This window comes from Acartia tonsa, chromosome 4 (genome assembly GCF_053477335.1).
Source record: "Acartia tonsa isolate MP-2025a chromosome 4, ASM5347733v1, whole genome shotgun sequence".
In the NCBI taxonomy this organism is placed as follows: Eukaryota; Metazoa; Arthropoda; class Copepoda; order Calanoida; family Acartiidae; genus Acartia; species Acartia tonsa.
This window is the reverse complement of record NC_137263.1, coordinates 29288226-29400800: the sequence shown is the minus strand read 5'-3', so window position 1 is coordinate 29400800 and position 112575 is coordinate 29288226. Positions and strand designations below refer to the sequence as shown.

The 112575-nt window shown below is 31.8% G+C and overlaps 4 protein-coding genes across 6 annotated transcripts; 3 read left to right on the top strand and 1 right to left on the bottom strand.

Moving 5' to 3' along the window:
* The first annotated feature begins 1675 nt into the window (after window positions 1-1675).
* Window positions 1676-30568, top strand: LOC145316683 (uncharacterized). Of its 3 annotated transcripts, none has more exons than XM_080157354.1 (16): window positions 1676-2176; window positions 3175-3250; window positions 4558-4616; window positions 4966-5040; window positions 5938-6027; window positions 15047-15130; window positions 16121-16679; window positions 16772-16795; window positions 18021-18085; window positions 20386-20739; window positions 24184-24304; window positions 24833-24924; window positions 26599-26634; window positions 27051-27140; window positions 29842-29961; window positions 30139-30568. In XM_080157354.1, the coding sequence occupies exons 1-16, from the start codon at window positions 2171-2173 to the stop codon at window positions 30547-30549; spliced, it is 2262 nt and encodes a 753-aa protein (XP_080013480.1). In that variant the 5' UTR covers window positions 1676-2170; the 3' UTR covers window positions 30550-30568. The 3 variants fall into 3 exon arrangements, with proteins under 3 accessions (XP_080013480.1, XP_080013478.1, XP_080013479.1); XM_080157352.1 differs by having other exon boundaries at window positions 1701-2176; window positions 16769-16795; XM_080157353.1 differs by lacking the exon at window positions 1676-2176 and adding an exon at window positions 2734-2748 and having other exon boundaries at window positions 16769-16795.
* An 81-nt stretch (window positions 30569-30649) lies between these two features.
* LOC145315420 (multiple PDZ domain protein-like) lies at window positions 30650-75746 on the top strand. The gene is made up of 40 exons (XM_080155402.1): window positions 30650-30668; window positions 30820-31016; window positions 31779-31822; window positions 33170-33208; window positions 33587-33745; window positions 33975-34163; window positions 35508-35541; window positions 36583-36648; window positions 38192-38250; window positions 38969-39095; window positions 40874-40942; window positions 41574-41657; window positions 41940-42087; window positions 42637-42906; window positions 43486-43584; window positions 44153-44246; window positions 52355-52438; window positions 54256-54901; window positions 55816-56161; window positions 57275-57309; window positions 57613-57733; window positions 57975-58035; window positions 58854-58998; window positions 60626-60686; window positions 62160-62268; window positions 62902-62986; window positions 63571-63612; window positions 64662-64826; window positions 64999-65166; window positions 65622-65769; window positions 66970-67073; window positions 68205-68369; window positions 68564-68725; window positions 70312-70383; window positions 70884-70971; window positions 71219-71424; window positions 71722-71877; window positions 73475-73624; window positions 74778-74870; window positions 75271-75746. Exons 1-40 carry the CDS (start codon window positions 30650-30652, stop codon window positions 75352-75354), a joined length of 5193 nt encoding a protein of 1730 aa, XP_080011528.1. The 3' UTR covers window positions 75355-75746.
* Window positions 75747-80312: 4566 nt separating this feature from the next.
* LOC145318100 (uncharacterized) lies at window positions 80313-93133 on the top strand. The gene is made up of 9 exons (XM_080159450.1): window positions 80313-80404; window positions 82840-82963; window positions 84828-84888; window positions 85207-85314; window positions 86238-86312; window positions 86731-86827; window positions 91228-91332; window positions 91700-91747; window positions 91983-93133. The coding sequence occupies exons 1-9, from the start codon at window positions 80337-80339 to the stop codon at window positions 92143-92145; spliced, it is 849 nt and encodes a 282-aa protein (XP_080015576.1). The 5' UTR covers window positions 80313-80336; the 3' UTR covers window positions 92146-93133.
* A 1905-nt stretch (window positions 93134-95038) lies between these two features.
* LOC145318102 (uncharacterized) lies at window positions 95039-110092 on the bottom strand. The gene is made up of 6 exons (XM_080159451.1): window positions 109646-110092; window positions 106932-107114; window positions 105522-105609; window positions 99281-99382; window positions 98052-98238; window positions 95039-97663 (listed from the first exon to the last, which is right to left on the bottom strand). Exons 1-6 carry the CDS (start codon window positions 109678-109680, stop codon window positions 97449-97451), a joined length of 810 nt encoding a protein of 269 aa, XP_080015577.1. The 5' UTR covers window positions 109681-110092; the 3' UTR covers window positions 95039-97448.
* Window positions 110093-112575: the final 2483 nt, after the last annotated feature.

Sequence of the window (112575 nt, the reverse complement as noted above, 5' to 3'; positions counted from 1 at the left end):
ACCGATTAGGTCCAGATTATCAGGTAAATTAATTACTGGTCCTTTGGTGGTTTAAAACTATTTTCCTGGGGTGGGGGAGATTACGACACGACACCCCTCCTCCCGAAAAATCGTGTTTGTATTTTTATTTTCTGACTTTATTAACATTCTTCCCTGGATTCATTACAATAAAAATTAAAATTCTGCCCACAAGGGTTCTAGTCATTTGCAAAATCGTGATTATTCTTAAAAAGTTGAAAAATGCATAAACTTATGTTATTTGAAATTTATTTGAGTCAATTTACATAAAATCTGAAGCAGCTTATAGTGCCTAATCAAAATTAAAGTCCAATGATAGGCCAGTACGCATTGTAATTAACCAATGTTAAAATGTATACTGGCCTCTCATTGGTTATTTATATTGTATGGCATTATTTTTTATTTGGCACTATAAGCTGCTTATAAAATTTTTATCATGATAAGTAATAAGACAAATGTCATTCAATTAAATGATTAATGGTTTGCAAATGGACTATATACCATTAAAGGAAAGTGTTACTCTTGTTTGATAAATTCTCGATAAAATAACATTATGACTAGATACCTAATACCTAATAAAAATAATTTCAGGATTTTTTAAAAATGGAGGCATGATATGCATCATTGCATCATATATAGCCTAAAATTGTTTAAACATATTTGACTTGTAGGAAAAAGATGGTTATTCCAACTCTTTTAAATTCTCTGTTATAAAAGAGGGCAATACTCAACTTTACTCAATCAAATTTTGAATATTCGTACAAAAACTTTATTTTCTCCTTACTTTTTCACATCATGATGCATTCTGTACAAAAGTTAAAACTTAAAATTTTCTTCAATGTTTTTTCAAATATGTGTACACTGTATTTATTTAATCTATTAGATAAGTTTATCTTGATTCATTAACTTTAACAGCCATTAAGGTAACTATTGCTCATAAGGGGATTGACTTTTCCCATACAAGGGCGCATTTCATTGCCGAAGCTAATTTAGAAGCTTTAAATATAAAAATGCGGGAGTACATATCTTAACTACCTTCCGAAATGTTTTGACTGTATGCAACATTGGTTAATATGAATTATAAGATAGACATACCTAAAAAAAATTAATGTCATAACACTTTATAATAATTTCTATTTTCAGGGGAAAAAATTGAATGTGGAAGATTGAACAAAGTGAAGATCTCCAGATATAATCTTCCTATACTTGAGACAAACCTGACAAAAGAAGGATTAAAAAGTTGAAGGTTATCAGAAGCTGGAGGTGTATATATTATATAATATATAACTTCTCAATTGGATTTACGTCAAATGTATCTTTAGATTCTACATTAACTAAATCTTAGGCATGGAATCAAGATTTATTTTTTAATCTTTTTAAATTTTTTAGGGGGGGGGGGGCTGTTTTGGAATTATAAATTATTCCTCTAAATAAAGTTTCAGTCTTTTAAAAGAAAATCACTATTTATTTTTTGTCTCTGCTTACACAAAGATTTTAATTTGAAAATGGAAATAAAAGATTTGTATTTTAAACATCTCCAAAATTAACAACATTAGGCTTGCATTAATTAATGCAGAAGGGAAATCTTTTTTAGAAAAAAATGCATAAAATGAAATTTAGTAAACTGAAACTTGATTCATGTAAAGTTAAACTTTAGGAATATTTCTTAGTGAAGAATATCAAGTTTGTTGTTAAAAAAATGACCCAAGAGCAAGATATTAAGATTGTGTGAGAGTGTACTTTTTAACTACGAACTGCAGAAACAAGAAATATCTTTTAAATTAGAGAAAATAAAAAGCTAGAAGCTCCGTAATGAGATAGAAAGAAAGAAACCTTTTCTTTTCAATATCTGAAACAGAGTTTTTAAAGGTTTCATAACTGTGTGGGGGCAACACGTTTATAATTATCTTTATAAAGTGAAAACAAATAAAAGAAGTGAAAATGATTTACTTGTAAATTAATAATTTCAAAAAATGTGAAAAACTAATCAAAGTTAAAGAAATTATAGCAATTCAAGAAAAATTGTTAAAATATTAAAAGGACAACCTCTTGGCAATGAATTAGATTTGAAATTTTAGAACAGCATATGCTAGTGTTGTAAACTTTAGCTGGGAGAGGGCGACCTACTCCCACAATCTATCCATATGTAGGCATGGTGGTAAGTATCCATATGTAGGCATGGTGGTAAGTATCCATATGTAGGCATGGTGGTAAGTATCCATATGTAGGCATGGTGGTAAGTATCCATATGTAGGCATGGTGGTAAGTATCCATATGTAGGCATGGTGGTAAGTATCCATATGTAGGCATGGTGGTAAGTATCCATATGTAGGCATGGTGGTAAGTATCCATATGTAGGCATGGTGGTAAGTATCCATATGTAGGCATGGTGGTAAGTATCCATATGTAGGCATGGTGGTAAGTATCCATATGTAGGCATGGTGGTAAGTATCCATATGTAGGCATGGTGGTAAGTATCCATATGTAGGCATGGTGGTAAGTATCCATATGTAGGCATGGTGGTAAGTATCCATATGTAGGCATGGTGGTAAGTATCCATATGTAGGCATGGTGGTAAGTATCCATATGTAGGCATGGTGGTAAGTATCCATATGTAGGCATGGTGGTAAGTATCCATATGTAGGCATGGTGGTAAGTATCCATATGTAAGCATGGTGGTAAGTATCCATATGTAGGCATGGTGGTAAGTATCCATATGTAGGCATGGTGGTAAGTTTTTTTTTCTCTTTTTTCTGTACTACACTGTGAGCAATGTTTAAGAAACCCAGAAGATTTAAAGACACGGATATCCTCTACAAATATTTTTTTAGTTGTGTATAGTTTCAGAAAAAAAATTAAAGTTTACCTTTAGTAAGCAATACTTAATATTAAAACTATATCTTCTACAAGCTGCATAAGAAATTAAAATGTCCAGGTTTTGAGAACTTTTGGAAATTTTAGATTTATTAAACTTTTGAGTCAATCTGCGTAAATCTTTGAATATAACAATATTTTATTTGTTTTCGAAAGTTCTAGTTTTGTATGGCATAAGTAAGTTATAGTCTTTGAGAAATTATGTACCTTATATTTATACACAATTTTTATAAATTTTCTTAAATGAATCTTTACAATGGACTAGGTATATTTATATTTTAGTTACAGTGTGATTGGGCGATCCTACAGATCATTGAGTTGACTAATGATGGAAATGGTTTTGGTTTCGGAATCTCAGGTCTATCTTATTTAATAATTAGAAAATTTGGTCGAGCAAAGAATCTCCCTCTCCCTCTTATTTAAAAAAAAAATATAAGAGAAGTGGGGTTTCACTGCTCGATAGATACGGTAAATTTGGATTTTGTAGGGTAAAATTTTAATGACACCGACCTTTTTCTAATGTCTCAGTAGCCTTGTTGGCTGATATCGACCATACGGCTGAACCCGCATGTTATGTTCGCAACATTAACTGTACTAGAACCGAAAATTTTACTTACTATTGAGTATTTATTAATATGAGGTTTGTAGTTTTGCACTTGAAAGGGCTGAATCAGAAATGATATCTTTTTGTTTAACTTTGTATACTAACTGTACATTTATGTAAACACTGTCAAATGCTTTATTTTATTCAAAGTGCTGTAAATATGACCCAATATAATTACAATCTTATTTGAAGATTGATGATGGAAATTAAAACATATCATCACTACCCGCATAACCCCATATTGTTTGTACCTATCAATCAGTGCCTAAAATGGCATTTACTACTCTAAGTTTCAAAACTCTAGATGGCAATATTCCTTTGACATAAAAACTTTTTTGTTTTATAGATTATTTTATTGGCAATATAACTATATGTATTCTTTTCATTTTTGAAAAGAAACCTGATCATTAATCTTCTAAAAGCTTTGCAAAATAGTACTTCAACCTTATCAGACTTACATTAACCTCTTTTCGTTTCAAAGCTCATCGATAATATTTTACGTATTAAATCATTTTTTACTTTATTTTTATATTTTTTAGGCGTACAGCATATTCAATAATTCCTAATAAATTGTCATTCCTCATAAGAAGTCAAAATAGGATAATTCCATAATGTCATAATTTTGTCTCAAAATAGCCAAAATACATTATATAATCATAATACTTATATATTACATAATAAAAAGCTTATTAAATTGTTACGCTTTTACAGTGATACCTTATTGATTATAGATTTAGGTAGTAGAAATAGTGGAGCTATAGTAATAAATATATCAATATATAGGTAGCAGAAATAGTGGAGCTATAGTAATAAATATATCAATATATAGGTAGTAGAAATAGTGGAGCTATAATAATAAATATATCAATGTACAGGTAGCAGAAATAGTGGAGCTATAGTAATAAATATATCAATATATAGGTAGCAAAAATAGTAGAGCTATAGTAATAAATATATCAATATATAGGTAGCAAAAATAGTGGAGCTTTAGTAATAAATATATCAATATATAGGTAGTAGAAATAGTGGAGCTATAGTAATAAATATATATTAATATATAGGTAGTAGAAATAGTGGAGCTGTAGTAAGAAACATATTTCCCGGAGGTGCTGCTAGTAGGGTAAGTGTTCCATTCTTTTTTAGTAACTAAGCTTCTGTAAAATTTACATTGTTTGTAAAGTGTCCTTCCTTAAGGCTAAGGTGTGAATCTAATTTTCTCGGCTACTATTTATGATGGATAGCTCAATTTTTTGGTGAAAATTTCCTGTACAAATGAGCAGAGCATCCAGTTCTATTATTGGTCAATTTAAATAATTATTACTTTATAACTTACTTTATCATTTGTTCATAAAAGATTTTTCGTGCTTCGCTAATAATGGATTCTGTCATCCTTGTTAGAAATAAAAATCAATCCATTATCATATTCAATAACAAACATACAATTTATTTTTAATGATATTTTTTAACAGGAAGGTAGTTTACGAAATGGTGATCACTTGCTTCAAGTTGGAGATGTTCGTCTTTGGGGTCTTGGAGCTGAACAGGTAAACCAGCAGCAAAATAAACAAAACAAAAAGTTTTGTCGTAAAATAATTCATTTTGTTTATTGCTATAAATGTATTAGTCGAGACTGATAATAAATTCATTAGGAAATTTAATTAATTTTGGCCTCATTCATACAAACACCATTATTTTATTGATTTTGGGAGCGCCATCATTCTACAATTTATATGATTGGTCGGTTTCTTTGTTATACGGTAGTTTTCATATACATTGTGTTATCATACTTCACTTGATTCCTAAATAACCACAAACGCACACTTTTCCTCAGGTGTCGAATGCTGTTGTACGTATGCTATTGTACAATTGCTGTACGAATGCAGTACGTCAGCTATTGTATGTCCAACAATAATTGTAAAATGTTGTAATGTCTTTTACATTGGTGGATTTTTTAAAAATCGAGCCTTAAATTAATGAATTGGTTATTTGTTGCTAAAACCTACTGAACATTGACCTTACTTTGACACACAAGTGTTGTTACCTAAATAATACTGCGCTGCTTATGGACATAGTATCGTTGTTATAAATACAAAAAATATTATTTTTCTATTCTATTGCTATTCTTTAATATTTTTGTTCTTAAAAAACAGCTGCAGTGTTTTATAATTTAAAAATACTTATTATTTTCGTGCGTTTAGATTTATTTGACAAATATTGAAAGTTGTTGTATACAGAAGCGTGTACAGCAATTTACCAGGGGGGGGGGGGGTGTAAAACATTAGGTGAATAAAAAAGTAGAAGGCACTTCTTCATAATGTCTTGTTGTAGGTTCTTTTACACCCACCTTCCGCACGCAGAGATCGTATATTACGGAATTTTTGTTTTCATAAACATTTCTACAAACAACCTGTGTCTTTCTGCTTAAAAGAGACATGTTTTAGGTTGCATCAATACTGCGGCAAGCTGGTCAGCAGAGTATCCGAGTAATGGTGGCGCGTCCAGTTGACCCGGGTACAGCAACTAATATTCCGGTAGGTAGCAATATCACTAGTGCAGTATGGAATAGTGTTATAAAGTTAGGGGATAGTTAAGCATTGAGATCACTCTTATTTTAGAAAGAAAATAAATTAAGGGAGGAGGGGAGTAATTTTTCATTTGTTTGTTTATTTCTCTAGGTCAGGTTAGGTTAGGTTATATTGGGCATTTGACCAATGACCCTAATATACCAGTTTAGTAGAATCTAAAGTAATGATTGATGTTGTTTATTACGTAAACGTAAACGTCAGGAAAAATAGCTCTTAATATGATGATATCCATATTAGGTCATAATAATACAGCCAAGAAGCCTTTTATAGTGCCTATAAAAAATGACGGCATACTGGCCTACCTTTGGTCAATTAAAATACATACTGGCCTGCTATTGGTTACTTAGTCTGTGTGTTGGCCTGTCATTTGTATTGTATGACGTCATTTTATTTATAGGCACTATAAAGAGCTTTAGCAGCCAACAAAATGTAAAGCAGTCACGATAAAAACAAAAATATATATGTAAAAAATACATGACATAATATCTTTCATACAACGGCTTAGAAATTCACAGAAATTAAACTGATAAAAAAAAATCATCTTTAAAACTATTACTAACACGAGAAAGAGAAGGAGTGAAGGATGGATTTTCTTATCTATAAAAACACAAAATTGAATCTATATAAATATGAAATATTCTGTAATAAGAATATGCTATAATTGTATTAAAGATAGACACAGACAGCTTCACAGTGGACAGATTTGTAAATTAATTTTTATGGGGTTCCCACAATGTAACTAATTAATCCCTTGTACCTTTGAGTTTGAAACTTTTATGAATAGGCCAGGATTTTTACTTGGCATGAGATCATCCAATTCGCATTATTAATAATATTTTAGTCCTCCAGTTGCCTTGATTCCTCTCTTTTATTTTCTCTAAGGTTTGGACCTTGCAATACTAAAGATATTTTCATATTATCCATAATTTCTGTGCTATAATTTACCCAATGAAATTAAGAATAGAACAACAAAAGATTCTATATCAATTGATTAAGGAATCACATCTGTTATTTTCTAACATCTTTAGCTGGTTTGTATTTATACTAATTTCTGTATTGGACAGATAGTTAATTAACTAACTCGTAACTAATCAAGTTACACAATTAAGTTACTAAGATTTGAAACATTCAAAAATTTTTCTGGGCTTAATTTTATAAAGTTGCACATTTGTATGAAAATTTAACTTTTTGTTTATTTATCCGTCAATTCTATGAGGGAAGCTAAGTATTTGTTCTTTTTTCCCCTGAGGCTAAGATGAAGGCACTATGTAGTCTATTATCAAAAGGGAATAGGGACCTATTTTTTTTTCATAAAATAAAGATTATTGAATAATAATGTGGAGGGATCAAGATACTTTGTTCAATGTTCATTTCATTACAACTCTATTATATCTTAATTTAGTGTTTAACATTTATATGCACATTAGATCTTTTCATGAAAATACACTTTTTCGAATTTTAGTCTTCTGCTAACCTAAAAAGTTACTTTAGGAGCCCAGAAATACATGTACAAAATTTCAGCTCTCTATCTCTACTGGCGACCTAGCGCCAGGCATGTAAAATTTCAACAGATAACGGTAGCACGGCGGTTTTAACAATATCTCAGCAATGTGCAGGTTTTAAGCTCTTCTGCATATTTCAATTTAAACACATAAGGACAAAGGTATATTATCCCAAAAATCTTTTGTCAAACTCTACTCTACACCTAGCGCCAGTCAGTTTTCTAAAATCATGCATTTTATACCTGTGAAAATAGAAATCGCCAGCGCTAGGTGTAGAGTAGACCCTGACAAAAGATTTTTGGGTTATTATATCTTTGGCCTTATGTGTTTAAATTGAAATATGCAGAACACCTAAATTCATCTTCCAAGCCATTCTCTAAGCATTTTAATTTTTTTTATGAAATAACGGTATTTCAAAACTGCCCTTTGAAAAGGCCTAAAAAATATCTTTTTTTGTCACTTTTTTCACTGCTTATAGTTACAACTTATTAAGATATTATGCTCAGTTAAAAAAAATTGGCGCCTCCAGCACCAAAACCGGCAAAAACTGGCAGTTAAACTTCTGTGCCCCTACTTGCCCCCCTCTTCGGCCAACAGTAGTTATCTCAAGAAGTAAAAGAGATATCACACAGAAAGAAAACTTTTTAAATAAAACTGAACTAAGTAACCATTACAGATTTCATTTTGGGACTTTCCTTCCAGGGGCTTGTGGAGCAAAAGACCCCCCAAAATACTAAAAAATATAAGTTTTGAGCTTATTTTTAAAGATATCAACCTGATTTTTTTTGAAAACTTTGTTAACATAATGGAACTCAGTAACATTTACATATTTCATTTTGGGACTTTCCTTCTAGGGGCTTGTTTGGCAAAAGACCTACAAAAACTAAAAATATGAGTTCTGGACTTATTATTAAAGATATCAACCGAATTATTTTTGAAAAAAACTTTTTTCACATAACCAAACTCAGCAACCTATACAGATTTAATTTTTGGGACTTTCCTTCCAGGAGCTAGTGGATCAAAAGACCCCCAAAAACACAAAAAATATGAGTTCTGAGATTATTTTTAAAAATATCAACCTGATTTTTTTAAAGAAAACTTTTTAAATAAAAGTGAACTCAGTAATGTTTTCACATTTCAATTTGAGACTTTGCTTTGAGGGGCTTGTGGAGCAAAAGAACCCCAAAAACACAAAAAAATATGAGTTCTGAGCTGATATATAAAGATATCAACCTGATTTTTTTAAAGAAAACTTTTTTAACATTACCAAACTCAGTAATGTTTACAGATTTCATTTTAGGAATTTCCTTCTAGAGGCTAGTTGGGCAAAAGACCCCCCAAAACTAAAAATATGAGTTCTGAGCTTATTTTTAAAGATATCAACCTCATTTTTTTGTTGAAAACTTTGTTAACATTACCAACCTCAGTAACCATTACAGATTTAATTTTGGGACTTTCCTTCTAGGGGCTTGTGGAGCAAAAGACTTCTTTAACACTTTTATTCCTTCTGGGGCAGGTGGGACAAAAGACCCCCAAAACAATAAAAATATGAGTTTTGAGCTTATTTTTAGAGATATTGAGCTGGTTTTTTATGAAAACTTTTTGAAAATAACTGTACTAAGTACCCATTACATATTTAATTTTGGGACTTTCCTTCTAGGGGCTTGTGGAGCAAAAGACCCTCCAAAACACAAAAATATGGGGGGTCTTTTGCTCCACAACAATCTGTAAACATTACTGAGTTTGGTTATATTAAAAAAGTTTTCTTTAAAAAAATCAGGTTGATATTTTTAAATATAAGCTCAGAACTCATATTTTTGTGTCTTGGGGGTTCTTTTGCTCCACAAGCCCCTTAAAGAAAAGTCCAAATGAAATGTGTAATGGTTACTTAGTTCAGTTTTATTTAAAAAGTTTTCTTTACAAAAATCAGGTTGATATCTTTTAAAAAAGCTCAGAACTCATATTTTTTGTGTTTTGGGAGGTCTTTAGCTCAACTAGCCCCTAGAAGGAAAGTCCAAAAATGAAATCTGTAAAGGTTACTGAGTTCGGTTATGTGAAAAAAGTTTTCTCAAAAAAATTAGGTTGGTATTTTTAAAGATAAGTCCAGAACTCATATTTTTAGTTTTTGGGGGTCTTTTGCCCAACTAGCCCCTAGTAGGAAAATCCTAAAACGAAATCAGTAAACATTACTGAGTTTGGTTATGTTAAAAAAGTTTTCTTTAAAAAAATAAGGTTGATATCTTTAAATATCAGCTCAGAACTCATATTTTTTGTATTTTTGGGGGTCTTTTGCTCCACAAGCCCATCAAAGGAAAGTCCCAAAATGAAATGTGTAAATATTACTGAGTTCAGTTTTATTTAAAAAGTTTTATATAAAAAAATCAGGTTGATATCTTTAAAAATAAGCTCAGAACTCATACTTTTTGTGTTTTGGGGGGTCTTTTGCTCCACTAGCACCTAGAAGGAAAGTCCCAAAATGAAATCTGTATAGGTTGCTGAGTTTGGTTATGTAAAAAAAGTTTTCTAACAAAAAATTAGGTTGATATCTTTAAAAATAAGTCCAGAACTCATATTTTTAGTTTTTGTAGGTCTTTTGCCAAACAAGCCCCTAGAAGGAAAGTCCCAAAATGAAATCTGTAAATGTTACTGAGTTCCATTATGTTAACAAAGTTTTCAAAAAAATTAGGTTGATATCTTTAAAAATAAGCTCAGAACTCATATTTTTAGTGTTTTGGGGGTCTTTTGCTCCACAAGCCCATCAAAGGAAAGTCCCAAAATGAAATGTGTAAATATTACTGAGTTCAGTTTTATTTAAAAAGTTTTCTATAAAAAAATCAGGTTGATATCTTTAAAAATAAGCTCAGAACTCATATTTTTTGTGTTTTGGGGGGTCTTTTGCTCCACTAGCACCTAGAAGGAAAGTCCCAAAATGAAATCTGTATAGGTTGCTGAGTTTGGTTATGAGAAAAAAGTTTTCTAAAAAAAAATTAGGTTGTTATCTTTAAAAATAAGTCCATAACTCATATTTTTAGTTTTTGGGGGTCTTTTGCCAAAGAAGCCCCTAGAAGGAAAGTCCCAAAATGAAATCTGTAGATGTTACTGAGTTCCAATATGTTAACAAAGTTTTCAAAAAAAAACAGGTTGATATCTTTTAAAAAAAGCTCTGAACTCATATTTTTAGTGTTTTGGGGGGTCTTTTGCTCCACAAGCCTTTAGAAGGAAAGTCCCAAAATGAAATCTGTAATGGTTACTTAGTTCAGTTTTATTTAAAAAGTCATCTTTCTGTGTGATATCTCTTTTACTTCTTGAGATAACTACTGATGGCCGATGAGGGGGGCAAGTAGGGGCACAGAAGTTTAACTGCCAGTTTTTGCCGGTTTTGATGCTGGAGGCGCCAATTTTTTTTAACTGAGCATAATATCTTAATAAGTTGTAACTATAAGCAGTGAAAAAAGTGACGAAAAAAGATATTTTTTAGGCCTTTTCAAAGGGCAGTTTTGAAATTCCGTTATTTCATAAAAAAAATTAAAATGCTTAGAGAATGGCTTGGAAGATGAATTTAGGTGTTCTGCATATTTCAATTTAAACACATAAGGCCAAAGATATAATAACCCAAAAATCTTTTGTCAGGGTCTACTCTACACCTAGCGCTGGCGATTTCTATTTTCACAGGTATAAAATGCATGATTTTAGAAAACTGACTGGCGCTAGGTGTAGAGTAGAGTTTGACAAAAGATTTTTGGGATAATATACCTTTGTCCTTATGTGTTTAAATTGAAATATGCAGAAGAGCTTAAAACCTGCACATTGCTGAGATATTGTTAAAACCGCCGTGCTACCGTTATCTGTTGAAATTTTACATGCCTGGCGCTAGGTCGCCAGTAGAGATAGAGAGCTGAAATTTTGTACATGTATTTCTGGGCTCCTAAAGTAACTTTTTAGGTTAGCAGAAGACTAATATTCGAAAAAGTGTATTTTCATGAAAAGATCTAATGCACATCTACAATTTCAAAGATTTCTCAATTAGTTAATAGATTTTTGTTTGGTAAAATTATCTTTTTGCAGAATAATTCACAAAAAAGAAATGAAATTATATTTTTATAATCTTAGAAAAACTCCAAACGTTTAGGTTAGGTTTATCATAAGCTAAAAATAATGTTAAATGTTCATTTAAAAATCAACCAACAAGGAAAATAATGTTCAAAATTTGCACAGGAATAACATGAAAACTCTATTTTAGAAAAGAGAAATAATATTAAGTATTAAGGCTTTATCATGCCTAGTCGAGGGACAGATTATTCAATTATGTAAAAGCATTGCTATTCAAGACGTTTGTATGTTAACAAGGATGATAACATCCATAAGTAGCAAAGCATAAAATATTGAATGATATTTTGTAAGAGACATAAAAAATAAATGCTTATTAATCTGAACATTTTTTTAATACTATTTTCAAAAAATTGCAAAAAACAGACAACGCAACCAGCATATATGTTTTGTACCTAATTATGGATATAATAATAATGATGGATATGTTGACCAGAAGCTTTTTAGCTGTCTATCTTTTATAGGAGCCGAGAAAATTATGTTTCTCCCAAAGCGTTTCAGATGAACATACAGACGGACATTTTGAATTATATAGTATCTGCGCTACTAATAAATAAACACCATGTGAACAATGGATGCTGATGATGTGACAACATTTTCAAATTTAGTTTCAAATTTTACTTGAGATGTGAGAGAACAGAGATATTGAACTGAATATAAATAACCATGTTATGGATCTTGTCGACACTCGCTGTCAGGGATTTTAAGGGATAAGACAATTGACTATAAATAAATGTACATCCCCAATGATGAAAAAGAAACTACCGCTTAATTAGGTCAATGTTATTGATTAAAATCAATTACAATAAGAAAAGTAAAAGTACCAAAAATTTTGAAACGAACGAATAAAAGAGCATATTAATAAAACTTTTGGTATTAGTAAAATTTCCAGTGCAATGTTTCCTCCCTCCCTGCACACAACCACAATTTATTTTGAGCCTAGGGACATGCATGCACATAGAGTTCTAACAACATTATTCAAAACTTTCAAATAAATATTATCAAAACTTTGGTTTCAATCATAATATATTCTAAGATATCATGGATATGAAAGTTAGTAAAATTGATAAGATTTTTAAAATACAATATCTTTAAGGTTCAGGTTAAAGGTTTAAATGAAAGTACATCAACAGAATTAAAGTTTAAAAGTAAAAATGAAAATGTTAATGACTATCCCTTTATCCATCAAAAATATTATGTTGCCTTTTCCTATCCTATAGTATAAAGTAGTAAGGTTATTTTTGTTTGTCCGTTAGGCTTTCTATAACCACTGAACCGAATGTGCTGTTCATTTTGAGAAGCTTAATATAGGTCCTCGATAAGGTTTCAGGAAATACATTTTATGTCCCCTTCTTCCACTTATAATTAAAAATAAAAGCTTTCTTAAACATTAAATTTAAAAAAGGGTTAATTTTTATATTAAATAATGGGTTAAATTCAACCTATCTAACGGATAAATAGCCTAAATAATCCCAAGACTATGACAATCTTCCCTAAAATGACAACCAGAATGAACCTACCATTTTTAAGGTCTAATCCTTTATAAATACACCATTACTAATTCTATATTTAAAAGCCTTTTCCATTTTGTTGATCATCCTATAAAATTGGAATAGTTGGAATTGTGATGCGAGGATTGTTAGTGAGTCCATGAGTCCATATGCTTGATTGACATGCCAATTTTCTTCGAGGTTGGCGGTTTCACTGTGCGCCCATATGCACTCATAAATATACTTTATCACTCAAAAGTAAAAAATCATCTTTTATTCTTATTTTTTTTTAAAATGAGGGTTTATAAAGGATATTTTTTGATGGAAAGAAGCAAAATCTATGAATTTCTTTTCATACGAAATGTAAAACAAGGACGTATACGGTTATATTATACAAAGATCAAATAGAAATAAGGAAAAAAACTTAACTAAAATTTAATAAAAAAATTGAGAATATGTACATTATAGAATTGTTTTGGGTAGTTATTATAGTGGAATATACTAAATTTATGGCCACGTAGTATAAATCGTTGTTTAGGGCCAACAAAACTGTATGGCCCAGACCAGTTTTACTCTTTCAAAAAAAGAATCGGGTATACAAGAGAAAAAGATATTAGACGCACAGTATAACAATGTAAAGTATAGATATGCATACATATTCAATTCAGAGAGAATAGGCGCAACTTTAAAACTCAATATTATGCGTTTTCTTTATTATATCTGTATACGAATATATTTATAATCATGGGATTAAATACAACCATACGTATACTTTAGACAGGATACTGAAAATATATCTTTCTTTTATGAATATAAAGTTATAAATAACTAATTGCACCTGCAATTGAGAAAACTTCATTTATCTTTTGGAATGAAATAATTTCTTACAGAAAGACAGAAGATAATTAATTTTTTTTGATAGTAACTCACCGCTTTTATCAAAAGCAAAAAAACCAACAAAATATGTACTTAATTGAAGAATGATTTCAATATCTGTTTTACCTTTAAGTTATTACACGTTATCAATCCTTGTTCAGCGGTTACTGAGATCTTAAGCTTCAAAATGACAGACCTCGTACTACTTTGTGCGGGCTAAACATGAGCAGGTTTTTTCTAGGGAAGGATTGTTAGCCCTACCCAAACCCCCTGGACTGGAGGAAGTGTCAGCCCTTAATTAGTTCAAAACATTTTAAAATCTAATTTTCGAAAAAAGAAGAATTTTAAATGTTTCTTATCCAGGGGTTACGTGTTTTTATTAGTAATTACATAACTCAGAGTAAAAACTCCAGTAAATGTAATCATTATTAAGCCCGGATACATATTTGTTGGCCCCCCAAAAAAAGGAAACCCACAAACAAACCCCCACTACTACTTTGTACTATATATAAATTTTAATATGAAAAAGTGCCATAGAAGAAATTTTTATTATATTGAATTATTAACGGTTGACTTGATTTTCTAATAAGATACGAAAATAAGCTGCAAAACTAAATAGGAACACAGGAATCTAATAAATTTAGCATTCACTGAAAATCTTTTTTTTTATCTTTTTTTGCTAGCTGTCTATAAAATCATGCGTAACTTATAATACTTCTATTTATAATCTTCTATAATACATCATTGGCGGTGCCCCTAGAATTCTGGAGCCTCTAAATTTCGAAGAAGGGAGGGGACGGGCAGAAAAAACGCCTAATTCACTAAACACATAGATTATAAAAAAAGTGTAAAACCTCTGTGAAGCTTCTATAAAATGTTGGTTCCGTTGTTACCAGGACCTTAACAAACAATTATAAACCTTTTACTTTATATAATGTAATGATTGGACAAATAATTTATTATACTTTTATAAAATTTGATTATTTTCAGACAAACAGTGCAATAGTTCCCACCAAGTCTTTGTCTGACCCTGGGGAGCTGGATCGGGCTCTAGCCAACAGTATGAACACTCAGGTAACATTTACTCCATTTACTTGCACTAGTCTTTAACAAAAAAACCAAGAATATTTTATCCTCCTTAACGTCCACAGAATTAAATAAGATTGACTCTCCCCATACAACCCCTCCCCCCAAACCAGCCACCGGCTCACCTATGACACCCCTTAATTTAACACTACCACCACCCCAAGAATTAAAAACATTAGACATCCATACCAATTTTAAGGGGGTTGTGACTCTTTAACCCTCTTAATTTTGCAGGGGGGTGGATGATTATACCCACCTTTTACATCAAATGAGTATGATATTGACTCTCTTATATATTTATATTATTCCATTCAAGGACAATTTGCGATCATAGCTATCCGTTATTAACTTACGAACGTTGACAGACGTGCGGAAATCCTAAATGAAAACATTGCTTTTAAAATCATACAAACCATAACCATTATAAATATGAGAGCCCCGAGATAAAATCTATATTTAGTTTAATCAAAATTCCATTATAAAATCTTGATTCTATCAAATCTTCAGCTTTTATTTTCGTTGACGTAGCGAAAAAATTTTAAAAGAAGTTTAAAACCAGAAAGAATTTTTCTTCACTATAAAATCTAACCTTTTTTTATAACTTTTTTATAGAAATATTTAAAACTGATTCTGGACAATGGAGATGTTTTAGAGCATCCAATTCTTAAATCAATTTTTTAAAAACAACTAGATAAATTAATCTATACTTTAATATCACATGACAGGGGCGTCCAAGCTTTTTTTAAATTTTTTTTTTTTTTTTTTTTGGGGGGGGGGGGGGGGTAAAGAAATTGCAAACTGTCCCAAATAATATTTTGTTTGCTACGACATAATTGAACGTTGTAGTCCTTGTTTTGAATAATATTATCTACTTCTATATTTTAATAGCGGCTTATAACCATCTTAAGATTTTAATAAATAATGAAGCTTCCCTAAAATATAGAACTCAAATAAGATTTCATATTATTTGTTCTGTAGGTGTTGAATCTGATGTCAGCAGGTTCTACGGATGACCGTCAGATGGCTGGCAGCAGAGAAGGTGTTGGTCCATCGTTATCAGCCGGCCACAGTACTACCCTAGTCATGCAAAAAGGTGATAACGGTAGTGGTGTTGGTCAAAACTCCGCCATGACCGCCTCTACTGACAGCGACTGCAAAGTTTCTCGTGCCAACACAATGCCAGCAAGGCGGCTTAGTAAAGCTGGCAATGCTAATGGGGCCGCTAAGGGTGCTGCCACTGGCGGCTGTAGTCTGAATCCGCCGGCTACAAATCCGCGCCAACTTGTGTCAACCGTTACAGATGTCCATCAGGTTGAGAGTGAAATAGAAGCTGGCGAAGCTAATTACCGCCGAACGGACGTTTCTGAAGCTTACAGCTCGTCGCATGGCTGTGGCGGGGACGGAAGCAGTGAAACGGCAGCAGACGGTGATCGCAGCAGTAATGGAACGGCATCAACACAGCGGATGGAGGATTCCACGGCGAGTCTGTGCACTCAAACTTCGAAACATATATTTTCAAATCCTTTTCAAGATAAAGGTAATCTTTTTCGTTTGTTCAATAATATTTGGTTGAATATAAATTAAATCATTTAAAGAATAATGACTACATACTTTAATTTTTTTCAGCAGAAGACCAGCAAATAGAACAATCAGGTAAACCTTTTAAATTAATACTTAAATTACTAAAAGGTTTGGTATAGTCTCTTTCGTGGCAACGCCTCTTAAGGGGTATTTTCACAGTAGCTTTTCCCCTATTTCTAACCCTGCGTGCCCAATTTCATAACTCTGCGGGGCAATCACATATCCTAACTAACCTAACCTAAAATAAACTATCAAAATCTACTGTGAAAATACGAAAGGGACTATTCCCCAAAAGTTCTTTATTATATTTATTTAGCACACCTCCTCAAATAAAGGCTAAGAACAAAGTCACTAGTTTCTCTGAATTTGTATTATATTATTACATACTAGCGGCTTCGCCCCTAGCCTCTAGGGGCTTTGCCCCAAGAGGTGATCAAAAAAGAATTTAGGCAAAATTCGTAAAAGGACCAAGGAAATCTTCTGCATAAAAAAGGACCAAGGTAATATTCTGCAAAAAAAAGGACCATGGAAACCTTCTGCAAAAAAATGGGGGGGATTCTTTGATTTTTTGGGGGGTTGGGGGTGTCCCACCCCCCAAGAAAATAGCCTCAAGCCATCACAGGACTAGTAGGAATATTCCCTGAAGAGTAGAATCCGATCGGTTCAGTGGTTACCGAGATCTTCAGACGGACGGATGGACGGATGGACGGACAGACAGACATCAAGCTACTTTGTATTATAGATTACTCTGCAATATAATGTATAATTGTGTGTTTATAAACCTTTGTAGAATGAGAATATATAATCTTATTTGTATTAATTATTTGTAACGGCTGATTATAACCCAACCTTATCTATTGGTTATCTACAGGGTAGTTCAAAAGTTGGAGAATATTTGAAAATAATACTTATAATCTCTAAAACGACTTTAAACAATTTTATGAAGGCTCGCAAGAGAAGGAAATCTAAACAAAATTTGCTACCTTTTATAAATATTTGCTGTGCCTCTAGCATTTAGGGAAAATCAGCGGGATGGTAAGGGAAATAAAACCTTTCAAGATATTTTATAGCTTACCTAAATTTTGGCAATTTCAAACACATCTTTTGCTTCGGACCAAAAATACTACTTTATATTTTTAAATTAAATAAAATAGATTAAAACTGGACATTGCTTCCCAAAAAAGATGAACAGGATCTGTCAAGTGGTCAGCGAGATCATTGTGAACAAACAGACACCGAGACATCTTTTTATTTTAGGGTAAAATGTACGTACTACATTTTTTTATATACATTTTAGAGGAAAGAAAAGGTGAAAATGTGAAGCCATCTGTTTCTTCAACAAGTTTTAGTTGTAAAACAAAAGTAAGTAAACAAAACAGATTAATTATATAGATTCTCATCTAAAGCATAAACAAAAAAAGTTTTTCGAACCTTTCTCGATAGATTTTCATATCAAAATCTTAATCTCAATACCTATTTATCAGAATGTACAACTTTTTCTTTTATATTATATCCAAACAAAAATTATAGAATTGACAACAAGAATGCTCTTTTTGTTCATCTCACCGGTTGGGTAAACATGGTTTTGCCGGGTGGGTTGCTTAAAGTGCAGCCGGAAAATTTTTATATCCCCCTAACGATCTTTAATACCCTCCTTAAACCAAAATCGAGGGGTGTTTGTGCCTCGGGTGGTTGTCTTTTTGTTACCTTTTCATCCACCTGGGCTGAATTAGAGAGGTGTACCGTTGTAGACCATTGTCAAGCTGTATGTAGGGGAATATAGGGGTGTTTATATACATCAACCAGAATTTTGTGAATAACTCCCCTACAGCTCCCTTTTGCACGCCTCTGCATCTAAACTTTCTAAAATGATTTTTAAAATCTTTTTGTGCACTTTTTTTGGATGGACCCCGTATTGTAAGAAAAGTGTTTACTTTTCTTTGTACTGTAACTTTACATGTTGTTCAAGTGTAAAGAAAAAAGTTTCCATGTTTCAATGTAAATCAAATAAGACTCTGTAACCTAAAAGGGAAGACAGCTGCACTTTATTTGTTCAGCTCTGAAGCTTAGACTTTACAAAAATGACACATGGCTTTATTGGTCAAAAAGTGCGGCTTATATTATAGACTGTGTTTCTATTACTGCGGTAGTTAATTTTTTTCCAAGGATTAGCTGGGACAAAAAACATTTGCTGTACGTCTGTCGGACCCTGATATTTTTCACCCAATTCACAGCACAATATTGAATACAATTCTTAAATATGTGTAAAAATACAAAATATTACAAAAAGTGATGTTAAGATTGAAAAGGCAAGATATTTTACAGCAACGTCACTGTACATTTATTTAAAGAAAATATCCATATAAGCAAAGCTCTAAAACGGTAGGACAAATGAACAATAACACTTTTAGTGTGTTATAATTGAACGAGCAAATATAAATGTATAAGTCTAAAAGAAAATTGAACGTAAATTTGCTGCAAAACTGCCTAGAAACAGGATATTATTTTAAAAACATTTTTAGAACTTGTATATGAAGATGCTTTACTTATAACATTGCACTTTGTTGTCCTAGAAATTAGTATTCCAAAAATTAGATGTAAAGGATAATTATAACACATAAAAAAATTGGTCAAAAAAGTTAAAATCAACATCTTATACATGGTTGTACGGACATTCTGATAACGAATTTAGAGTTACTACGCGTTCTAAATAGTCTAACTATTACTTGAATCACAATGCTAAGTTTGAAATCTATGTGACAATTCTAACATCTCTAAATTTACGATAAGAGTGTTCATTAAGGACGGACGGTCCTACCCTAATTATAGAAAAAATGGTTTTAATAAGATTAAATTGTGAATTTAGTTCTATTGCAGACTTAAATTGCTTCTCTAATCAATTAAATCTCCAACTGGTTTATATAAAGATTTTTCTAGCAAAGATTTAGAATTGAAGAATGGGAAATATAAAAATAAAGCTTTCAAAGAAATTGAATTCTTCTTTTTATTTATCTATTTCTTGTTCTAGAATTTTATATTTTTCCAACAGCCAGATCTATATCTGTATTAAATTTACTCAGCGCAACTATTCAAATTCTAACGACCAAACAATAAATGTTGTGATAATAATTACAATTTTGTTTATTATAAGGTTTAAAAAACAAATTGCTTAGTATCAAGGTAGCTTTCAATTATTTTTGTTCGTGTTCTATTTTGATTTTTATTGCTCCGAGTCTTTTGGTAATAACTTAGCAAGTACTAAAATCCATTCTTTACAAACTTTTTAGCAGCGAAGATAATCTATTAGAAATGTCCGTCCGTTAGTCCGTAAAACACGGTTTCAAAATTTGTGATTTTATCAACTCTTTTGCAAGATAGAAGTCTAAAACTTCTTGTTAACATTCCCATTATTATTGAGCATGATTAACTATAAAACATCCATGCCGATCGGACTGCTTATAAGAAGACTTTAAAAAAAAATCACATATTTCTCCATATTTTTTTGTCTGATTTTCAGACTTTTTGCTGAAAGTAGTATGAAAATTTCCATCGTTCTAAGGTATTTTGTGTCTATAGATGAAAGGACAAGAATTTGAAATTCGATATTTAAAATACAAAATGTAAAATCTTGGTACTTGCCATCAAGTTTCAAATTTGTTTAGGTTGTAGAGCAGGTGGAGACACAGGATGTGTGTCTGCAGGCCCAGATACCAACCCCACAATCACCAACAGACACTCCTACATTCCCAGCCCCTGAACAGCTCGCCAGCCACCACCATCAGCAGCAGCAGCGTAGAACGTCCTCAACAAAGCGTAGCTCCAATGAGTCGCGCCAACCAGCTCAAACATCAAAACTTCGGCGAGTTCAGTCTGCAGTTAACCCGTCGGATTTGAAGAGCCAGTGTACGGGTAGTAGGACCAGCCAATCAGATTACAAGCTGAAGTCAGCTGCTTGCTCTGCCAACCAATCAGATTACAGCTGCACCTCCTTTGACGAAGAGTCAGATTTCTGCCAGGTAAAGATTTTAAAAGATATCAATATAAAATCTTAGGTTCACTAAATAAAGATATGATAAATAGAATATTTAACGGGTGATTAGATTTTCTCAAACTTTAATTAGAAAAATAATGAATTTAAACAAGAAGATTCCGTCGATTTGCAGCAGAGCATTTAAGCAAAGTAGTTAGAAATATAAATAGAAGAAGGTCAAATTTTCAATGATAATAGGCAAATGCAGACTTGAATTCTAGGGGGTTTAGTGTAATCATAATTATTTGTACCTGCCTTTATATGTGAGATACGAAGTGTAATCAGTAAAAGTAAAGTGAGGAGTTGAAATAAAGGGGTAACAATTGATAAATGTTAGGCAAGGAAAAGAAAGTGTCTGCGTGTGTGTATGCGCTTGGGTTTAAATAACTAAAAATAAAGTTAATATAATAGTTCTTCTAGCTTTACAGACTGAAACGAGTGACATATAAAGTAGATTCGATCCTAATAAATTATAAATCCATTATTTGCAATATGCATTTGTTTCAGGAAGATAGTTAATAAATTTATTTATCGGCAAAATTGGATTTTATCCCTTTCATCTTTTCTCGTTTCATAAACATTAGATTACTATATACCTCGATATGTTTATAGACAGGTTTTCCGCGGTTACCAAAGTAAATGTAAAATATATTCAAAAGCGTTTTCGTATGAAACTTCCATAAAATCATCTTTTCAGTATTGATCAAATTAATAGGATTTAGAGCCATACTGAATATAAATTGAATAAATATGTTCAGCAATAACTTTTATTTAAAGAATCTATTTTTTACCTTTTTTCTTTGAAGTATTATGTTCAACAATCATGATTTTTGATAAACCTTATGTTAAATAACATACAGTCACAGCTGTGTAATGCCTTACAATCCTGAATTACAATAACCTAAATCATAATGATGAATTATATCTTAAGTGGAAATGGTACAAGATAATACCAAATTCTGTCAATAGTGTCCTGAAAAGGTACCAACTATTTAGTAAATTAGCTAAAATTATCTTTGGGGTGAGAGGTGACCCTTCACGCATTATTATTATTATTGGGTAACCTAACAGACAACCAACACTTTATTGCAAGACCTCAGAACAAAAAGTTCTAACTGTGCATTGTAATAAGTTGCACCTGTTTATTAGGCAATCCATTCCCCCCTGCTCCAACTATTGATGTCACTCGCCTGACCTAGCAGCAGTATGTAATGTACCATTTATATTGATTCTAGTGACGCGGTGTGGTCCCCATTTGGACCCGACACCTCCCCGACAGCAGGCTGGTAAGTTACCAATTACGCAAATGCCGCAGGTTTCTAGCTATTTTAGAATAAAACGATTTAAATATTTAACAATGAACATAAAGATATTTTTACTCTCTATTCTTTTTGAAACTACCAGATTTCCTTTTGAATCCTTTTTAGTAGCGAAGCTACTCTATAATTTGAAATGTCCGTCTGTCCGTCTGTCCGTATGTCCGTCTGTCCGTCTTAGTTTGGGGGAAACGTGATTTTCTCGGCTCCTATAAAAGATAAAAGGCTGAAATTTTTTGACAACATTTCCATTATCAAGGAGCACAATTAACTCTAAAACATTAATGGCGATAGGACCGCTTTTTAGCAGGTTTTAGGCTATTTTTGTATTTTTCACATTTTTCTCCATATCTTTGGTGTTTATGGTCCGATTTCCAAAATTTTTTCAGTTATAGAATCAAAATTAAATTTCCTGTCGTTTCAAGAAAACAACTATGACGGTCAGACTGCCTTTAAGCAGGTTTTAGGCTATTTTTGTATTTTTCACATTTTCTCCATACCTTTGGTGTTTATGGCCCAATTTCCAAAGTTTTTCAGTTATAGATATCAAAATTTAATTTCCTTTCGTTTCAATAACACATCAATTGCGGTCAGACTGCCTTTTTGCAGGTTTTTGGCTATTTTTATATTTTTCACATTTTTCTTCATATCTTTGGTGTTTATGGTCGGTTTTTTTTAAATTTTTGTAGTTACAAATATCAAAATTAAATTTCCCGTTGTTCTGAGCATCCAGTATGTAATTTACTTTGACCGTCAGTCTGTTAGTCATAGTACTGAAATATAAATAAATATTAAGAAATTAAAAAGAAATGTTGAAATGTTTTGTAATTTTTTTTTAATATACATGCTTTTGTCAACTAATATCTAAATTCTTATTATTTGTTTATGCTTCGCTACTTATGGATGTTGTCATCCTTGTTACAAATATTTTCCGAAAAGTCAAATGAGCAAATTACTTTATTCGATGCTGTGAGTATTGGTTTAAAAAATATGACGTAACAAAAAAAATTAGCCAATGAGAGTCCACTACGCATGCCGCCATTGGTCAATAACGGCCTCTCATTGGCTAATTTTTTTTGTTACGTCATATTTTTTAAACCAATACTCACAGCATCCTTTATTCGATTTAAAGTAAAATTTTGTAAATATTTTTATTTATTTTGGGATGATGTAAACTATAGAGAAGCTAAACAACTATTGTGTTTTGGCCAATCTCATAAGTTTTATCTTTTTTACAAAACAATAAATAATGCAATTTATGATTTTTATGTTCAGTTGCATTATCTAATTTGGCATACCTCTGCACAAGTTTTGGCATATACACAATTTATTTTTTTTGCTGAACAAAAACAAATTCTTTTGTAGATTATAGTTAATCTAATTTATAAACTTTTTAATAATAAACCAAGTTATGTTTGTGAAGAATTATAAAATTATGTTTCAGCGTATTTGTTCTTAAATAGTAGAAACGTATTAAGAAACAAATTAATATCATTTTGAAGAAGAAACTTTTAAATAATAAACTTCAAATATACATGAAATATATGCATTAAGAAAAACTAAGGGTATCAAAGGTGAATTTTAATAGACTATATATGTATTCCCTATAATATTCTCTATTACTTTAATGTACGATAAAAGATATCCATCATTATAAAAAGTTAATAATTTTGTCTTTCAATTCCAGAATTCACTTGCATGATGTTTTAAACTACAATGAGGCTAAATATCATACTTTTTAAATTTTTTAATTTGAGGAGAGCGTTTTTTCCCTTAAATTGCTTAGCGACCAGTGCATCCCCCACCCTTATTTTGAAATAAATTGGAAATAAAGGGAGAGGGGAGTTTTACGTTTTTTAGTGTTATACGTTGGTTTAGGTTATATTGGGTACAGAGTAGCCTTGCAGCTTTAGGGTTCAGTAGGGTTAGGCAATACAAGGTTAGGACTCCCTGTATGGGTTAAGTATAAATTAAACCATCTTTAATTATTTGAAATACATTTTTAAAAAAGGAGAAGAGGGTTTCTAGTGTTGTAAAGCAGGTTGTCGAAAGTTTCCAGGATAGTAAAGAACTAGTAAATAAAACTTACAATGACCCATCCCTGCATTTTTTAGGATGGTACGAGTGGTCGACGTATGAAGGAGGAGGAAGAGGAAAGAGAAATATTTGAGGTGAGGCTGCAGAAGGATGAACAAGGTCTGGGACTCACTGTTGCAGGATACATTTGTGAAAAAGGTAAAACTTTAAACAGGGTTTCATCCAATATTGGCATGAAAAAGGGGTTTATGGGGTTTGACCCTCCCCCTAAATCCTGTGCACGCCGCTGTCATCAACTCTTATAGGGAGTTTTATTAGTAACACAGCTTAATGTCAATTAACAACAGATCGCAAAATGTAAATTTTGCAACGCTGAAAACAATATTATTCTGCCCTGAAAAGCAAATAGAAATCAAAAACTAAAAACAACAGAAAGATATTTTTTATATTTTGATTTTGTGTCTGCCACTTTTGCCATCGTTATGATGTCATTCGTTTAAAATCTTTCATAAACTAGTGGTGTGCACAAGGTTTTGCCAGTTTTTGAAGGGGGTGAAAAAAGAAAAGGAAGGCATTGACACCCCCCCCCACAACCTCTTCCCGCGTGTGTTATTTTATGCAACAGATGAGAAGAAACGTTTATTAATAATTGTTCAAATAATAAATGCATTTCTTACTTTTATGTTTAAATTTGAAATCTGATTGATATGAGTATTTTTATTTTAGCGTCACTGTGTGGAATATTTGTGAAGGGAGTTGTGGAAGGGAGCGTGGCTGATGTACAGGGAAATATCAAACCAAATGATCAAGTTATACAGGTATATATATTCAAACTGGTCGTTAAGTCATTAGGTAATGACCAATAGAAGCGTGTTAAATATGATTGCATTTTTACTTTTGAGGTTAACTTTTTGATTTTATTTAACATAATTTGTTTTATAATCATTTTCAAATGTAAGTGTTTAAATATACTTCCATTAAAACAATACAGTATTTGAATAATACTAAATTTGAAACAGCGCTATATGCAGTAAATAACACAAAATTGGAGCTCTAAATTTAAAGTTTGTTCAGTGTTCATAAAATTTGTGGCATTTAGAATAGCTTTGAATAAAACTTTGCTTAGTTTGTAACATTTTCACAGTGCGCTCAAAGGTGCTTTGACTTTTGTGTGAGAACCTAAATTGGGACATAGTGCATTTCATTACCCTAAATTTCAAATCTAAAATGCAGCCGTTTTTGAGAAAATTAGATTTGAAAATTTCATCCCCTAGGAGTTACCGCATAATTATGACAAGAAAAGCAAAGATTATTTATATAAAATTTTGAACGACTTTGCTTTTATGAAGTCTTTCATGAAACCTCTCTATATATGATTTATTTAAGGCTGAATTTCCGTGACCTTAGCAAAGCAACTGATAAAAATGGCCATGAATCAACTCACTTCAGGAGTGGTTTTATGAAAACATTATAAAAGCAAAGCTGTTCAAAATTTTAAATGATTAACCTTTGCTTTTCTTGTCATGATTATACGATAACTCCTAGGGGATGAAAATTAAAAATTTTCTCAAAAAACGGCTGCATTTTAGATTTTATGGAAAAGTGAAATGAAGTTACCTAACCTAGGGTAATGAAATGCACTATGTCCCAATTTAGTTTCTGACACAAAAGTCAAAGCACCTTCGAACGCACTGTGTTTTAGCTGAATTTTATACACTTCAATAGTGTGGCATGCACAGTAATTATAAACCTTTGATAAAACATACAAAAATGTATAAAAAATGCGTAAAACTGAAACACTTTTAATTTTGGCCTAATTTTGTTACAATTAATTATATATTAATTCAAACAGCTTCGCTACTATTGGAAATAATCTTCCATGTACATAAAATACCTAAACTAAATTTTAAAAAGATCTTTTTTAATATTGTATTGCTGAAAAAAAATATACTAATATGTATTACCAAATGAAAATTTCATCTTTGATGTTAAGCTTCAAAAGTAAAATTCTATAAATCCTTAAGTAATGATAATGTGAAAAAATATGTACATTGAACATGAGGCGAAGGTGTATACGAATTAAGACAAATTTGCATAAAATATTTCCAAAACAAAGCTACAATTCATTTTAATTTGTTTGTTTGTATAATTTTCAGAGACTTATTTTACATCATTGTATCCCTTAATTAAATTTCCTGTATATTTCGTTGCAAATGTCGAAGGGCTGAGGTCCACCCCCACAGTCAATTTTTTTTTTTTTTTTTAAATGTTAAAAATATATTTCTTTTGGGAGGGGGAGGGGTAATTTTTTAAAATGGCGATTTCTCTTGGAAGGGTGGGGGTACCCTTCCCCAAAATTGTTTAAAACCTTCCCTGGACCTATTTTCAGTTTCACTATATAGGAGTACCATACTGGTTTAGCCGTTAGTGAGATCCTTCGCTACAGCCAAAAAAGCTTACTACTTTATAAAAAAGGATTAATTTTTTTTCAGGTAAATGGAGAAGAACTTTCCAGCTACACAAACCAGGTAATATAATCTTAATTTAACTCTATTCTAGGCCATATTGTTTTGTTTATAGAGTAGAGTAGCTGATTTGATAGAACAACAAGAAAAACACGTGACTATGTGTACATACTGGCATCTACGCCCCTAGAAGCCTCTAGGAGCGCTTGATCCCCTTCACATTTACAATTTTAGTTCTTAAAAGATAAAGTAAATTTTTTTGAGTGGTTGGGGTTATTCATTTATAGGGGCGATTTCTCTTGGCAGTGTGGAGGTTCCATCCCCCAAAATAGTTAAAAGCCTAGACCTATAAAAAGCTTTACTGTAAATGAGAACCATATCAGCCAGTGATATAACGAGATCCTTTACTGCACACATTCAGACATAAACACAGATAGAGAGATATCCTGTTACTTATATATAATGAATACTGTTTGCAGGAGGCTGTGGAATTGTTGAAACGAACTGGCAAAACAGTTTACTTAAAGCTTTGCAGATATCCTGGTGGACTCAAGTTTCAACAGTTACAGGTTTAGTATATATAAAGGATTGTACGCTTTTAGGATTTCATTAAAAAAAAGTCATTAGATACCTTAGATTAGGTTAAGTTGGATAAGTCCTATGGATACCAGTTTATTGTTGTAAGAATTTAGTTGGAAATTTCAATCTTATATAAAGATTTTATTTCTGGCAACCAGAAAATTCATAGAAATCTCATATTTGAGAAAATTCAGTTTATTAATTCAAAGTTCAAATTGCATGCCCAAGGAGCTCCCACAAATTCTTAATAAGAGAAAAAAATTGTTTTAATACTTTACAAGTTTTCTTTAAAGTTTTTCATGAAACTACCTTAAATATGATTTACTGATGGCAGAACAACAGTCAGACTATTTATCCATAAACCATCAATAGTAGGTAAGAATATCTCATTTCCCCAATAGCGTTATGGACTGACGGACGGACATACAAAGTTGATCATAGAGAGGCTTTGTTACTAAAATTATAAATTCCAGTTTTCTCACTGTGGTAACATTCTTCAGTCTTTACAATTTTCTTCTTATTATTAGGATTTTGTTGTTTCTAGTAAATATTTTACCTAAAATAGATTAAATGTTTCTGCTGAACAACAGGGTGCATTATTGTCCCATATTTCAAACTGTAATAAATGCTTAAAAGAGAAGAAAATTTATATTTTTTCAATCATTAATTTATTTATAACTAGCGACTATGCCCCAAGAAGTCTCTAGGTCCACTTGAAGGAAGGGGGTGAAGGGAAATCGTCAATCTCCTACTTTATTTGTTAGTTTCTTTGATTAAATATTTTTTTGGGAAGTTAATTTTTTGCATTTCTTTTATTTTCAAAGGTTTTTATATAAGATTATTTAAATAGAGCACCCTGTATGCTTTGTTTATTTTTCTCTTGCTTTGAAGTTGCAATATCTATTTTTCTCTTAGTTAATTTGCAAAATTATTTTTATCATATTAAGGAAACTTTTATAATAAGTAGAATTATATTTTGAACATGTTTTTGTATGTTAAAGTGTTTATAGACTTTATAGTGATTTTTGATTTAAATTTTTCGGTCCATCTCAGAATCACTAGTTTTTGACAATATCCATTTTTATTAGCAAAGCTCCTCTGTAATTCAGGTACTCTGTCTGTCCTTGAATCCATAACGCTATAAGAGAGATGTGATTTTAAGAGAGACTTCTAATTCATATTGTTGAAGATACCCTTTCCAAAGGGAATCCAGAATACAACTTACTTGGTCCGTCGGTCATGCTACAAAAGACATACATATTTGTTTTTATGTTAAAAGTTTCGTGATTTTCTAGACAACTTAACATTTGCTTTACAACTCACTTTATCCGTTCGTTCGTTAATGATTTATTTTTGCTTCGCTACTTATGGATGTTTTCATCCTTGTTTTTACAGTGAATTGGCAAAGTTTCTTGGCGTTGGGATTATTATAACCTACATATAATTTGAAATGTCGTCCTGTTCTGCCCAAACTACTGGGGGAAATGATGTCAGTCTAATTTTTAGACTAACATAGTTTCTACATTAATCTTAAATAAAACCATCGTTTGTAAGCAACCAATTAAGCAACATTCTATCATATAAGATAGTTGTTTTTATCTGTAGCTCAAAAAAGCGTTTTCCTTTTTAGGGAGGCTTCAAACAGGTTATAGGATGGTTTCATACTATTTATTTTTTCTGATTTGACCTTCTGTATATCCCGGGTATTTGCTAATTTTTAAGAAAATATTTTTTTTTTATTCTGGAAGAACACCCATATTGTTTGAAAGTTTGAATAAAAGTTTGTCCCTGAGAACAAAGGTTTGAATCTTGATGAACAAATACAATATTTTACGTGTACATACTTCAACAATACTTGTATGTATATTATTACAAGCAATGGTTTTCTATTGTATGTGCCCGTCCGCTCAATCGTTTGCTTGTAACTATTAGCTAAATTCGTAAAGAAGGCGTCTTAACTTTTTTGCTTTTTATTTAGAATAGCTAGCCGGTGCTTTTAATACGTAGTAGATGTAAAATTTTTCATAGAATTCAGATATGCAATCGTTTTTTTTTTGTAGACCTCTTATTTTTGGGAGGTAAAAAGTAAAAACTTTAAAAAATAAAAATGGCCTAAAATATTATATTTTTACAGGCAACACTTAATTGTAACTATTAAACTAGCCAATCAAAAATATCAAAAATTGACAAATCAAAAAGCTTCAACTCAAAACTTAACCAATAGAATTGACAAAAAAAAGGATAATGTTCATACAATATATACAATAGATACTACAATAAAAATGGTGATACTTACAATAATTACTCAACAGAATTTAAAAGTAAGGTGTCAAATTAAAGATTTTACTATTTTTGTTCATACTGGCAATTTTCTTCTTTTATTTTGTTGCGTTTTAGTACCTTAAAACCGACTTAATTATTTTTAAAAAAAACTTAAGTTACTTTAAAAATAAGAGGTCTACAAAAAAACCGATTGCATATCTGAATTATATGGAAAATTTTACATCTACTACGTATTAAATGCACCGGCTAGCTATTCTAAATAAAAAGCAAAAAAGTTAAGACGCCTTCTTTAGATAGCTAGTGTACCCTGCAAAATTATAGAATGTTAGTCCTACCTTTCATGCTGTTAAAGAGATCAAAACATCAAATACTTAATTAACTATAACTTTAATGCGTTTTCTTGTTTAGGGAGGCCGGGGTCGCTCTGAAGAAAGTTGTAGTGAAGTGTATACATCATCAAGTGAAATGGAATTGAAAGAATCCCCTGGACACAAATCTGTGCTGCAGGATTCATCATTTAGCTCACAGGTCTGTCAGATATTTGCATCCACACACCCGCGCGTTCAGCAATATTGGCCATTTCACTCAAACCTATCAAAGCTATCCCTACAGAGTAATATTCCTGCGAGACTATTATAACAATTACTTAACCTAACCCAATATCTAAATAATTTATTATAGTTGCATATAAAGATTTAATTTCAGGATCCAGTTTTTGGTTATTCAGAAGATGGGGCCGACTCTTTGGCTGGAAAAGAATTTAGACTCGGATCCGAAAATGATTCAAGCAGAATAGATATTAGCAAAGATGATTGTTGTCTTACTGGATGTGATCATAGCAAGCCAGGCAGCAGCCGTGCCAGTACCTGTCCACCTGGATGTCTTCACCAGCCAGGCAGCGGCCGAACCAGTACTTGCCTTGGAGGCTGCGACCATATGCCGGGAAGCCGTGCCAGTACCTGTCCGCCAGGCTGTCTTCATCAACCTGGCAGTGGCCGTGCCAGTACTTGCCCTGGCGGCTGTGAGCATATGCCAGGCAGCCGAGCTAGTACCTGTACAGCAGGCTGCAGTCATCAGGAGTGTACACTTAAATATATTTTTTCTTTGATTTCTTAGGGTTTCAGTACATAGAGATTTTTTTTTTTGGGGGGGGGTGGTTTGTCATTTTTTTCTAGGGGTAATTTTTCTCGGGGGGGTTATAGCACCCTCCTTAAAAATGATTTATATCTTCATAGGCCATATGAGAAGCTACGATGCAAAGGAGAACTATTTCTGTCTAGCGAGTTCTTTTAGTACAAAGAAACACACAGACTGTTACTTAATGATATATTCTGACACTTAGGCTAAAATAGAAGCTGTAGCAATTTATTTAAATTCCTTTCAAAGACTCATTTAAGTGTGATAAACAGGGTTGTGGGCAAGGAGTAAGCTCGGCTAGCACGTGTCAGGCCACCCAGTGCAGCTGCAGAGGATGTTCATGCAAGCCTATATGTAGCACCTGTAGCTCAGCTGTTCTCTCACCTGACCCCCTCACTGATTTCCAAGATGATACTGAGATCATTATTCAACATTCTTCTTTAAGTGTAAGTTAAATTTGAAATACCAAAGGGATAATTAATTCTGTTACAAGGGTGATACAATTCTTTGGATCTACTGCAGTTCAAGGTAAAGTATTGCTGGTTAGCAATATTTCCAAAAATCTATGAATTTTAAAGGCTGCTAGCTGCCAAACGGCTGATCGTACAGATCATACCCGCACACCATTTTCAGCTGCATAAGAAGGCCTACAAATAATCTGGAATAGCCAAGATCCAATTATGCACAGGGAAAGCTTCACTGAAGAGAAAACGCGTAAAATAGGTCTTTTTCGCGCATTTATCTGCACTGCGAGATAAGTATGAAAATTGATTTATGGCTATTCCAGGTTATTTGTAGGCCTTCTTATGCCGCTTAAAACAGTGTGCGGGCATGATTTGGCAGCTAGCAGCCTATAAAATTCATAGATTTTTGGAAATATTGCTTACCAGCAATATTTTACCGTGAACTGCAGTAGATCCAATTTTTTTATTCATTTGAATTTATTTATCTATAATTGATACCAATATCTTAAATGATTATATGATAAGCTATTGTTCCATCATTTAATTAAACCATAAAAAACCATTTATGCTAAATTTCGTGGTATTATTTTTTTTTCTTACTTTGATATAACAAGCAGGCTTAGCAACTGTACCAAAATAGCAGAAATTTTTATTTCTTAGATAAAAAGATACACAGGCCATGCTAAAAAGTTCTAGTACTCTGAAAATCATCTGAAAATAATTTGATAATATTTTTTTTTTCAGGACGTGGCTGTTCTAGAGAAATGTAGTGTCATTGTCTCAAAAAGGAAAATAAAATATCAATAATTCTTTAAAAAAACTCTGTATATATGGAATGTCTGTTTTTTAAATCACACCACATAATAATAAAGATAAATTTTTGATGATAATAAATGTGAATTATATTTACTTTTAAAAAAAATCTAAAATGTTCCTAATAATAATATTAAATCAAAGATTATATTATATTTAATTACGTGCACAGGGCTTTGAGTTTGGGTGTACCTACCTTTGATAAATGGGTATGATTGTCTACTAAACAGAATATCAGCAAATATTGAAAATTTCCTAATTTTAAACTATAAATACATCACATAGGTCCAAGGAAGGTTTTAGGATATTTTCCAGCTCAGCCGCTGATTTATTTCTTTTATTTAGAAGTGGAAAATATGTGACAGACAAATTCAGGGTCCGATTTTGTACAATACATATTATTTACAGTGCAGATATGTTTTTTTCTCAATATTTGCGAACATTCTTTTTGAAAGGTTAAACTATACATAACAAAGAGATTATCTAATATAACTTTCAAAACAGTATTTCATTGGTTATTTGAAATTTTATTTGTTAAATTTGTATACATTCTTGTACTACTGGGTATCTGTCACCACAATAAAGATGATAATATTTGTAATTTTCCTGGAAATTGGTGTGCGAAGATTGTACAGTACAAACATAGAAATTATTTATATCGCATTAAGAATGTATTAGCAACATATAAAATAATAAATCTATACGGTAATAAAGTATAAAATATGAATAAGATATTTGCAGATATGCAATATTAATGCTGCAGTACTTATACATTTATTTGTGTTCAATCTTTACAACTTATTTTTTTATAACCCTACCTTCCCCTTATTTAAATTCATATAATTTTTTTTATCAATATGCCTAAGCTTGTAGCGCATATCTGCTGTACCCTAGCCATGTGGGAATTCCCTACATAACATAACCTAACATAATTAAATAAAAGTAAAGAACTACCAAATCTGCGGATAAAGGGGATAGGACAATGGATCTAAAATTCATTTTATGGCTGTCTTGGACTTTGGGCACTAGACGAAGTGCAACTTGTTTTAGCTAATTTTTATGACAACAAAAAATATTATTTGTTTTGTAGAAATACTCTGTTTGTAAGGTACTGTGTAATAAATATTATTTATTTTGTTTAATCAGAAAAATATGAATTATGTTTGTGTATGTGAAACAAATAAAGGGTACCTATATCTCAATTAAATTGAAAGAAACTAAGCTAATATAAGATATGTTAAGTTAATATTGTTGGTATTTTAAATTTAAAATGTCATGGAAATGGCGATTAAAAACATCTTCTTATTGATATTTTAAAGTAGTTCAAGAGACCATGGAGAAACTTCCCTAACTTTACTGAGGTAATTATTTATGAGCTTTGATATTTTGATTATATAGAAAAGCAAAATTAAAAGAGGAATGTTATAATAAGAGTTATTGTAGAGGATATAGAGTTTTGTTTGTAAATTTAATAGCAATTGTTAATTTTGAGTTTCTTAATGGAAAAAAAATAAGCAGTCTAAACCAACGAACTTAAAGGTGATACAAAGAACCCCTTATTTTTTTGTTGTTGTTTTTGAAAACAATGTTTTTTTCCGGGGGAAAAATTCCTTTTGGGTCTAACCAAACTTAGAATTAATACAAACAAATTAATTTTGTAGGTTTGTCGGGCATTGTTTTGTTGATTACTCTATTACTAAATTTTGTCATCCTTTTGTCTTATGAAAATCAAATTCTAGATGTCCAGATTCCCCAGTGTTGCAAGTTGCTCCTCTTGAGTTTAACATTGAAGACCAGGACATACTTTATGCAGATGATGATGAAGAAATTGTTTATGCTGACGCAGATGAAGACGATCAAACATTCTCTGATCAGCAGGCGACTCCAACTCAGCCAGGGATCAATACTTTTTTTGATTGAGTGGATGATATATTTATCTAATATTTCATAAAAACTGATGAATTATAATCTATTTATTGAAGCTTTGTTTATTTGGACGTATTTGCCATTGTTTTCTTTTTATCTAAAACATAATCTTAATCTAGATCTTTGCTCTACTATTTTAACATTTGATGTCCTTCCTCCTTTAAATTTTAAGAGACATTAAAAAAATGTGTTGACATTAGGTCAAATATCACCTCTCCGGCTGATCAGCACGAATTCTCTTGATGATCAGCTGTGCACACCAACCTATACCTGTGACTGGTCACGTGATCACCAGAACCAGTCTGTACCTGGAACAGACAAGAGGTGTGAGCTGCCAATACTGAAGAGACTGGACGATTATGAACAGGATGACGGGAAATATAAGCACAGGTACCTTTACGGATTTTATGCGACGAGTTTATTGTCAATAAAAAATAATATTAAAATAGAAAATTACATGTGTTGCTTTGTAATTTTCTACCTTTCCCAACAATTAAAGTTTTTCTTAGTGCTTTCTTGTTATTTGTTTGGTCTAAGGACCTTTAAAACAATGTTCTGTCTGTCTGTCACACTTTATCAAATGTACACAGGTAGGTTTTAAAGCACCCAGTTTCAAATTTACCCATTTTATTTTTTTCTTTAGAACACTGTTATATGAAGAAAAATTAGATATTCTTAAAATGCAAAAATTGAATAGTTTTCAATCGATGTTTGAGTTATGGAAATTGTTTTCCATCTTTCTGGCTGTGAAAAGTTTTTAGACTTTAGCTGAGATATCCAAAGATTGTGTCCAATTTATAAAACTTTTAATGGGCAGTTTTAACTCTGCAAATATTCTCAAGATATCAATCAATCATGCTTAAATATTTTTGCATGTTTTTATTTTTATCTGTGTAATAGATATTCTGTACTGCAAATTGTCAGTTAATATGTATTTATAGCTGTCTGTTTTTATATTTAACTAACTGCTTTTCTGCCAGTCAGTTTTTTTTTTCATTACAGTTATTTATTTTTATATACTTGTTTCTTGTTAATATTTTCAATGTCATTTCTACTCTTCTTTTATGTCTATCCACATGTCCCCTTGTCTTCTTTCTCTTTCAAGAATTATTTCACTGTCTGTTTATCTTAAAATCCGAAAATTTATCAATGATTCTAAACAGTCATATATAATTAAAATATATAACAAATCAAGAAATGCCTTTAATCAAAATAGATTGTCAAAGTATGAATAATAAATATATACTAAATTCAATTAGTATATTTTGATATAACTTTATCCATATCCATCCATATAAAGTTTATAGTTACTGATAGTACATATAATATAATACAAACAGCTTCTCTATTATTTTGTCAATTCTAAATCCTTCTATAATTGAAGTTTATAAAACCAAGAAATGTAAGGCTTAATATAAATATAAAAGACTTAGTCGTGCACAAGAAAAATACAATAATTTATTTTTTTAAATTACCAGCTATTAAAAAATCTATTTAAAATTTTTAAATTATTGCATTTTTTGTATTAAATTATTATTTAAAAATATATAGTTGACAATAAAAATTAATATAAATTTATTTAGGTATTTTTTTAATGAACAGTGACTTTCTTAAAAAAAACTCTTTTAGAAATAGTATATAGCTTTATGTCCTGAGATACCTATTTCAATTTCACAACCATTTTAGACAGATGTTAAAAAAGACGAACAACGTATTTATTATTTTTTTTTTCAGAACCCGAAATTCGTCAGGTGACAATTTTAGAAAGGTAAGAATTATTTTGTTCATCAACCTTACCTACGTAAAGACCTTAAATAGTGGCTGCATTACTACCAAGACAATATGTAAATATATGGCCCTTTTTGCTTACAATTATTTTTCTTCTGTTGCAAAATAATAATTTTTCTTTTTCCGGGAATGAAACAAATGTTTTGTTTTTGTGGACATGTGTAAATTTGTATGAAAAGAAGTGTGCCATAATTTTCGCACATAAACCAGTGCAATAGAACTGCCATAACTACAAATATGGAAAGATAAAAATACAATCATTATATTTTATAAAAAGCCAAAATCAGTTTAGCATAATCTTAGAATATATAACAGGAAATATAAATCCAAATATGTAATTTGAGCTATATTATTTTTAAGAAACTTGTATATTAATGATTGATTGAATAGATAATATATTTTTATTACATTCAATTTTTTTTGCTTCTGATACTTTCATATTGAGGTGAAGACTGATAAACCTTTTTTTTGAGATAGTAATAATATGATGATGTTGGTAATAACAATTTGAGCTCTTGTTATTCATTGGGAAATGATGACACATCCTGAAAATATATTTCTTTCGGTAGAAAAAGTTTCATAATTCTACGCAAAAAAACTTTGTCATAAAATTGCAACTTAACAGATATCCCCGGATGAAATTTAAGATCTCTCTACCGCTAGAACACTTCTTGTCATATGATGGTTTTAGGATAAATCTTAAAAAATCCTCGATTAAAAATATATATTTCAAATTATATACTAAATCGTTTGCATAGAAACATTAAATACTATTTTTATCGTCTAGTCAAAAAACTGAGAATAACCTACCATTTAACAGGAAAATAATTTTGTGTTAAATCTAACTAGGGATTGAAATGAGTTGTTTCTAAGGACTTACAGTAATACATATTTGCTATCTTTTTTATCATCCACTTGAAATAAGTAATCCCAATCTTTTTTTCCATATTTACTTTGCTTTTTTCAATCTATGTATATCAAATAGAAGTTTGTTTGAAGAAACAACTATTTTTTTCTTAAGGATGAAACTGCATATAGAGAAAATGAAGAAAATGTACACAATGTAAAACAAGCATCTATTTTTAAGGTAGGCGTTAAATGTATTAAAAGAGAATCCTTTAATTCTTAACAATTATCTGTACAAATGCATGGCTAAACACGAAAAAACACATTGTAACCTTTAGGGTTCTACTTGGCTATAGATTAAAAAACGGGACTTCTTCTGCGCTCCTTGCAGCTGTAGAAGACTACAACTGCGAAAGAAGCTTTCTCTGGACTATTTATAAAAGCACTATTTCTATAATTTCAAGAAGTATTATACTTAATGTTTCTGGATTTTTAAATTATTATTTGGTAGTCTAGACTTAGTTTTACTTTCACACTGAGAAAAAATTAAACAATGGCCAGGAGTAGCGTGGAACTAAGGTTTTATAGAAAACACAGCGTGTGTTTATGTGTTAAAATTTGCAGGGAAATGGGACAATGGGCAATTAATTCAATGTAAATACAAGATTAGAAAATATTTTTTTTTATAATTGTCAATTTTGTTCTTATTGTCAGTTTGACATTAGCAAAGCATTCGATGAATTTTCCGATTTCTTAAATTTTTTTGTCTACAGTTCTTTTCAACAAGGAATATACATATTTAGTGAATATTATCGTTCTACTACTGTTTTTAAGCCTTAAAACTCACACCTTTACGGAATTTACCTGCAACCTACTGGTCTCTTTGTTTTTTTTCTGCTAGAAATCGTGATGATTATATTGAGTTTGGTCGGCTGGACTTAACAAATTTAGCGTTTTGTTTGTTCTGGTTCCAAAAGGTATTAACATTAGTACCCAAAGTACAAAGAAATGAAATGCCCCATCCCAATTTCACTGAAAAATTGGTCAAATGGCAGCAAATGTTGATTTATAATATTTTCTCAGAATATAGCAAAGGTGTCTCGGAATTTCTTATTTTAAGAAAAAAATAGGATGGCTATAAAATATTTAATAGATAAGTAAAATCCTAAAGATATAACTAACTTAAAACCAACAATTAAATAAGAAAAAAGACCAAACCAAGTTTTGTGTTGGGTCAAACAGCCTCAAGGGGGTGGGTTCACAACTCAAAATATCCTCGGGGTGAATGCCATGATGATAGGGTCAGATTTTCTACAGTACTTATATGTTTAGTTATTTACCCCCTATTTCCTAATTTTATTGCAAAAAGGTTGTTCAATGTTCATCCTGTGGAAAATGTGCACAAAAGAATGTAAAAATTGCTTAATATAAAAATATTATAAAAGACTCTTGAATCAATGGAAATATTTCTATTAGCCGAGTTCAATAGATAAAAATAGACAGTGTAAGCCAAGAAATGCAAACTAAATTTTTGGAAAAGAAACAAAAGATATTTTTTTTTATTGATAATATTAGGTTATGTATTATTGGGCCGGTTTTCTTTTTTATTTAGATAAAGCAAAATACACAGTTATTTTATGGAAATGAAATAAAAGAACAATTCTTTTGTACCAAAAATCGTTCTGCACACTCTATATAACCTACAATTCAGGCAAAATTGTTTCTAACTGTTTTCCCTTATTTAATCTCTCTCTGTTCTTAATACATGTTATATTTATTTTCAGGCAAAAAGTGATCTAAATTTAGCGGTGACGGATGCCACATCTCCTGAACTAAAACCAAGGTACATTTATTTGAAGCACAGTAGCTACTGTAAGTTTTTTAAAATCTCTATAAGTAACCGCTTCCCTCACTGACTGAGAAATGTTGTATACCGCTATTAAAGTAAATGATATTAGAGTACCCTCAGAATTAGTGTATATGTTAGATAACAACTCTTTCTTTAAAGTTTCCCAATCTTTAGTATCCCTTTTATAATAGTGACTGAATAGAATTATAGTTTTGTATTTTTATAGATTGTAAGCTAAAACCTTTTTTGACCCATTTTTTAACTCTTTAAATTTGCTAGTAGGGAGAGGACTAAGAAAATTTAACAAAAGCTCTCTCTTTCTTTCTATAAATATTTTTCATTCTATGTGAAATTATATATAGTATATTTACAATATACTCATATAAGCATCTAGACCCTTTTGGCCTTAACATAAAGTACATAATTGTTAATTTGAATAATTTAAATTTTTTAATCTTTATGAAAAGGGAAGACAAATTAAAGGTTGAATCAAATAACAACAGTTTTAAAGAATTTTTTGTTGTTGAATATACTAGCACAATTAGACAAAAATCTGTTAAATTTCCTTCTTATGAATACCTATAATGAATCTTACCGAGTCAAATTGTTGTGAATAGAACAATTCCACTTTAATCATGAATACGGACGGACGGAAAATCAGACAAAGTTAGTTCTAGAATAGTTTCGCGCATTTGAAACTATTTTTTTTTAGTGTAAATTTGTCGAGATCTAAATCTGTGGAGGAGGGTCGAGACTGGATAGTTTGGTCACAAGAAATTCTGGAGATTCAACTCGTCAAGGGGGAGAATGGTCTGGGATTTAGTATTCTTGACTATCAGGTATCGTTACCAACATACACATCAAAGGGGGGGGGGGTGTTTACTTCCCTCAATCAAAGTTCGTTATAGTGCCTATAAAAAATGCCGTTATACAATACAAATTAACAATGATAGGCCAATGCAGAGATTAAACTACCAATATTACCAGTATAGATTTTAATTGACCAATGGTAGGCCAGTATGAAGTAATTTTTTTATAGGCACTATAAACAGCTTCCTCTAAATCAATTTATTTGAAATAAATAAAAAAGAAGGAGGTGGGTAAGTTATTCCCATGTGCCCAACCCCTGCGTACTAAAACTTACTTAACCCTTAACGGTCGGGGGGGGGGGGGGGAGCGTTGAACGCCCCCTCCTGTTTTTTTAAACCCATTTTCTGTGTGTGAAAGATAAAGAGCCCTAATTGTGTGACTTTTTAAGTGTGGGTATGACACATAACTGAGAGTTGGAATTTTTTTAATATCTCCATCCTGGCGTGCACAGAATGCCAGCAAACCTGGCAGGGTCATCCAGATAAGGAGCAAAAATATTTTTTTGACTTAAACAAAGCATTTTAGCTTACGAAAATACTAAAATATCCTCTAGTAGTACATCCTCATATTAAATACAGGTGTTTAGGTCAATTTCAGGTTCCAGGTATGATCCTGCAGGTCCTGATCCTCCAGGTCTCCAGAAATCTTTAAAAGGCTCCTGTGGCCTCAATGTTTGACTTAGAGATTTCATAAACTTAAGCTTTTCTTACATGTCTACATAACGTATTAAAATTTCATAAAGATCCGCCGCCGTTTTCTCGCCAATCGCCAACTGCGGCGGCTGGCAGCTGTCAAGTACAGCTGCGGCCGCTGAAATTTATATTTTGATATTTCTAACATAAAATTTACATAAAGATAAACATTTTTTCCATTTTTTTATTATACTTATAGTTATGTAGCTTATAAAATCTTTTCTTGCAAAGCAAAAGTTGTAGTTTTGTGAAAAGGTTTTAAACAATCAGCTTTTTTGTATGAACACAATATAATGAATATATGAGAAAAGAAGTTGTATATCTGGCCTAATTAGTTTATTTATTGTGTTGGTAATATACTTTACAATATCCAGGAATAGATTATAAAAGTACGAATTTTTAAAAGTTTGTTCGTAATAATAAAAAGGGGAATCTTAAAATCCATGTAAAAAATTGGCAGAAAATTTCATACTTTATTTTGGAAAATATTTTTCTATCTCTTTTTCCCTCTCAAAATGTATGCACAAATAGATTCTTTATCATTAGTAGACTGACAGATAATGTAATAAAACAGAACAATTTCTTTTTATGATAGAAAATGAATGAAGGCAAAGTGTTAAAGAAGTTTCTTATTTGAGTCATTGCTTTATTTTAATTTGTTTATCATCCTATTACTACAAAATCCTATTATATAAAGTAGTAAGCCTTTTTTTGTCTGTAGCGAAGGATCTCTCTAACCGCTGAACCAAAATGATTCTCCGTTACAGTGTAGTTCGGTGAAGCTTTATTGATATTTTGGGAAAGAGTATGTCCATCCACCCTCCCAAGAGAAATCGCCCCTAGAAAAAATTACCCCACCCCCCCAAATTTTTTTTCTCTCTTTATAAAACTAATATTGAAGAAAGTGAAGGGTAGTTTTCCCCTATTCTAAGGCCTCTAGGGGCGTAACCGCTAGTATATAACCGAGCATAAAACCCATTGTATTTGGTAGTAGCATATAGGTTTCGTGACCAACCTCTGCTTTACTATAATTGTCAAAATATTATTTTTACTAGGATCCAGTAAATTTGAGTGACCGTGTGATTGTTGTTCGCAGTCTAGTTCCTGGAGGTATAGCACAACAGGTACAAAAATTTAATAAAAAAATATCTGTTTAAATTATACAAATGTTTGGTGGAATTTCTTGTAACTGGTAACTTTATTTGAGATTGAATAATGATAGATGTACAATAATTCATTTTATGATTGGTCTGTCTAAAATATATGATAAATAAAATGCAGCTATGCTAAGGATGAAAGATTGTTAGCTGGAGAATAGGGATTGAATAATATATGGTAACTCTGTTAAGGATGGATGAATATTAGCTGCGGATAGAATAATATATGGAAACTCTGTTTAGGATGGAAGAATAATAGCTGGGGATAGAATAATATATGGCAACTCTGTTTTGGATGGAAGAATATTAGCTGGGATAGAATAATATATGGTGACTCTGTTTAGGATGGAAGAATATTAGCTTGGGATAGATTATATATGGCAACTCTGTTTAGGATGGAATAATATTAGCTGGGGATAGAATAATATATGGCATCTCTGTTTAGGATGGAAGAATATTAGCTGGGGATAGAATAATATATGGCAACTCTGTTTAGGATGGAAGAATATTAGCTGGGGATAGAATAATATATGGCATCTCTGTTTAGGATGGAAGAATATTAGCTGGGGATAGAATAATATATGGCAACTCTGTTTAGGATGGAAGAATATTAGCTGGGGATAGAATAATGTACGTGAATTCTGTTTGCCTTAAGAATTCAGACTTAGAGACAGCCGTTCAGGTAAGGAGTAAAACTGTTATCAGGTAATTGGATGTTAGTCTGTCTAACCGTAAGAAGTTTAATGTGTACCTTTTACCCTATAGAGGGGTTGGGTTAAAAAATGTTAATTCATGGGAGGCTTCCCCCCCCCCCTCCCCTTTCCTATCTACTATATTACAGAGTGTAACAGATATTAAGACAAACTAAGAAACAAATATGCTTAGAATTAAAATCAGGAAGAAATCAATTTAACCGCAATGTTAGATGTTAAATGTTGATAATAATCTATACTTTATTTTTTAGGCTTTGAAGGGTGCCCCGTGTGGAATAGTAAAGGTTGGCGTGAGTAAACCCGTGTCACCCAACTCAATATTCTCAACAGTATCATTATTAGAAGATTATACATGCACAGTTAATAAATCATTCTCAACACCCCAAGCTCAAGAATCAGGTAAAATCAGTTATCTTGATTTTATGGACATTGGACAATAAACTGATGTACACTCCTTTTGGTGATATACAAAATTACTCCTTTTTTAGATTAAAATATTGTTTAAAAACTTTGGCATTGATAGTTAGAACCATTCAATCATTTTAAGAGTGCGTGTTTATTTTCAAAAAACCTTGGGTTTGAATATTATTTACCGTCCAATGTCTCCCCTATTCTGGGTGAAATAATAAAAATATATAGATAAATGTATTAGAAAAAATATTTGCGTTGGAATCTCTAAGCGTCTAATGTTTGATGTTAACTTGTTAGACAAATGTTCTAGTAAAAAGGAAAAAAGAGTACGAAAGTGAAGCTAAACTTAATTGCTAAAAGTGCTTGTCAACTAAATATTTTTTATTCATAAATATCAATAGAAGTATAATTAATAAAAATAGATTATAAAGTATTAGTTTGTAAATATTAAGGAGAAATTAAGATTTACTTGGATCTACCTTCACATGTCAAAGTTTTTTAGGTCTTAAATTGTTAATAATGACCTATTTGTTTTAGAGAGTGTAAGTGATAAACCTGACCACAACCAAACCGTTGATGGTCGCCAAACTCCTGAATGTGATGTACCTGAGGGCTCCAGACCGCAACCTGGAGCCAGTATGGCCGCCAGCCAGAAATCTGGAGCCAGCAGACCTCATGGGGCCGGTGTGGCCACTGGGACAGGCAAGCCACGGCCGGCCATCCTGAATATTGTACCTGAAAGCCAATCTCTGCCTCATTGTAATATAAGCTCGGTTAAAGTAAGAAGAGAACCAGGACAGTCATTAGGTAATATTCTTTTACGGTATGGCTTCAAAACCGATTAGTATCCGCTGGCGATATGATAAGAACTGGTTCACTGCCAAACTGAAAAATCATGTATCGTATTGTATACAAATTTTTCTACTAAAAGTAGAATAATAATTATTATTACTATCCGCGGAATACTGTCTATAATACGGTGCTATAAATAACTATTCAAAGTCAGCATTGAACACAACATACCAGGATATATATCGATATGTTTATTCTGTATCAGTTGAGCAAAATTAGGCGTATTCTTCAAAAAGATTCAAAATTAAATTGAATTATACAGTTTATTGAGTATGACATGTTTTTGCTATGACAATTTGCTTAAGATAAACACAGTTAAGTGTACTAAAAATCCGTTTACAATTGCATGCCAAGGACGTCCAAGATCTTATCCTTCATGGCGATTCTTAAAACTGCTCGGTTGTCATGGCTCTCAATCAAAGGTTTCGTGATTTTATACATTAAGAGTTGATCTGTAAGTTCATAAGTTCCAGAAACATTTTACCGTGAACTGCACCTGATCCAAATATTTTAAACATTACAAAATGATTGTAGGAATGGAAATAGATGCTCGTAATGGAGATATAGGAGGTTGTCTCATAAAAACTATTTTACCACAATACCCTGTCTCACAATCAAACATTCTTAAACCAGGTATGATTTAAAAAAATTATATCGAAGCGTTTCTACATTTCGGTTTGTATGTCAGTCCGTAACAGACAGCTTTGACTGTTAATCCAGACATGTTTGATCGATTTTAGACCTTGCATAATGATTCCCATAATAGATACAATCTGAAAGGGTTGCAACTTATTTTTTTATTAAAACGTCATACATCCAATTTAAACATATAATATTTAAAAAAATATTCTTATATGTACAAAAGTAATAGGCACTCTGTCTGTGGCTCTGTAGCTTAAGATATTGCTAACCACTAAAATGATATGCTTCTTTACAGTTTACCTTCTTATAGGTCCAGGGAAGGTTTATTATTATTTTGGGGGAGGGTGCCTCTATACTTACCCTAGCTACGATTAAATCATTATACATATTATTTTTTCTATTGATAATGATTACTCTATATTTGATAATGGTCCTTTGTTTGACCATCTAATTTGTTAAGCTTTGCTTTTATGGATTTTGTCATCCTTTTTTGACCAGAAATGATGGAATAACTTAAATTGTCTTTACATAAATGATAAAAATTCTTTTTTTTCTGTAGGTGACATGTTGATATCAGTGAATGGTCGCAGCCTGGTCAATATTACCAATGATGAGGCAGCTACGATCCTTGCACAATCTGGACTTGATCCTACGTAATTTTTTTTTCTGTTGTGGGGTGATGGGTTGGGAGGAGCTGAATTTTGATGTGAGTTGTCTACGCTTATTATCCTAATAAAATGTAACTGTTATTCCGAAAGGAAAAAAAGGATTGTGTAATTGTGTACCGAAGTTAGAAATTTTAGGTATAAATATCAAGTAATCACCCAACTAGTGGAATCACCCTTTTGTGTATGTGTGTGTGTGTTGGGGGGTGGGTTGGATATATACGACAGGAAAATAGCTCAAAACTATGCTAGGACCCGGAAGTATATTTCTGAAAAGCTAAACCTTGTTGGTTCAGCCGGTAGCGAGATACGAGCAAAGGGACAAATGGACGTTCTACTTTGTATTAAGGATAACACAGCCTTTCAATTGTTATTTTATTGTTCAACCATAATTTAATGTGTACTCCTGGTCTAAATATGTGTGCTAGTGTGTGTATTCTAAAATGTTTTTAAAAGCGAAGCTTTTCTATAATTAGGGTCGGTCCGTCCGTCCGTCACGGATAGCTTTTTTCGTTAATTTAGACATGTTAGAATTGTCCTATCGATTTCAAATTTTGCATGCTGATTCCTTTAGTAGTTAGGTACGATTTAGAAAGCGTAGCAACTCTATAATCATTACTAAAATGTCCGTACGTCCATTTTAAACATGTTGATTTTTTAAATTTTTTTAAATAGCTTTTTTCGTTAATTTAGGCATGTTAGAATTGTCCTATTGATTTCAAATTTTGCATGGTGATTCCTGTAATAGTTAGGTACGAGTTAGAAAGCGAAGCAACTCTATAACATTACCAGAATGTCCGTACGTCCATTTTAAACATTTTGATTTTTTTTTACATTTTTAACAACAAATTTGCATGTGACCTAATTATCCGATTGGTCTGATTTTTGGTATACTGATTCCTAGGACAACAAAGTACAATATTATAAGCGAAGCAACTCTATAATCAAGTCCTAAAAAAGTAAGTATGTCCATAATCATTATCCTGTTTCAAGCAGTTTTTCAACAAATTTACTTACAATTTTGCTGTGATTCTTTTACATTCGCATTCTGATTATTCAGTTCTGACATTATACAAGTGTTAATGTCCGTTTGTCCTACCGTTTTAGTGCTTCGCTTTTATGGATGTTGGCATCCTTGTTTTTTTTGTATGTATTATCGGTTATATATTATTAGCGGTTGCGCTCTTAGCATCTAAGAGCTCTATATTCTTAGCAGTAAGGAAAGTAGGAAAATAACCTAAAACTATCCAAGGACCTATGAGAAGCTTCCTTTCAATGGAGAAATCAATAGGTTCAGTAGTCGAAATCTTAAGCTACAGTAAAAAAACTGGCAGTTGTACACCTATCACCTAGGGGGCTCTGTATTCAAAGAGATAGACAGGGGACATAAAATGGCCTAAAACCACCCAAATGATTAAATCTAAAATTGAAATCGCTAAAACTATCCCTTGACCTATGTGAAGCTTCACCATAAATGAGAACTCAATTAGTTTATGAAATCTTAAGCTTCAGATAGTACTTTATATTAAGAATTCGGGCCGCTAGCTGCGGATTGTTAATAAACAGCGGTTAATCTGCTCTTCATATTATTTAAAAAGCAGATAAAGGGAGAATCACAGCGGCTTCTGACTAATAGGCACTTTAGGGCGGCTGGGTTCAGCTTCGGCTGCCGAGCCCTGATTTATATTCAATCTCTTCGTAAAACACTTTTCGGGTAAATATATATATTTATATAAGTCAGTCTATTGATAAAAGACATGAAAAATTTTAGAAGTCTCAACTTTGCAAAATCTCATATTTTTCAATTTCCCTTTGAATCAGTTCTATAGAAGTTAATATCTCTTTTTTTTCCGGAAATAAATTATTCTTTGCTAAAAGTAAAACGTTCATTAAAAATATTTATGCTAAAATATGCTCTTATTTAAAAATGATGATTAAATTGGTGAAATGCTTTATAACAAAAAATATTTATTAAAAACTGAGCTAAAATCTTAAGTTTGTTGAGAATAAAGTTTTTAAGGTATGTTAAATTTAAAGTTTTGGTATTGCTCATACTAGGTCAGGGTTGAGGAATCATTAAAGATATAATATATTTATTACTAAAGACGATCAATCAACCATTTAAATGGAATTTCTATCCGATATAAATATTTTTTTTTTATATTTTAGTACATTCAAGGACGTCCAAGCTTTTATTTTTCGATCAAGATATAATGGGAGGGGGAAGGGGGGGGGGGGGTTGTTAAAGTGGCGAAATTCTTTTAACCTCAAAATTTATACAACGGTGGAAAAAAATTAACATGGGGTAATTACTAATTACCTCCCCCCCCCTTCCATATTTTTGGGTAGGAAATAAAAACACACATATTGGGTGTAAAATGCAAATATTTAAATAAATTTTGAAATAAAGGGCTTTTTTTTAGAGTTTTAGAGGTTTAAGGGATATATCACCTCCACCACTCCCAAAATAACCTTTTTGTTATGTCTGAGGTGTTGGCACAGAAAATCAGAATAAGGACACATTTGCTGATTGTAAAAATATTTATTTGAATATGAAAAGATATGTACAATATTTTATATTTTTGTTAAACTTTGATTATACAGATAAAAGTATTTTTAGCTTATTAGCCTATTTTATTGAATTATGTGTACAATTTTCTATTTTTATCTCAAGCTATTTTTCTTACTTTGAAGTGGTTTAAAAAAAATTGATTTAAAAATCTACAAAAATTTGGCTAAGAAAAGATTTTGTGACTAGACAAAATTTTCTTGACTTGTTGGAATGATGATAAGTTAAACAATGTAATTGGATTCGAGGCCCCCTTCTCTTTCCTCTGCAGTTATCTTTTTTCTTTTCTCTTTTTTTTCTCCCTTTTTTCCAAGATTTTGTTCTCTCTCTCTCTCTCTTTCCCATTTCTTTTCTGAATATTATATTCAGAAAAAAGAAAGAGATAAAAAATGAAAGAGGGTAGGAGTGAAACATAGAGAGAAAATGGAGAATGGGAAAGGTATAGACGGGTATTCAGTAAAAATAGAGAGGAATAGAGTGAAACTAAAGACAGAGAACGTTAGTTGGTTCTGTATGTAAGAGAAAAGAAGAAACAAATAGAATTATAGAGAGAGAGAGAGAAATAGGAGAAAAATAGAGAAAGTCAGATAAAGACTGATAGAGAAAGAAAGGTGGGGGAGAAATAATGTGGGTGTGAAGTAAATGAACAAATTTAGAGAGAAAAGTAAAGCTCAGAAAAGAGAAAGAGAGAATAACTTAAAGAGATTTCTAAAATGTGGTAAAACAGAAAAGGAAATAGTTTCATTTAAAATAGAGAAAGAGATATAGTAAAAGGGTAAGGGGGAAAGTTAGAGAGAACATATTAGAGAAAGATAAAAAGATGGTTAGGAGAGAGAGAAAGAGAGAGAGAGAGAGAGAGAGAGAGAGAGAGAGAGAGAGAGAGAGAGAGAGAGAGAGAGAGAGAGAGAGAGAGAGAGAGAGAGAGAGAGAGAGAGAGAGAGAGAGAGAGAGAGAGAGAGAGAGAGAGAGAGAGAGAGAGAGAGAGAGAGAGAGAGAGAGAGAGAGAGAGAGAGAGAGAGATGGTAAAAAGATGAGGTGCGTATGTAGATGTAGGGTAAGGTATACACAATCTTTACATCCTCTCATCTTCAGTTTGGTTCACAGCTGACTAACTATATCAAGTGTGTACACTGTCTGGCGTGGAAAATATATTACAAACGAAATAGTTACAATTATTCTTACAGTTTAGTGATCATGTAGTAGAAGATCCAGGTATACAATCAACATTTTAAACTAAACTTTTTGTCCTAAGAAAATATAATTTTTTTTCTGATATTTAGTGAACATACTTGAATATTATTGTATACAAATATATATGTTTATGTATATTTAAAATAAAATCTTGATACCAGAGCAAAGTGTGTGTGTGTGTGTGTGTGTGTTTTAGGTGAATAAGTGTTCTTTTTGTAGAGTTGTGCAGTAAATTGTAGGGCGTACTAAATATTCACACACACACACACAAACACACAAACACATATACACATCTTAATGACCCTTACATAACAAAAGAAAATAAATGGTTTAGAAGAATCACAATATTAGAATATACAGAAAGGGCCTTCCGTACTTTAAAAGGTCGTTTTATCAGTTTGGTTATTACGTATGGAATGTGCATACACTTGTTATAGATTAGCTGCCTCTTTCTAATAACTAGCTATCTTATATACGTACTAGGAACTCTTTATTCCAAGTTGCAGCGATGGAAAATTAATAAACCATCATAAGACTTAAATCTCAATAATAAAATAACCTAAAGCCATACCAGGATTTAATTTCTCTTGAATGGAGAACTTGATTGGTTCATTAGTTATTGAAATCTTAAGCTTCAGACAAAAAAAACTAAACTACTTTATATAATAAGAGGATAAAATATTGATCTAAACGGGATTGTGGTTAATTGAATGCAGTTTGAACTTAACAAAACATTTGATATCACAATTAGTGGTAATCAACTGGTGCTAATATGTTTTTTTTAGGGAACCCCATTCCCTCACCCTTTGTAATTGCTAGATTTTTTCTAACACTTTTTTTTCTACAAAATCTTTACTTTTGCTATCTATAATACAAAGTAGAACGATGTCTGTCTGTCCGTCTGTCCGTCTGACCGTCTGTCCGTCTGTCTGTCTGTCCCTTAAGATCTCGGTAACCACTGAACCGATCGGATTCTACTCTTCAGGGTATCTACCTATTGGTCCTGTGGTGGTTTTAAGCTATTTTCTTGGGGGGTGGGACACCCCCAACCCCCCAAAAAACCAAAAAATCCCCCCCCCCAATTTTTTTTTTTTTTTTTTTTTTTTTTGAAGGATATTTCCATGGTCCTTTACGATTTTCGCCATATTTTTTTTTTCACCTCTTGGGGCAAAGCCCCTAGAGGCTAGGGGCGAAGCCGCTAGTAGATATATATAATAATATATGTTTTTTTGTTGTTGTAGGTTCTAAACACAGATATTACATATTAAAAGCAAAGCTTTTCTATACTGAAGGTCGGTCCGTCCGTCCGTACATCTGTAACGGATAGCTAAAAGCAAAGCTTTTCTATAATTAGGTTCGGTCCGTCTGTCCGTACGTCTTAACGGATAGCTTTTTTCGTTAATTTAGGCATGTTGGAATTGTCCTATCGATTTCTAACTTTGCATGGTGATTCCTGTAGTAGTTAGGTACGATTTGGAAAGCGTAGCAACTCTATATTATCCGATTGATCTGATTTTTTGAATACTGATTCCTAGGACAACAAAGTACAATATTATAAGCGAAGCATATCTATAATCAAGTCCTAAAAATGTAAGTATGTCCATAAACATTATCCTGTATCTAGCAGTTTTTCAGCAAATTTACTTATAATTTTGCTTCGACTCTAATATATTTATATTCTGATTATTTAGTTTGACACTATACAAGTGTTAATGTCCGTTTGTCCTACCGTTTCAGTGCTTCGCTTTTATGTATGTTGTCACCCTTGTTTTTCTCTAGAAATAACTTGGTAATTAAACTTTTTTTTTCTTATTACGTTATCTCAATGTTTCTTTCATACCATAAAACCATGATCTAAATTTCAGTAGGGAAAGGTTTTGAACACAGTAAAAGTGTCGGACTGATTATGACGTAACAAAAAAATTAGCCAATGAGAGGCCACTATAAATTTTACCATTGGTCAATAATGGCCTCTCATTGGCTAATTTTTTTTTGTTACGTCATAATCAGTCCGACACTTTTACTGTGTTCAAGGTTTTATTTAAGATGATATTTTAATTAAACTTTAAAATAGCAGTAATATTTGAAATTGTTTCATGATATAATTTTGTGACAAATATCGTTAATTTGGCACGTTTTGAAGATTTTAATGTTACTTTGATGTTACTTTGATGTTACTAGATCCATCATAATTTACAGAAGCAAATCTGTAATTCTTTCCACACGACTGTAAAAAAAGTGTTTTTGTACCTAGGGATCTCGAGGGATAAGATAATTTACACCATATCTTCAATGTACTCAAACATTGTTTATGCAATGCCTAATATTTGTAAGTTAGTAATTACTTTCCTAGATTAAACACTAAAAAATAATATTTCCATCCAATTAATTTTTATTTTTACCATTTAATAAATATTATGAAATGAAGAAAAGAATTAACCTCTAACTAGAGGATTTGATTAATTCTTTATGTTTCAAATTTCTTTCAAAATATTTTCGGATGAAAATTAATCTAATTTATTAGATATATTAAAAATGAACAATTGTAAAAGCATAACCCTTTTTGTGTATATTCTATGTAATGTATTAAGAAAACTTTTATGTATAGTGACACCTGAACTAAAGAGTATCTACGCTTCTAATTAATAATAGAAAGTATAATAATGTATGTCGGTCTATCTGTCTTTCCGTCTGAAGCTTATAGCTGGACCGAAAAAGTTAATTTTGCTTCTCAAGGAGTATAGATTCTGGTCATGTGGTTTTAAGCTAGGGGCGAATCAACTGGTGTTATAATATGTTACCTTACAAAAAGCCAATTTATCTGATAATAGTACTTTTAAAACAATAATAAGCAATCCATTTAAAACTTTCCTTTTAATATTAGATAAGTACGTAGCCAAATAAAAATATGTACGTTAGAATTCAACAATAGATTTTATAAACCAGATTACATGAAATTAAGTGTTTTTCCTCAACTTTACCTTCAATTGAAGAATTGAAACAAAAAGAGCAAATTTCAAGATATTTTACTTTTTAAAAGTATTTTTCAGAAATCTTAAAGAAATTTCCCCAAAGCATTTGAAGTTAAAGTTAGGTTGCATATTTTTGCCCAATTTTACAGGTAAAACACAGCGAGGCTTAATAGTGAATTTTAGAACGTTTATCTTCCTGTTTCTTTCCTCTGGATTTGTAAAATCCGTGAGACCCTATTGCATACTACTAATTAATCAATCTTTCTATTGTGTTCTCAGACACAAGTATTAACTAAGGCTGTGTACAACCATCCATGGACGTAGGGGATAGACAAATGGACAATTTTTGTATCGACAATATCCCTCCAAACTACAGTTGCCTTAAGAATATTTTTAAAAATAGATATTCATTTCAGGTTAGGAAGGGTTAAGTAATGTTATGGATATATTAGACATTTGAAAAGGAATGATAATTTATCTTTCATAGACTTTCCACACATCCCTGAACAAAAATTTATTATTCTACATTTATGATATATATTGTCTTAATCTATTTGAGATACTTTATTCAACACTAGCGGATGCTCCACTAGCATCTAGGGGCCTAATATTCGAAGGGCAGAAAAATAGCCAAAAACCATACTCAGACTTATTGTAAAAATGATTAAATATCCTAAAACCATCTCAGAGCCTATAAGCTTCACTGTAAAGAAGAACCATATCGGTTCAGTGGTTAGCGAGATTCCTTGGGCCAGACAAAAAACGCTTACTACTTTATATAATAGGATTGTATATAATTCTACTATCAAACTATTCCTAAATGACTGAAGAAAACTATATTCACTACGTATAGAACCTGTATAGTCTTAATCTTATTAGATACTAAGTTTAACAATGTATTAATAGAAGCTATTCTATAGATTGCTTTCACTTTACATTAATTCTTTGTAAACAACTAGTAAGTTGTATATATGTGCCCGTGTGTGTGTGTGTTTGTGTATAATTATATATCCAAATATATTCTAAAAAAATCCCGTAAAAGGTCTGACCGATCTTCAACAATTTATAGGGAAGTTTGAATTTGTAATGAACAGGTTTTAGTCTTTTCGAAAGGGAAGTTCATACCTTCCTACGGAGCCTTGAGATTTTATGGCCCAGAGAAGATATTATGCATCCTCCCAAAAGTTTAAACAAAAATAAAAATGGAGATATCACTTCACCCTAAAAACAGAGTATAGCACTTTTTTCTACTAGAATCTTGTACCTGTCGTTTGTACTACTATACTGATTATCAAGACAGTTTCAATCTTGTTTCAAAAAAAGATGTTGTAAACTAATCTTCTAATTTCAAATTTTGTATTTAGATTTGTGTTCATACCATCCTCCAATAATGTGACAACTCCATCTGAGTCCTCAATAATACTATCTGATATACAGGAACAAGAAGAGTAAGTTTAGATTATTGTTCAAGCGAAGCTTCTCTACATGTAACCCGTGTTGGTCTGTTTGTCTCTAGGGTGTAGCCTGATTCTCTAGGGTTATGATTGGAAATTCAACAAAGATAAGAAGTGAGATTCCTTTGGCCAATCTTTGCTGAGCATTGTCATGTTAAATTACTATATGATTTACATTTCTCGATTATTACATTACCCTGGCCACAGTTCCATATTATTCCACTCTTATTAACATTTCAACAACAACAAATCACATGTATACAGTTTTTCTTCTCCTAATTTTAATAAATTATCCTGCATATTTTTAGCAAAGCTACTTAATAAACCACAATGTATGTATGTTTGTCAGTCCGTCTATCAGTCTGTAGCGCTAGGGGGAAAATTTAATTTTCCCAGATTTTAGTTTAGATTAGTCTTTAATCATCTATATTTCTTTCTCTCACATTATGGCCACTTAACATTTGCTCTATAATAAACTTTGTCAGTTTGTCCACCACTGATTTTTTTTGAAATATGATGTCATCCTTGTTTTTACCCGTTGAGCAAACTTTTGTTTAGATTTCATCAGGGCTCAGCAGCCGCGCGTCAGCCGCATGTAAGCAAGAGCGAAATGAACCTTTCCAATTTTAAAAATCAGCTGGAATTCTAAACCTGATCCAAATATTGCAATCCCTCTTTACAATTTTTTTCAGTGTTTCGGGGCCGTTTAATTTTGATGCGGCTCCGGCTCCGAGGAGCTGTATCTGGAAATACGGCTCCGGCTCCGACCTAAAATCAAGAAAAACTCGACATTTTTTCCCCCATAAAAAATATTTTTTACTTTTGACTTTTGAAGGTTTTAAAAGTTCAATATTTGATAAAAATGGACTTGAAAAACTTAAAAAGGGCATTTGCACATGACAAAACAGAGTTACCAAATTATAAATTATAAAAAATCTCTTTATTTATCTAGTCCGGAGCCGGAGCCGTTTTTAACGAAAATTACGGCTCCGGCTCCAGCAAAATATGGCGGCTCCACGGCTCTCGGCTCCGGCTCCGAAACACTGATTTTTTTCAAAGCATTCAAACAGGGTTAAATTTGAGGCTTAGTCGCTGTTGACGAGCTTCTACCGAGCCCTGAATTCAACAGTTCATTCATTTCAAGTTTTAAAAGTTGTTATAGATTATAAAACCACGCAACCTTACAATGATTAAATGCACCATTACAAATAAAATACCTAGTACGTTTGCAATTACATATATTTATAGAAAGTTAATCCTAACAAAATTATAAAATTGTTTCTACACACAAATAAGGATAAATTTATTTAAATGAAATAGAATAGGATTAAATGGTATTTTAAAAATGTACACTTTTATTACTTTATATCTAAACTAGCGACTATGCCCCTTGTGGCACTTGAAGGGGAGGTGAGGGGGGGGGGGTGAGACGACATCCACTCATTTTCAATTTTAGTTCTTTTTAAAAGTAAAAAAAATTGGGGGAGGGGTCATAGCTTAAATGGCGATTTCTCTTGAAATGGTGGTGGTACTCTTTCAAAAAATAGTTACACACCTATGAAAAGCTACATCTACAGAAGAACCATATTGGTTCAGCGGTCAGCAAGATCATTTTAGACAGACAGGCAGACACACACAACACACAGAAAGAAAGACAGACACATCAATTTATTGTCCAATACATTATTCCTTAATATATCTGATTTAACTTTTTGTCCGCTAAAAAAAAGGGTATGTCATACCGGATTTTAATGATACATTACTGCTAAATTACAACAAACCAAGTGGATATCTAATTTTTATTTGTCTAGGTTATCCGTAAGTTCTGGTGGAAATGGAGAGGACAGACTCTGCCTCAACCTGTCCCCTGACATGACCGTCAAATCAGCGGCCACACCTGACTTTCTTTTAGAAAATCTACCTGAAACTTTTATAGACTGGAAGGAACCTGAAGCTACAAGCTCTATAAAAAGTCCAGCAAACTGTGGTGTCCCTTTTGATAATTATACTAGTACTCATGTAGTTTCCGAGGATAAGAGCAATAATATATCTCCTAAAGAAGAAGAAAAGAGTGATATTCTTACAGAAAATTGCCAGGATAAGAGTTCAAACAATCCCACAACTCCTCGGGATTATAACAGCCAAAAAAAAGTTAGCTGCGCAGCCACTCCTTCGCCCAGCAACTGTACATCTGCACCACACCTTGACTGGACAGCTGGAGGACACCAGGAGGAGGCGCCAACACAACAAGAGAATCAGGGGGAAACAATTAGCCCAACCACAGCAGAACAAAACCATAAAGAGGGGAATGAAGGGGAAAAGTGTTTAGGAGAAGAGGTAAAAGGAGGGAAAGGATTGCCTACTGGATTCCTTGAGGAAAAGGCTGCCTCTCCTGCACGTGAGGGAAGCCCTATCAACGACTTTATATCCTCAGTGGATAATCTGCCACCTACAAAGGTATACAATTAATATTATACTTCAGTGCTATAGTTTAAATAAAGATTTAGTGAACTTAAAAACAAATGACAGTAAATTTAACACATCTTACACACACAAAAAAACAACAATTGAATTGGAAAATAATTAATAAAAAAGTTATCTTTAAATTAGTGAAATTTTGATTAAGTGACAACTGTTTAATTTTATTTGATATTCATAAATTTTAAGGCTTCACTTATATATAGTTTAGAGTTTGACTGTCTTTAAATCTTATGAAAACTTTAATCAAATTGTAATGTAGAAAAATGTTGTAAAGAGTTTTTTTTTATAATTCTTTCAGATATTTTTAAATCAAAAAGTCACTTTTCAAATAACAAAGGAATTTCTTAAAACTGCAAAACTTTAATGGAAAATCCTATATTATAAATCGAGGGACTTCTCTTCCTTTTAGAGTTGTACGTCACGTCTTCACTATTTGATTATCTGCATGAGACCTTACGTCTCTTGTTCTAATAGATATTATAGAATTGTCTCATAGTTGTAAAACCTGAAATGATTGTTATTTGTTTTCCCAACAAATACAGCTTGCTACTTTACATATGAGTATTCAGTATAGCCTGGAAAATTCTATACACCCATGCAATCACAATCCGTTTGTCACTACTAGTAAATAGCTTACCCATTATAAAATTTAAATCGATATAATGTCATATTTTAAACGTTGTCTTTAAATGAATTTTTTTATTACATAATTCTGAGTAGAGCTCCTCTACAATTATATCCTATTGTTAAAATGTTGTTTATATTGTTTTGTTAATTTGTTAACTTTTTGAATGTTGTCATTCTTGCTTAGACAGTAAAAGAAGGAATTATAAAAACAGTAAATCTATAAGGTAATTTTTTGTGTAATTTAACAATGCAAATATTTTCAGGACTCCCCAGAAAAATTTGTTCTCGAAATCGAAAAATCACCTCCTGTTGAAAGAGATAATACTCCTGAAATTGCAGCAGCTGCAGCCACAACTCAGCCAGAAAATGAGACTTTGACTAGTCCTTCTGGAACTCCTGGACAGGTTGATCCTGAACCTTCCAACAATAGCCATAATAAATCAATAGACAATACTCTTACTGAAACGGCCAATACTACCAAAGAAGAAAAGACTGTTGATGCTGAGCAGATAATTAAAACTAAAACAAGTGAGATTGCTGAGAGTTGTAAGGTCACCGCTACTGTTCCGACTAATAATAACAGATGCATACAATCAACTAACTCAAAAGGAAACAAAATATCTTGTTTATATTTTGAAAACTAATATATTATAAAGTCAAAAATTAGAAGGTAGACAAATGACAAAAACCTAAATATTATATTTTTATATTTAAAATCAAAATATACTGAAATGTTCTTTGTTCACATATCATATATACAATATTTGCTCTTAGCATCAGCAGAGAATGGAAGAATCCCTAATATTGTAGATGAAGTACTCATACCCCATCCCCAATGTTTTTTTCATTATTATTATTGAGGGAATAAAAATTATGCTTCAGAAGAGCCCTGTAGGGACAGAGCATCCATTAGATGCGACAAGGTTAAAGTTATGGGGATATAGTTACTCCACTTGTAAAATAAAGGATAGTACCAAGAATTGTGAGCATTATAAATGCATTATATTTGGCCACTAGACAATCTCTCATGCTCCAAACAATTAGAATAATTATTTTTAGATACATGAGCCAACGACACTTTTTTCTTAAGATTAGTGCATGCAAGGTTTACAGGGATAGCACATGTCAATAATATAAAATAATATTATCCACCAATTATGAAATCATCTTTTATGCTGACTAATATAATGGAATGGCTGTAGAATATAAGAAGATAGGGGAGAAATTGTCGTCAATTTAGCTTGCTAACATGGAACCCATCTATTGGTCATTTCGTTTCTACTGTGGGGGGGGGGGGGGTAAAGTAAAGGCGGTGGAACGGGGGAATCTTTATTTTAGCCTTCTGCGTGTTCGACTATAAAAGAAAATGAAAAAAAATCCAGATAATAATATATCCATATATAATGTAGTATTTTTTACTTTTCAATGTTTTATTTCTTTCTCGAATTTCATTATGTTTATAATTTTGAAGAAAAAAAACTATAGGTCAATTAATTGAAAAAAAGTATATATTTTACAATAAAACAAATATCTAATTTGCTGTGTAAAATTTTGCATTTCAAGCTTATTCTTTTTCTCCAGTCGGAATTTGAAAATTTTCTTGGAAAAGAATTCAAAAGTCAAACACAGCATTGGAGCAGACAAAAAAAAGAAGGTTAAAGCGAAAATAATATATAGACAGTGTTTTAAGGAAACTATAAAAATAACAAGATATTTCTTTAGTATCGCGAATCGCAGAAAAGATGCAGACAAATCAGGTAAAAAAAAATATTTCGAAAATCACAATTAGTTTTAATTCGATCAAATTTATAAATTTCTAATTTAGCCCATAAATGATCAGACAAGTGAAATGGAAATAAAACCAATAATATCAAAATGATAGAGATGATTTTTTAAAATAATAAATGAAATTTAGATCATAAAACAACTATCTCAACTACTTTACTATCATATGCATTTCAAGAAAAGATTCTCGTTCCTATTTTAGTAAATTTAAATGGACTAGGCCAAATTCCCACAACTCATACTTAATAAAGTTTCCTAATAAGACCAAATTTCAGGGAGACCTATCTGCTAGTCGGACTCCAAAATGTTGGGGCCCGAAACGGATGGTTGAGGTGCCGCGGGAACCTGGACAGTCACTGGGCATCTCTATTGTTGGCGGCAAGGTCGAAATGTCAGGTAAAATATGAAATAGTATCTTAAGATTGGAACCAGACCCCACCAAGTTACCTCAACTACCTTCTGACCGCTTCGCAGGGTTAACTTAACCAAACTATGGGACATTAAATTTTTTAAATAACCTAACGCAATGGAGATTTTAGTAAATGAGTACAATTATGTTTAGATACCATGTCAATCATTTGTTTTAATTTCTACAAAAAAAGTAAGTATTTTTTTCATTGTTATTTTTCTATTTTAGGCGGTTCCACAGTTGACGGAATATTTATTAAGAATGTGATACCCTCAAGTCCAGCTGGAAGGTAAGAATAATATTTATTAAGAATGTGATACCCTCTAGTCCAGCTGGAAGGTAAGAATAATATTTATTAAGAATGAGATACCCTCTAGTCCAGCTGGAAGGTAAGTATAATATTTATTAAGAATGTGATACCCTCTAGTCCAGCTGGAAGGTAATAATAATATTTATTAAGAATGTGATACCCTCTAGTCCAGCTGGAAGGTAATAATAATATTTATTAAGAATTAGATACCCTCTAGTCCAGCTGGAAGGTAAGAATAATATTTATTAAGAATGTGATACCCTCTAGTCCAGCTGGAAGGTAATAATAATATTTATTAAGAATGTGATACCCTCTAGTCCAGCTGGAAGGTAATAATAATATTTATTAAGAATGAGATACCCTCTAGTCCAGCTGGAAGGTAAGAATAATATTTATTAAGAATGTGACACCCTCTCTTCCAGCTGGAAGGTAATAATAATATTTATTAAGAATGTGATACCCTCTAGTCCAGCTGGAAGGTAATAATAAGATTTATTAAGAATTAGATACCCTCTAGATCAATTGGTTGGGACCCCGACCCCTTCCAATTCAAGTTTTTTTTTAAAAGAGTAACAAATATGGAGAGTTTTTTTTTTTTTTTGTGGGAAGGTTGGTGGTTTCCTTCTCCAAAACTAGTTGTAAACCTTCCCAGGAGCTATAAGAAGCTACATTGTAAAGGAGCACCATATCCGTTTAGCGGTTGGCAATTTTATTCGGTACAAAAAAACAGACAAACAGAGACAGATCCTAAAATACGGTTATTTTTATATATGGCTATCCTTTAAATTTACTTGCAGGACTGGAGGTCTTAGTACTGGTGACAGGATAGTGGAAGTTGATGGTTATCCCTTGTTATCCTCTGACCAAGAGGATGCTGTCAAAGCCATTTCCAATGCCAAGACTCCTCTACGGCTAATGGTTCAAAGCTTGATCCAACAAAAGGTAATTCCAAATGTTCCTTTCTTTAAACATAAAAAATAAATTAAGGCAAAGAGAGTGAAGAGGGTAAGCAGCTCAAAGCAAGATTAATCATTTTCATTATTAGTGCAGCAATTGCAAGCTTTTTAGTTTCATTGTGAAAAAGAAACAGCTAAGAATTCAGAAAAAAATTGGTTATTAATGCTTTAAAGTAAATTGATTAATGTAATAAATGGTTGACTTAAAATACACATATATAATTGAAAAAGGTCTAATTTTTCCTTTGGGTGACATAACAAAAATTAAATTGTAAAATTCACTATTCAAAAAATCAGAAATAAGAAAATCTCTTACATATTTCCATATACAATTAAATATAATTACGTGCACAGGGTTTGACCAGGGATGGGGTATTTCGTTAAGAGATGAAAAAAGGGGAAGGCTGGCCTTACCAATTTAAATTTTAGGGGGGGTGGGGGGAATATTTACAACCCTTTACAATCCCTTTCTGCACAATTTTAAGAATAGTTTTTTTTAGATATTCTTCATAAAAAGTCTCTAAATTTAGACAAAGCAATGTACTAACAATTCATAGTTATGTAGTGGCTGTGATACCTTAACAATTTGTAAACGTGACCTTCACTTGCTTCAGGAGAAAACAGATTATAATAAAGTGTGTGATGATTTCATTATTTTTTCTTCTCAATTCTGCATCAATTTTTGTGTATTAATATTCGTAGCGGAATCCATATAAGATCTGTTGACTATATAACAACTTGTATGCAAGATAGTTCTAATGCATAATAACAAGATTAATTTTGTTCACAAGTTTCGCAGATACAAGGAAAATAAATTAGAAATAATCTAATCTCAAGAACTAAAGTTTTTCAAGATAACATATTGCATTAACGGTGCGTGAAAAAATATTCGCCAATTAAGCATTCATTTTAAAAAAGCTTTAAAGCTTTAGCTTTGTTTTTGTAAATCTGTATGATATGATATGATGTTCAGGATATGAAACATTTATTTTGTGTGTACATTCCACTGACCAAGAGATTTTCTTTTTTTCTTTGTATGTATGTCTTACATCCTTAGGTTTACACTTCTCATGATTTTAAAATTTTCGGGTTACTCAGGCAAACCCTCTGCATGAAACTTGTATAGATGGCAATATTGAATCTGTTCAATAATTTGGAGTTTGGTCCCTTTCGTGGCAACACCTCTTAAGGGTCGATTTGTCGTATTTTCAAAATGGCTTTTAAAAGGTTATATCAGGTTAGGTTAGGTTATATTGGGTTAGGTGATTGCCCCGCATGGTTAGAGCCCCCATCAGGGGCTAGAAATAGGAGAAAAGCTACCGTGAAAAAACGATGAAACGCTCCTTAAGAGGCGTTGCTACAAAAAGGACTATACCCAAAATTTGTTTATTATTCGTATTGACCTAAAGAAAAATAACTATTTTATTGAAATTGTTTTCAAAGGTTTGTGCGGGATAATATAATATATCTTTAAAAATTTTGAAGAGGGCAAAAGGAGAGGTTCCAATATTTGAGGGGGGAGGGAGTAAATACCTCTTCAGAGTTACACCTCCCTCCCTTGGACGTCCATGGTCAGGATGATTTTTTTTTATCAAGATTATATTTTAATTTAGAGCGTGGACAATAAAGGTGGAATTAACAAGAACAACAATAACAATCATCAGCACAGCCAAGGTAATAAATCTATGATACAAAGTAGAATGATGTCTCCCATAAGATCTCAGTAACCACTGAACCGATCGGATTCTACTCTTCAGGGCATATACCTATTGGTCCTGTGGTGGTTTTAAGCTATTTTGGAGGTGAGACACCAAACCCCCAAAAATGTAAATTCCCCCCCCCCAAAAAAAATTCCTAGTGCTGCCCATAAATTATGGGCAGCACCAGAATTTTTATTTTTTATTCATATTTTTCAATTTTTTTTAAATTACCTAATGAAGCAAAGCCCCTAGAGGCTAGGGGTTAAGCCGCAAGTATAATAATAATACGATAATTATAATAATACCCTAACGCGTACGTAAGGCGGGTATAGAGGGTGTCTACAACCCCTAAAACAAGATATTATAAATAACATCCTTTCTTTTTTTCCACATCTAAAGATTTTACAACCCCCTAGTAAAATCATGTGCACGCCACTGGACTAGTTTCTGTCTTTTATTAAAAAAATAAACTAAAAAAGTCAGAATAATTTGATATACAATTTAAAATCAAATGAAATCGCGAAAAAAATCCGCATATAATTATACATACCTCCAACGACGTTAAATTAATGTAAAGTAATCTATTATTTTATTCTCCCAGCTACTAAAAACAGAATATACATGTTGACATTGGGAGGAAGATCTAACACAAGTCTTTACCCTACCCAAGCATATACTGCAAAATGCTCAGAAAGCCTTGGACTGTTTTTGCCAAGTTTTCTAATTTCTAAGTGCCATTTTATAAAATCAATTATTGAATTTAGTTTAATATTACATTAGAATTAAAAAACTTGATATAAAATTGTATGAAAATTATGTCCAACTTGTGCATAAATATAAATGGCTTCTTTCTGCGGTAATAACTTTAAAGTGTTTTAACATTTAAACTATATTTCTACAAACTGCCTTATTTTAAATTGATTATTTGTTTTAAAAAAGCCACTCATTTTTACTCATTGTTGTTGCATCATAAAAGAAAATTAGCATTTAAACTTTTCTTGTTTTAAAATTGCTAATGTTTTTATTTGGTGGATTTGCTTGAAACAGGCGAAACCTTTACTACATACATAACAGAACAAAGTTCCCTATTTCTAAGCCTACCGAATACTAATCCCCCCCCCCCCCCCCCTTGAATTAAAAAAGTAACAAGATGGCAATAACATTGCTTTACAAACATAGAAATTTTTTTAGTGGATTTATAAAATCTTTGAGTTGTACAGAATAAAAAATAATTATAAATTTCCTATTTAAATGCGAAGCTAATCTAAATATAAGGTTGGTCCGTTCGTCCGTTATTACTCTATCATCTTAAGTAATAAATAAATATTATTATTTTTAGCTCAACTCTGTAATTAATAGGCAGACCTATTCTCTGATTTGTTCAGCTTCGTTTCTATGGACATTGTTAAAGTTAATTTTTTACATAATTTCTTTTTACTTATTTTAGATGACTACCGGAAAGGCAAAGCTCCTTCAAAATTAATAATCCCAAACATATTTTTTAATCCGGCCAATGGACCAACAAACGGGCCGACAACAAATGGGTTCTCTTCCAGGTATATTTATAAACTTGTTCCGTTATTGATAGCGAACCATTCATTTAGTCCGTCTTGCCAGGAAAGCTTCTTATATGAAAAGTAATGATATGCCAACCTCCAAATAAATATTGATCTTGGCAACATTTATCAACGCTGATTTAAAATAAAAAGTTACTGGTATCTGTTAACGTTGGATATCATTGATTTCAGTACATGCTTCCAGTACAAGCAGATTATTCCAAAAATTATATGGGGTTGAATCCAGGGAAAACCAGCAAGCAAAATAAAATTGGAGCCAGTTATTTCAAAAATTGTGAAAAAGGCTAACCCATCGGTGGTATTTTTGTTAGGAAAAGTTTAACTTCTTGAATCTTATTAGCATATCTTTTTTTCTGTTATAATCCCCAAATACAGATGATTTTAACCCCGAGTTCCATTTGATCATCTCAAAATTATTTTTCAAATTATCACAGGAAGGTAGAGGACAAACTAAAAATATACTAATATTTCAACTAATAATTGTATATTAATTTGTCCATTGTAGGAACGCTAGATCCCTGGTTTAATCTAATCTATTAAAACTAAACCATTTCTATTATTTTCAGAGAAGCTTTCTATGTTAAATGAAAATATATTTTTATTTTCTTTTAGTGGTGCAAGTTCTGAGCGAGGTTCTTCTAGAGGAATTTCAAGTCGGAATGGAAAAGAGTTTGCAAATAATAATAACTCCAAACCAGTAAGTTAAACTAATAATCCTTATATAAAAGTACCAGGATCTTCTAATATGTCCTGTGAAGGTTTATAACTATGTTAGGGGAGGGTACAACCACCCACATTAAGAAATTGCCTCTAGAAAAAATGAGATACTCCCAAATTTTTAAAAACTTTTTCTTTTTAAAAGTAAAATTAAATGTGGGATCGACTCCCCACCCCTAGAGGCTTCTAGGCACGTAAATGCCAGTCCCAATTTACAATAGTATGTTTTATCTCTATGTCTGTGTAGCTTAGGAGTTTAATAAATATTGAACAGTTTGAGTTATTGATGTTATGGATGCCTCACATAGGTTCTAGGACCTATGAGAAGCTACACTGTAAAGGAAAACCATATCGGTTCAGCAGTTTCAGATCCTTCGGTACAGATAAACAGATAGAGATCCTATTTTCATATAAGGATTCTAAAAAAGTATGAAAAGAGAGGGAGTAGAAATGAAGGGTTGTCTTTCTATAATTTTGTTCGTAGCTCTATTTTTGTTGCGAATGTGATTCTTGTAACACTTTAAAAAACTTTTCGATAATGTAATTAATTAAATATAATTTTAGACCTCCGCACGAAAGAGCAGTATATCTCCTTCATCACCTGAGGTATCTTTTATTTGAAGACAAGCTTTTATACCATCGCGGGGTGTTTTTGTCATCCCTTTGTATGTATGTATGTCGATAACGGATAGTTCTCATAGTAAACTTTGTAATGTAAAAGTTATCGAATTATATAAGCCTAGCATCTCTGCCAGATCATCTGTATGTCTATATTAATCACTATCGGCTACGCCCATAGAGGACTCTTGCGGAAGGAGGTGTATTTTCTAGGGGCAATTTCTCTTTTGAGGGATGAGGTACTCCCCTCCCCCCCCCAAAAAAAAATAAAAAATTAAACCTTCCCAGGACCAAAGAGAAGCTATACTGTAAAGGATGAACATATCGGTTCAGCAGTTTGCGAGATCCTCCGAACAGATAGACAGATTGTTACTTTTATATAAAAATGATTTTACCTATTTTAATACCAAGTTTTTATACGTTTTTTTTATGGATATTATCATTCTTATTTAATTATAACTTATAATTGTATTTTATATTTACAATAATACATTATTCTCATATTTAATTTACTTTAAACAAAAACAAATATGATTATGATAAGTGAGCTAAAATTATGACCCTAAATAGCTAACTTGCCAATAACAGTTGCGGCTACGTTGTTAACAAATCAATTAATATGACATTAACATTTGAGAGTTCCTCTTTTTAAAAGTAATTTAGATTTTAGATTTTTAAAATTATCCAATAACAAAGAAATTTGAGACTTTTTACCTAATTGTTTTTCTTACGGCCAGACTCATAGACACATTTGGTTACACAGTACCTGAGTTACTAAATTTGGTTACACAGTACCTGAGTTACTAAATTTGGTTACACAGTACCTGAGTTACTAAATTTGGTTACACAATACCTGAGTTACTAAATTTGGTTACACAGTACCTGAGTTACTAAATTTGGTTACACAGTACCTGAGTTACTAAATTTGGTTACACAGTACCTGAGTTACTAAATTTGGTTACACAGTACCTGAGTTACTAAATTTGGTTACACAGTACCTGAGTTACTAAATTACATAAATAAAAATGTATTATTAGGTTCGAGATAATTATAGTTATTCCTATGCCAAAACTGGTGACGGTCCTCTGCCCGGAAACTGTGTGGTCACCAACCTGGCGGACCTAAAGCCTGGGGACGCCAGCAGCATGCGCTCTGATTGGTCTAGGACCAGCAGTCCGCCTCCAGAACCAGAACTTATACAGGTAGGGATAGTAATCAGTTACGGGAGGCCATATTCACAGTTAAGTAAATCTGGTGATTTCCTTTAATGTGCCTTGCGAGCACAGAAACTTAACCTGCTTAATCCTACCCCCTTCCATTATCTTCAGTGTTTGAGGTGATTATATTCATTTTATATCTTATTATTTATTTCAGAGTGGCCTAACTGATCAAGAGAAGTTTATAATTAACACAAAAATTGACTTCGCCAAACGTGACAAGGAAAGAGGTAACAGAGATGACGACAAGAATGAAGATCCGGTCGAGTGCACCATTGTCGACGACAAGATTGTCGAGAGAAAGCCCATAAGATCATCCAGCATTGTGAGTTGTTTTCATCTCAAACGCAAGAGTGTATATCTAACTTAGCTTCTCTCCTAATGTAGATATAACTGTAGGAATGAACGAATATGATAAGGATCTAAATTTTATTCATGTCTGCTAGATGGCTACTTTTTACTTTATTTATTGTTATTCTGATTTCTTCACATTTTGTTTGGTTTTGTTCAATGATGATAACCTTTCAGTAGTGAAGCACAAAAAAATCATGTATGGACAAATAGCAACCGAGAAATTAATGTCTCCCCCACTGCGTTATTGACACACAGACAAAGAAAATTGTAGGGTAGATTCGCTACTTAAAACTTATAACTTAAATCTTGACTATAAATTTTATGAATAATCGAACTTTTATTAAAGAGTTTATTTTAACTGGATTAAAATCGAATCTTTCCAATTTTAGCACATTTGCAAAGTGTTTCTATATAGATTTACTTTAGGCCTCTATGAAAAGTGTTGATGGTGGCATGGTTGATGAAGATGGAGATATTGACATGGAGGAAGAAGCAACCTGGTCTAAAATGGATGGCGAAATTATTAAAGCAGTTGTGGAACAAAACGAATATGGCCTTGGTTTATCTTTAGCAGGTTAATCATTATTTTTGTCACAATATTGAATGTATCCCTTAAAATTGTCTCTTGAGCACTGACCGCTCCCCTTTATTTTGAAATAAATTTGTAATAATTGTAGAGGGAGGTGGGTAGTTTTTCGGTTGTTTGTACTTTACGACAGGTTAGGTTATATTGGGTAGTCCCGCAGGGTTAGAAAACAGCTTATACAGGCTTCTCACTGTTTTGACCGTTCGTAGGGGTTAGACATAGTTAAACAATTACTCCACTTCACTTACTTTCAACTTTTTAAAAAGATAAATGGGGGGAGGTCTAGTGATTAAGAGCGCCAAATGTTGTTTCGAAACAAGGCAAAATGTAAATTGTACATATATATAAAACACAATTTAAGTCATAAAATGAATGTATGAGTTAACGTGTTTATTTTGTGTTTATGTCTTTCTTTCTGTAATTGGAGATTACAATTGCAAGAGCCTGTATATGCGTGTTTGTTTGTTTCATTTTTCCTTTTCTATTTTACACTTTTCAATGTCAATTATAATTGTAATTATTTCCCAAACTTTTTCTGCTACCCTTTCTTTTTAAGTGTATAATTTGTGACCATTTTGAGTACAGCTGCTCTGTAAATAAACCATTTAGACAGTTTGATTTTAATTTCATTGTGTTCTGTATTTATTTATGCGACCTTATTTTGTACTTATATTTTTTCCGAAAAAAAGAATTTAGATTAACGTTAACCCAAAATTCTTTGCAAAAAAGTAAATAAAACATTTTCTGAAAACTGAATAATTAACTCTAGTTTTAGAGTTTTCTTTTCCAAAGGTTAGATTGTAATAATATTATTTTTTATTATATACCTCCGGGGACGGTTAATAACACATAGGGCCAAATCTTTATTGCAGGTCCCAGGGTACAAACATCCCAATTATTGCAGACAACAATACCTTTGATTGCCAACATGAATCTGAAAATCCTAACTGTGCATGGTAATGGTGGCAATGAGTTGCGCGGCTAATAATGTCGCACATCTAACATAGCAGCAGTAGGTACAAAAAGGTTTAGGTAAATTTTCGACCGCATCACCTCCCCAACGACGTGCAGATGAACTTCGTGTTACGATTATATTAGATTTTTTCTTTACCTAAATCAAATTAATTTAAATCCGGACAAAAAAAAATAAATAAAATGCCTTTCCTACAAAGATTTGTTTGCTTTCAGGTCACAAAGATCGTGAGACAATGAGAACATTTATTTGTGGTATACATCCCAGGGGCAAAGCTCATCAGCTGGATTTGTTTAAACCTGGTGACCAGCTACTCAAGGTAAATATTTGTAGTATACCTTTTAGGAGTAAAGATCATCAGCTGGATTTGTTTAAACCTGGTGATCAGCTACTCAAGGTAAAATTATTTTTAGTATACATCCTATTTGTAAAGCTTATTAGCTGGATTTGTTTAAACCTGGTGACCAGTTACTCAAGGTAAAATTATTTGTGGCACACCCCATTGGAGAGGATGTGAGCTGGATTTGTTTTAACCTGGTGATCAGCTACTTAAGGTAAAATTATTTGTGGTATACATCTCATTAGCTAGATTTATTTTTATGATTATAATTATTTATTTGTGATCAGCTACTCAAAGTAATATTATTTTGATAACCCTCCTTGATAAAGATGATCAGCTTGATCTGTTAAAACCTGGTGACCAGCTAGTCAAGGTAACTTATTTATAACTTAAAGTACATTTCTTGTAAAAACATATTCTAATTCTCGATGAATCTCAACTAATTATTGGTAATTTATTCTAATTGACAGAATTGACGTAAAAGCGTGTCAAATCTTTTTGCCCTTTCTCAATGCAGCGATATCATTAATCAACAAATCAATTCATTTTGTTTCATTCCCCTGGAAAAGAATGGTATCCTTGTTATTTTTTATTTTCAATCCTTTTGATAAGGATATTACATAAATGCATTTGAGATAAACAAGGTCATAAATATACATGTTAAAGGGGTAATATAAATTGTTACCTTACATTTATTTTATTGCAAGGTATAATACATGTTTTGGTAGAAAAATAAAAGCATGCTTTAGGCGTAAAGTTGCAACGCGACATACCATGCAAATCTAACAAAATATATTGAATCAATATTTTAGCTTTTCTATCCCACATTTTATTTCTCCTGACTACGCTTGATGAGATGAAGTCCCAAAAGTCTTGAAAATGCTGCTGATAGATGCTGAGACCTGAAATACAATATATACAATAAATTTGAAGCCGTACTAATGCTTATTCATATATGTATATTTAATATGCTTGATTTAAAATAGAAAAAATATATATACAAATCAAGATGGTCAGAATGTAATACAAATTTAATTGTATAATTATAATAATTACATAATTAAAGAGCACTAAGAAACTATGCCAATATCAATAATGAAAATTATTTAGGTCGGAGATTCCTATGTTGGAGACAGATGTCACCTGAACGTGACAAGTATGATAAAGAGCTACTCTAACCTGAGCTCTCTGGAGGTGGTGGTCCTGCGGCCTAGAGGACAGAGCTGTGTAGCGGTCAAGGAGGTCACTCAGTTCCCCCTTCTTCTAGATGATATGGTAAGTATTCGCGTTCATAGCATTCTCTTCAAAATAACTTAATTCTTGACATGTTTTATAATAAATTGACCATACAACGGTTATTTTGCAGCTTTATATCTCTTGTAAGATTGATTTATTAGACTTCAATTATTTTGCAAAAACCAAATGTATGTAATTTTTTCAGATTAAGATTAAGAATTTACTTATTTTAGATATTTGAGAGTCCTGAATTCAGCTCTTTCCTTGCCAAACGAGAATTACGAGTCCACAAAGGCAAACAGGGACTTGGCATCATGATCATTGAGGGCAACCACAAGGCAACTGGCAACGGTATTTTCGTATCAGACATACAGGAACAATCAGCTGCCTTCCATGTAAGTTTCATTTTTACTTTTATATAAAGAGTCAGGATGTCACAGTTTATAATAAAAGAATGTCTGAAACATAGACGTCCAAGGGGGGGGGGGTAATGGGGCGATTACCCCCCCCCCCCCCCCATTGAAAATTTACCCCTACCCTGGGGGTGCCGTAGGCACCCCCAACCATTTAGGAGGGGGTATTTACCCCCCCCAAACAATTTTGGGGGGGTTAATACCCCCCCAAAATAAAAAATCTCTAACAAAAAAAATTTTGCGCGCTTTGCGCGCATTTTTAATACTATATATTTTATAATATTTAAATTACCCCCCAAAAAAATTTTACCCCGGGGGTAAATTTTTGGGGGGGGGTAAACTAAATTTACCCCTGCCAACAGATTTGAGGGGGGGTAATTACCCCCCCCAAGCAAATTTTACCCCCGGGGTAAAAATTTTGGGGGGGGTAAAAAAAATTTGCGGCGCGCTTCGCGCGCCATTTTACCCACCCCAAAAACGAATTACCCCCCCCTTCAAAAATTTTTACCCCCCCCCCCAAAAAAAAGCTTGGACGCCCCTGGTCTGAAACTAAACAAGTCAGAAAAAAAAATCATCTAGTTAATCGTGTTTTGGTTTAGGTTCTTTTAAATAGGATATTTATTTCTTGTTAAAGATGAAAAGAACAAATAAATTGAAATTCCAGTATAGCTCCGAATTCGATAAATATCCGCTGGAATTAAGATAGTTCTGAAATTGCTAAATGAATATACATAGTTACGTTTAGTTTAATAGGCAAAAATCCTAACTTTGCTGGCTTGGGTCTTATAATTATAAATTTCAACACAAAAATAAAAAATTGCAGAAAGGCAGCAAAATTTGAATTTTCTTTTGATTTATAATACTGCATGATAATAAATCTAGTTAACATTTCATTTTTATTATGTATGCTTCTGTAACAAGACGTATTGTTCTCACTAATTCCAAAAGTATTGTCATAATATAATCAAACATTTATAATCAAATGATATATATTTTAAAAAAGAAACAAAGAATAAATTTTATAATTTTCATACGTTTCGATAAAAATATATTTAATTTGTTGAATGAAAGCTTGTACGTCTATATAAGAAAGGGAAAAAACTTTTTACTACAATTGCCAAAGTTTTGATGAAAACTAATTTTGTTCCCAGCTATATTTTATATTAATGTATTAATTGAATAAGTTAATTATGAATCTAAATTAAATTTTCACCTTTTTTATGCTTTACGCATATAAATGAGATATTACTTAAAAATTGTTTTTCTCTTTTAGAAATTCTGATTTATATTTCTTCTATAATAAAAAAACAGACATTAAGAGCGAAAAATAAATTTCCAGTTTGGCCAACACTACAAAATCGTACGGGCTTGGCATTTGTCACTTTGATTTTAGTGACCCTTCCCCTTGTTAATTGTTTCAGTGGGCAGGCTATTTATTGTATGCCTCTAAATATTTTACGAACACTTAAAAATATATATGTTTAACTGAATAATAAATGGGGATTATTCTACTTCATAGTGAATATGAAAATTGAACATTTAGATAAATTCAACTGTTTTTTTTGCAGGCCGGACTAAAGGTTGGAGACATGATTCTTGCCATCAATACAGAAACATTTCTACATATCTCTTACGACCAGGTAAATATTACATATACGTTTAAAAGTGAAGTTTTTCTATAATTATGACCTATACGCCCATCTGTACGTCCCAATGTCCGTACGTAACGGTTACATATTTTCGTTAAGTTAAGCATGTTATATTTGTCTAATTGATTTTAAACTTTGAATGATAATTTCTATAACAATTAGGAACGATAATCGTAACCAGAAAGTCCGCACGTCCATTTAACACCTGAAAATGCTAAAATCGAAAAACGTGAATTGGAATATGCATACACGTCATGGAACAACATTCATTAAGAGAGCTCTAAATCATAAGGAAGGACAAACGAACATAAATCTTGTAGAGTGTCAGAACTAATCTAATCAGATTAAATAAACGTGCCTAATTTTTTTTTTTTGGCAACGAATAATAGATCGGGTTTATAAAACTTTGGGTACCAGTGTAATTAACAATCTAATGTCCTATCTTTATCTGATTTTTTTCACGATAAGATTTATCAAAATTTTGTTTTTAGGCTGTGTCAGTAATAAAAGGTTTGGGTGGAAATGTGAAACTTCTTGTCACAAATCCTAAAGAGGAGGAAGAGAGAAAAAACAATGCAGGTAATTCTAACTCTTGAAACATTTTTTATCTGCCATTTAAAAGATGAGAAATTGATATTGATAACTACACATTGATTGTTTTAAATGATTACTTTTTATCCTTAAAATACCAAAGTTTTGAAGAATTTGAATTTCAATATTATTATTATTATTCAAAATTGGTCTATCTAATCTTTTATTATGCAATTTTAAACGATTTATGGCTTACAAACCTATATTTTGCGACAAATTTCAGTACATTTTTTAGGAAAAGCCGGTACAGACAGCAAACTAGGTGATGCCAAAGCTGGAGCTGCAGCAGGCAAATCTCCGGCTAAACCCGACCCTAAGGATAAGAAAGATGTGAAGCCTGTGGACACGAAGCCCAAGGAGGAGAAGAAAGGGAAGGTGGACCTCAAGAAGGAGAAGAACAGCTTTGGTTTGGGTCTAGTGGGCGGTAGTGATACTCCATTGGTGAGAATTTATCTAATTCTTAGACGATTAGATCCTATGGAGACAAATTTATAAAGAAATACTCGCTGAATTAATTTTTTTCTCTCATAATAGTGACATTGAAATAATTGTTGTCTGGCCTCGACAGTAGGTTATAATGCATCATTTAACCGTTTGGAAAGTGACTGTTCCTATATAGTAGCAGTCCTCTTTCAATTTAAAATAGGCGCAGATTCGATGTTTCAAGGGTAAGATGGTAAGCTCGAATATGTTTTGACTTATTAACCTTGTTGCCAATCCAAATTTATTTTAATTCAGGGAGAAATATTGATACATGAAGTGTTCCCCGACAGCCCTGCAGCCAAGAGCAACGTGTTGAAGCCAGGTTTCCGAATCAACAAGATCAATGAGACAGAGTTGAAGAATATGACCCACGAGGCCGCTATGGAGGTTCTCAGATCTGCTCAGGATAAGGTGTGCAATAGAGCATGTTAGCGGTTGCGTTGCTACTTTATCATTAAATTTGTCTTGTCCTAAATGTTTCAACCGTAAAGGTCTTTTTTTGTACCCTACCCTTACTGGGAATTTTATTCCTATTAGGAAAAAAAAAATAATTTCAGGATATAGTTATTTCACCTTTAGCCATATTCTAGCTTCGAAACCAATTGATATTAAAATTGATATTAATAAAATATTGATAAACCGCTGGATTAAAACCGGTTTACTAAAATTGTATTATGAAAAATTTTCTATGAATTATAAAATAAAGATAATAATAGTATTACCTGGTTTGTTAGCCCCTCTGGGCCAACAAAACTGGACTATCTTAAAATTTTTCATTTTGCTATCCGCGGAAAGCTATCAATAAACAAATGTTCTCACTTTATTAGTAGCGAAGCTACTCTATAATTCACTTTGTCCGTCCGTCAGTCAGTCCGTCCGTCCGTAACGCTATGGGGGAAATGGGATTTACTCAGCTCCTATAAAAGATAGAATGCTGAAATTTTTTGACAACATTCCCATCATTAAGGAGCACAATTGACTATAAAACATCATTGGCGTTCGGACCGATTTTTAGCAGGTTTTAGGCTATTTTTATATTTTTCACATTTTTCTCCATATCTTCAGTGTTTATGGTCCGATTTTAAAAAATTTTTCAGTTACAGATATCAAAATTAAATTTCCCGTCGTTTAAAGGAACAACCATGAAGGCCAGACTGCCTTTTTAGCAGGTTTTAGGCTATTTTTATATTTTTCACATTTTTCTCCATAATTTCAGTGTTTATGGTCCGATTTTAAAAATTTTTTCAGTTATAGATATCAAAATTAAATTTCCCGTCTTTTAAAGAAAACAATCATGACGGCCAGACTGCCTTTTTAGCAGGTTTTAGGCTGTTTTTTTATATATTTAACATTTTTCTCCATATCGTCAGTGTTTATAGTCCGATTTAAAAAATTTTTCAGTTGTAGATATCAAAATTAAATTTCCCGTCTTTTAAACAAAATAACCATGACGGCCAGACTGCCTTTTTGGCAGGTTTTAGGCTATTTTTATATATTTAACACTTTTTTCCATATCTTCAGTGTATATGGTCTGATTTTCCAAATTTTTTAAGTTAAGGATTTAAAAATTAAATTTTTTGTCGTTTTAATAAAACAGCCATGACGGCCAGACTGCCTTTTATCAGGTTTTTGGCTATTTTTATATGTTTTACATATTTCCCCACATCTTTGTTTATTTTGATGCAATTTTCAAACTTTTATGATATTTCAGTATCAAAATAATTTTTCCCATTGTTATGAGCATCTTTAATATAATTTACTTTGACCATCGTCATCATGCAAAATAAAACAAGGTTTCATGTTTATTTTATCCAATAAATCTATTCTTGATTTTAGTAAAAACCTTTTAAATCTACCTGTATATTCCTATCGACGATTTTTTGTGCTTCGCTACTTATGGATGTTGTCATCCTTGTTTGTATTAACAGTAAAACCGACACAGAAACTTTTGTAAAAAAAACTTGCCTTAACTATTAAACAAAATAATATTTAATGTGACTTTTCTCAGGTGACCTTGCATTTTGAGAAGCGGGAAGGTGGGGACGAGGTTGATCTGTTCCAGAAGATTGACATCACCCTGAACAGGAAGGCGAACAAGGGTCTGGGTATCAGCCTGGTGGGCAGGAGAGATGGTCCTGGAGTATTTGTATCTGCTCTGGTGAGTCTAGATTAGGGTTAAGATAAACAATTTAGATCTACTGCAGTTCCTCGGCAAAATATTTCTAAAAACTTAGAATTTTATTGAATTCTGAAGGTCAAACGACTGAACGTAAATGATATTTTTTTTCACATTGTTACAAATAGTATAAAATATGTTAAATATTCTACATCTTAGTGGCGGCTTAAAAACATAAGCCCATATTTCTTCTAGTATTTTCGAACGTGAATTTTGTGATGTAAATAAGTTATGCAATAATACTAAGTAAGTATTTATTTCATCACAAATGTTTAAAAGTTGAGAAAGGTGAAGGGCTTCAGAAATCGACAAATATAAAAATGTATTGGTTATCTATAAATCATTTATAGATTTCTTTTCGTTGCTGCACTAACAATCCAACAAAAAAATCTTATATGCTGCACTAGCAAGCTATTATAGCAAAAAATACAAGTATTGTGTCGTCGTAAAGAAACAAATTAATTTCTAGATAATTATTTCACTATGATCTCGGATTTTATAAATCTACTGTTCAATTATAAGGTGATTTAAATCATGTGATTGAAATCATAAGTGTATGAAACATCATTTCATCCATTTGGATAAATTTCTTTTCTTATTTTACGGAAAAAAATATTAACCAGAATTTTTTCACTTGTAATTTAAGTGCATGGCCTTACAATACAATATAAGTGCATCTATTTGCACTTCATAAAAAGATTATGAGGTACAATCAAATGATTAGGTGGTGAATTTAAAGTCAAAATTTTTGGAATTGATTTAAAGGATTTCTGAAAAGATTTTAAAAATGTAATGTATATATTTTTCATTGGCGGAAAAGTAAGAGGAAATAAAACAATATGTTAATGTATCATAAAGATTTTCTTAATGTGCTGTTTGCATTGTCCCTGAATAGGTATATCCTCTTATATAAAGTAGTAAGGATTTCTGAAGCTTAATATTTTAATTTCATGAACTGATTGAGTAATCCTTTTAGATCCCGAGATAGTTTTAGGCTCTTTTAAATTTAGATTTAAGCCTTTTGGTGGTTTTTGGATAATTTTCAGTCCCATTCTGGCTTAACCATTTGAATTCAGAGTTTTTAGATGTTAGGAGCACAAAGGCTAGTACAATACATATTTTACAAATGTTGTAGGTCCCTGGAAGTTTGGCAGAGACATCGGGACTTCTCACCCAAGGAGATCAAATTATCAAAGTGAATGACATTGATCTAGAAAAAGCTAATCAGGTCAGTTTATATGTGCTATCAAGTTTTGTGTGTGTGGATATAATTGTTTCCATTTTTATCCCCCTCCCCCGTATAACAAATATACATAACCAAAAAAACAGCAACAAAATCGAGCCCATCTTTATTTTCAAATCAGGTGTATTTTTTACATTTCATTTATTAAAACGTGGGTTTTCATCCCTTCCCCCCCCCACAAAAAATCTAGAGGGAGTAGTTAATTTCTTTTAGGTAGATTTTATCCCTGAGATTAATATTTTTTGAGGGTGGGGTTACAAAAATTTTAATTCGTCAAATTAATCCACGACTTTTCTTTCTTAAAATTTTTAACTACTAAAGGCATATTTTATACAAGAGAATTGCGAATGATGATAAATACCTGAATTTAATTTTACCAATTCAGGATACGGCTGTTGCTGTAATGAAATCAACAACTGGAGACATCAAAATCACTGTCAAAAGACTCAACGCCATATCTAAGTCATAGACCAATTTAAATTGAAAAAAGACGTTTTATGGTGATGATTATTAATAATTTAGTAGACAATAGTTAGTTATTTGTATCAGTTATGTATTTTATTCTTTTTCTGCAATTAAAAGAATTTATAACTTTATTTTAGTTAAGAAAATGACTTAAAATTGACTTGTTATTTTTAAAAAAATCCTTTATTTTAACATATCAAAATCTATTTGATTCAAGTCTGAAATAGAAAAAAGGTTATTTGTGGCTACTTTAAAGTTACAATTTGTATGAAATCACGAAATCTTCCCTTACAAGTCCTTAGGCAATAAAAAGTAAGATTTGTAGGGATTATACCTATCAAGCAACAAAAATCGTGCCTAACCTCGTCCAGGCTCCTCCAGATTTAAGAGTAATCCCCCCCCCCCCCACCTTATAAATAATGTCGTGGTTGCCATAAACACTACCAAAACCTCTTAAATGTAGCTATAGTTTGCTTTAATGACATTAGTTTTTTAAAAATCAAGCAAATTTTGGACATTTCACACCTTAAAAGTGTGTTTAAAAGAATAATCAAATGGGGATTGACAAATATTGCAATACCAAAAATGAACTAGCCACCTTATTAAAATCTTGACTCCTCCTCTCACATAAAAAAAAGATGCTTATAATGGAACATAAGCCAAAATTCTAGGTCTGCTGCTGATAATTGAGAAAATTTCAGGAAATATTCAGATAAGCTTCAAATATAATAGATTACACTCATCTGTGCGCGGAGCTTACCAATCTAAGATTGGCCAAATGATACTTACTTAAGGCTATGTGTTTATCAGAATATAACTTTAGAGAATCAGGGCTATATATATACCTAAAAGTATCTTAAAGGTTGGCGTGAACTTATTTGGTTTTTCTGAATTGTTTGAATTTGTTGAAATGAAGAGGACACTGAAAGTTTTTATTTGAAAACTCTTTACCCGTACTATTTTGTATAGTTAAAGGAATATATCTGAATGTTATTGTGATATAAAAAATGTTTTGATGGATTCTGTATTTTTTCTCTTTGACTCTCATATAAATACCTCTTGTTTTTTTATATAAATAATCTAATAAGCAATTACACAAGAGACAATCAATTACAAATTTAACAAACATGATTGAAAATCATTTAGAATCCATCGAAAATTTAACATGTAAATATTAGTTAAAAGCAATATTTGAACTTTTTGTACATAAATAATTATCCCTATTATTATTATTAACTGATTTATCATTAGGTTTATGCAGTTTGCACTTAAGATTGATTGTATAAAAATATTTATTACAAAAAATAGCCGAAGATTTAAAAAAAATGACTTACGAATGATCATTATTCTATCAAAAAATAACTATATGCTAAAAATAAAATTTGAAAATGGGATTTGGTGTTGTTCATGGTAAAATGTTCCAGGAATCGATTATCTCCAAAAATCTATGAACTTTAAAAGCTACTAATTGCCAATCGGCTAAACTTACATGTTTCGCCCGCACATCGTTATAAGCGGCATAAGAAGGCCAAATCAATAATCTGGAATACCCAAGAACCTATGATGAACAGGGAAAGCAGATTTTTGCAGACAATCCATTCCAAGCACATTTTAACTGCACCTGATCCTAAAAAAGCTTTCAAATGTAATCTCTAAGATAATATTTTTGAGCTATATATAACGATTTGTATCTAAATATAAAAATCGCGAGTATCTTAATTTTAAAGTTTGTTTAGAAATAGATTCAAAATGTTTTTGAGCTAGATATGAACAATTCTAAAAATTATTTACTATAGGAAACTAAACAAAAAAGTGATAAATAAGGTTTTTATTCTCTAAAACCTGATGCTCTAAAAGTTTCATTAATGTTAATCTATGTTAAGCTATTTTATATCTCAAATAATATTATGCATAATATTAGTAGCTGTAATTTTAATTAAACATTTAGTAAAATTAACCCCTTAAGAAATCTTATATGTATGTAAGTGTAATATATAAATTATATACTGATGTTTATTTTTAATTCACCCACAATTTGAGTGTTATGCGTATTGTTGGACCCATTTAATATATATGTAGAAAAACTATACATTAATTCTTTTTTTTTATGAATGTCATTGTATGTGTGATTATTTTTGTTCAAATCATTTATATGATAATGAAAACGTAAGTTGTATAGAATTATATTGAATATATTACCTAGCAGAATTATAAAAATAACATATATGACAGAAACACATTGTAAAAAAAAATAATTTTATCTAAATTTATTTAAATCAGTATGTATAAATTATCATAAATCTTATGTTAATTAAATAAATTGAAATATATATGAATCTTATGAAATGTTGATTAGTTTAAAGTCATTTGTCAAAAAGAAAACTTGCAACCAGAAAATGAAATTGTTTACAGGGCACTATTTATTGAAATATCCATGGAAACCACGTAAAAGAGAACCCGTCAAATATGATCAGATCAAGATTTTGCGAAATTATTATGAACTTTATGGGTGTTCATTGTTCATTGTTCCTCGTAATTCTCTTCTTATACCAGCGACTCGTGGCTTAACACGTAGCGCATCCGCATGCCGCAGGAGAGGAGATTGGTTATAGTCTAGACTCCACAACATATCATAGAAGACGCTAAGAATAGTTCCTACTGCTGCTATGTCAGATGTGCAACATTAATAGACGCAACTCATTGATATGCATAGTTAGAATTACCAGACAAACGCCTTTTCCAATACAGACCTTCTTTGTACAGCACTGACACTTGCCTGAATAAAAACTTTAAATCCGGTTTATTAAGCGGCAATTTCTCATATTTAGCAAGTAAAGTTAGAGTTAAGTTCAATGCCAAGCGCAACTAAGACGACTTTAGATCTTGAATTTGACACTTAATTGTAGAAATCACTAGCGGCCGCGCCTCTAGCATCTAGGGACTCTATATTCAAAGGAGTACGATGGGTGTAAAAAAAATTCTAAAGCCATCCAAAGGCATTAATCTAAATATAAAATAACATTAAATCGTCCCTGGACCTAAATGATGCTTCCCTAAAAAGAAAACTCATCAGATCTCAAATTTTAAGTTTCATAAAAGACCTACTACTTTATATAAAAGTAAAAATACTTTTTAAAGAACCTTCTATGTTAGTCTAAAAATATTCAAAATAAATTATATCAAATTTACGTTGCTATTTTACAAGCTTGTTATAATTGTTTACTTTTTTAGAAATAAAAGACGTACAACAGAATATTTATTAAATTTTGTCATTCTATGCGAATTACCATACTTGTTTTAATAATACTTTTAAGAAAGAAAACTTTAATAAATAAACTTTCCTATTAAAATGTGACCAATAATTTCCACAAAGCAAAGTTGCTAGGTTGCAAGTGACCAAATTAAAAGAAAGCTAACATATGTATGAACATTGAATTTGGTAAATTTGTACCATATCAAACATTTGAAAAAGTTTAATAATTATAATACCTCAATTTTTTAATTTACTTTTTACACAAGGTTTCTAATTAACTAACCAATCAATCTTCAAGTAGTGGACAAAATCTACATTCCACCAATAGAATTCCATTGAATATATCATATCTCATCACTATCATAGCATGGAATAAATATTTTGTGCCAGGCCAGGGTAGGGATAATTTTGATATCCTAATTGACCTGCATAAAAATTAAAATGTATGTATTGTATATTAATTGAGTCTGGTGCATGGTGTTTTTTTACGTGCTAGCTGGTTAAATATGTTCAGGTTAAACTACCAAATAAATAGTCTGGGCGTTCAAAATTTTGCTACCTTTTTTAACGGAAATTCTTTTATAAAATCCTTTGGTACTTAATCTCATAAGAAAAGTATGGAACCTAGTAAAAGTATCTGACTCTTATTATGACGTAAAAAAATTAGCCAATGAGCCACTATAAATTTTACCATTAGTCAATTACAGTGTATACTGGCCTCTCATTGGCTAATTTTTTTACTTCATAATCAGAGTCAGACACTTTCACTAGGTTCAGAAGTTTTTCATTGTTCGCAAGGAATGGCACACCCGCAGGGTTCATACCGTGTAAAAGGGTAGAAAACACGCCTAGTGCACTGACACCTCCTTTCATTCCTGTAAACCTCCTTTACACAACCTCCCCCCCCCCCGGATTAAGTGGGTGTAAAATAAAAAAAATTGCTTTTCGCATTGAATAACCAACACATAATTTCCATTTTTGAAAACTAGAGAAGCTGTATCATGAATTTTAAATTCTAAATAATTTATTCTAAAGTTTATAATAAGGCAAGGTAAACAGTGTGTTACTAGTTCAATATTTTTAATTACACTCTCTTATGGACCTTAATCAATTTACCACCCTAAATTTTATGTGACACACTTCTCAATTTTTATTCTAATTGGGTGTAAAAATTAAAAACGTTCCAAAATCCAAATCCCGACTATAATTTTAAAAACTCCTGTAGATTTCTGATTATAATTTTATAGAGTTTGTTAAAACACCAGTTTTAGACATGGTCAATACAGTAAAGTTTTATTAAGTAATTTAGTTTCTTCCAAGCATTTATACCAAACATTTAAATATTAGAATTATTAAATTTGTAAAAATAATAAGTATATTTAGCATTTTGTACTTTTTTAAACGTTGTCACAAATAAACTTTTAAAAAAAGACAAACATGCACATAAGATATTCCTTAATATGCTCATGTTTAGTATTCACATTTAGTCGTTAATTTCATGTTAGATTAATATTCTTCCCTATTCTATATAAAATTTTGTGTGTTTGTATAACTAAAATAAGTAAAAAATGAGATACTTATTACTTATCTTCTTTTTTTCCAATACACTTTGACTCAATTTAGTCAAAGAAGCAACAAGTGCACAATATAAAGATCGCGGTAGCATTGCAAAATTAGAAAATACCAAAATTTGATAATATTTTAGTCTTCATTCCCTTTTCAGAAATGAAAGAATGAGAGCAAAATCTACCCGATCTCCACCACAGAGATTGGAGAGCCTTCCCTACACCACCACTGACAGGTTGTCGCAAATGCCATTTTTATGTCAAACTGTTTTTATTTGCCAAAAAAATAACCCAGAATCAGTTTAATAAAAGCCTTACTTAATTTGATTCAACTAGCAGCAAAACTAAAGTAATTTTTTTTTGTAAACTATATAGAAATATGACAGGGGGGGGGGAGAGGTGAATACACGCCCTGCAAATATCTTCTGCACGCCTCTGCTTTTAAATATTCCTCCAGGAAATACCAAATGTTATGTTATGTTAAACTGCTAATAATTCAGATTTGTCTAATAAAGTGGAAATTACTTAACAATGTTGCTGAAAGAACTGACTGGTTTATCGAATGCGATTTTAAAGTCAAGCTGCTTATAAATCATGTTTGCTATTTTATTATTTGGAAACCCTTAAAATTTGGTTAACACTGGAGATCATGTTAGGTAAGGATATAGTAGAAATTTGAGTTAAGCCTAAATCTCCAATGGGGTTAGAAATAGAAAAAATGTTTAATATGGTGCTACGAGGGGGGGAAGGGGGATTCAATTATCGAGGCACATTGTTGAAAATAATTATTAATAACATAACCTGATATAGCAAGAAAATCACAAAGTCCAGACTAATCGTGTGTTCAAAATATAGAGAACTACCACAGTTAAATCTTTCATATTCATAATCAAGCTAAAACTGGTTTTGTGTAAAATTTTGAAATAGATAAGGATGATAACTTCCATTAAAATAGCGAAGCACAAAAAAATCATGGAATCGACACACAGAAAAAACGAGAAGTCGAGCTGATGTTCAGTTGTTATAACAAATAAAAGAAAAAGAGAGAAGGTGCAAATATTTTAAATTGTTATAGGAATCTTCACTGAAAATTTCAGCTCTCTATCTTTAAGAGCAGGCAAAAAAAAATTATTTACCTCATTGCCTTACTAAGAAAGCTAATTGCCTCTTCATGTATTTATACACAAATCGATCCCATTCATGACATCATAAGAGGCCTTTGAATTATTTTGTATCAGTTTTAGAAAAAATAGAAGAAAATTTTTATTTAATTAAGACGCACAGACAATCTTTTGTCTGTAAGACTATGGAAATGACATGTATTTCATAAAAAAAAAACAATCTAATATATATCAGTCTTATAGCCGCCTTAAGATCGAATTCATTTTTTTTTGCAAAACGTTTTCTATATAGATCCTTTCAAATTCATAAACTTTGAAGCAAATTACCTTACTTAAGCATAAACAATCCAATTTTAAATATGACAAAAACTGTAAAATATTAAACATATTTATGTATTTACGATACATATCAAATTAAATTCTCTACATAGTACGCAGCAAATTTAAGTTAAATAAAAGTTGTATTAGCCCAACCGTCCACCAAATTTTGAAAAAACTTTGACGTCAGAATAAAAGGTAAATAAGTATTGTCCAATTTTAGTTTTTAATTTTTACCATTAAACTCAAAGTATTTTTGGTGCAAGTCCAAATTTTGAAAGTCAATCATTATATATTTTATCCCTAATATTAATGTTCACAATAAAAAAAAGGATTTATCAATCAAAGTTTTCTGATACGGGCAAACGGACGTACGGATAATCCCTATTTGTAACAAGCTTAAATTCAACTGTAATATTAAAGTGACAGAGTATTACCTATATGTCAGAACATAAATGTTAAATTAAATTGTCAAGACTCTAGGGGGCTTGGTGTCGCCTGTTTTGGGCCAAGGCATTCCCCCACCCACTCTAATTATTTACGTCGCGCATCTGACATACCAGCAGTGGGAACCGTTTTTAACGTCTTTAGTTATTAATCGGTGTCGGACCGAGATTCGAACCTATCAACTTCCCAACGAAAAAAATGAAAGTCATAGTCACAATTACATAGTATGATAAGAACTTTGCCCGAACCATGAAAACGAAGAGTTAATAACAACATAAAATGACCAAAATGTGCATGTATGTATTTAATTATTTTAAATAAACAAATACAACTTTTATTTCACAATCTTGGTATTAGAGCAATTTTTCCTTAATTTTTCTTATAAAGGGTATGTACTGTACTCTAAGAAGTAAGAATAGGTTCATTCGTACTACCGGATGTACAGTAAACTGCATATTCATGAATCGGAAAATAATAGTTGCAATGTTTTCGATTATTGTCATATTAAAAAAATCAAATTATACAATTACACACGACTGGTATTATCGATCAAAATTGTATTGTGTCTTGATAAACCTATTCATGACTAGCCACAACGAGCAAAGTAAAAATTTAAATTTAATGTCACGTTTATTAATTATTTCATTCAGGTTTTATTGAATTTCTAGGTTTGGTGATTCTTATTTATTAAAGGGAATCATCTTACGGTTTGTCCGTCCATAAAAGATAGCTATTATCGTCAATTTAGGCATTTCGCGATAAATTAAACGATTAAAATATTTAAGATCTCCAAGCTTACGGGGTAGCAAGCACAGTAAGATCCCTAGCATCACCAACCACCCTCTGAACACACTGCTACCTGTCACACAGGATGGCTCGGAACACCCACAGCCATTTTACACAACACAGGTAAAGTATTTACCATGGTCAGGACTTGGTTTTCTCTCCAGTACTTGGCCAGCATTAAGCTTTCCATGACACCAAACCCGCGACTTTGGCATAACACGTTGCTAGGTGCTAGCCTTGAATTGCTCGGCCCAACACTCTGTCATAATAAAAGAAGTTAAAATTTTCCTACTACTGCTATGTCAGTTTTAGCGCAATTGATATTTTGGAGGAACAACAACCCACTGTTATCTCATCTCATATGAAAGTTAGAGAGATAAAGAAATTTGTGCATTTACCCTGTTCAATACAGAATTTTTGACTATAAGTAAGTCAAAGTAAAACTTTACTTTCTTCATATAACAACCTTTATTAATAGGTCTTTTTTATTTAAAAATTTAAAACGGCTGTATTTTTTTTATTTTTGAACTATTGTCGCTTGGAAACTTGGAAACTGACGCAAGTAAAATTTGTTATTGCATTATAAAAAATGAATTTACCTTTAAAAAGTAAAAGGATAATAACACCATTGAATGGAGAAGTAACCTCTAATAGTTGTACATAAACATTTCGATCAAATGAAATACAATTATAATAATAAGAAGTAAAAAACAAATTGTATACAACCAGATCATGTAAAAAAAAATTAAAAAAACAATTATTAAGTAACGTCGCTATACTGGTCACAAAAAAAACCTATTTTTCAATTTCTGACACCCATGTAAAACATGTAATAAATTAATTTTATGACACTTAATTTATGATTAAATTAAATCTTAATGTTGTTTTGCAATTAAAGGTCATTTCCTTATTTTCGTGGCTCTACAGCTGTTAGGCTACGGATGAAGTTAGCTTGGTTGAGTGCTTAGCAGCTGATCTGCGGATAATTATAAAACTAAGCGACTTAGGTTCATATTCGCAGCAGCTGGGGATTATACCGGCTTACACTTCCTCAAAGCCGCATTTTATGCGTCTTATTGTGTGACTTCTTTAAACTCTGCGGCTGATTATGCTACTTCTCAAGGCTGCAGCTTCGTGCGGCTACCGAACCTTACCTTTTTTTGTTTGATTTATGTTCTTAAATTTGTAATGTTCATTTGAAGTCAAGAAATGAGTTTTAATTTTTGGTAAAGACAATCCATTTCATTAAATATTCACTTGGTTTTATAAATTATTTATAATTTCCTTTATGCTTCTACAATTCTAAGTAAAAGTTTAATGAAAACTCAAAAACTATTAATTATGCAAAGATAATTAAAATATTTTTTTTAAAATTTATCAATATTTATTGGATATATGATATTTTTCAAACAATATTAATATAAATGAAAAAAAAAATTCTACGATGATTTATAATTACCAGTAGATACGTAAATAGAAATTACGCTGGTCGAAATATCTGCTTGAAATCTAAGAAAATATTTAAAGATATCAATCCAAATTTCTATGAATATATACACAATAGTTTCAATAAAAAATGATTATAGAAAATTCAAAACAAGGCAAAATTTAAATAAAATATTGTTCTAAAAAAATATTTTTCCCAGCTGTCATAACAAATGTACAAAATGTCAAGATATTTATTTGATTAATGTTCTTTTTTTGTGTCCATGTAATTGTTCTTGAAGCAGTTTATTAAAATTCTTACTTACTAGTGGCTTTGCACCTAGAGGTTGGGAGCCACCCGCCCACCTTGTTATTGGTTTTTAAGGAAAAGGGTTATTAAAACTTTTGGGGTTTAATTTTTCTTTATAGAATAGCATTACCTTTATCTCGCTGTTTCACAGCTATCTTGGTATAGCTGTGGATATAATTGTCTGGTTATCATATCAAATGAAACTGAAGATTTTATTTTATTGTCAATTTAATTACCTTGATTATATTGTAGACTGTTGTTCTAAAAGTTGGAGATGGAAAGCCAGCTTGGAAACTTGCTAACAGACAACAGGAACATAAATATTTTTTTAAATTTAAAAATAGTTTATCAATATAAAACTTTGTTATACAGATCAATCCCATACAATTTGGGCTTGATATAAAGGAATTTATAAGACTTAGGAAATTGGTATCAGTCTTACCAATTCTTTTTATTCTATATTTTATCATTAGTAATGTGGCAAAAATTAATAAGTATTATATTTAAATAAATAAATTTACTCTTTAATGCCTACAACCAAAATCCGGTTCAAAACGAAATTGTTCGCCAATTATAGATATTATATTACAATTTGTAGCTAAAATTATGAAGAACAAAATATTTGTGAAGGGAGACAAGTTGTTGGAGTTATGGGAGACCTCGGACAGGTTCCGGATCAAGTTCTTGGAGGAACTTCTCAAGGATTCTTTACACGAGCAGATCAACTCCATATGTTCTGGTAACCTATACTTAGCTATTATTGCGGATGTTTCCCTAAAAAGTGCTTGTTGAACTATGGTTAGGGCCCTTAAAAATTGTCTAGGCATAGGGTTAATACCGAACACCCCCTTGCTCATTGACTAGATTTATTATTGATTATTAATCACTGTTAAATATGTAACAAATAGAAATACAAATAGAACAAGGATGACAACATCCATAAAAGCGAAGCTCTGAAACGGTAGGACAAACGGACATTAACACTTGTATAATGTCAGAACTGAATAATTAGAATGCGAATGTAAAAGAGTCAAAGCAAAATTGTAAGTAAATTTGTTGAAAAACTGCTTGATACAGGATAATGATTATGGACATACTTACATTTTTAGGACTTGATTATAGAGTTGCTTCGCTTATAATATTGTACTTTGTTGTTCCAGGAATCAGTATACCAAAAATCAGACCAATCGGATAATTAGGTCACATAAAATTTGTTGTTAAAAATGTAAAAAAAAATCAACATGTTTAAAATGGACGTACGGACATTCTGGTAATGATTATAGAGTTGCTACGCTTTCTAACTCGTACCTAACTATTACAGGAATCACCTTGCAAAATTTGAAATCGATAGGACAATTCTAACATGCCTAAATTAACGAAAAAAGCTATTTAAAAAAGTAAAAAAATCAACATGTTTAAAATGGACGTACGGACATTTTGGTAATGATTATAGAGTTGTTACGCTTTCTAAATCGTACCTAACCACTAAAGGAAGCACCATGCAAAATTTGAAATCGATAGGACAATTCTAACATGTCTAAATTAACGAAAAAAGCTATCCGTGACGGACGGACGGACGGACGTACGGACGGACCGACCCTAATTATAGAAAAGCTTCGCTTTTAAAAATAAAAAAAAACACTATTTATTAATTTATTTTAGCATATGTTGTGGGAGCGAATGCAAAGAGAAAGAAAGATAGAAGTTTATTAATCTGGCTACAAGAAAATATTTTTGGTAATTTGATTCAATTTTTAAATCTGATGCGTTACACAATTTCTAAAATTAAATTTTAAAAAGTAAGGAAAAATTACAGTCATCTTTAAAAAGCTTTAATTGTTATTTCTCGCATTGCAGCTTTCCGCGGATATAAAATTTACAATTTTAAGATTAAAACCAGTTTCTAATCCACCGGAAATAAATCGGTTTCGAAGCGATACGGAAAACTGTTCTATTTCTATAAAACATACCTTTTGAAGTCTGTTTCTTATGTTTCTGGTTTATTTATATGTATATTTTTATGTTCTTGTTTATATATCAAATTTATCATTGCTCTTTTTATAACCACTGAACATCTGCTTTATAACTCAATTATTTCGTTTTATTTTTTTATGCTTCTCCACTATTGGATGTTGTGATACTTGTATACTTTCAGAGCCAGTATTATACGAGGAGACAGAGCATAGCGTATATCAGGAGGTTTTTGATGTTTCTAGAACCCTAACAGAAAGTGAGATTAGTCAATATGAAAGGTAAGACAACTAATAAATTTTATCAAGTATTTCATTCATTAATCATTTAATTTTTAGATATCGGGAGTCATCATGGTTTAAAACTAGACAATTTCACTATAATTTTTACATAAATATAATATAATTAAATACTCTAAAATGATGTTACACATAAAACACCATGAACCCCTGAAACATGCCTTTCTTTGAATGCAATGGAGGACATTAGTATTGAGAATCAAGTTTCCAGATATTTAACCACAGACTTTTTTAAAACAGGAATAACATCATACATAAAAGCGAAGCTCTGTAATAAAAGTTTTAAATGAAACGGACATAAGCACTTTTAGAGTGTTAAAATTTAAAGAGCAGAATTTAAAGATATGTATATATATAGTAGATCTTTTCATGAAAATACACTTTTTCGAATATTAGTCTTCTGCTAACCTAAAAAGTTACTTTAGGAGCCCAGAAATACATGTACAAAATTTCAGCTCTCTATCTCTACTGGCGACCTAGCGCCAGGCATGTAAAATTTCAACAGATAACGGTAGCACGGCGGTTTTAACAATATCTCAGCAATGTGCAGGTTTTAAGCTCTTCTGCATATTTCAATTTAAACACATAAAGACAAAGGTATATTATCCCAAAAATCTTTTGTCAAAGTCTACTCTACACCTAGCGCCAGTCAGTTTTCTAAAATCATGCATTTTATACCTGTGAAAATAGAAATCGCCAGCGCTAGGTGTAGAGTAGACCATGACAAAAGATTTTTGGGATATTATATCTTTGGCCTTATGTGTTTAAATTGAAATATGCAGAACACCTAAATTCATCTTCCAAGCCATTCTCTAAGCATTTTAATTTTTTTTATGAAATAACGGGATTTCAAAACTGCCCTTTAAAAAGGCCTAAAAAATATCTTTTTTTGTCATTTTTTTCACTGCTTATAGTTACAACTTATTAAGATATTATGCTCAGTTAAAAAAAATTGGCGCCTTCAGCATCAAAACCGGCAAAAACTGGCAGTTAAACTTCTGTGCCCCTACTTGCCCCCCTCATCGGCCATCAGTAGTTATCTCAAGAAGTAAAAGAGAAAGATGACTTTTTAAATAAAACTGAACTAAGTAACCATTACAGATTTCATTTTGGGACTTTCCTTCTAGGTGCTAGTAAAGCAAAAGACCCCCCAAAACACAAAAAATATGAGTTCTGAGCTTATTTTTAAAGATATCAACCTGATTTTTTTATAGAAAACTTTTTAAATAAAACTGAACTCAGTAATATTTACACATTTCATTTTGGGACTTTCCTTTGATGGGCTTGTGGAGCAAAAGACCCCCAAAACACTAAAAATATGAGTTCTGAGCTTATTTTTAAAGATATCAACCTAATTTTTTTTGAAAACTTTGTTGACATAATAGAACTCAGTAACATTTACAGATTTCATTTTGGGACTTTCCTTCTAGGGGCTTGTTTGGCAAAAGACCCCAAAAAACTAAAAATATGAGTTCTGGACTTATTTTTAAAGATATCAACCTAATTTTTTTTTAGAAAACTTTTTTTACACAACCAAACTCAGCAACCTATACAGATTTCATTTTGGGACTTTCCTTCTAGGTGCTAGTGGAGCAAAAGACCCCCCAAAACACAAAAAGAATGAGTTCTGAGCTTATTTTTAAAGATATCAACCTGATTTTTTTATATAAAACTTTTTAAATAAAACTGAACTCAGTAACCATTACACATTTCATTTTTGGACTTTCCTTTGATGGGCTTGTGGAGCAAAAGACCCCCAAAAATACAAAAAATATTAGTTCTGAGCTGATATTTAAAGATATCAACCTTATTTTTTTAAAGAAAACTTTTTTAACATAACCAAACTCAGTAATGTTTACTGATTTTGTTTTAGGATTTTCCTACTAGGGACTAGTTGGGCAAAAGACCCCCAAAAACTAAAAATATGAGTTCTGGACTTATCTTTAAAAATACCAACCTAATTTTTTTGAGAAAACTTTTTTCACATAACCGAACTCAGTAACCTTTACAGATTTCATTTTTGGACTTTCCTTCTAGGGGCTAGTTGAGCTAAAGACCCCCCAAAACACAAAAAATATGAGTTCTGAGCTTTTTTAAATGATATCAATCTGATTTTTGTAAAGAAAACTTTTAAAATAAAACTGAACTAAGTAACCATTACACATTTCATTTGGACTTTTCTTTGAGGGGCTTGTGGAGCAAAAGAACCCCCAAGACACAAAAATATGAGTTATGAGCTTATATTTAAAATTATCAACCTGATTTTTTTAAAGAAAACTTTTTTAATATAACCAAACTCAGTAATGTTTACAGATTGTTGTGGAGCAAAAGACCCCTCATATTTTAGTGTTTTGGAGGGTCTTTTGCTCCACAAGCCCCTAGAAGGAAAGTCCCAAAATTAAATATGTAATAGGTACTTAGTACAGTTATTTTCAAAAAGTATTTATAAAAAACCAGCTCAATATCTCTAAAAATAAGCTCAAAACTCATATTTTTATTGTTTTGGGGGTCTTTTGTCCCACCTGCCCCAGAAGGAATAAAAGTGTTAAAGAAGTCTTTTGCTACACAAGCCCCTAGAAGGAAAGTCCCAAAATTAAATCTGTAATGGTTACTGAGGTTGGTTATGTTAACAAAGTTTTCAACAAAAAAATGAGGTTGATATCTTTAAAAATAAGCTCAGAACTCATGTTTTTAGTTTTGGGGGGTCTTTTGCCCAACTAGCCTCTAGAAGGAAAGTCCTAAAATGAAATCTGTAAACATTACTGAGTTTGGTTATGTTAAAAAAGTTTTCTTTAAAAAAATCAGGTTGATATCTTTATATATCAGCTCAGAACTCATATTTTTTTGTGTTTTGGGGGTTCTTTTGCTCCACAAGCCCCTCAAAGCAAAGTCTCAAATTGAAATGTGAAAACATTACTGAGTTCAGTTTCTTTTAAAAAGTTTTCTATAAAAAAATCAGGTTGATATTTTTAAAAATAAGCTCAGAACTCATATTTTTTTGTGTTTTTGGGGGTCTTTTGATCCACTAGCTACTGGAAGGAAAGTCCCAAAAATTAAATCTGTATAGGTTGCTGAGTTTGGTTATGTGAAAAAAGTTTTCTCAAAAATAATTAGGTTGATATCTTTAATAATAAGTTCAGAACTCATATTTTTAGTTTTTGGAGGTCTTTTGCCAAACAAGCCCCTAGAAGGAAAGTCCCAAAATGAAATCTGTAAATGTTACTGAGTTCCATTATGTTAACAAAGTTTTCAAAAAAAAATCAGGTTGATATCTTTAAAAATAAGCTCAGAACTTATATTTTTTAGTATTTTGGGGGGTCTTTTGCTCCACAAGCCCCTGGAAGGAAAGTCCCAAAATGAAATCTGTAATGGTTACGTAGTTAAGTTTTATTTAAAAAGTTTTCTTTCTGTGTGATATCTCTTTTACTTCTTGAGATAACTACTGTTGGCCAAAGAGGGGGGCAAGTAGGGGCACAGAAGTTTAACTGTCAGTTTTTGCCGGTTTTGGTGCTGGAGGCGCCAATTTTTTTTAACTGAGCATAATATCTTAATAAGTTGTAACTATAAGCAGTGAAAAAAGTGACAAAAAAAGATATTTTTTAGGCCTTTTCAAAGGGCAATTTTGAAATACCGTTATTTCATAAAAAAAATTAAAATGCTTAGAGAATGGCTTGGAAGATGAATTTAGGTGTTCTGCATATTTCAATTTAAACACATAAGGCCAAAGATATAATATCCCAAAAATCTTTTGTCAGGGTCTACTCTACACCTAGCGCTGGCGATTTCTATTTTCACAGGTATAAAATGCATGATTTTAGAAAACTGACTGACGCTAGATGTAGAGTAGACTTTGACAAAAGATTTTTGGGATAATATACCTTTGTCCTTATGTGTTTAAATTGAAATATGCAGAAGAGCTTAAAACCTGCACATTGCTGAGATATTGTTAAAACCGCCGTGCTACCGTTATCTGTTGAAATTTTACATGCCTGGCGCTAGGTCGCCAGTAGAGATAGAGAGCTGAAATTTTGTACATGTATTTCTGGGCTCCAAAAGTAACTTTTTAGGTTAGCAGAAGACTAAAATTCGAAAAAGTGTATTTTTATGAAAAGATCTAATATATATAAACAAAACTGTATAAACTTGTTGCAAAACCGCTGACTTTCTGGTAACTATTAAGGCGATGCAACGCTTTACTAACTACCTAACTAAGTGTTATCTTAATGTTACATGAATCCCCATGAAAACTATGAAATTGATGGGATAAATAGCCTAAATTAACGAAAAGTGCTAACCGTTAGGCACGGACGGACGAACAGACCCTAATTTAAAAAATTAATTAATTAAATGTTGAACATTGAAGAAGATAATTAAATGTTCAGATCATTTGGTGATGAAAAAGCAGATGAGACATTCTTGACATTCCTGCAGGATCATCATAGAAGACATCTCACTGTTGACGAGGGAAAAACTATTTTTAATAGAAAGTAAGATCTTAAACATGGGTAGCGAAGCAACATACATTGATAGAGAGAGAGAGAGAGAGAGAGAGAGAGAGAGAGAGAGAGAGAGAGAGAGAGAGAGAGAGAGAGAGAGAGAGAGAGCGAGAGAGGGGGAGAGAGAGAGAGAGAGAGAGAGAGAGAGAGAGAGAGAGAGAGAGAGAGAAAGAGAGAGAGAGAGAGAGAGAGAGAGAGAAAGAGAGAGAGAGAGAGAGAGAGAGAGAGAGAGAGAGAGAGGGAGAGAGAGAGAGAGAGAGAGAAAGAAAAAGAAAAAAAAAGTTTAAATAATAAATTTATGTAATTGAGTTTGTGTGTGCTAACCTTGTTTTTGAATAATAAAATACTTTATGTTTAGATGGGGTGAAGTAGTTTATAATCTGAACAAAATTATTGGAAAAGCCAGGTATCATTTATTTTATAGTTTTAAGTAAGGTTAATGGAACATGTGATTAATTTGGAGCAGCCATTTTACCACTCATAATAAGTCCGCTTTTAATAGAGAATTTCTTATGATAAAGTGAGTTAAAAGCAAGTTAATTTTAATTACGTCGTTTGCCAAATTGGGCCTTTATTCACGAAAAATGGATGCAAGGTTCCAATTTGGCAATTATTACCTATAATAATTTGAATTTATTTAGTTTACTGGAGAACTATGGAATGAGAAAGTTGAAGGAACAGTTTATGTACCAGGTGGCCGGGCAGATCCTGCTGGAACAAACCTTGCAGTACATCAACCAGGAGACTGCACAGTGGGATGAATCAAATAGAATTGAAGCTCCAGTCAGAATTGTTCATGTTTAGAATTTTCAGCAAAATTTCTGTAGTAGGGCTTTGTCCTTAATACATAATAATATTTTAATGAATTGATATTATTTTAGTAGTCTTAATTCTAAGACAATGGTTGATTCATCTGAAGTAGGTCTATCTAACACAAACATTTCGCCAATATTTTGCGAGTCAAATTAGAAATAATATTGGCAAAATAATTTTGATGGGGGTAAAATGGCAAAAATTTATCTCATGGGTTTCAAATGATAATACCTCTTCCCCTTGTACATACCTATAATTTACTAATAAAAATGCAATACAGCCAAAGGGCCAAATCTAACAAATTTACAAAATTGTATATTGAATAGTATATTCTAAATCTACAAAATTGTACCATAAATAGAACAGTACAGCCGTAAGAATATATTTTCTTTTCTGGCGATAAATTGGTGTTAGGTTGGGAAAATTGTTTGCCTTGAGATGAATTATTGTCTTTGCTAATATATTTTCCAGTATAGCTTCGTAACCTATTAATATCTGGCTGGATTAGCACGGTTCTCAGCCATACTAAAAATAGCATATATCGAATCATAATGAAGACAACGAAAAGTAAAATACAAATATTGGGTACTACGTCAAACCCTAGATACGTCAAACAGTAGATGCGACAAACGCTAGACAGACAAACAGTAGACAGACAAACCCTAGACACGACATACGCTAGATAGGACAAACGCTAGAATGCAACAAACGCTAGAATATGACAAACGCTAGATTTTTTCTAAAGGGGACAAACAATAGATACAACAAACGCTAGAATTAATCCTTATAATAAATGAAAGGATGTTTGTTTGTCTGTACTGAAGGATCTCGCCAACCGCTGAACCGATCGGGTTCTTCTTAACAGGGTAGCTTCTCATAGGTCCCGGGAAGGTTTAAACCTATTTTGGGGGAGGGTACTACCACCATCCCAAGATATTTCGCCCCTAGAAAATAATTACACCCCCCACCCCAAAAATAATTAATTTAAAAAAAATACTAAAATAAAAAATGGGGGGGAGGGGGTGTCTTAATTTTAGAAGAAAGTTTTCTTATTCGTTAGCTAACCAACTTTTGGTACTTAAATAAATTTTGATTGGCTGGTTTAATGAGTTAAGTGTTCAAACGTTTCAACCACTAATTTTACGCTATAGTGGATGTACATAGATTTTTCGGCCATTATCTTATCCCTGTAGACAAGGGCGTCCAAGCTTTTTATTTTGGGGGGGGGGTAAACATTTTTGAAGGGGGGGGGGGGGTAATTCGTTTTTTGGGGGGGTAATCGCCCCATTACCCCCCCCCCCCCCTTAGACGTCTATGCCTGTAGATCCCTCTATATTAATAGTAATATAAATGTAGTATTAATTAACAAAAAATCTATCAATATTTTTTAAAGTTTAAATTCTAGCGTATGTCGCACTTTAAAAATTCTACTGTTTGTCGCGAAGTTGAAAATTCTACTGTTTGTCGTAGTCTAGTGTTTGACGCATCTATTGTTTGTCTGTCTTGCGTTTGACGCATCTACTGTTTGTCTGTTTAGCATTTGTCGCATCTACTGTTTGACGTAGTACCAAATATTTAAAGTAGTACCACTGGAGTATCTTAAAAATTTTCATTTTATTATCGGCTGAAAGCTGTCTATGATGCGATGCCATAAATGACTAATATCACGTTTCCGAAGAATTTTGTATACAATAGCCAGCGAAGGATAAAAATGTTGTATTGCTTTTTAAAGACCACTAAGGGTTGAAGCTCCTACAAAAAAAAAACGAAAATAAACCCGAAAAATACCTTTCTTTTCTTTTACAAGTGTTGATATGTTGAAGAGAAAGTAATAAAATCGGAATTCACTAGCATCGACGAAAGACTTAAGGGAAGCGGACAGACAAACACGAACACTAATAAAGAAGCTTTGTAACTAAAAAGAAAGGAATAAGGGGCGTAGATTTTGCATTTCGTGTTTAATACATAATTCTGCATAATATCAATTAGATATAAGACTTTTGTTTTGCAACTTATAATCTTATCTTCATAGATAACTTTCTTCTCATTTTTCAGTTCTCATTTTACAAAACAAAATTATTAACAATTTTAATTTAAAATTTAGGTGACTATGACAAATCTCTAATAATTATTATATATATAGTTTTCTTTGAATGTAATAAATTAATATAAAGAATAAAGATTTAGATTTCCTACTTGTTCTAATTTTAAAGATCCTTTTTACTTTAGTAAGGATGTCTCTCTGTCTGCATGCCCGCAAAGATATAATTAACAGTTTGACCTGAAATAATGTCTGTCTTTCTGTAGGTATTAATATATTTCTACTAAGATCTCATGAACGGCATAATATTGAGGGAAGTGTTATCTTGGGAAGGTTCCCGAAAAAATGTATACGTATTAACTAAAATTTGGCGCCTGAGTTGCGGCTGTAGAATTTCAAGAATAATGCGGCCCAGTTAAGGATTATTTTATGGGTGTGGTTTTTACAATATTTTTAATAAATACAGCTACCAAGCCTTTAAACAGGTACAGTTTTGATAACATAGATTTCGTATACCATTACCTATATGTCATTTTGTGTATACTAATAGAAATTTTAATTTAAGTTTAAGGACTCAGCTGCTACAAATTTAAATTCAATCGGTTGCTTTGAAACAGTTACTATTAACTAACCGGACGGGTTTTTGTAATAAATTCTTGTTTTATACGCTTTACTATAAATATTATAAATAAAGCTATAACATAATTTGTTGAAGTTTCAATTGGTTTAAAGATTAGCCATGGTTAAATGTTTGTTTCTAGAGTACATGTATTTAACTGTGTGTTTAAAAATACTGGGATAATAACTATAAATCATTTTAAATTAATAAGATAAAATTGCATATTCTTGATAACATTTTTATTATAGAGTATATATCAAATACAATATATATAAAAAACATTAAAATTAGCTACATAATAAATATCTTTGTATAACTTTTAGTTTGGTTTTAGCTGTAAGAAACAATAGTTAGAATCATATTAAAACAGTTTTACCTGTCCACTTTAATACACTAAATGTTTTATATGCTAGTATAGGACAGGCAATTTGCATGTCTTTAAAGGAAGATAGTAAAATTTTTATATGATTCCAACTATTGCAATATAAACTAAAAGGTACTATATTTTTTTGTTCAGAATGTAATTTAGGATTTACTGTAAAAAATTAATAAGAACATATGTTAGGGGCGTGCAAAAGTGGTCGGCAGGGAGGGGGAGAAAGAGGATAGTACATGGTGATTCAATGCATCTGGCTTTCCTGGTTTTCTGAGAAAATCATAAGGAATATAGAGAAATAATAAGTCCTTGTTCTATGTTAAATTGCATTAAAGGGAAAAAAGTAGGTTGCGGGTAAAATCCGTAAAGGTGTGTGTTTTAAGGCTTAAAATAGTAGTAAAACGATAATATTCACTAAATATGTGTATTTCTTATTGAAAAGAACTATAGACAAAATTTAAAAAAAATTTAACATAATTTTTTATTGTTCTACTACTGTTTTTAACTTAAAACACACAACCTTTACGGATTTTATCCGCAACCTACTTTTACCTTTATTTCAGGTATTTTTAATGAACATGTAGCAGTACTGAAATTAGTGGCGCGAAAAGTAAGAAATTATTTCAAATAACTTATTTACTTCTGAACTAATTGTTCTAAGAGTGCAATTATAATGAGTTTATTTTGAATCACTCTGTACATATAATTGTACAATAATACAACCATATAATCTAGTTAACACAAATTGGCACAAGGCTGAGCGAAAACCCATTTGAAAAAAAAATTTAATGCCCATTTAATACCCATGCATAACCAGTTTTAGATATAAGGGGGTAAAATCCTGCACACGCCCCTACAAGAAAACAAAGGATCAACAAAATTATTTGGCATTGAATTTTTTTTTTTTGTAATCAATATGTTTGAAGAATGCATTGATAATGTAAAGAGAGAAAAAAATTAAATATTTTTCAATGTTTGAAAATAACGCTTTAAAATTGATAATAAATTAAAATTCTGCAACCCCAAACAAATCTGTATGAAAATGAATAGATGATATTTAAATAAATTATTAGTATTAAAGCTTAACAATAATGATCTAAAATTTATAAATATACTCTTATGTTTCACAACATTTTACAATGGTTAATAACAACTTTAGCAAGCCACATAAAAGTATTTAATATTTTCACAACAAATAGTTAAATATTTATGTTATTAGTTAACAATAGACATACATGTTCATATATTAGATATATTATTAATATAGGTTATATTTAAGAACCCAATCTCGGGAAACTTAGTTTTTTTTTATATAAATATCTTAAAGATTTTAACTTTTCAAAAATATTTAAAAAAAATTTGTCTATTCCCAGTACTATTAAAACTTAAAATTTAAACACTTGCAAACTCTTTGTTATAGTGTTTTCTCCTTATTATTTGGGTAGTGTTTTTTTCCTAACTTGAGTTCAGACGAGGGGTACAAAGAGTTTTTTATTCACAAGAAACAAGACAACTTATTTAATTGAATATCATTAGTTTTCATGATTTTTAGTAATTAACCGGGTTCAAAAGCAACATTGATAATTATTGATTTTGTAATTATTTGTAACTACTGCTTATTTCACTGGTTTTATAGGTTCTTTAAAAAAAAACAAATATCAACCCTAAAAATAATATACAAAAAAATTTTATATATTAATTAAAAATATTTTAAAATAAATAATTTATATCTAAAGTATTGCAAACACTGATAATATTTTTGAAATGATAACATTGATATACATATCATGAAACAATTAAAATTGTGCAAAGGTTTTGAACTATTTTAGGTATATATTTTTAAATAGAATAATATATTATATTAAAGGTTAAAAACTTATATTTTTTAAAACATTTAAAATCAAAATTATTATTTTTTTTTTGATTGAGATAACAGGGATATAATATGGTATTTTAGACTTTAAAATTACTTAAACATTAAGTAAAAATTTACTATAAATTTGAAAAGCATATAAAAATATTGAATTTAAATAATGTTAACAAAAGCAACAAATTACATGTAAAAAAGATATTTTTTTAGCAAATCTATGTATTACTATTTTTCAATAAATTATACATAAAAATTATTAATTTACTTTGAAAAGTCTTTAAAAATGAGTTTAAGAGATATCTAACCAAATATTAGTGTAGAAAAAAAAATAAATTAAAATTAAAAATGATTTATCACTCACTACATATTTATAATCACATTAAAAAATCTAGACATAGGGAGTTAAGGATTTCTTCCTGAGATGTGGGACAGGTGAGTCTGGGGGCGGGGCATTGGCCTGGACAGGAGGCATCAGGATTGCATCCTCATAACCTGGGGGAGGATCCTCATACAGACATTTTAGCATGGGAGCTTTGGGGGCTGTGTCCTCGTATGCGGGGGGAGACGGAGCTACGGTCATTGGAAGAATTAGGTTGTCATCTCCTGAAAATATTTTTTAGTAAATCATTATGATATTGTCAACAAAATAGGTTTATAAACAGATAAATCACTCAAATTTATCTGCAGATACAAAGCAGTTGCACTATTTTCTCAGAGGGAAACACGGCTTAGGCTACATTCAGCCAGCATGATTTTCAAATAAGCAGTCCTTATAAAGGGGGTCTACACTCCTTGATACACCCCCATAATACAGCTAAGAACAGTGTCAAGTTAAAATAGCCACACCCCCTTAAATTTTAGGGAAATGTTACAATTCAGAAAACTTTGGGGACTTTGAAGTAAATGGGTGGTCCTATTTCCCCTGTTTGTTCAATCCTTTTTTAGATGACGTATATCAATTAAGTCTTACTGGCAAAGAACAAAAGTTTACCTGATGATCTGATAATGGAAGGATTTCTCAACTCAGTGATAAGATTAGACCGGAACTGAAAGACGACAATACAGGAGAACATGTGAATACCCGCCAGCCCGGACAAGGAGGTCAGGTAGCTCACATACTCCTTGTAGGTCAGGTCGTTCCGGGAGGCTCCCAGGAACACAAGCATGAATATTATTACCTTAAATAGAAAGAATATAATTTTTTAGAACTCTTCAAATACATCTCAAATAGTTTTTCTATTTGTGTGTTTTGTTTAATAAAAAGCTAAATAACCCTTCTCCCGACTTCATATTTTCCTTTCTGCACAGTGGAATTCGAATAAAATTGTACAATGTATTAAAAATCTGCCATTGACGTATATCAGAAACCATGTAAAAATATTTTTGATCATTAATTTAATCATACAAACATTACAGCAAAAGGTTTCGGTCAAACAGACAGATAAAAGAAGTTTGTTAGCAACTTTGAATAATACCCGTGATCACACCGCCGCAATGCTTCATACTAGAGACGTTAAAATGGTTCTTACTGCTTTTATGTTTGTTGCGTTATGCCATTAGTGATAGTTGGAGGAATTGGCCCGTAAACAGGCGCAACTCATTACCATGCACAATTAGAACTTTTAGAAAAAGGTCATCCAATCAAAGGATTGATTGTCTGTTGAATGTTATTTAACCTAATATCCTATATTAGAATATCCCTTTGGTTCTCTAGATGATGTCTTGAAATAGAAGGAGAACCTCGCCCTAACGTGGTAATTTACTAAGTAAGGTAATCTATAACCGTTAATAATGTACAGCTCGACCCACAAAAAAAGTATTTTTTAGTGTTTGCAGCCTATATTTCTTAATGAACTATTAAAAGATGCATGTGTCCTAGTTCACTATACATTTGCACATCAGAAGATAAAAGAAATAGTTTTTACATCCATTAACATTGGAGATTATTAGAGCTAAAGTTTTGAAAAAGTGGCCGAGAAAAAAGTATCTTTTTAAGGAAAATGCTTTTGTTTTTTTTTAGGGTGAAATGATATATTTCTTACACAATTTCAATACTTTTTATAAAGGTTATGTAAGAATGTTTGACTTCAAAAATCTCTGCTTTAATTGATGTATTTTTTTTTATTTTCTGATGTGGAAATGTACAGAGAGCGAGGACATTTTATAATTCGTTAAGATATATGGGCGGCAAACACTAAAAAATACTGTATATTAACTTACAAGTATAAGAGCTATGACAACAGCATTACAGCACAGCCAAGGGAAGGTGTGGTGAGGAATTTTCTTGACAGCCGCCACAACCAACAACAAATTTGTTATCAACTAAAAAATATCAATGTTAAATAATGTAAATTTTAAACTAAGAAAAGTATCTTTTGAGACCCGCGAATGTACCGTAATATGTAGCTCAAATCTCGACCCAATTATTGTTATAACTAGAGACGTTAAAATTTGTGGCTACTCTTGATATGTGAGATGCCTGATATCATTACCAATAGTAAGACTAGTAGAAATGTCTTTACCCGTAACTCATAACCATGCACAGTTAGGTCTTTTAGACAAAGATCGTGCAGTAAAAGGGTTGATTTGATATTTGGGCCCTAAGTTGTTTTTAACCGTCCACAGATATATCTATAGTAAAATTTCAAACTAATTTTTTGTTTGTTTTTAAAGTGGGGGTAAGATTATGATTAAATTATCTTTCATTAACATATCTTTAACCCTTAACGGTCGGGGGGGGGGGGGGCGTTGAACGCCCCCCATCCGGTTTTTAGTAGCGAAGCTACTCTATAATTCCGTCCGTCCGTCAGTCAGTCAGTCAGTCAGTCCGTCCGTAACGCTATGGGGGAAATGGGATTTACTCAGCTCCTATAAAAGATAGAATGCTGAAATTTTTTGGCAACATTCCCATTATTAAGGAGCACAATTGACTATAAAACATCATTTGCGGTCGGACCGATTTTTAGCAGGTTTTAGGCTATTTTTATATTTTTCACATTTTTCTCCATATCTTCAGTGTTTATGGTCCGATTTTCAAAATTTTTTCAGTTACAGATATCAAAATTAAATTTCCTGTCGTTTAAAGAAACAATCATGAAGGCCAGACTGCCTTTTTAGCAGGTTTTAGGCTATTTTTATATTTTTCATATTTTTCTCCATATCTTCAGTGTATGGTCCGATTTTCAAAATTTTTTCAGTTATAGATATCAAAATTAAATTTCCCGTCTTTTAAAGAAGACAACCATGACGGCCAGACTGCCTTTTCAGCAGGTTTTAGGCTGTTTTTTTATATTTTTAACATTTTTCTCCATATCTTCAGTGTTTATAGTCCGATTTTCAAATTTTTTTCAGTTGTAGATATCAAAATTAAATTTCCCGTCTTTAAAGGAAATAACCATGACGGCCAGACTGCCTTTTTGGCAGGTTTTAGGCTATTTATAAATATATTTAACACTTTTTTCCATATCTTCAGTATATATGGTCCGGTTTTCCAAATTTTTTAAGTTTTTAAGGATTTAAAAATTAAATTTTTTGTCGTTTTAAGAAAACAACTATGGCGGCCAGGCTGCCTTTTATCAGGTTTTTGGCTATCTTTATATGTTTTACATATTTCCCAAGATCTTTGTTTATTTTGATCCAATTTTCAAACTTTTATGGGATATCAGTATCAAAATAATGTTTCCCATTGTTATGAGCATCTTTAATATAATTTACTTTGACCATCGTCATCATACAAAATAAAACAAGGTTTCATATTTATTTTATCCAATAAATCTATTCTTGATTTTAGTAAAAACCTTTTAAATCTACCTGTACGTATTCCCATCTACGATTTTTTGTGCTTCGCTACTTATGGATGTTGTCATCCTTGTTTCTATCCATAGAGAAAAAAATAAAAGAGAGGAATCGAAGCAACTAGAAGACGAAAATAGGCAGTGGGCCTAGAGGCCTACTTAGCGCTGTTGCCGCGCTAAAATTTATTGCTATTCCACTACTTTTCAAATGGGAGGATTAAAAATTATTTTAAAAAATATTTTTTTACTTTTTACTATTTCCATATTTAGGGCAAGAATATTAGATTAGATATTTTCGTTTTAATGTTTTAATTAAAAATTACATAGAAATTTATTTTTATTTAAAAAAATTTGTTCATGAAAGATGAATCCTTCTATTTCTAAAAAGAGGGAATTTTTTTTCATAATGAACATTCAGCTGATTCTGACCGCCCACGGCTGTTTGCTAAATATCGCTTTTCTTTTTATTCACATTATTATTTATGATTGACTTACAAAAAGCCCTGGGCGGTTTTTGATTTTCGTCTGCTTCTAAATTTAGGGATGGGGAAGTAGTATTTTACCATGAAAAAGGGGTGAGTATTCATCCTCTTATCCTTTTTCCTTATGTTTCTATCTCATTTTCTGTGTGTGAAAGATAAAGAGCCCAAACTGCGTGACTTTTTAAGTTTGGGTATGACACATAACCGAGAGTTGGAATTTTTTGAATATCTCCATCCTGGCGGGCACAGGATGCCAGCAAACCTGGCAGGGTCATCCAGGTAAAGAGCAAAAATATTTTTTTGACTTAAAAAAAGCATTTTATCTTACCAAAATACTAAAATATTCTCTAGTAGTACATCCTCATATTAAATACAGGTGTTCAAGTCAATTTCAGGTTCCAGGTATGATCCTGCAGGTCCTGATCCTCCAGGTCTCCAGAAATCTTTAAATGGCTCCTGTGGCCGCAATTTTTGACTTAGAGACTTCAAATTTTAAACTTAAGCTTTTCTTACATGTCTACATAACGTATTAAAATTTCATAAAGATCCCCCGCCGTTTTCCCGCCGACCGCCGACTGTGGCGGCTGGCAGCTGCCAAGTACAGCTCCGGCCGCTGAAATTTATATTTTGATATTTGAAATATAAAATTTAAATAAAGATTAACATTTTCTGCAAAAAAATTTTTATACTAGCTTCAAAAATAAAAAAATTACAGCCGTTTGAAATTTTTAAGTAAAAAAGGATCTAAAAACAAAGGTTGTTAAATAAAAGGGTGAAGGGAGCGAAAATTGACCTTGACTTACTTAAGGTCGGAAATTCATCATAACACAGGGGACTTACACAAAATTTTTTAGCCCTCTAGCTCTAATAGGAACTGAGATAACATGGGGGGGCGTTGAACGCCCCCCCCCCCCCCCGACTGATTAAGGTGCGGCAAGGGGCCCGACTGTAAGGGGTTAAATCCTTGTCGTTTGTTGTAGTTCACATAGCGGATTATAATTCTCTGAAGATTATTGTATATGTTCTTACAATATGTATAACTCATAATAAGATAAAAATCTTAGATTTGTATTAAGATTAATAAGCTTATTAAAAGAAAAGATTTTCTACAATCATGGCCTAAACATATCAGCGGAAGCTCATTATAGTGCCTATAAAAAGGGTATAGATTAAAAAACTTTTGGCCTAAAAATCTCGAATAACGTCATACGTATAAGAATTATAGACTATTCTAATATTCGGGATACTTCGGCCCAAAAGTTTTTGAATTTATCCCCCTTTTTTAGGCACTATAAAGAGCTTCATAACAGCATATCAGTGTAGAAAAGTTTTTAATTTTTAGGCATGCCAAAAAGATAACCGAAATTTTTTCTTTTTAAAATGTGGTTGTAAGGGTGGGGGAGTCGCACCCCTCCAACTGCAATTTTTATAAAATCTAAATTTTAAAAAATATGTTTTGGGATTCAACTCCCATCTCAAGTGCCCCTAGAGGCGTAGCCGCTAGTTTACATTACAACTAAATTTTTTATTACTATATTTTCTACTTTAGACATAGCAATATAATAAAACTTCGTTCGCTTTAATTGAATTGCAAGCCCCGTTTTATAGATGTTGTCATCTTTGTACTTTAAACAAAAAATATAAGATGTTTAAATTTACGCGAAAGACGGTGTTTTTATGTTAATCCTAATACCAAAATTATTATAAATAATGCATGAACATATGAGATTAAATATGTTGATAATATTGATAAATGTACATAAGAACCAGAGGTTTTCTTTAGCTGATTTGGCAAGAAATAACGTAATCTCTTTTATACATTAATGTTTAAATATTTTTGTATAGAATATATATTACAAAAAAAAAACAGTTTTATGCTTGTAGATTCCACCCCCCCCCCCCCTCCCCCTTCCACACAGTTACAATTTTAGTTTTCTTTTGGAGGGAAGGTAACTTTTCCGGAACAAATTCTCTTGGGAGGATTAACCTACCCCTTCCTTAAATAAATTCAAATGCCAGAATAATGACCAATATCGAGCTTCCACGGTAAGAAGTATCAATTTGTCTCTAAAGACATATTCTTTAATTACAGTCATTGATATACCTTTCTTTGGTCTTAGGACAAACGCAAGAGTCCAAAACGTCGGAGTGGACAATCGCAGGAGTGGACCCTTAACCTAACCTAACCTATTTTAAACCCCTGGGGGCTTATTTGTATATTCACATCTTAACCTAACCTAACCTGTATAGAAATACTTACTTAAATTAATATTTCAACACTCCTGCGTTTGTCCACTCCGACGTTTGGGACTCCTGCGTTTGTCCACTCCGACGTTTGGGACTCCTGCGTTTGTCGTGGAAACCCTTTTTTTTATGAAGGTGTTAATCTTTTTGAATAAACTTTTTTGTAATTGTTCATTACCTATCTTATTTAATGCCACGTCATCGAAAAGCTATTTTAAATACTACAAGTACCCTTTCCAAAATAGTATAAACTTTCCCAGGACCTATGAGAAGGTACATTTTAAAGTAGAACCATATTGGTTAATTGGTAGGGGGACAAAGTGAATAAAAAATCAGCTATAAATAGATGGATGACCCCTCATTTTTATTACGTCACATGGCTGATTTTTGAGTCACTTTGTCCCCCTACGTTCATTGGTTAACGGGATCCTTCAGTACAGACATACAGACATCCTCTTACTTTTATGTAAGTATACTTTCAGTCAGCAAATACCAATATTTAGATGAAAGTTAGCAACTGGGTCATGGATTTCTGTCATTTAGAACATAAAAAGTTGCGTCACTTTGAAAATTGTGGAACATTAAAAATTGCGGCATTGTGTACATATGGAGTCACACATAAATACTTATTGGATAAATATTTATATGTCGCACTAAAAGGAGTTAATAAACAAACAAAAAAAGACAGAGAAGATGAGAAAAAATAAGAGGAATTTCGGGAAAGTAAAATAATAGGGGAGTGGAGGAAATGGCATTAACTGCACTACAGAAGACACAAACACTCATGTAGTAGCTTTGCTACTAAAATTTATCATTACACAATGTATTGGACTTATGTAAAAGTTACCCCCGGGGTAAAATTTTTTTTTGGGGGGGGGTAATTTAAATTTTATCTATAATACAAAGTAGCTTGATGTCTGTCCGTCTGTCCGTCTGACCATCTGTCCGTCTGTCTGTCTGTCCCTTAAGATCTCAGTAACCACTGAACCGATTGGATTCTACTCTTCAGGGAATATACCTACTGGTCCTGTGGTGGTTTTAGGCTATTTTCTTGGGGGGTGGGACACCCCTAACCCCCCCAAAAATAAAAAAAAACCAACCCCCCCAAATTTTTTTTTTACATTTTTTGTAAAATCTCAGTAACTGCTGATCAAATTGGGCTCTACCCTTCTGGGAATATACCTACTGGTCCTTTGGTGGTTTTAAGCTATTTTCTTGGGGGGTGGGACACTCCAACCCCCCCAAAAATAAGAAAAATCCCCACTTCCAAAATTTTTAATTTTTTAAAATTTTTGTAAACAAAAACCAGTAATTGGGGTGAGGGAACCCCACTGCAACATGGGGCGAAGCCCCAATGAATCCACCCCCCCCCGACAAAAAAAAAAAAAATATTTTTTTTCAATTTTAACTTTTGTGTATGCGAACAACCTAGGTTTAATTTTTACGAATTGAAATTTTTGTGTATACGGCAAACAACCTGGGTTTAATTTGTACAAAATAAAATTTTTGTGCATAAAGCGCACAACCTGGGTTTAATTTTACCACAGCGTAATTAAACAAAGAATATTTTTTTGAATATTTCTATTAAGAAGGGTTGACTTCCCATAACTATATAGGGCGAAGCCCCTAGAGGCTAGGGGCGAAGCCGCTAGTTAAATATATAGTATTAAAAATGCGCGCGAAGCGCGCAAATTTTTTTTTTATTATTTTTATTTTATTTTTGGGGGGATATTTACCCACCCAAAATTGTTTGGGGGGGGGGGGGGTAAATACCCCCTTCTAAATGGTTGGTGGTGCCTACCGCACCCCCAGGGTAGGGGTAAATTTTAAATGGGGGGGGGGGGGGGTAATCGCCCCATTACCCCCCCCACCTTGGACGTCTATGGGTGTAGGTAAGGATTGTAATCTTATCATTATAATTTTTAAAGAATTATTACTAACCTGAATGAAGATTAGAACAAAGACAGAGATATCAATATTTGACACTTCTATATCAAAGTCACTGTCGAACCCAACCTTTCCTATATACCTAAAATATAAAGTTACTAGTGGCTACGCCCCTAGAAGCCTCTAGGGGTACTTAAGGTAGGAGGGGGAAAAGTCGACCTCATCCCATTTTAAATTTGAGTTTCAAAAGAGTAAAAAAAATATTTTTTGGGGGGGAGGGGGGTGAAGACACCCTCCCCAAAAATAGTTTAAACCCTTCCCAGGACCTGTAAGAAGCTTCACTGTAAAGGAGAAAATATCGGTTCAGCGGTTAGCGAGATCCTTCGGGACAGACAAAAAACGCTTACTACTTTATATAATAGGATTAACATCACAGGTATAAATCGTTTGTATATTAAATTATAAAATTTTAAACAAGATTGCTTAAATATAAGCAAATAACCTAAATGTTTCGTTGTTTTCCCACCACTTTAGATTACATAAGCGTGCAGAAGGGGAGTGTAGGATGGGTAGTCGACACCCCCCAATAGTGGTGATGTAACAATAGATTGCCATGTCTTTTATACGACACAACCACTAATGAATTGCTGTGTGCGCCACGGGTTTAAAACACATTTCAAACCCGGCCATGTTTTATAAAAAAAAAATAATTAGCTATTTCACGTAGCTTAGCCCTTTTTTGTTTTGAAAAATTACTTTAAAAGTTTAAAGTTTGAATTCTGCACTTCCTACTTACAGTTGCACGTTTAAAACGGGAAAAGAAATTCAACAAAAAGTAATAGAAAATAATAATTATTTATGGGATATAGTGATTCATCGTCCATCGCCTATTCCATTATCCCTAGTAGAACCAACATGTTTTAGCTTGTTATATATTTAATTTCCCTTGTCCTCATAATGGAAACTGTTTGCATATAGACAAAATACCTTGACCTTCAGCAAAGTGATAAATAAATAAAACACATTCATACAACTATAAAGTAAACTACAACCAATAAAATAAAATTTTGCGCTTTAGGCGAGAGAAAATAATAATATTATTAACACAAATATTTAAGTCCAATTGACAAGCTAATAAAACGCAAAAAGAATAAATGTATTATTTAGAATAAAAAGCAATTTCCTAATTTAATATGGCGCTTACTGGAGAACGGTAAGAAATAGAGGGTTGGTTGCTTGACTGAGTAGACTTGCCTTATTGTAGGGGATCCTATGGCAGTATAGACGCCAAGTCTAGTGTCTTTAACCGGAGCGAAGCGTTGTGTAATGGGTTAGGCGCTTATAGAGGGAAGCCTAAGCCAAAAATTTTTCCGATAATCTTAAAAGCTTGACCTTGACTTATAGACCAACTACAGCGTACTTTGTAGACGGATAGAAAGAATTACAAATTTAGTTTTGACTTACCAGGCTAACCCCAAAAGATAGAAGAAAAAGTTTAGAACTCCAATTATGATGACACCTTGTCTCAGGTTGAGGCAGAAACAGCATCTGTTGTCCTGGAGCATGGCGGTCAGATCCTCACTATTTGGCATCCCGGCACTGGCCACCCGCTCAAATTCACCCTTTCTGCAGTTTACTCTTGTCAGCCTGAACAAAGAATGCATTTAAAAGTAGGCACAAAGTTGTACACTCACCTCCCATTACTATTTTTTTGGAATGGGTAGGAAGTATGTTAAATTTTTTTCGGTTTTATAGTTCGTCCCTCCCTAAAGATATGCCCTTCAACTCCCCATGTTTAGGCCTGTGCCGAAATATTTAGAAATTAAAGAAAACAGCCAAAAACAAATGCAAAATTAAAAATCTACTGTTAAAATTTTCGGTTGAAAAAAATAAAATAAGAAAATCGGTTTTAGTGAAAACTTATGGCTTCTTAAAATGAAGATAAAAATTACTGTCCTCTCGTCTACAAACGTACAAACCTCACAGAGTGTATAAAATAATTTTCTGATCCTTACAGCAAATAAATGGGCTCGGCTGTCGAATGTAATTCTCAGGGAAATGAACATTTTGATATTCAGATGAAAGTCTAAACTTGACCCAAAAATGACAATCCCTCTTTTAATTTTTTTCTTCAAAAGAATCCAAATAGGTTTAAATGTAAGGCTTAGTCACGGCTGACGTGCTGCTGCCGAGCCCTGACAAAAAAACAAATAAATATGAAAACCCGCCAAGATGCACAAAAAATAATTTAAACAGACACATATATATTACTACTCAATCCATGTTATGTTTTAGGGATCTTAAGGACCTTACAAATAATAAGAAAGTAACACAAAAAGACCTCTTAGAAGATAAGGTAAAAAAGAATTATTGGTAATGGTCCCTTTCGTACAACGCCTCTTAAGGGGCGTTCGATCGTATTTTTACAGTAGCTTTTGATATGTTATTTTAGGTTAGATTAGGTGATTGTCCTGCAGGGTTAGGCCATTGGCCCCACAGGGGCTAGAAATAGTAGAAAACTTACTGTGAAAATACGACGAAACGCCCCTTAAGGGGTGTTGTTACGATAGGGACTATACCAGAACTTTTGATTTTTACAACTTTAAAATGAATAGAATGAAACTTTAATCTTAAAAGAAATGTGCTTTTTGTCCAGGCGCTGATTGTCTCTTACCACGTCTATATGTTATCATGTTCAAGTGATAATCTTTTTGCTTGTTCGTTATTAAATAAATATAAAATGCCCGCAAATTCAGCTTTTGCTTTGCTGCTATTGGACGCAATTGTACCTGCTCTATATAAATCTCCGCGATTATTATTATTTAACAAAGATGACAAATCAATAATAGCGAAACTCTGAAACGGTATGACAGACAAAAATTAACTCTTGTAGAGTGCCAGAACTGAATATACAAAATAATAATATATAAGTTTTGACAAAATTAAACTTAAATTTGTAGCAAAATTTCTTAAATAAAGGACATACTGACATTTTTAGGACTTGATTATAAAGATGCTTCGCTCATAATATTGTACCTTAGTGTAATAGAAATCATTACTACAAAAATCACATCAATCAGATGATTTTATCACATAAAAATTTGTTTTTAAAAAGTTAAAAAACAACATGTTTAAATTGACGTACGGACATTCTGGTAACGATTATAGAGTTGCTACGCTTTCTAAATCGTACCTAACTACTACAGGAATCATAATGCAAAGTTTAAAATCGATAAGACAATTCTAACATGCCCGAATTATCGATAAAAAACTATCCGTTACGGCCTACGGACTGACCTACCCTAATTATAGAAAAGCTTCGCTTTTAAAAATTTATATTTCACAACCTATTCTTTGTCTGTGAAATTTTTAGAGTCAAGGACCTTCAAGAAATATCTGCAATAAACATTTGGATTTATGCGATGTCGCAAATTTACCTAATTAATTTTATAGAAACAAAAAAATCTATCTATGTATAACTTTCATACCAGTAACGAAAAATGCGGTATATGCTTTCGCCTATAAACAGGCGATAGAGTAGATTTAGTCCATTCCTTTATGTTTTTTCTTTCCTTTTTATTTTCGTTCAATCTGTTAGCAATATAACTCACAGATAAGTCAATGACAGTAAATTAATTTTCCTAATAAATTTTATGTAAGAATTTATAACTTTGGTAGCTGTTAATTTGAATGAGGGAGAATGGAAAGATGTAAAAATGTAATAGATATTATCCTCTCCATTAACAAGAATGACAACATCCATTAAGCGCAGCTATAGAATTATACTGTAGGACAAACGAACAAAATTTTATCTAAATTAATCGCAATATTAAATAAATACTGTTTAATGACATACTTCTTTTTTTAAAACTTGACTAATGCTTAAACATTTTAACTTTTTTGAAAGGTTTTTCTGGTAACGATTATATTATTAAGTTGATACTCTTCTTTATTAGTAACTAGCTGTCCAAGAAATGATATCTAAATCAATAGAACAAATAAACAAATCAAAGATAAGAGCTATCCGTTTCGCACGTACGGGTTGACCCTAATTATAGAAGAGCTTTACTTTTAAAAGGTGCTATATTACACATTAAAGTATTTTAAAGTATAAAAATTAATTGGTTGTATTATATATTATATAATACCTAAAAATTGTTATGACTCATAAAACTTACCCGTTGAAGCAGGCAGACAATTCTCCTACAGACATTTACACACAAATAGTAAACATCAATTTCATTTAGTTTTCTTTACAATCCATATAATTGCTCAATTATCAAATGTCATTAACACAAATTAATTTCAGGTTTGCTTTAATCACTGTTTTTCGATAAGGTCACAAAAAGTCCTTTTTCAGTATCACACAAAAAACTAAATTTGGACGGTGGACAGCTTTGTAACAAGAATAAAGAATGTTTTAAACATACATATACATAACTATATGCATGTGTTTTAGGCCATATTGAATAATGAGGCCTAGTATATGACGGCCTCTGGCTGTCTGCTTGTCCTGTGCGTGTCCTGACTCCCACCAGATTACTGAGAGAGAATTGTGTTACCCACTTCTCTGTGTATGTATATATACGCCCTGGCCTCTAGGCTGTTGTGTCGGAGCGTGTCTCAGTCTAGCACCCACCTCCCAGTTCCCCTTTATATTTTCACTCTCCCAGATTTGTTATTTTTCCTTTTTCTTGTGAAATACCTAGAGTAACTTTTACGAGCAGAGAGACACTTTTTCTCCCACACAACAACACATACACACACTCACACACACCCGCACACATATGACTAAAAGTTCTCCGTTAAGTGTGTGTGTAAAATAAGAGGAAGGGGAGGTTTTTTTCTCTAATACTTTCAAGATTGTTAGAGGGTAAAAAAAAAAGGGGGGGGGGGGGTGAAGAGAGGCCTAAGTTAGAATAGAAGGAAAGAATATTTAGTTGTATATTAGAATATTAGAATATACAACTAAATATATATGAACATATAAATTAAATTTATAAAATCTGTAAACTGTATAATTCATATAAATAAAAAGTGTGTAATGAAAATAGAATAAAGAAGCAATCTTTCATTTATGTATCCAATTATATCTTGCTAATTAATATCAATTAGATATCTTTTCTTGCAATCTTATCTATAATTAATTAAGTAAAAAAATTAAATCCCTTATACAAAAGTATCTTGATTTACAAGTGTAAATCTTGTGAAACAGATAGGCGGTTCATAAGGCAATTTAAAGATAAACTTATTATTTTCCGGAGAGGTACGAGAAAAAACAACCGCCCCCCGCCCCCAAAAAAAGGATTTCAAGTCACTAGTTTTTCATTTACTAACTCACTTGTCTTACAGTACACATATTTGTAATCAAATGACATATATTCTTTTTAATTCTTTCAAAATCTTTTATGAGAGCTCTATAATCATTTAATTCGTCGCTTTCTTCGATTTTGTTACCTTGTCCTATTCCGTCGAAACTTTTTTCCAATTATGTATTAAAAGCATACGCATTTCAAGTGAGGTATTGAGATGAAATTTTCAGGACATTTGTTTTTGTTTTTTTACTCTACAGGCAAAATTCTTAGCTTTCCTTTGTGTCAGTTTTAATCAGCAGCAACATTAATATTCGGATTTAAACTCTTTTTCTTTCTTTACTTTCAAGAAACTAAAGTCAATGTCTTATAATTATCACTAATTGAAAATTATTATCTTTTTTATCATGTTTTATGTATTTTTTGTGGTTAAAAAGCTCTCTCTCTCTCTCTCTCTCTCTCTCTCTCTCTCTCTCTTTATTTATTTTCGCTCTTTATCTATCTTTGAATATCTATCTATATGTAGTTTATGTATCTTTTTATATAATTCTTGTTTAACCTTTCAGTAGCGAAGCTACTCTTTAATGTTTGACTCCATCTGTCAATACGACTAAGAGGAAACGTGACTTTTATGCTTATAGTAAAGAATTAAAGTTTTTTTTTGGTGAAATATCCTATGATTTATGAGTAGTGGCGTGCATATGGATTCACCAGGGGGTGTGAAGAAGTCTTGTGAAGGGGAAAAAAGAAAAAGAAGTCCTTCCAATTTTCTTATTTTAATATGGTATTGACAACCCCCTTCCGCATGCCTTTGCTTTTTTATTTTATATATTATTTTGTTTATCGGTCTGTCGTTAATGGTATAAGAGTTTTAATTTTTCAAAGAAACTGTAATCAAGGACATACAAAGCATGGTAAGCGAAGGTTTATAAAACAGGCTTTGCATGTTAAAATCATAAAACACTGCCTGGAAGCAAATTTTTTTCTCGTAATGATTAAACAAATTTATGTGTATCATACATCATATATACATACATATATAAATTCTATGTAGTTGTTTTTGCCTAAACAAACAAAACATATCTTTGTTGTTTATATGGAAAACAGATCAACAATGACAGCATGTACCATGCATTTTTTAAAAACATTTCATACTGGTTCATTGTCTGATATCTTGCAAGCAAAATATTCTTTCCTTCAAAAGGTAATTTATAAGTATTCTTATTAAATTATAGAGATAATAGAATATAACATATGTACAATATTAATCTAAATTCTAATCTATAAAGAAGTACTGTTTTTTTTTGTCTGTAACTTCACATAGTTCGCAGTTTGATTTTAGGCTAATCATTTTTAGATTTAAATTTTGTAATGGTTTCAGCAGCTGCTAGTGCACTATATAAAGTAATAAGGTTTATTTTTTCTAAAGAAAAAGCCTTGGGGTGGCGGTAGGCTGGAGACCATTCATTTCTTTGACTAATAATAAGGCCATTGGAAGCTAGTGGCACTGAAGTTAGTAGTATATTTATATCATATCATCTATTTCACTCTTTTTCACGTAATATGTTTTGTAAAAGACCAAACCAATAATTTCAATGAAAGGAAAGTTTAACTCTTGTCATTTTTTTACATTTTTATGAAGCATACATTTTGCTTCAACCATATTCTTGATTTATTAAATTGATAAAAAAATTTATTGGTTCAGGCTAACATAATTTATCCGCCCTTTTGAAAATTGTAGCCTTAGTAGTAGTAGAGAGAAGGTAATTTTAACTTGTCTACAATTCCTCTTTAAG

Bases quoted from the DNA above. Each gene is read 5' to 3' on its own strand.
- LOC145318100 (XM_080159450.1), top strand. From the start codon at position 80,337: ATGAGAGCAAAATCTACCCGATCTCCACCACAGAGATTGGAGAGCCTT. The intron at 80,405-82,839 runs GTTGTCGCAAAT...AAAATATTTAAG, and splicing joins CCCTACACCACCACTGACAG to ATCTCCAAGCTTACGGGGTA. The intron at 91,748-91,982 runs GTATCATTTATT...GAATTTATTTAG, and splicing joins AAAATTATTGGAAAAGCCAG to TTTACTGGAGAACTATGGAA.
- LOC145316683 (XM_080157352.1), top strand. The intron at 6,028-15,046 runs GTAGGTAGCAAT...GATTATTTTCAG, and splicing joins GTACAGCAACTAATATTCCG to ACAAACAGTGCAATAGTTCC. The intron at 24,305-24,832 runs GTAAAACTTTAA...TTTTTATTTTAG, and splicing joins AGGATACATTTGTGAAAAAG to CGTCACTGTGTGGAATATTT.
- LOC145318102 (XM_080159451.1), bottom strand. From the start codon at position 109,680: ATGTCTGTAGGAGAATTGTCTGCCTGCTTCAACGG. The intron at 99,383-105,521 runs GTTAGTAATAAT...GATATTTTTTAG, and splicing joins TTGTTCTAATCTTCATTCAG to TTGATAACAAATTTGTTGTT. The intron at 97,664-98,051 runs GTAAACTTTTGT...AAATATTTTCAG, and splicing joins TTCCATTATCAGATCATCAG to GAGATGACAACCTAATTCTT.
- LOC145315420 (XM_080155402.1), top strand. The intron at 41,658-41,939 runs GTAAGGAGTAAA...TTTATTTTTTAG, and splicing joins ACTTAGAGACAGCCGTTCAG to GCTTTGAAGGGTGCCCCGTG. The intron at 44,247-52,354 runs GTAATTTTTTTT...TTTTGTATTTAG, and splicing joins CAATCTGGACTTGATCCTAC to ATTTGTGTTCATACCATCCT.